Source organism: Colletotrichum acutatum (genome assembly GCF_030867785.1).
Source record: "Colletotrichum acutatum strain CBS 112980 chromosome Unknown BDZ83scaffold_54, whole genome shotgun sequence".
In the NCBI taxonomy this organism is placed as follows: Eukaryota; Fungi; Ascomycota; class Sordariomycetes; order Glomerellales; family Glomerellaceae; genus Colletotrichum; species Colletotrichum acutatum.
In genome coordinates this window covers 54,409-189,391 of record NW_026849048.1, presented here as the reverse complement: position 1 = coordinate 189,391, position 134,983 = coordinate 54,409, and the positions used below count along the sequence as shown (strand labels likewise).

Genomic DNA, 134,983 nt, shown 5'->3' with positions numbered 1-134,983 from the left:
GGACCAGCTTGCGCTGGACGGTCTTGTTACCACCGCACAAAGGCATACTGGGCGATCTGAAGGAGGTGGATTCGGTCGGGCTGTAGGAAGTTGGTCAGGGAGAGTTGATCGAGGTGAGGCGAGTCGGTACGGTGCGGTACGAGATCGGTTTGCGTGGTTGCTTGTGGAAAGCAAAAAGAAAAAAGATGCTGTCAGCCAGTAGGAGGAATCTTGGGGAGAGTTCGTGGTTCGTTGGTCAATCAGCAAGGGGAAGGTGCCAGAGAGGGTTCTGGGTTGTTGTTTGGAGGTGGGTTGGCACGGCCGGTTGGTGCGCGATGTGGTGGTGAAAGGAAATGGACAAAGAAAGGCCGATGGACTTTGGGGTAACTGCCACTGGAAGTGGAAGGGAGGTAAATTGATGGTAACGCAGGAAGGAAGGCACGGTACGGTGCGGTGCGGTGCGGTCCAGGTGCAGATGCAGGAATAATGGAAGGGAACGGTGGGGAACAAAAAGAGCAAGGAAGGTCCAAGGTCCAGTACACTTTCCGTAGATGCAGTGCAACAGTGCCTCTTTTTGCTGGAGAGGAAAGTGCCAGGCAAAGCGGAGTGGCTTGAGGGATGGCTGTGACTGTGATGTGAGGCAGAGGAAAGGCAGGCAGGGCAGGAAGATGGGGGGAAACAAATGGGAGAAGGAGGCAGGCACTGGAGACCAAAATGAGGTAAAAGGTGCAAGTGTGAATTTTGGGGTGAGCAAAAGATGCAGGAGCGGGAAATTGAAATTGGGTTGGAAGAAGGTGCGCTGCTCAATTGGCTGAGATCATGTCAGAGGGCCACTCAATGGAGTAGAAAAGAGCAATAGCGGACAGGGTCAGGCACTTCTTGCTGGGGTGAGCCTAGGAGGAAAGGAGACGGAGGAACACAACACTCATTGCCTATTTGGCGCTGGGCTGGAAATGGACCTTTGGGGACCTGTGGAAGGAAGCCACCCAGCTGGATAAGGTAGGGACAGGCAGGAGCCGCTGAGGCTTTGAAGATGGGCACCTTCCCAAACTGTTACCTAAGAAACCTTTTGCTCTGTGTGGAAAAACAACATTGAGAATACATAATAATCACCATCTTCTTCTGCTTCTTCCTCCTCCATGAGGATATGCTTCAGCACCAGTCCGACCAGAGCAGAAAAGGGGACCATAGGGAGGCTGCGTGATTGCGTACCCCGTCACTCGTCACTTCAGTACACTTGGAATCCACAAGGACCGGAATGGGGAACCTCATGAATGTCACTGACTGAGCGCCTCCACCGAGCTGCGGAGGGCCCTCTGCCAAAGAATGCCCTGAGCACACATACGGACACTCTACGGATACCTACCTGTCCAACTTGACACGCTTTGCTCCATTATCGACCAAGAGATTGTTCACTTGGACTGCGACTCCAGTCTGCAGCGTACGGATTCCTACTTCTGCCTCCAAAAGTGTACAGAGACGCTAAAATATCCGTAGATGCGAACTGGGAAGAAACAACTTGAACGAGTGGAGACTTCCCCGCCACACAATGGCGCGCATCTGCACACACTATCGAGCTGCAGACATGTCACGACAGGGAAATCAGATTGAGCTGCGCGAGAAAAGAAAAGAAATCCCTCCCAAGAAGTCACCAGTTGTCCTTCGTCCCGAACGAACCCGCAACCTCCAACAAAGTCATGATATATCCCTCTCACAAACCACCAGGATGGACGCCATGAAGATGAAGAGGCTCGGGGCATGGGCCAGTGCGCGTCCAATGTGAGCTGAGCTGAGGCCGACCATGAGGTCTCGCCAAAACGGCATCAATGATCCAATGCTTTTCCAGCTTAGCTTTTGGCTTTTCCCTCCCCCCCTCCCCCCCTGCCACAACATGGCCGAGTGGCGCTTGGGGACCGCCGTTCTTGGTAAGACAGCTGGATGGGGCAGACAAGGTCAACGAGGGGCACCAAGTACTCATGTATAGGAAAGCATCGAGGGCTATCTGGTACAAGAAAGTGTTCGGTACTGGACGCCAGAAACCTCCGCCAGAAACCTCCGCCAGAGCTCGGTTGCGCTACAGGCCTAGGCCGCCTTATCTTCCGCTCTTTCGCCCGGCTGCGGCACCTTTCGAGAACGCCAGAGTCAGACACGATTCATCGTCAAGTCCCCCGACCTTTATCCAGACAAACCTTGTTCCTCCGTCTCACTCACATACGAATATGCAGCTCCAATGTATGCTGAAGCCATCACGGCCGTATCCGTCGCACCATCTCAATATACTGGCCAAATTTTGAAGTGAAAATACGCAATCCTCTAGTTTCACCTCATCAATCCCGCCGCTCAACCTCAATTTGTCGTGGGCTGTACGACTCGTTGCGCCCCTCACTCATCCCACCCATCGTCATGTCCATGGTCCACACTGCAACGAACCAAGGAAGTAAATCCGATACCCACCTCTGTCCAAATAAACGCTCTCCACTACTCAAACAAAAAACACCATCGTTAGCCAAGGAAGCAACGCGCTTTGTGGCAGGCTCATCCCAGCGACACTCCCGCCGCAAAGCGCCGGAGCTCGACTCGCTGGAAGCCCCGAGAGCGGCACCTGTTTTTCGGATCGAGAGACTTGGGCGAATCCACCACACCATTCACCCTAGAGGCAAAAGGCCCGGGCCCGTGGTTACTCCGTGCGAAGTGAAGTTCTTTTGGTCCTATTCGGTTTAATTGCTCTCGTTATTACCTTAAGGTATTCAGCGCTGCGAGAACCCTCAGTTGACTGCAGTGTCTAGAGGCATTCCGATATCATATGCTGCCCCTCTTTGCAGCTCATCAACACCCCTCATTACCCCTCATCACTTCATGACCTTCCCCATCAGTAAGGCAAAGGCAGCTGGCATCGTCAGCCTCACTGACAACGCAACCATTGCGCAACGGAACAGTGAGGCACAGCCAAGAATCGTGACGCATCATCACCCCTCCGCCAAGCACCCGTTCGCCGCTCCATCGTGCTTCGGATCCTCCAACCCCTCCCCCCCCCCCAAAACCCCCCAACCCCCCTTGTTGTGCCCGACGACGCCTCCCGCAACCAGTCCGAGTACCGCTACCCCGGATATCCCATTGTCAGTACTCACTTGCTGTTTCTCTCGAGGTCTTATGTAAGATTGCATGCCACCATTCCGTGAGGTATTCGATTATTGTTCCATTTTTCTACTTGTTCGTTACACGGCAACGTTCGTCACCGTGTCTTGGGTATCCATTACAGCGTCCCATCACCGTGTGTGCAGCCTATAACATGCCTCGCATTCTAGAATCCATCCACCCACGACGTGCAGTCGGTGGCACTAAAGCTTTCAGCCCATTCTTACGCCGAATCCATGGAGACGCTTAAGCACGTCGTCCCTCCCTGCCGTCTTCCGGCAGTGTCCCATCCCGCCTTCGCTCCCGCCGGGCCCGATGATGCATAGGCGATCGCTGGCTACTGCGGCCCAACTCCGTTCTGTCGGCTCGCATGGCGCCCGCTCTTTGGCGCTTGACCTTTGCCCCGCGAATCCTCGACCTTCTCTTCAGGTTTGCCCCGCAAGCTGGTAGTTTGCGTGGTATTCGATTTGATTCGGCCAGGTCTCGCCGGTCCTACCGCATTCACCCCTCAGTCATCGTCTCTCTGCAGACCCTGCCTACTACGGCCCATCCTCTCCCCGAGGCTCATGTTGCCGGCCTTCCGATGCAGACCGTTCACAAATTGCCTATCTCCAAACTTGGATGATCGTTCTCTTGCCTGATCGTCGGCTTGTCGCGCGGCGCTCTCCCGTTCTTCAAGCGCAGCCAGTCGGCGCTCCCGATCTGTGTCGAGATCTGAAGCAGCTGCCTGCATTGCCGCCAACTTGCGAGCCCTTTCCTCCTCAGCGCCCTTGTCTTCCACCTCTTTGCCACAACTGGATCCATTGGTACGGGCAGCAGGTCGTCTGTCAGGCCCTTGCCGATGATTATCGTTGTTCCGGCGGCCCCGGGAAACTGAAGCTTCTCCATCCCGGTCGCCACGCCTGTCGTGACTTCGTGGCGATCTCTCCCGTGGCCTGACGGGTCGTTCGTCCTCGGAGCCTGAGTCTCGGCGCCGCCGTTCGCGGTCGTCGCGCCTGTCGCGTCGATCGCGTCTGTCGTAATCGTTCTTCTCGCCAGAGTCGCGTCTTCGAGGGGATCGGGATCTAGAAGTGCGTCTGCGCTGGTGGTGCCTGTCTTCTGAATCGCTGCGTCGACGTCGCCTTTCAGAGCGCTCTGCCTCGTCGTGGTCGTCTCTCCGACGGCGCGGGCTTCGTGATCTTGAGTAAGATCGTCGCCTCTTACGGTGCCTTTCCCGATCATCGTCGTCGTTTCGATGCCTGTGATGCCTTCTCTTGTGCCGCTCCTCCTTTCCTTTCTTTGACTTATCGTCTGCCATGCCCATGGATGCAAGTAATTGACGACGCTTGATGGGATCATTCATCATGGCTTCGTAGGCGGCCTGCTCCTGTCGCTTGATAGCAAGCAGGGGGTCTTCTCGAACTTTGGCTGCTGTGTCGCGTGCTGTATTGGCCGTCTGAAGGGCCATGAAACTCTCCTGTCCAGCTTGCTTCTCTAAGTTCTTGTGTTCGGTTCCCTTGAGCAAGTTGTCGATGCGTCGCTTGCCCAAGAGGTAGCTCTCGCGCTCCTCGGTCGTGCCGGTCTGTCCATCGGTAGGTCCGCTATAAAGAAATTCGACGCGGTCGACTCGTTTGGTGTGCCCTGCAGCCTCGAGCTTCTTCTGGAGTTCTTCGCGCTCGCGCTCCTCTTTGAGCTCGTTAATTCGCTGTTGTGTCTTCTTGCGCTCATCGAGGGCTTTGCGTTCCTCTTCCCAGACCTTGGCCTGGTTCTTGATGAGAGAAGGGTGGAAACTCTTCTTCAAGTTGAGATCGCCACCCATCTTGCCGACTGCTTAGTCGAGTATACTGGAAGATTCTTCGACAGTTATTAGAGAATGGGCCAAGCCGGAAGTTGAGTCGCTTGGAGATCTGTTGGAGATGTACGTTGTTGGGAGAGATGGAGGTTGAAACTAGACAGATGGAAGTCAAAAGGTTGGCGCGGCTGGGCTCGAGTCAAAAAAGCCATGGGAGCAAAAGTCGCCTCCGTTCATGTGGCCAGTGCGCAATCAGAGGCCGTGGGTGGGTCCGCCAATCGATAAGCTCCCCCCGCCTTCCATTCATTGCCCACCACAGCTACACCTGCCTGGAACTGTCCCGGTCATTGTCCATCAGCCTTACCTTCACGTTCAATTTCCAACGACTAACAAACCTACATTTTCTTCCACCACACATTTTCCTGTAGCTCTTTTCCAGTCCAGTCACCAGAGTGCACTCCTTTCGATCGCCCCTTCGGATACCCCACACCTCCCTCACGCAGTCAAGATGTCTGACGACGACGACTTCATGCAGGAGTCTGATGAGGAGCAGTGAGCTTCCCCCAGACGGGCCTCTCAACCCTGGGTTTTGTAGCAGGAACCGCCGAGACTGACTAGGCGCAGGTACGACTTTGAGTACGAGGAAGACGACGATGAGGACTCCGGGGATGTCGGCATCGAAAACAAATACTACAATGCGAAGCAACTCAAGCTTACCGATCCCGAGGATGCTATTGCCGAATTCTTGGGCATACCACCGTTAGAGGAGGAAAAGGGCGAATGGGGCTTCAAAGGCTTGAAACAGGCCATCAAACTCGAGTTTAAACTGGGACAGTATGAAAAGGTACAGCCCAATCTAAACTTCCTGAAGAAAGTCCTGCCACCAACAGAAGGGAAATACTGATTTCGAAACCAGGCGACGGAACATTATGCCGAGCTGTTGACCTACGTCAAGTCGGCCGTGACGAGAAACTACTCCGAGAAGTCGATCAATAACATGCTGGACCACATTGAGAAGGGATCAGACAGCCCCAAGGCCGTGGCATGCGTCGAAAAGTTCTACTCCCTCACACTCGAGAGCTTCCAGAGCACAAATAATGAGAGGCTATGGCTGAAGACGAACATCAAGCTGGCCAAACTCCTCCTTGACCGCAAGGACTACAACACGGTCACTAAAAAGCTGAGAGACCTCCACAAGGCTTGTCAGAAGGAAGACGGCAGTGACGATCCCAGCAAGGGCACATATTCTATGGAGATATACGCTCTCGAGATCCAGATGCACGCCGAGACCAAGAACAACAAGCAGCTGAAGAGACTCTATCAGCGCGCCCTCAAGGTCAGGTCCGCTGTACCTCACCCCAAAATCATGGGTATCATTCGCGAATGCGGTGGGAAGATGCACATGAGCGAGGAGAATTGGGCCGAAGCCCAGACGGACTTCTTCGAATCCTTCCGCAACTACGATGAGGCCGGCTCGCTCCAGCGAATTCAGGTGCTCAAGTACCTACTTCTTACGACTATGCTTGTCAAGTCTACCATCAACCCGTTCGACTCGCAAGAGACCAAGCCGTATAAGCAGGATCCCCGAATCACTGCCATGACCGACTTAGTGGACGCATACCAGCGTGACGACGTTCACGCCTACGAAAATGTCCTGCAGAAGAACCAAGACATTCTCGCCGACCCATTCATCGCTGAGAACATTGACGAAGTCACGCGCAACATGAGGACGAAGGGCGTCCTGAAACTAATTGCACCGTACACACGAATGAAGCTGTCATGGATCGCGAAGCAATTGAAGATCTCAGAGCCCGAAGTTCAAGACATCCTAGGTTTCCTCATTGTTGACGGCAAGATCCAGGGCAAGATTGACCAGCAAGTCGGCACTCTCGAGATTCAATCGGACGCGGACAGCGATCGAACCAAGGCTTTGTACGAACTGACGCAATCTGTCTCGACTTTGTACACTACCCTGTTCAAGGAGGGCGAAGGCTTCCGATCTGCCGAGTTCCCTACCGATGAGCAGACCATGGAGATGATGGGCGGCGGTATGACCCCCAGAGGCGGCGGTCGTGGACAGCCGCGGGGCGTCGGACGGAAGGGTAAGGGCGTGGTGCCATCGATGTGGACATGAGAAGCATGAGTATACGTGCATGCCGGTTGGTAACAGCAGGCGATGAATCATAGCAGGTAAAGCTTACGGCTGGCCATTGCACCATGGCTGCTCGGTCAGCCGCCTTGCAGCAGAGACAGGGACGGAAGTGCTCAGACGAAGATGGAAGACGATGCCATGATGGCCTCGGCAAGCATGGAAAAGGAGTAGAGGCGTTGTCAATGTAGCTCATCAGGCCATGACAAGATACCAAAAAACATTCGATCAATATTATCAGTCAAAAAGGAAGGAGATGTTTTTCATCAAACACCTCAAGTAGCGCGCCAAACAATCGACGCAAAGTAAGTATGGATGTAGATGTAGGCAAAGCCGTGGACGAATACGGTTCGACAGCAGCTTCCCGCTGCGGGTGGCTCAATCCAAAGAGCTCCCAAGACCTCGCGGAACGCTGGTAACGGGATACGAGGCCGAGGGAGCAGGAGACGGCGAAGGAGGCTAAACATGGGATAAGTTATCGCGTCGCACGACGACGACGCGAGGGATCAAGAGAAATTGACTCCTTGGCTGGGAGAGGTATAGGTCCTCTCGTCTATCTCCATAGGGGACAACACTAGCACACTAGATACGTATGTTGATTCATCACCTCTTCGGACTCGTAGATCCCGTGGAGGCAACTGAGGAAACCGAAAATACGAAGAGTCGGACACGCTTGTGTGATCTCCCAATTCGATTTTCCTCAACGCTAGTAGAATACGCGATGGTGTTTTTCGCAATGGTGTTTTTGCGACGATCCAATCCAGACCTCAGATCTATCATCCAGCCTCTGGGCTTCGTTCCGGAATCTCAGTTCCGGAAATCTCATTTGTCCATAGGAACCGGAATACGACCATCTATCTCCCCCGCGCGATACAATGGAGGGGGCATCGAGCTGACCGAACAGCAAGGAAAAAAGAGTTTAGACACGCAGACGATAGACTGGTGATCAACTTATTTGGCTCTCACTCGACACCGCCATCACCGTCCCAATTCGCAAATCAATAGGCCAAAAAGGCGTCTGACCGATCGATGCAGCGGCAGTTTGTCCTGTTGGCCGCGGCGCAGTCCCCCAAACGAGACGCAGACGAGATGAATCTGGCCATGTCTTGTGTAGTAACCACCACCAACCTTTATCGATTTTTCCGTCTTCAGACCTTCACCTTGCAGCAACGATGTGTTGGTGCTCAGCTCAGCTCGCTTGCTTGGTTTGCATGGCCCGCGTCGTTGGTCTCGACGTAGTTTGACTGAGAGCTTGCAATTTACCCAGACATGGGCGCAGCAACAAGAAGAAGAGGGGGGGGGGGGGGAGGCCGCAGAGACTGAAGGCAGGGAGCCGAGCCAGAACGCGAAGCAAAAGGAAGAAAAGAAAAAAATTCTGCACCACCATCACCCACAAGTCTCCATCGCTCACCCCGTACTCTTCGACGTCGTGTCCGTGGCCGTCAAATGATACGACACGATGCTGGCGCGGGATTGTCCCGATGGTTCCTGGCAGCGTCGCATAACATAGGGACAGGTGGGCCCGGGAAGTTTTAGTCGTCTCTGCCCTGGTTCGTTAACGTAGCTTCAATTGCAAGTCTGATGAACATTTTGCCCACAGACTTCGCTTCCCGTGATGTGCTTTATTTTATCGCGGCACGGAGTATTTGCCTTAGCCTTTGGAGTAAGATCTCCAACAATATCGGGCCATCAATAACCATCCCACCCGCAGATCACACTTGGGCTGGTATTATGCAGTCGAGTTTCACCCCCGGCCCGTCTGCTAGATGCATAGATGGTGGTTCATTCCGTCTCCAAAATACCACTCTTCAGGTTGCGTCGCCTGGCGTCTAATTCGGACGTTGAACACTACCCGTAGGTTCAGTGGTGGTAATTGGCCGGGCGTAGCTTCTGCTCCGGAATCCAGATCTGTCACACTACACAGCATGAAAATACTTTTTCAACCTTCTTCCTCCTGCTTCGGTTTTGCGAGGTCAGCCCAATGATCGTGATCCGCTATCATGGCAGATCGCCATCGCCTACTTGCGAATGGAGACCTGGCTTAAGGGGAAGCCAATTAAATGGCCTCTATTATGCGTCTTTCCGTGGCCACCACCTCCTCCGTACTGAAAGTATACTACACCTCCGCGGGCTCGCGAGTAATGGGGGGGAAAATAAACCAGGCGTGGCAGGGCGATTGACGAGCCGGTCCATCCACTCAAATGCTCAAACGACACCTGCATAAGCCGCGACAAGGGCGAATCTGTGGTGCGCAACGCAGGCGGCAGGTGGGCTGCAGAGTAGCGAACGAGCGAGTGGTCTGCTTTTGCTCTCCGCCTATGTCTCTCCTCCTGCTCCTCTTTCTCTCGGCCGATTACTGGGCGAATGCAGACGGGATTCCGTGACGGGGTGAGCGGGCGAATTTGGCTCAACCATTGGAGAGGCCTGGGTGTTAACGAACCAAAAGCCTGCCCTCAATGATTGGACCTTCCATTCGGCGAATATAAGAGACGACAAGGCCTTAAAGTGAGAATATGGAAGGATTCGTGGTAGGTACTGAGGAGGTCCGCGGCCGGAGCAGTCGAGATTCAAGCGGAGGGAAGCTGATGGGACATGTTTGGCAAAAGTGTGTTTGCCTGCATTATGGATGCTTGCATGCCGAGAGTGTAATTAGTTTCCTTTGTGCCTCAGACTTCGCGTCACTACAATCGATGACCCAAGCTGATGACTACACGACCACGATGATCAAGACTTGGGGGCACGGGGGGTTGAGATGTTGTAAAATATTCTGCTCATGGCAAACGTGTCTCTCTCTCGCATGGTGCCATGGAAGATCTGACAGAATTTGGATTCACGGGGATGTTTGAGCCGAGCTTGGCTGAAGACATGCGCCACGAGCATGTTTCTGCAGCTTGCCGCGACACTCACTGGCCCTCATTGGCGGTTGACAGCAGGAAGCGTGTTGTACAATGAGGATGGCGGTTTTGTCAGGCACAACTGCAGTCGTAAGAACGATTGCAGCTGGTTGTTGGAGATCACGTCGCAAACCATGTCGATTTGTGGCTATCCGTATCCCGTATGCGCCGAAAATTTCACTCCCTGTCGTGCTTGTCTGCCTTCCCGCCGTTCCGGGGTAGACTAGACAGGTTGATCAACGCAGGCATGGCTCATCGAAGACAGAGCCGACCAGTAAAGTACGAATGAGCGACATGGTCAAAGGCATATGTCCACATCGATGAGATGTCAATTTTGACGTTGGCTCAATCGTAGACCTTGGTCAAAGGATGAGGCGATAATAGCGGCTGGGGCTTCGTCTACCATGGAACAACTGATCATCCTCTACATGCGCAGGCAGGGGTTGGGATTTTCTGAAGGATGAGCTGTCATATTGCCAAGGCCGGTGGTTATTTTGGAGGCCCTTTGTCGGGAAAGGGCAAAGAAGTATTTCGTGCAGCCCCAGCTGCGTATCTGCATGGCAAGCTCCCGAGCCTGGGAGTATTGAAGGGGACCAAGAGGAAGATTGCAGAGACAGCGGATGTGGTCATACTGCCTCCGTGCCGGCACCTTCACCCATTCATTTGTATCTCTCATTGCTCAGGATCAAGTCCGAAGGACTCTGTAGAAGACTTGCAATGCATCTGTCATTCTTCGCGCCTGTGGAGACGGGACGGAGCGAACGTGGGACGGGACGGGGTCTAAGTGGGCGGAAACGTAGCCGATGCGACGTTGCTGGCGACTGAACATTGTAGGCATAGCTCGCTCACGATATTCTCGGCGGCCCAGCTAATGTCTCCAAACTCAGAGCTCCGAGTGTGCCCCCTTGGAAAGGAGCCATCCCAGAAATTGTCTTTGATGGAGTGTTATTGGTGGCCTCGGATGCCGCAGGTGCCCGGACTAGACGATTTTGCTTCATCTTGTAATCGATCCACAACTTCTTCACATGCCCTCGACTTTCTGCCGATGATCGAGCAGTGGACGAGACCCGATCAGGACGCTGTGCTATTACTCGTAGTCTCCTGTTTCCTCGAGCATATAGACTAAGACGAATCTGAGATAGCGTCAGAGAAATACCAGGGGCATAGGGCTTGGGGCAGCAACGTTGTTATCTTGGGCTGGTCTGCAGAGTGCAGCCGGTCTCTCTTGAGAAGTCCGTAGGGAGCGCCGCCAGTCAGTAACCCATGCTCCTACTCCTGCCGAGAAAGTGCTGAAACCAGCTCTTTTGTTGGTACTTTAAACGCCGGAATCAAATTGTTTCCTCGAATCTGAGAAGCTCTCCTCTGTTGTCCTGCCTGTCGACGCTGTTTATCGCCCGTTCTTTCTTTACCTCTTCCCTATGTTATGTGGAGAACCCTGCAGAAAGCCGTACGGAACGGACGAGATTCTTATTCTGTCCCAAACGCAAGACAAATGAGAAAACATATCGGTACACCATGACCGCCTCTGGATTCTTTCACCCTGGTACGGGACTGGTGTACCTGGCTCATTTGGTGCAATGAGCTTAGTGGAGCAAGGGGAAAAGAAGAGACTGGTTCAAGCAACCTGCAAAGGTCGGTAAGGCTCCTCTGTCGCGCGCCAAGTCCCTGGAACATCTGGCTTCTCAGAATCGACTTGTCTTGACAGAATAGATCTCGGGAGGCTCAGACAGTTTCTCACATTTCTCGGGGCGCGCAGTTCAACCCTAGGTAGTCTGGCCCATATTGGAATTTGTTGCGATCTATTCCAATGTCTATGATTTTCGTAAGCAGAGAATATTGAACTCGCTTCGGTGATTGAGAAATCGCCCTCGACGTGTGCCAATGATTCAAGAATGCGCCCACCGGGAAACGGGGCATGTAGATCCCTAGGTGTCCCCACGCTCCACGTTGCCACAAGACCGAATTTGCAAAGTTGACATTGTCGAGTTTGCTTTCCCCTAGACAAACCGCATTCTCCAAGTCCAGGTCGCGTGCGGAACAGGCCGTCCAAAGGCTCCACCAACCAATCTTAGCTGCATGGAAGGTGACTTGACATATCGTAGTCGTCTGGCTTTGTTTAATCATGATCAGTGACCAACATACTTTCTAACAGATTTCCGCGAATGTAAGCGTGTTTGGCGAGTGACTTATCGAACCGAAAGCCATTCATCCCGATGTGTCACGGATCCGAACTATTCGGTGGTCCTTGGCATCGGCTGCGCCGCTTGTCCGCCTTGTCCGAAGCTCAAATTTGCGCAACAAAGTACTTCCCATCACCACTTTGCGATGATTGTTGAGCTGGTTTCGGCGAGAACATTGGGCCCCGGCGGCAGACACTAGGCGTTGCTTGCAGGGTCAAATTGGTTGCGAGGCTGCTTTCAAAATTGATTACACCCAGAGTCTCAAGGTGCAAGACGGTGCGCAATGCAGGTGAGACGATTTCCCGTATCCACGAACATTGTCTTGGTTTTTGACAGGTTGATAAAAGGCGGAATATTCTCGACAGCATCTCCTGCAAGTTCTAGTATGAGACATATGCCGTTGGTCGGGACCGAAGCACGCAGTCGGAGCTACTTGGTAGTCTCTTATTTCGGCCGTTCTGACAAGCGGGTCATGGGCGGGATGTGCGGTCGGACGATGTACGGAGTAGTGAGGTAAGTGATCGACAGCGTGAGATGTCGTCTCCCTGCACCACCATGGAGTCAGTGGGGATGATTTGCCATGGAACAGGAAAAATTCGATATCACGGCCTCCAGTTCTGACACGGGAGTCTTGGAAACCGGGCAGATTCACAGTGCCCAGACGGATCTCTCGGTCCTGGTAGCCAGGGGCATCATCAACGTCTAGTGAACTCGACTCATGGTCTACACTCCATTTTGCTGTCGGAATGATTCGTGTCTCTTGCTTTAATTTGACGAGTTTGGATTTGGGCGTCCCAATCATCGTTACAAGACGGCGACCGAGTCACTCTACTTCGTAAGGTTGTTGCAAAAGCTGAGCTGCACCGGGATCGGCCAAGTCTCGCGGGGGTCTGGCACTACCTTAGATGGAGTTCCCACAACGGTGTGTGTGATGTTGCGAGGGTTTTTTATTTTTTTTATTTTTTTTTTTTTTTTTTTTTTTTTTTTTTTTTACCTATGGTCAATATGATGCAAGATTACACCCGAAGAATGATCCAGCGTGGTGCTCACGGAAGCGTGTCATTGAATGTCGACCAGTCTCAGGTGATGATCCGTCCGGAGAGAGAGCTAGCTCAACATGATGTCAAAGTTGTCCGTGGAAAACGTCCGTTCGTAGTGTAGCAGCCGAGCACACCGTCGCAGCTAAAAGTGTGCTCGGCAGCGGCCGCCATCGGCCGTCAGCCAGTGACTGGCTTATTCCCTGCAAGGCAAAGCTTGGTGGGGTGTGGCGGGCTAGATTCGTAGCTTACTTTACGGATAGTGTAAGCCAGTCTCGTGGGAACTTCAGTTCTGTTAAGATAGCACGTAAGCTTCAAAACGACACCATTGGTAGGACCTCGAGTTGTTGGGATATTAGTTTTGGACTCTGAGCGGTCAAGATGCTGAGGTGATGACCAATGGTTGGAGAGCGGCGGCTCTCGAAAACAACAGCAGAAAAAGCAAAGACTCAGTACAGCGATTTGTCTCTGACGCCACGAGGCCTGTGATGGAATGTCGTTTGTCGTTAGCCCACAACGCTGACGCTCCTCGTGGTAGTTGTCCCGCTTTCCTTTGCGACACTTTGGTCGTGAGCCCAGTTCTCCTTCCAGCCTTTGACGTGCGTGTGAGCCTATGCTTAGGGTCTCGTGCTGGAGGTAACCGAACAAAAGGGCCAGCGAGAGAAGAAGCGAGGCGGTGGGACTTGCTGGTTTTATCGTGGCGGCATTGGGGTACGCTCTTGCTCAGTCACCATCTTTCGCAGGAGTCGCGCTTGTTGGACCTTTGGCTGCCAATGATCCACATAGTCGCTCGTACAGTCGATTGACACCCATGGCATGGTTGGAGGCGATGGCATGCTCGGCACATGTGGCTATCGTGAGGGACGCTGTATTACCTCTGCGAACGGATGCCACGATGCTTGCTGGGCGGAGGTACTTTGCACACATTCTGCTGGCTTGAGCTTTGGGGCTTTGGAGTATGGGAGGCAGGGTGGCCGCAGGCCACATTGGGTGACGGGACGTGTGGAGGGAGTGTGATGATTGATCACGATGGATAAGGTCGGATCAGCACTACAGGCATGTATCAAGACCACATTATTACGAGATACACGGGCTTCTGTTCACGATGGTAGTGTTTAGCCGTACCTCGTACGGATACCTTGTCGCCATCGCATCTTAGTCTTACCTCCCCTATGATGGCGCTAAGGAGCCATCGAGGGGTGCCACGGCCCTTTAGGTGGTCTCGTCTGGCCCGCTGGATGCTGGTGATGTAGTGCGGCATGCTGATGGGAAATGCTTGTGCCAACCTGGAACCCTGTCCTCGGATGCCCGCAGCCCATCGACGTCGAGGCTTGCCAGGTCCGTCCAGTCCCTGTCGAATGTCTGTGGGATGGGCACGCACGCACGATGGGGGGAAGACGTGCGGGTTCGCAGTGGAAACCCCAGTCAACCTTGTCCCTTGCTAGTCGGAACGGTGAAGGACAGGGCCTATCCCCGGCACTCTCTTCCCCTAGGAAGCCACCCTTGCTTGTACGTCGGCGTCTTTTTGATCGTATTGCTTCTACAACGGGCTCGCAGATTCGCAGGCTCGCAATGTCCATGAGGCAGATGAGTGTTCGCTCGGTAAACGTCGATATGTCTCCTACGCAAAGACATAAAGGTCGGGCGCTGGGAAGGATTCGTGATGATGTTGTTCAGGTTGGGTAGGTCTGGGGTACCTCGTGAGCAGACTACTCTGTATGTAAGGAAGCAATGGTAATTACCTTGGCTTTGCTGAGGCATTGATTATATGTATGTGTGTGCAATTAGTGATCTCGAAACAGACGATTCTCAACGTTCAAGGGATATTCGCGCAGCTGGTACGGCTGTTTGTACTTGGTGAAAATAAGAAACGGGTCATCCACATCGAAGATAAGGCAGAAACCAAATAGTGTTTGCGCGCAATAATTTAGAGGAACGTGAGGTGCATATACCCAGAGGAGATAGTGAGAAGACGACAAAGAGACAACGTTGAAGACGGTTGAGGACGGAAAGAGAGAAAGAGAGAAAGAGAGAGAGAGAGAGAGAGAGAGAGAGAGAGTGTGTGTGTGTGTGTGTGTGTGTCTGCCTGTGTGGGTGGGTGGGTGAAGAGTCTCAAGGTCACAAATCTAGGTAGGTACCTGAGGAAGGTAGTTACCTTGAAATTCGCGGCTTCCTAGGTCCTATCTTCAACGTGCCCAAAGTACCTTCCATAAGGTATCTCGAGGCAGAGTGAGGCAGGTTCGTCGCCACGAAAGCTTGAGGCTGAGGTTGTTCTTGCCTCTTTGATTCCATTTTCAGTAACGTAACGGGGCGGGTCTGCCGTGTGCTGAGATATCGCACAGTAAAGAGGAAAGAATATCCAATCCTGGTCCCAGGTTCCTGCCCGATCTACCTACCTAGGTAAGAGAAGGTAGGGAGCAAGCACCTGAGCTCTGCTCTTGGGCAAGTTTCCCCAGAGCACTTCAGAAAACCTCCATTTCTATCTCAATTACTCATCTCCAGGTCTTTCGATTGACGTTCACCGAGTCCTCGCTGTTTTCCAAGGTTCTTTGCCTACAGGTATCAGAAAGATCCTGCTTCGTATCTTACATCGGACACGAGGCATCTCGGTGTGTATTCGAATCTGCATACAGAGCAAGGTATGTATCACCTCATCCATGGCACTCCCAAACTAATGTTCCCAGGTTCTGAAAGACATGCCGCTCCCGTGGACCCTCGTGTGGGTACGCAATATCATCATGGCATCGTTGAGCTACTTTACAACGGCACACCCACAACACCCTATCCATTACCTATCGACCCCCCATGGTGCACCTCTGCCTGCGACCAATCTTTAGCAGACGGAGAACTCCCCGACAGTCAACTGAGGGATTGTCGACCAGTCCAACAGATTGAGATGGCCAATCGACGTCCAATATTTGAGGGAAACCTGGCACCGACCTGGCCAGACCGCCGCAGACTGCCTCTGAGGACCAGGAATCCAGGAGTCTAGGAAGCACGCCTAGGCCCGACTGCAAACCAGGATCGTTGGGCTCGGGCTCTTGTCTCTGTATCTCGTCCGACTTTTCCTTTGTCTCTTCCCTCTCTCTTGTTCTGCAGCCTGCCCTTGACCCGACGACCCTCGAGCCTTGCCATCTGTTCGAAACGGTACCTATCCGACGATGCACACAACTTCTCGACGTATCCGCAATCCGCAATCCTCCCAGCTTTCTCTTGCTGTGCCGCTTTGGCGGAATCCGCACACTCTGGGCTGTTCGGGGCCGATAATTGATCTCTGGATACGGGGGGGAAGAATACCTGACATTGAGGTACACAAGGCAAAGCACATCAAGAATACCTTACCTTAGGGACACTCTCGACAAAATACCTTACTCCGTGTGCAGCATCCATCCGAACAGAAGGAAAAGAAATGGACCAGGGGTTCCCCCCCCCCCTTCTCTCTCTCTCAATTGTCGCCGCTCACAATGCGCCCTCACAACTCACCATCCACAGACTGGACCCCAATTGGCAATTGCACTGGACGTCGGTATCCATTCTCGTCCCCGTTTTCCCCGTCATCCCCGTTGACAACGTTCCCATCCACCCATCCCATGTCTATCCGTGTGTATTCTGTATGCCCATGCCCCCCTGCTCAGTCCCATATCCCGTCACTCCCATCACGGGCGGTCTGCTGCGCGCGCCGCTCTGCGTGGTCTCTGAATATCCCACCATCGGCAGCCACAAGTTCACAACCACCCACACAGCACGCTACGGATACCATGTCATGCCATACATAGTACGAATACCGGACTATGCAGACTTGTATCAGAACACCAGCCAACCACCAAGAGGCACGGCACCCCATTTTGGTACTTGCCCACTGCATCACACAATGAAGCCTTCTTGAGTCTGAAGGCTGAGGTACCGTACGGATACCGGTACTTTCCCCCTTCTTTCTTCTTTCTTTCTCTATCCGTTCATCTCCAGGTGTCTTGCCATGGCCCGTTTCTATCCCCTGGTTTCCCTTGCCTTACATGGGATGCATGTAGGTATCTGTACGGATACCTGATGTTTTTTACTTGGAGTTTCCAATTCTCTCGACCCGAGTACCTACCTACCTTACCTCCACGGATGAGTACCTACTCAGTCATAGACGACAAGGTACTTTCGCCTTGCTCCAACTCCAGCGCCGGATGATGCCGTTCAGTTGCTCATCGTCTTGTTGCGGTCCCGATGTTGTTGTTTCCCTCGAACATCCCTGCCTCGATGTCGTTGCCGATGTTGTTGCACCTGCACATGCGGCTGCTTGTGCCGTTGCTCCAGTGTTGTGTCATGCTAGCTTCCATCGCCTATTCTTGGTGCAACCATGGCTACCTACCTACTTTGACCCCAGAGCAAGATACGATACGGATACGCTGCCTGTCTTTTTTGTCTGCCGGGCCTCATCCACCTTGCCTACGCATGTGGACGCAACACAAGTTGACAGGCTCGGGACACTGATTATCATCATTCGCCCCTATATTCTCTCCCGTCCATTCCCCAAGTACTTACACCTGCTCTCCTCCCTTCTTTCATCTTCCCATCTTCCTTCTTTGGTTGGACCTCTCGCCTTTCGCCTTTCACCTTTCCATCCTTTTTTCTGCGAATTGTCATTGGAGGAGGCTGACAGACCAGCATACCTACCTACTCGGTCTCAGACCAGCTGCTAGCCATCTATCATCTATCGTGTCAACTTGACCACAGCCAGGTAGGTAGACCCTCCCATACCTAGCTACCAAGCCATCGTCAGCAAGTAGGCAGCACAACCGTGATACCGGGCTCGTCTGCCCTACCCTACCTGTACCTACCCTACCTCCGATCTCCAGCTGCGGCACGGCACTGCACACTCACATCACATCACATCGAATTCCTCCACATCCTCTGTCATCCGCCATTCGTCGGAAGCACCTCAGCTCGGCTCGCCGAGAGGCCGGAATCAAGAACCAAAACCCAGATCCAGCCGGTCCAGGACACCCATTCGAGCTGTATTCAGCACAGCAAAGAGCACCATCGGACACGCCAATTTCCAAATCCAGACAGGAGGTCAGACTCGGCTACAAGACACCAAGACATTTTGGCAATAACAGTCTTTGCCGCAGGCAGTGACAGGCACATACTTCCTGTTAGTCTAAGGCAGTGAGAGTGTTAGCACCGGACCACCTCCACAAGCGAAGCCCGGACCCCAGAGTCGATCGCACGAGTTGGCGGGCTCTCGCGACTGTCGCAACAGCGATTCACACCAAAGAAACGTCACGTCCAACGCCGCGCAGACGGAAAGCAAAAGGCCAGACGCACCCCGGAAAACCACAGGTCACATTATTGTTCCTTTTTAGCCCCTCGGACGGCCATCGAATTTTCTGCACTATTATCACCCCTGTTGCGGGCCTTTCTATTCGTCATCTCAAGCCAAGCTGCATACAAGCGGCTCACTATTGGGGGGAGGGAAGTACTAGTCGGGTTGCTTTTGAGCTGACCTGACTTGATCCCTGACCCGATCCAGGAGAGGAGACACACACATCCAGAGACGGAGAGAGGAAGACACTGAGAAGACACTGAGAAGCCGAATACAAACCTGCCTGGCTCGGCTTGGGAATTGTCTCGACTGGATCTGCGTGGTAACGTAAATTAGAGGGGCGGCCGTCGTTCAACTTGTTGGTCGCCGTGAGCTTCCTTACCCCGTCGTTGGAATCTCGTAGGGATTCTTTCTGGAGAGCGGATTGGACTACTGATTGCCCTCTGGTTCGTTGGATCGCACCCGTCACATCGTCCGACTTCCCCGACTCAGACTCGACTGGACGCGACTCAACTCACACTCGCCTCGCCCGTTTTTCAGTCATCCCCTTCCCTCCCTTTTCTCTCGTCGTTTCAGTGATCATCCCGTTTTCCTTTCTTTTTCCTTTGCTTCCACAGTCTCTAGCCGTCGTCTCCTCGTGCCAATCACCTCAGACCGACTCAGGACTGGAGACTCGGCATAAGACATACTGCATGAGTCGTCAGCAATAGCAGCATCAATAGCAGCAACAAAGCCGGTAGCGCCTACAGCTGCCGCATCGCACCGTACCGCAGCGCGCAGCGCATCACACCAAGTATCTTGGCCGGGTGTTGGAAAGACAGTCAAGAGAGGCGCAGGAAAAGCCTCGTTGAGACCATCGAGTCGGCCAAACAAGACGTCAAAGTGTAGAACAAAGGAGCGCAAGCACAAGTGAGGCCATGTTCCAGCCTCAACCAACGCCTTTTGCGTTTCACGCCTCGGCACACAACCCATACTCTCACCCTCATCCCCACAATCATGGTCAAACATACATCCAAACTCAGGGCGGCCCGCCGCAGGACCACCCGTCTCAGAGCGGCGGAGGCTATAGCATCAGTACTGGCGCAGCAGGGTTGGCAGAAATGATGATGAGGAATGAAGAAGGAGGAAGAGGAGGAGGAGGAGGAGGAGCGAGAGGAAGAGGGGTAGGAAGAGTGGAGATGAGGATGAGGATGGGTATGGTGGGCGATGGTGGAGGAGGAGGAGGAGGTGCATCTCACGACGTCGGCGTTGATACAGGAATGGCGGGATCACATTACGGCTACTTGTCGTCAGCAAGAGAAGAGAGAGGATCCGGAAGCAGTCCTGTTTCTGGCAATGGCTCTGGTGCTGGTTCTGGTTCTGGCGGTCGAAGCCAAGGCCACAGTCCAGGTCAAGCTCGTGGCCAAGCTAGAGCTGTTGGAGCTGGCATGGGAGCGGGAGCTGGAGCTGGAGTGGGTTCATCGTCGGGTGCATCGTCGGTTGGACTGGACAGCATGGGTAACCCCCTGGTGATGGGCAGTGATGGTGGTGATGGTGGCGGCTGCGGCAGGCTAGGGCTGGGGATGGGACAGATGGGACAGATGGGCATGGGCATGGGCATGGGCAACTTGAATGGCATGGGTATGGGCCTGGGCCACAGTGGGCTGTCCCTGTCGGCGCAGTCACAGCCGCGGTCGCAATCACTGTCACAGTCCCTATCTGGTGTTATGGGGATGGGCGGGGAAGCTGCAGGCGCACACAGCCTGAATGCTGCGTCGCCGGCCGGACCTGGAACCTCGCTAATAACAGGAGCAGCAGCAGCACGACACCAGCAGCACCAGCACCAGCACGGGCATCAGCATCAATACCAACAGCGCCAACAGCAGTACCGCGGACAGCAGCAGCAGCTATCACAGCAAAGACAGCTAGTCTCAACAGCAGCAGCAGCAGCAGCAGCATCAGCAGGAGAGCCGCTGGCGACAACACCTATGGTTGGTCCCGGCCCGGGTGCCGGCCGGGCTCCAGCTGTCACCAGCACCACTCCCGCATCGCGTGCAGTTCAGGTTCAGGGTCAGAGTCAGGTTGCTGCACTGGCACATCATCATCATCAGCAGCAGCAGCAGCAGCAACAGTCTCTTTCATCTGCCTCCCCTCCTCCTTCACTACTTCCTCCAACCACCACCAACGCCAACGTTGTCTCTGGCGTTTCCGCCGTGGCTTCGGCTGCTACTTCTGCTGCCCACTTGCACCTTAACCACCATAACAGCCCCGGCGCTGCTTCTGCCTCCTCCTCCTCCGCGTCTTCTTCTTCTTCCTCCTCCTCCTCCTCCTCCCGCTCCCTCTCCCGCTCCTCCCACCCCCATTCCCAGTCTCATTCCCATTCCCACTCCCACTCCCATTCGTCCCACGGATACTCCCACGCCAACCTTTACTCCAACCACAACCACGGACACGTCCAGCAACAACACCCTCCTCCTCCTCATCCTCACCCCGGCCCATCTTCTTCGACAACATCCTCTTCTGCCTTTTACACCACCAACTCCAACGCCAACCCAGGCTTCACAAACGCCGCCGCCGCCGCCTCCGTCGTTCCTGATCACGCCCACACTCCAGCCCACGCCGTGAGCAGCACTCGTCGTCCTTCTGCCATGGAACCCGGCGACCCCTCCGACCTTGCCGCCCAAGAAGCCGCCGCTCGGGATTATCAGCCACAGCTCGAGGTGAGTTGCTCGCCACCCCGACTCCGGGAGACGCACGCCTAGCTCCCGTCGCCGAACCCCCCAAGCTTCGAGTGCTCTCTCTTTTCTCGCCCTCAACCCCAAGAATTGCACAAACCTGTTTGAGCATGTTCATTGAATGCAATGTTTCTCCATGTCGAAAGCTCCTGTCGAACCCGAATTCTTACTTGTCATCCACCCTACCACATGCAACGCTAACGTGGTTTACGCCCTTTTCTAGGGTTTATTGGTGGGCGACAAGATCACCAGCGACGCCATAACCGACGAGTACGCCAAGGCTGACGAAATCTATATCGCAAAGACCATCGTAAGTCCCATTCCAGCATTCCTTGCCCAAGGGATGCGTACTCCGCGCAGTATGCTGCACTGGCTAACGTAGTGCTTCTGCTCTTTCTTTTCACTTCAGAACCTTCCCCAGACATATTCTCACTATCGCCCCATTCAAGGTGACGGAAATTGCGGCTGGCGAGGTGAGTTTACCTTTCACGATCCTGGCCACCACCACCACTACCAATGTTTCCTTCTACCCCGCATCCCCGCCCCTCGACAGAGTGGAAGGCTCCTGGGAAATCACTGCCTTCAAGCACGCCACTCTTCAGTTCGACACATGTCGGTGCACATGTTCGTTGCTTGGAAGGGGGGACACTGCCTCACTTCAGCACTCAAAGCAAGTGGTAACTAACACTATCTCTCTCTAGCAATCGGCTTCTCCTACTTTGAGCATCTCATCAACAATGGCGACCAGCATCAGATCCTTGGCGAGGCCGCACGCATTACGAGCTTAAATCAGTATCTCCTCAACGTTGGCGGCTACGATCGGATGTTGTTTGAGGACATGGTGGAAGAGACGATCGGCTTGCTAAAAGATGTCGCCCAGAATATTGCCAACCCACAGCTGGCCATGGACATCATGGTCCAGCGCTTCAACGATCAGGGCTCCTCCAACGCCATCATCTACCACCTTCGTCTGTTGGCGCTCTCATGGCTCAAGGGAAATGTCGACCTCTACGAACCCTTTATCCCCGCCGAGACGGGTATCATCGGCTATTGCGCCGAAATCGAACGCCCAAACAGAGAGATTGACCATCTCGGTATCATTCTGCTTGTTCAGGTGCTGTTGAAGCCTATCAACTTCGTGCTGGAAATTGCATATCTCGATCGTAGCCCGGGAAACCAAGTCAACATTTACCGCTTTCCGGACGAAGCCAATGGTCAAGACCCAGCCACTCTGGGCCCCATCATCTACTTGCTCTACCGGCCCGATCACTACGACATTTTATACAAGTCGCCTCCGAACCCGGCACCCTTGACTCTTCAGGTTCACCGTGTTGGTTCCTTTTCTCACTCTCAAGAGATTGCGAGCGTGGGCCCCCCTTTGCACAGCTATTCTCTCGACTATGGCCCCTTGGCCATGCTGCCCGGATTCGGTGGCCCGCCCTCGGGCTTGTCTTCGGCTCTGTCTTCACTCGGCTCTCCCACATCCACATCTCCGCTCCCAGACGCCTATGACCCTTCACCTCAGTCTCCTTGGCTCACGACGCCGTACTCTGATCATCACATTCAGCAGCAGCAGCAGCAGCAGCAGCAGACGGCACCAGCCCCTCGACCACAGTCTCAAACGCCAGCTCGACCACAACAGTCGACGCCCGCCCCTACGAAGCCTTCGCAGCCCGTTGACTACCAGCTCAGATTTAGTCACCAGTGCTGGCATCTCAACAACACCAGCTCGACGCAACCATCAGTGATACCCGGCCAGGCAGGATTCCAAGAACCCAGCTTTACTACTGCAATGTTCAAAAACAGCCATTTTAACAAGGCGCACTATAATAATCCTCACTTTCATCCCGAGGAGTGGACTCCTGACGATGATGGCCACCACGAGCGGCTGCCGGCGCCCAAGAAGAAGGGAAGGGCCAGGTCGGATCACTAGGCCAGGCAATCACACAAACGATGGGACCACTGTACCATCAGCCAGTGGGCCAGGGATATGTTGAGAATTTGCCATGGTCCATGGGCATCAGGGGGCGGACCGCCACTGCGATTTCCAGGAGTGTAATGGAAGGCGACGGGGGGACAAGGTGGTGTTACCTTTTTTGGTGGTCTCTGGGGGCCCGCATTGTGGGAGAATTAAAACTTGCCTTGATTTGGCTCATTGTGATTTTAGTGTTTTGCTCTACGCAGATGGGAAAGGCATCATGATTTATGATGGAGGGCTTCATCTTCTTCACAGCTTTATTTGGCGGGAGGGTTCGCTCCTCGGGTTGATACTCATCATAGCATCGGCGTTGATAATTAATAGTACTCTCTAGTGCGCAAAAGTCTTCTGTCCTTTGCGGTCGTTTTGAGTGTCATACTTACTCTTGTACCATTGGAGGAGCGAGCTTGGATGGCAACTCCAAGGCAAAGAAAGGAGAATTTTTGCCTGCCGCGAGACCGGCTTTTACGTGGAAACGTGACGGTCGATCATTTACCGCTCCCTCTCCCCTTGCCCCTTCTATGGGAACAAATCTGCAACGTCGTTCCAAGGTGGTTGTTGTGGGTGTGTGCAAAGTTTGTATGTACAGCCCATGTGGGCTATCCAGGATCACCAACGTCTGCGTCTGCGGCTAACAAAGATTGCCACCTGGCACCCTTGACATCAAGCATGCGACGAACGCCCGTTGAACTTTTGACCTCTTTTTTTTTTTTTTTTCTTCCCTTCTCGGGTGCCATGGCGTCAAAAGGGTAAGATGTGAGGTGTGAGGTTGAGGTCCCACGGGGTGGTGGGGCTTGGCGCGGCACAAGGTATCATGGACTTTGCCCGGAGCATGGGACGGGTGGGCATTGCATTACATTGCATTGCATTTTGCAATTTGCAATACACTACCTATGCGAGAGGAAAAGTCGGAAAGAATGCAGTGGTGGAAATCCCGCAAAGAGTAGGAATTGGAGTCGGCTGTGATCTACCCCGTCTACCCAAGGTAGCTAGCTAGAAGTAAGTATCCGTAGTAAGGTACGGATACTCACTTCCCTTCTCCATCCATGTCTATCTACGCCCGTCTGCCTGTAAACCTCTGATGGATATGGGGGTCCGCTTCAATGGCCCTTTTTATGGAAGAAAAGCAACATCCTATGGGGTTTGGCCATGCCACCACGACCCCTCTCCTCGTCCGTCCCCCGTCCGTCCCCGGTATACTCCGGAGCAAACGTTACGGGAAGATGTGCGAGGCAGCTTGACAAAGTGCGAGTTGCCAAGGCTTTCGTTACGGGCGATATCGATATGGCAATCTACCACCAGTAATGGTTGTAGAGACCCCGATAGCAGTGACACATCGTATTCGTGACATGCAATGCCGACATACCTACCTTACTTTGCCCCCCGGTCTGCAGACGTGATGAAAAATGCTTCGCCACACAAGACCAGGAGGTCGTCCTGGCTTGGCTGGCTAGAATTTGAGATGCCAAGATACCAAAAAAGGTGTTTGCTGATGAAAATGGGGTATCATAATTGACAATGTGCGATGAGGTAGCCTCGTCCCCCCCCCCCCGGGACTGCACCGGAAATAATCAAGTTCCCAGCGAGCCGGAACTTGATACATTATACACTCTGTTGTTTTTTTTTTTCGGAAATAAGGTGAGGATGCATAAGGGTATGTTGACCCGGACCGACCACGGGATGCGCGTTTGTCCTCAACACGTGCCGTTCATGGTAAACGGTCCGGTCAAATGCTGGCTGCTCCGACATCCAAAGGAGGGGATCAGAACTTGATAGCTAACGAGAAGAGGGAAAGAGGCAGGCAAAGGTACATGTTGTGTAACCCGTGATGCACTCCAGTCACAAGCAATCTCGTCTCTGGCGGCCGGCTTATCCATGAACCAGTACCGGTGCGCTACTCATAGAAAGATGGCAAAGTGGCCCATTGGGGCAGGTCTCAATAATACAATCATCCAAGTCGTTGATGTACTGTCGTCGGCGCAATGCCGACCCCAAGGCGCTTTGCAAGCTCCTCAGCCCACCGGCGAGCATACCATTCTCTCTTCGCCTTGCCATCGCCAGCGAGACTCAATTGCCTCCAGTGAACCTCTCCCACTTCGGCTCGTACACTGGTGGCGGTTTTACCTTCGAGTCCGCACGGCACGAACCTCGCCCAAGGATTCAATGCCTCGTCACCGTCGACGACAACGTCGACGTTCAGCGCCGTGCCGAGCCCCGAGATGTGACGGCGGAGGTGAACGCCCATGGCTGCAATCTTGCGTTCCTGTCCTCCTGTCCGCTGCCTTGCCGATTCAGCCCATACCCCCGGCTCGTCCTCGGAGAGGTAAGTCTGGATCCCGGGTCCATCGGCGAGGATCGCTTGCGTCGTCTCCTCTAGAAGTCGCGCGTAGGATCGGACGGTCAAATGGGGATAGTATCTACTGTGCAAGTCCAATATCGGCCACAGAACTACCTGCCCAGGCCCGTGATATGTTGTCAATCCACCGCGATCTGTCTCAATGACTTTGGGCGTGAACTGCTGCTCTCGTAGACCTGTTCCGCCGTTTTGTTCCCCTGCCTTAGCCTTCTTCTCGTCGATGATAGTCAAAGGCTGTTGGAGTCGGTCCAGTTGCTCGGGTAGTAAAGTCTTTTGGCGGCGGCCGAGCGTATACGTTGGTGCCGGAGTGAAAGATACGACGAGTGGTGACGGAGCGCGGGAGTCCGGGGCCGATTTCCAGTCGAGGAAGGCCTGGCGTAAGGCACTTTGAAACTCTGAAGCAGAGTCATACGACGGGAATTCGTTCGATTCAGAGCCGGCGAGGTGAATATGTCGCAATGCGCTCGGTTCGACGCCCTCGTCTTCAGCGAAGACCAACTTCGAGATTGGCGTTGAGGAGCTCCATCTTGCCTGTCGCAAGACTATACCAGGTATTTGACTCGCTGCCGGAGTGAGGCTTGGGGTATGGAACGTACAAATCCGGTGTGCGGCTCGAAGGGTCCCCATCGGCTCACGTGTTGTCGGAGGTTGCTGTAGACTTGAACGGAGTGTGTCGACGAAGACGGTGGCTGAGATGAAGTTCTACGCAAGCTGCCCGGAGCTTGAACAAAGTTTAGCGGAACGAGCCGGCTGGGACTGTCATCGGTACGTAACGCATCGATAAAGTTAGGTTGTTGGTCAACGCACGGGCCACCTCAAACTTGGTGTCGGATACCTTCTAGGCGTAGGGTTCATGATCTTCCGAAACCTCCGGCCTGTCACATCCAGTTCGTTTCCACCTCATTTGAGGGCAATCGTTATCGATAAGGTGCGGCCTCTGTCCTGGAAGCTTCACATGAACTGTTACGTCGTCAAGCTCATTCAGCTCATCAGTACGCTCGTGATACAGTGGGTGTGCATGCAAAATTGCCTCAAGGCCCCTCGGTATGTTTGTGGCTTCATTGCGGGCTCATTACGAGTCGTCATTCCGTCATCTGTTAAAGGTAGGTAGGTCTTGTCAGCTCGTGTCCGCGCTGCCTGTGCGTGCCATGAGGCATCCAAGACACGATGCCGTAACTTCCTTGAGACGGTGAGACACTTGTGTGTTTTTCCATAACTCCATGCCTTAATGACGGCTTTCCCTCTCCTTGTAAAGCATGATGCCTATTGTCCGTCGAGCTCTAGCCTACACATCAGGACCAGCTGGACTAGGTTCGCTTCCTTTCAGCTGTGATACCGTCACCAAGCTCTCCATGATGATGACATTGAGATGCCTTGTTAAGCTGAGAAGATGTTTCGTATGGAGCTCGTCGGTAGTCTGGTAGTGTGCCGAGCCGACGCCGGCGTACGACCAAGTGGGGTTACCGGATGCACCGAGTCGATCTGGCGCCGATGGTCTCCAGAGCACGGCGGACAAGCCAGGTGTTTCCTATTTGTCACTTACAAAGGAACTTGGAAACGAGAAGCCTTCTAAGCTGGGACCCAATAGCGACGAGAATCGAAACCGAAGTCGAAGTAGGTAGCAGTGCATCTGTCAAGCTGCGAAGGAGAAGTCAGAGTGCCCGTCCCATCCGGCGGGTGACGTGAGAGCACACAAGCTAAGCCTCTCTGTGTGCGAGCTGGTGGGTAGAATATTCGCAGCACGGCATCTGAGCCACAGTAGTACACATCACCTTGGTCCAGGCCACGCAAGGTATGAAAGACAACAGAGCCATCCCGATATGATGCCGTCGAATCTTGCGAAGTCAGGTGGGTAGTGGTTCAAATATCGAGATGCAGACAACCCCTTACACGTTGGACACTCTGCGAGCTGCGCCAGACGCGCAACTCTCGGAAAGCTGGTCAAGGATGACGGAAGCAGGGTGCTCTAACTCGGCATGCAGGGTGCTGCTGGACGGACAAAGACCCTGCATCTAGCAGTCGGAGGAGACGAGCCACTCGACTCTCGACTCGAGCGACTCGAGGAACAACATCCGGCGTTTCGTCCCATGGTGTTGACAATAGAATAGGTATCAGTATTTCCAGGCAAGGGGCGAGCAGTTGTCCGGGTCCAGCCGTCCGCTCCGGCATGCCGCATGTGAGGTTTCCATCGGATGTGTGGAAGTTCAGCAGACGTTGGGCCGAAGCACCAGACGAAGCAGCTGCAGCCATGTGCTTCTCATCCGAACGGAAACAGAACCTGTAGGGATCCTGTAAGGATACTTCGTACGGAATACCGACATACAACTTGACAGTGCCAGGCCTTATTTGGACGAAGCATCCGAGTGGAGGATTGCCAGCCTTGTTCTGAGCTTCAAGAGGATTAGCGTTTTGACGATCACGACCGAAGGTAACGAAGGAGCCCTGAAGATGCAAGCAGCCAGCGAGGGGTCAGAGTGCGAGGAACTGAATCGTGACGAACGATCTGGTTGGCCCGGTGCGTGAAGCAAGAAAAAAGCCAGGGGAGGGGGGGAGAAGCTGGAAGAGGATGATGGATGACGTCGTGGCAGGGTAAGGGCTGGGCCGAGGAAGGTCCCTGCGCTGGCAGTGGGTGACTGGCGTGCGCGACGAATCACAGTGGCTCAGGAGAACCAGGCGCTAGGGGATGGCCCAGCGCTGTTGCTCAGCAAGGTCTTGGTTAACTACCGGTCCCGTCTACTGTGTGCGACTGGCGATTGACTGTACGTCGTTGGTTGCAAACCCAGATGTATAGGTACAGTCCGTCTGATATCTTGCACGGTCAGGCGGATCCCGGCAGTGGCCCGGTGGTGTCGTCATGGCCCACTCGACGCATGCGCTGTTCAGCAGGTGGGCAGCGACCAACACCGAGCCCAACTCCACGAGCAGCAAGCTTAGCTACTGCTTCCTTCCCATCCAAGGCTCCATGCAACTCCAAGCAGCCAAAAGTCGCAGGAGCTATACTCAGTCGGGGCCTCACCTTACTGCAAGCCCGGGGGGCTCCTTCTCTCCCCGCTAGTTTGGCTTCGTACCCTGGTACCTACCTGAAGTACCTTACTTCGTACACACAGTCCCAAGCTTAGGTTGGTTTGGCGTCGGCTGTCTGAAATTCTGAAATTGGTTTGCATCATCTGATTGCACGCCCGTCATCCAATTCTTTATTCTTCACAACTCCCTGCCAGGCCCCGACCTACTGATATCCTCATCTCCTCTGCCAGCTCAGTTTCTACATAGTAGAAACACTAATCCAGCACTCCCACCAGCCTTGATCCAATCTCGGTCCGCCTGTGAGCCTTACAGAACCAACAAGTCGGTCAAACGAATCATCCAGACGGCGAGAGACATCGATAACCCCGGCACCCCTACCTCTACCCTTCCTATAGTTCCCTCCAAGCTATTACTGCCGGGTCTTGAACAAGGGTCAGAAGCAAACAGAAAACAACCCCAGAAACATAAACCAGAGACAACCCGCCTCAGCCTGTCATAGCTCCCTCGCTCCTCTGAAACATTTTTTTGCGAATCCGGTGAGTTTCCCATTGCTTGTCATCAACACCATACCTACCCAGTAGCCTGCTTCCCCCCAAGTGACGAGTCTGAGATTGCGACTGTGTACACACCCGTACGCCATCTACTTTGCCCTTCCCTGGCCAAATTCATCACTTCTCCATTACCTTGCATTCCTGCGCAATCCCGGCTACCCAAACAAGAACACAATTGCTGAGTACAAATCCCTACAGGTCTCCGCCGACCCTCTCCTCCCAGCCATCGCAAAGAATCGCAAAGAATCGCAAACACCACCCTTCGGAGATCAAAAAAAGGCAATCCCACACACAGCCAACCTGAATCGCAGCAATGGTTAAACGTGAGTCCTCTATCCTTGTTCCGCCCTTGCGCCGCGAAACATGCTCTCAGATCCCAAACTGCAGACTGACACAACATCATTCCAGACGCTCCGCTCGGCACTGCTGCCATCGTCTTCCTCTCAGGTTCCATCGTCCTGCTGCTCTTCGTCATTCTCTCTGCTGTCCGCGACGCCGCGCCCCTCAACAACACTTATTTCCTCGCGGCCGACACCACCGGTATCACCGGCGCACGCAACGGATTGACGCGATGGAACTACTTTTATTACTGCAATGACCAGAACGCAGAATGCTGGGGTGCATGGCCTGCCCCGGCCTTTGGCTGGGCTTGGGGCCGTGATGCGGCCAACGTTCCCGCCGGCCTCTCTGGTAGCCACGGAGGCGGCACCACCAGCACCGAGTACTTCTACATGTGGCGCTTCGGCTGGGTCATGTACCTGATTGCCCTCTTCTTCATGGCCCTTGCCTGGTTCGCCAGCTTCCTCGCCTGCTGCGGTCGTCTCGGCGCCGCTGTCGCCGGCCTGGTCTCCGCCTCGGCCCTCTTCTTTCTGACTGTTGCCGCCGCCCTGATGACGTACGTGCCGCCGTTCTTCATCGTCTCATTCTGTTCTCAGTGACTGACATTTCTCAATAGCGCAACATTCGTCAAGGCTCGCAACGCTTTCCAGGCCGAAGGTCGTGAGGCCCACATTGGCACCTACGCCTTCGGCTTCACCTGGGGAGCCTGGGCTGCTCTTCTCATTGCGACCCTCCTGTTCTGCATCGGCATCCGCGGCGACAAGGGCTACTCTGGAGGCAGCCGCTTCAGCCGCAAGCGCAGCACTCGTAGCCGCCAATCGTTCGACGTCAACAGCAGCCGCCGCGTCAAGGAGGACTACGCATAAGTCAGCTGTTGGCATTACAACGAAGGAGCACCACGAATTTACTCGCAATACTTCCTACTTTTGGGGAGTTCCAAAGTGTGAGAGATGTTGTATTAATGATATGCCCATCGTGTGTGTTGTATTTACGCGTCCATGTTATTTTGTTTCTGCATTTCGCTGGCGTTTTGGAAGAGCCACATGTAACCATGAGGTCTTCCCGAGATGGACTGATGCTTAGTCTCATGCTCATGGTCTTGGAGTTATGCGTCTACTAGTACCCGGCTCCGACATATACCACTCTTTAGGTCTACTTTAAACTAATAGACTAATATCGTAAAATTGTGTCGCTCCAGACGGTGTGTCTTGTAGTTTTTGATGTTTTATCGCCCGACTGTGAGAATTACTAATCTGCCAATGCGAGAGACACGCGACTCTAAACATCGGGCCATCATACGCTGTAGTAAATACTGAGTGAAAGAGTGTGTCATGTTCTTGGTTCTGTCACGCGTACTATCCCAATTACAAACGACGCAGCTAATTTTATGTGTAAGAGGTTGTCCTCAGAGGCTTGTATACTTTCAAGACTGGGCTTTTCTGAATCAAGGCTCTGCATTCGTTCCTTCATTATTTTAAAAAACAGAATTTAAAATAAAAAAAAAATTGGTATACCCAAAAAGGGCCAAAAGGGGGCCTTGCCTACCACCAGCTTTGCTCATATGGATCATGCCTTATCCCTACTACTCCTTGTCTACATGCCAAATCGGACCACACGTACACACATACACAACACATACACACACAAAAGTTTTCGTCGATTACATCTCAAAAGTCTCTTAGTACCTCAGTTGCCTTTTTGTCATCTTGGAGTTCTTCTTTCTTTCTGTCTCGTGTCATGCCACCCAAACCATCCGTCGTATATGCTCCTTTCATCGTGAATACTCCCACACCCAATGACCCATCATGACCATCAATCCGTGATTCAAGGAAAAGGGAGAGTGGCAAAATTGCCAACCAAGAAAGAGAAACGCCATCCGTGTCGTATACTGGACGTTTTCAAAAAGGCTGTGGAGCCTACCACTCAACGCAAGAAGCAACGCAGAAAAACCCACCCCAATTGTCGAAAACAAACACTCCTTGCCAACCAGTAGTATATGCTGATGATGCAATGTAGAAATACTTGGATTGAGGGTATGAGACAAAGCAAATAAAGAAGAAAAGTGCAAGGGGCCGAACAAAGAAGACCAACGGAGGCCAGCTCGGTCAGCATGGGAAATTTAATGTCATCAACCTCCCCCACCGACGACGTGGCCTCGGCCTTTTTTTCTCTCTCAATAATGCCTATTCAAGCATACCACCAGCTCCGACCACAGGGCTCGCAGTCGGGGACTGTAACGGAGCAGCGTGCAGGGCCGGTTTGGCGGCCGGAGCGATAAGACCTGCGCGCTTCCGCTCCAACACCGACTTGACCCAGTTCGCAACTTCTTCATCCTCGGTGCCAGACGAGAGGGAGAGCTTGCCGACAGCATCTGCTACAGCCTCAGCCTCCTCTCCCTCTTCTGCTTCCTCGGTAATCGTCTCAATCTTGGAAAAGGGTGTCATCCAAGGGTGTTGGAGCAGCGCCGCATAGGTAGGACGATCCTTCGGAATCTTGTTGAGACACTTGCGGACGAAGTCGTGTGCGGTGCTGGAGTATCCTTCCTCAGGCAGGCCTGGGGGCTCTCCCTCGACAATAGCCTGTCACCACATTAGCTCGCCTCTCTCAACAGTGTTCAGTAGACTTACGCTCAGCTGGCTGAAAATCGTCGACGATACCTCCGGCGGGTAGGGGTATCGTCCCAGGGCACACTCGATGACTGTCAAACCGAGACTCCAGATATCGCTCTGCACGCTGTATGTGCCATCAGCGCCAGCTGTCATACCTCCTCCTGAGATACGTTCCGGGGCCATGTAACTCTGGCAACCAATGTTGGTTTTGGCGATACTCGCAACAAGGTTTCCACTGACACCAAAATCGCAAATCTTGACTTGGCCTCTAGTATTGGCCAGGATGTTGGTGGGTTTGACATCACGGTGAATGATGTTATGCTCGTCCTTCAAAGACTTGAGGCCCATGACCGTAGAGTATGTAATCTTTTGTAGCACGCCTTCGGGAATACCACCGTCGTACAGCTTGTCGATCGATCCACCATCCATGTGCTCAATGCACATGTAGACCGCACCTTCTTGGAAGAAGGCTCCATAAAAGTCAATGATGTAGGGCGATATACACTCGTGTAGAATGACGAGCTCCTTGAGAATGGTCGTGAACTTGGCCTCTTCCAGTTCTAACCGAATCTCCTTCATCGCCATCACCCTTCCGGTACCTTCAGTGGATGCCGAGACTGGTGATGACTCTATCGATGTATCGGCATGGCGGATGGGTGATGGGTCGGACTGTGACGAGTTCAACTTCGGGTTCTTGAAACCACCCAATCCAGATCCAAACCTTGGTACTCTAGGCTTTGTATGCCTCACTTTGTAGACGGTACCATAGTTACCCTTGCCAAGCTCGTCCAAGATCTCCACTTCGTCTAGCGAAATGGTAAAAGCTGTGCCATTGGCAAAGTTGACACCGTTCTTAGTGATAGTTGCAGCACCGTCGAACGTGATCCACCCCTTCTCCGAGTCAATGTATTTTTTGAACTCGTCCATCTTGGATCCAGTCGTTCCGTTGGGTGCACCGCTCCCATTATTCGAAGGGCCGTGGATATCAGACAACTTCGGCGCGGTCGGAGAGGCGGGCGAAGGACCACCGCCCATGTCGGAAAGCTTCATCATGGGTCCACGCCTGGCAGCAAGAGATGGCTTCGTTGGGATAACCGGGGCGGAGCGTGGCATACCACCAGGGGATGGGCGAACCAAACCACCAGGCAGCTTCAGCCCTCCAGGTATACCGCCAGGTAACCCTCCGGGAGAGCCTTGCCGTGGAACTGGAGATTGCGGCGAGCTCGCCATATTGTTGGGAGGAGGCTGTGAGCCAGCAGGCTTGCCCATGCGCTGAGCGTGAAGTGCCCTTGCCCTTGCCATGACTTCGTTCATGGCACCACCACCCATGCTCATCATGGAAGCGGTAGGAGGCGGACGGCGTGCGTTGCTCAGCATGCCCAAGGGTGTCGAGGACGGAGTCATATTTTGAGGATCGGAAACGGTGCGAAGCGACGGGAGACGTTTGGGTACTTCTGAAGGGGATTCCGAGGGGCCTTCGAGCGGGGTGCTGGCCTCGGAAGAGTCGGCGGAACCGGGCGACGTAGGACTACCCAGTCCGTCTCTATCGCCAACGTAGCCATCGGGGGTGGCAGGCATGGAGTCTGGAGTATTTAGGTCCGTCATTGCGAGATGCGAATTGACCTTGGCGGCGACCTGATGCTATCGATGGTCGATGGGAGAGGGTGGGGGAGTGAGTCGACCGTAGGTAATGTCTCGGATGACCCTATAGCATGTGCGGCAGGTGATGGACCGGGACGGTAGGGTGCGGGAGGACAAAAGTCGGGCACGCGATAGATATCGAAATATCGTCAAGTCCGGTCGCACGCGGGGTGCTAGGGAGACAGGAGGGTCGATCGCACAAAGGTAAGCGGTGGCAGAGGATCGAAAACTCGAGGGTTGTAGCGAAATGCTGCCGCGGGGTCTAGACGCGGCGGTTTTGGTAGTGTGGCCTGCTGCGCAGTCGGGTCGGGGTTGCGACCGGGGCGGTGGCAAGGGCAAACTCTAAGTCGGGAAATGGCAGAGAATGCGCGGGCGGGCTAGGCCGGCCAGTCCGATTTTGTTGAGCTGTAGCGGTCGTCTGATGATTTACTGGCCTGTGAGTCCAATGTCCAATGCTGAGCAAAGGAGTAGGGAGAGGAGAGACGGATGGTGAAAGAGAGAGAGAGAGAGGTTATGGAGAGTGATGGGGCGAGAAGAGTGACGGAGTGAGGGTGATGACAGAGAAGAAGAGAATATGCGAGGGTGGGTGCGGCGTTTAAGGGGAGAGAGATGAGGGAGACTGAGGTATGGTAAAAGAGAGCAGGATGGAAAGGTATTGAGAAGAAAGGTAAGGTAGGCAAAGCGAGGTACGGATAGAAAGGCCGACATATGATGTCCTCGTTAGACCTTCTCTGTCTGTTTTGCTCGATTCGAGAACCCAAAAAGAGGTTGGCGGCGGGGCATGAATTAGACGAGGGAAAATGGGTTCGAAGTCGCAACGCAATTTTGGTGCAAACGTCACAAATGCAGCGCAGCCTGGAAGTACCTTGGCTGTCTGTCATCGAGTAGGGGTACATGAGACCATCTGCGACGACCTACGCAGTATACGCAGTAACCTTAGTCACTCCTCCACTGGCTAAAGAGAGCACCTCAGCAGTGAGGTGGGTGACTCGGGAGAAATTCCAGGCGGGGGGGATTACGGAGTGAGGTAAGGTACATGGACGTGCCTGTCAGGACTCAAGAACTGGGCAGACGATGGAGCAGACAGCAAGGTATCTGCTCCATCATTCAAGTACCTGTACCTGCCATCCACTGTGGATGCACCATGCACTTGTACTCAACCAGCAAGGTCGACGTCTGCCCCGGTGCCTGCCTCTAAGCAGTATCGAGCAGAATTGCGGAAGAAAGAGAAGAAAGAGAAGAAAACCAAAGGGCATGAATGCACCGCTTGATGGGAGAGAGTGAACTGGAATTGGACGGGGTCGGGAAGTTGAGGAAACTTGAGGCTCACCAAGTAACCAATCTCTGGTGAGATCTAGAGACTGAACTGCAGAGGATGTTCGGTATCCAATGTCGAATTCCTTAGTGCTCTGCGCGTGTTATGTATAGGGCGTCCGTCTGTGTGCATGAAAGAGGCCAAGTGATGGGCGAGTTCAGATGGGAAGAGGGGGGCGAACTAGTAGAGCATATATAGAATCTACCAATCTATTAGTCGTTGAAAGATAGAGTTGCACGCTGCAGCAGGGCAGAAATAGTCGAAAGATATGTGGGATGGGTCAAGATGAACGAGGAAAAAAAAAAAGGAAAAAAAAAAGGCAAAGAGGGCACTTTGGGCGTCAACGTCCAGGTTGTGGCTGTTAAGATTGACGTTGACGTTGACTTCCATTCTGTTCGTTACGGTACCAAGATGGAAGACCCAGGATGCAGTCTCCGTAAAGCGCGGTTCAAACTCCGTATTCCGTAAAGATACCTTACATCAATAGTAGTCTCACACCGGGCATTATTGACGGTACGTATGCCCAGAGACACTCAATTCCCGTACCTTGGGAAAGTATCTCAGCCGCATCCAGTTAATGATAGCAAAGCAGGTAGGTACACCCCAATGTGCCGGAACGTGTTCTTCCTGTCTTGCCTTATTGCCCACTCAACAAGGTACATTGGTACCAGAAACTCACGAAGAAAGAGGCAGGAGAGGCTCGTCGTGTCATCCACAATCAGGTCAGGTAGCAAGAACCATTCCGATTCCATGCTGTTCTTCTTCGGTGGGACCTGACTGACGGCTGCTCGGCAGTCCAGACTTCAATGTTGGTCGGTCAATAACACTCAATAATCTGAGAGTCTAAAGGGAGAAGATCCCTGTCTTGGCTTTACAACTACAGACACCAGGCAAGGTCAGGGAAGGCAGCTTGGGCAGATGCGCCGCAAAAAGAAACAAAAACCACATATCAAGCCTTTCCGGTGTGCAACAGCAGCGCAACAACAAGTTCTCCCTCAAGCCTCACAGCACCTCACTCCCGAATCCCAAGAATGAAGATGAAGGAAATGCGCCCATCCATCCGCCCTGCCCTGGACGATATGCACATCCGCATATGCAGCGCCTGTCCCTTGGAGAGCACCGCCACCTGCATCACCGCCCAGGCTAACCAACTTCCTCCCGGCTTCTTCCAGGGCATTGCGCATCCAGTGACAGCGGTCCACTCCAATCGTTTCCCAAGAGCTACCCACGCATCGTCAGTCAGATCTCACCATTGCGACTACCTACCGTACACTGCACCAAACAATGAGATGTCCTGCGTCTACGACGGCAACCAGCAGCCACCCAGACACTTGTGTGGCTCGGCTGTCGCAAGGGGACCAGGAACATGGAGCCATTCGAATGCCCTCCCCCCCCCCAAGCACGCTCTGTGGCTCTTCAGTGATCATAGCAGGGGACCATCAGCAAGATTTTTCCGCACATCACCTCACGACGATGGACGCGCCTGCATATGGGCTCCATGCATTATGCTCCATTTGCAGAGGATACTCGCTCCAGTGACGGGAATGACTGAGCTAGCTTCTGTACATCAAGAGTGAGAATCACAGCGCTCATCTCTCCTTGCGGAAACCTGCTAACTTCGTCGCGATGTTTCTGAAAATAGCACATGCAACGGCCAGAGTGATGTAACTCGCAGCTCAGAACCGAGCCGGTCTACAGACCCCTACCTCAACCAAGCGATAGTAGTCACCAAACAGACGAAACCCAGACACAAGTAACGGACGACTAGACTGTTTCTGTCTTACACCGCAACAACAGCTGCTTTTTTTTTTCTCGACACCTCTCACGATCCGGCCCCCACAAACATAGCACATTACATAGGGACGAATCGGACATGACTTCTGGCGCCCGGCGGAGAGCTTGCCTGTTGAAGGCAAAGCAAACGTTTGGTGCAGGCGGCACCGTCATGCGGTCGAAGCACCCGCCAGGAAGGACGACGACGGGCAGTCTAAGATGAAAGCTACATATTCCCCCGTTGACGCTAGTCTCTTAGACCGCAAAGTACCGTGCCGAACCAGCGGCCATCTGAATTTGCGCATGGCATCCTCGACCTCGGCGACCAATCATCGAGCCGTCTTGACAGAAGCCCTTCGAAAGGGCAGGACTAGGCTCTGTTCTGCGCTGGGTAGGTCTCTGTTGGAGAATGGAGATTGGAGAATGCTTGCCTTTGACAACTTTTGATAGTGAGGGGCCCCTCAGCGCCAGTGTCGACCAGACCCCGGCCACTGATCCTAGCCCCCTCTTCCGACGTCTGGCAATTCGCCAATTTGCTATGGAGTCGTCACTGAGGAGTGATGACGTTGATGGAGCAAGAGGGGAGTTCCACGGGTTGTAGAGAGCAACGCCAACTGTCGCAGACTGAGGAAACTTGTGGCTGGAAGCTTTGAACGGACGAGCGTGATTTCCCGCAAGAGGCTCACTACACTCGCGCTACTGACTACCTAGCCTGTACAGTGTCTCCTGGTGAGGTTCAACACCCACCGCAACTCTTCGTCGTTGAAGCACATCTCCCCATCGCGGATTGGGGATGGGCAGGTCACAGTATGCATGGTTTGCAGGCTGCTAATCTCGAAAAGTCTAGGATTGTAGACGATACCATCAGATGATATTCCCAAAGCGAGAGAAGGTCGAAATGGGCTTTGCATCATCGCTATGCACTGGGGACTAGGAGTTCATGGAAGAAACGGCATGCCAGAAGGATGATTTCCCATCGACTGATGACGTTTTCTCCCGTCGTCCAGAATATATGCGTACGGTACGTACATTTGGTGAGGCACTAGGTTTCCTCCAGGTCAATGGATACCTAGAACAGGGCAGCTCAGGAAAAGCTGCCCGCCCTTCAACGCCTTATCTTATCAGCCCACCAGCGGACAATTACCTCCGCCTGACATCATCAAGGTACGAAATTCCTCTCTGCATTCTGTCCAATCGCAGTTCGAGCGGAACCTTACCCGCGTCTATGCGATTCGCTGACGTCTTCATGCTGCAATTCAATAGCCAGGTACCTATATACCTCAACTGTTTAGGTAAGGCGTCGATGGTCGGAACGGTTGAGCATCTCGAAACCAACAAGACTTGGGCGGGCGTGATCGCGAAAACACAAGATACCAGCGAGCAAAATCCCATGACCCGATCTGCGGGATCTGGAATACGGTATCTAGAATACGGTAAGCGAAAAAAGAATCCAGACTCTGGGCACGTTTCCTGATCTCATCCACAGCCGCCACTCGCTACGGCCTACCCGCGATCATCGCCTCACAGCCCCCCGGGGAAAATATGCAGTTTCAAAGTCTAACGGTTCACGCAGTGGAAAGTAATCCAAGGGTCCTCTGACTCTTTAGTGTTTTGATGCCCCGATGCCCAAGGGAAAATGTCACCCTCCAAAAAGATCTGCCTCTTGAGGGGACACAGCCGAAGAGCCAGCGATGGACGCCGCACACGCCGGGCCAATCCCGTTGCGCAGTCCACCGGAGCTCTCGCCGATGGTCGTCAACAGTGGCAAATGCTGTCAAAACAGAGTATCCCATGGTAAATTGTAGTTCAGCTCACCAGGGGAGGCCCTGTAGAGTCAAGGAGAAGCGTAAACTCAATGGCAAGCGGCCTCCGAGATGTTGCAATTGCCGACCGTATCTCCTATCAACTCCACCTCTTCTGATCCTTTCTACGAAAATTTGTAATAGTCTTGTTGAGGTTGTTGACTTTGTCGATATCTAAACCGGGGGAGAGCAGAGTGAAAAGGATGAACCTCTGTCGTCATCAGCCACATGGTTTCGCCACCTGCACTCTGCTCATCCGTTGTGCCACAAGCAACCACAAGCACCACAGAGATCATCCTCGATTCTCCACATCTGTCATCTGTTTCACTTTGATGTCTTGTCCGGTCTTGTCCAGTGTGACTCTTCTTCCCCCACGCCGCTTGTCGATCACCTCTTTTAGTGCAAGTGTGTGTAAGCTCCTGAGCTCTGCTGACAGCTCTGATAAATCTCGATGTCAAACAACACCGTAATGTTACGCATCTCAGGCGCATGGTGGGATGCTGATTGATATCATGCATCTGATTTTGTGTATATCACTTGTTCATCAGATCCTTTCGAGCTACGTAGCCGAAGATCTGGTGGTTAATGTAATGCGAATTGTAGACGTACTTCTTCTTCATCATACAAGTAACATGTCCATTACGTCAAGGTCACTTGCTATCACGTGATGAGACATCGAAACATCAACCATAAGCATGATATCACGATTATTTTTTGTTTTTGTTTTTTGTTCTATTGCGAGAGAAATCCCAGTGCAGGCGGCATCGAGGTCTTGATAATGACTTTGCTATGCCATCTATAGATTTTGGGAGGTTCTTTTCGATCCATACGTTGCGTACTAGTAATAGGGATTGTTAACGCACAGTAAATGAAGTGGTATGCATTTGAAAATTATAGATGGCGTCTGCTGCAAATAGGTCCAACTACGTCAGCCAATGATGTTTCACTCATCTCTCTCGACTCGGTGCACAAGTCTCCAGACTGACACCCGTGATCTATGAGCTACCTTTCACGACGTGGAAATAAGTGGACGAGGATAATCACGTTCCCCGTAGACGAACTCTTTATTGAGATGCTGAGCACTCGAAATGGCCACGGCACCCGAAGTTGAAGAGTAGTCACCGGTCTGTTTGTTGCCATGCCATGTATCGGATACCTCGCTCTGCGAGTCTCGATGTACTTCGGCCACTGGGGAACGTATCGGTGTACCTGGAAGAGGCTTAAGTGAGGAGTCTTGGATAGGCCTCCCGTCAACCAACGGAAGAAGGAGCTGAACATGAACATGAGGCATCCCGGGTAGGCAGCCGGCGCGGTCGTACATGGTCGGTGCTGTGAGCAAGGCACACTGTTCACCCAATAGCTACCTTGCTAGGAGCATTTGATTACGGTCTTAGATTGAGAAGTGATTCGTTATATGGATGTCTTCATTGTTGCCCCTTTCAGGTATTGGTATCTACTATCTGCGGCCCTGCCAGCATCCCAACCAAATCCACTCTACGATGCTGATTACCAGGAGCTTCTCTGTCTTTCTATTCAACTGCCAGCATCCGATTGTGGATTACTGACCGGACCGCCGCCATTGGGCAGGAGAAGCGATATCCCAAAGCTACGATACCGAATGGGAACGTCGGCAAACTTAACGACCGCAGCCAGAAACTGCCACATACATAGATCGCCTCTCAACGCCTATTTGATGTCAATAGTCTTCATATTTCTCTACGCAAAGGGGCAAGCCATCCGGAGCTGGCCTTCAGGAACTGGATGAACATCACACAAAAGAAACATCCGCTGATTGATGAAAATGGGTACTGGCCCTCGTTCTTTCTATGAAGATGCATGTAAGGGAGGAGGTCGTGATAATCTCGAAAGGGTTCTCGTCACCTAGATATTCAAATTAGTATATCGAGGCCGCGACGATGCGAAGGGGGTAGTACTGACTCCGTATGATGACGGTGAAGCTGTTGCCGCAGCTCAGGATGGCTGGTATCCGATCTTTCCTTTCCCTCCTTTCCTTCCGTCCACAATGTGAGTCTCAACGAGGTGGACCGGGCTTCTTCATGAGGACAAAGTCCTCCTCGACAACTTTGTCGTCCTTGGCCGGCGGGTCCTCATAGTAAGGGTCCCAGCAGTCGTCATACTCGTCATCGTCCGCAGTCTCGAGGGAGCTCGCGTGCTGAGGACGAGGCTTGATGATGCGACGAGGCTTCTCGTGCTGCTGCTGTGCGGTGGCAGAGCCGGCAACTTTGCCAGCAGGGCCAGCAATCTTGCTGCCCTCATTCTCGGCATTGGCCATCTGTTGAGTCCTCTCTTTTTTCTCCTCCTTCTTCTTCTGGTCGACAGCCTGGTTGGTCTTCATGTTGGGCTTGCTGTTAGTTGCGTTGCGGTATGTGATATAGCAGGTGTCTTGATTGAATTTGTATAGCAAGGTGAAGTTTCTTGAGAATAAATCTTGTTTCTTCGATGATCCTCGACGAGACAAGAAGGTGAGGACTCTCAAGGCTGCCCGGTTAAGCTCATTATCGTGGGCCTCAGGACGCCCTCTTGGGGCCATTGTAAGGGTTGTGTGTGAAAAAAGACATCTGCAGTAAACCCTCGCCACAAGAAGAGACCTACTGGATCGGGGGGACAAAAGCAACCGGCCTGCTGCCAGCGCTCTCTTCATCATTCGGAAGAGCCAGTCCCACGGCATTATGTCTAGGTGTTATCCGTGATGTACTCAATGATTTTGGACAATGACTTTGAAAGTTACCTGTCAACCTGAAGCTGCTGGTCCCGCTCACAAAGACACGAAAGTTGTGTGAAAGCCCGGAAAACAGTTGCCTTATTGCCACAAAACACTCGTCTGCCTGCTTCAAAGATTGCTGAGATGGACCCTGGACTTGACAGCTGAAAGAGCAGGAGGGAACTACGTGAGGACATCAGCACATCTATCTGCCGAGTGATCGCCTTCCAAAGTACCTGCAGGTAGGGGGCTTCGAGGAGATCGCAGAACCTGCCCATAGACATATTCGATACTCAAAGCACCATCACAGAAGAATCGGGAAAACTATAGTATCAAACATTCAAGCTGACCGAAATATCGACGATACCGCGCATGGTTGGAAGCAGCGGACAATGTGGCACATGTCTTGGCGATCTGATAACAAAGTCGTCCAAAGTGTAGCAGCCAAGTCGTTTCTGCATAGCCTCACGTTCTCTACTTGTGTTGAACCCGACTTGGCGCGGTGGAAGTCTGATCTTCCGGCTCGAGATATCTTTTCTCGTCATACATCTGACACGACTAGGTAATGGACCGAGAGCAGTGACCTGAATATGGTAGCTGTAGTCGAGAAGCAGAAGGCATTTACCTTGATGGAGCATCTATGCGTACGTTTAGTAAAGCTCAAAGCTACCGTTTCCATCATGGGCAAAGTTGACGAGAAACGGCGGGGTGATGGGAAATGCAACAGGCTCACTTCGGATGTGCATGCAAAATGGCGAGGTGGGAGGGCAAACGCAGCCGAGAGTTCCCTCCCTGAAGTCGCTGCGGACCGCGGCCACGAAGCTTAAGTTGCTAGCAAGACCCTTGAATAGTTGGGCTCCGAGGCAGCTTGGCGGCGGTATCGGGGCTAAATCTTAACCGCACAGCCCAGGGTACGGAAACTAACAGCGCAGACATGAGATGGCGAAGCAAGTAAGCTCTCGGCGATGGTGTCTGGGCAGCACTGTGGCTGATAAGGTATTCTTTTGCATCCCAAATCTTACTGTAGGGAAGAGGAACAGGCAAGATAGGTAGTCGTGTGTTGAGAAACAAGAACTGGGTTCCGCCGTGTGCTGAAAGGTCGGCTAACAGAGGTGAAGTTCCCAAAACGAACGTGTGCTTCGCAACCGCTGCAACCTGACGTACAGCTGGGTATCTGCGGAGCGCGGGAGACGATCTGATGTGTCTGTGGGTGCGGGTGTCTCTCGGAGAAGGATCGTCAAGTGTGGCATCCCATCCCGAATGGATACTCTTTACACTCCGTATGGATGGACTCACGGAGTACCATTCAGACAACGTCTTGGTAGGTATCCGTGCTGGGTGTAGAGTGTCGTGAATGTCTGGCGATGCAAGGTCGTGTGCCGATGTGCAACATTATCAGACAACGGATGAATCAAGAAAAGACGGGGGGGGGGGCGGAAAACCGGAATCGGTCAACGGCAGGGGATAGACTCCTAGAGCTAAGCAAGGGACAGGAGAGAGAAACGGTGGTGAGTGGATGGATTGAATGGCGGATTGCGTCGCAGTCGGAGGTGCTGCAGCAGGTAGGTAAGGTATCGGTAAGAAAGAAGGCCAAAGGCGAGGGGCCACGTCGGGTCCGTCATGTCAACGGGAGCTGGCGACGTCAGGGCAATTTCGATTTCGAATCGACGCCATTGCCAAGGCGCCGTGTAATACACTGCGCCTGTTGTGCCAAGAGCCTGTCGGTCAGTTGCTTGTTCTTGTGAGGCGCTTGCTACTGGGTGCAGATGCATGGTGTACTTCCTGTATCCTGTGTTGAACCGATTGGTGTTCTTTTTGCCACCAGGACACACAACGCGCGGCTGCCTCCCTCGAATATCTCTTATGGGTTCGCATGGTCTGTAAGAAATGGAAGAAGTCAAGTTGATGAACAACTTGATAGAGAGAATGGCAGTGCACAGATGGAAGGGAGGGGAGAAAGATGGGAACCTAAGCGCAAAATGGAGCAAGAATAGCCGGGGTGCCTTGCATGCAGAGTTTTGCGGGTTGGACGACCCAGCAGGAAGCAACAGGGTGGTGGCAGCTCAGTTTCGGCATGAATTGCTCACAGGCACAGGACGGAGACGTGCTCTTGCTGCTGTTGCTGCTGAAGCTGGGAGTCCAGCGTCATCGTGGGCCCATTCGCGCTTCTGATTGGGCGCCAAGTGTTTCTTAGCGGGAGGTGTCCGTTACCTTAGTGCCTTCCACTAAGGTACTGCGTACGCAGTGGATGGGTGGCTGCCAGTCACCCAGTGTGCCAGGTTGCGGCTTGTCACTGAGTGTGTTGCACATCCCCACTGGGGGGAGGTGTCAAGGTTGCGCCGCTGCACCATCTGCGTAACTGATACGGTCTGGTCTGAGAGTCAGCACCTTACCGGGCAAGAACAGGCAGTAAAAGTATCCGTAGCAGGCAAAAACGGCAAAAACGGAGGTGACGGATTCTGGGGCCGTTCCCAAACAGCGAGCTGTCGCGCTGAAGTGGCACACTGCGAGCCGCCCTCATCCCTGGAGACCTCAGCCTGGGCAGCCCAGTCCAGCCCAGCCCAGCCCAGTAGGTACGTCGCCATCGCCATTTTTTGCGCCGTGATTAGGTCGCCTCTACTACGTATTTTTCTTTCCTTTATCAATCTACCCACTCGGACCAACCTCATATCATCGTGCCTTCCCTTCTGTGGCTGACAACTCCCGGCCCCTCTGCCATCACCTTTACCTTTATTCTGCCCTTCCCTTCTTCCATCTTTTCCCCCTTCCACACCTTGTCCATCAACTTGATACCTGCACGTGCTTCCTTTCCTCAAAGACTTTCTCCCAATCGACGAGCAGCGACACCAATACACTAATACTACCTTCGCACTTCCTCATGTCTCCTACCGCCAGAGAATGAGAGCTTGGTCGCAAACTTCTGGAAAAGGCCGAACTCTACTGTGGAGGCCCGATACATACCACCGATAATTCCGACATCCAACGAAAACCCCGATCACCGACTTCATCACCGTACCTTACTCTTTCAGTTGCGATCCGTCCCATCGCCGACTATCCGAAACATTCACATCGTGCTGCTTGGGCCCGACTACAAGGTCAACGCGTCGCGCCAAGCCTCTTAAGAACCTTCCATCAGCTTTGGCCGCCCAGGACCTCCGTCCTGAAGCCCATTCTACCTCCGCCTTAACCTTCGTCCAACTTCGACATCCGCAGTCCCCGTCTCTGCGCTCTCTTTAATATCCACGGCCCAGAATGGACCAACAATACTTGACGTCGCCGACGTCGTTTCGACTGGCAGATATAGCTCAAAACGTATACGAAATGCCCCTCATGGCTATGAAGAAGCCTCACGATTCACACCCTTCCATGGGTAACTTGGTTTTGCTCGTCTTCGAGGCTGTCCTTGAGGTTGTTTGTGTGAGCTTGCCGGGCTACATCATTGCCCGTCTTGGCCACTTTGATGCTGAAAAGCAAAAGTTCTTGGCCAACCTCAATGTCATGCTGTTCACGCCATGCCTCAGTACGTCTATAATTCCACCTCGCCTGCACGATATTATCCTAGTAGCCTTACTAACAGTGTTCCTAAGTCTTTACCAAGTTGGCTTCGCAACTGAATGCTGACAAACTCCTCGATCTCGCCGTAATCCCCATAATCTTCATCATTCAGACTCTTGTCTCCTGGCTTGTCGCTACCGGCGTCGCCCGCGGCTTTGGCTTCAACCGCCGCGCTACTAACTTTGTCACGGCCATGGGAGTCTTCGGAAACTCAAACTCCCTGCCCATCTCCATGATCTTGTCCCTGTCGCAAACTATCAAGGGGCTACACTGGGACAAGATTCCTGGGGATAACGACGACGAGGTCGGTGCCCGTGGTATTCTATACCTCTTGATCTTTCAGCAGCTCGGTCAGTTGGTGCGCTGGAGCTGGGGCTACCACGTGCTGCTTGCTCCCAAGGACAAGTACCCCGAGTACCAGGACGAGCGCGTCGAGGAGGGACAATACCCGGGAGATCGCGAGACCGCCCCCCTGTTGAACGAGTACGATGATGGCACCGCTACTTCCCGCAGTCACTCGAGTGATGACCTGTCCAACTATGAGCCGGCCGGTCGCACCCCTGTTGCTAGCAGATCCAGAGCCTCTCCCGCCGATACCGAAGACGAGGACGACGACTACCTTCCCAAGAAGCCGATGAAGACCAACGGTCTCGCACCCCTCAATGGTAACCATCCCGTTTTCGACGGAAGTGGCGATGAGATATCGTCCTTTCCCCGCATTCGTAACACGGATGAACCCGAAATCCCCGAGGGAGTCAAGGGCTACCCTAGCCGCATTAAGAACGCCTTCAACAACACCGTTACCTCTGCTAAGCAATCGACATCAAACTTCTTTGCGAGAGTCTACAACAGTCTGCCGGCCCCCTTCAAGACAATTCTCTCGGCTCTGAGCCGCTTCGCCAGCAAGTTTTACAACTTCTTGTGGGAGTTCATGAACCCGCCTCTGTGGGCCATGCTCAGCGCCGTTGTTGTTGCGTCTGTTCCGGCCCTGCAGAAGATCTTTTTCGAGGAGGGATCCTTCATCAAGAACAGTTTCACGGATGCTGTTCAGTCCAGTGGCGGCGTCGCTGTGCCCTTAATCCTGGTTGTTCTTGGTGCCAACCTCGCTCGCAACACTCAAAAGAGCGAGAAGATGCGGGATCCTGAGGAGGACCAGATCGGAACCAAGCTCCTTGTCGCATCCTTGGTGTGCCGCATGCTCCTGCCGACTTTGATCATGACCCCTATCCTGGCCGTCTTCGCCAAGTATGTGCCAGTCAGCATTCTGGATGACCCCATCTTTGTCATCGTCTGCTTCTTGTTGACCGGCGCCCCGAGTGCTCTGCAACTGGCTCAGATTTGTCAAATCAACGAGGTCTACGAAAGTGTCATGTCGAGAATTCTCTTCCAGAGCTACGTCATCTGGTATGTAGCCAAATATGCCCGGACTTCATTCTCTGCAAATACTAACAAATATTGTAGGATTCTTCCATCAACCTTGGTGCTCGTCATGTGCGCTTTGGAGGTCGTGGAATGGGCTGCGTAAGGTCTGTGGTGTTTTTTTTTGTTCTGGAGGGCACAAGGCAATAGGCAATATAATGGTGCCGTTGATTTTCAACAGAAATGGTTGAGGCGTTCAGGTATCCTCAAGACACGGCGTGGCTCGGGGCAAAAGCAAAACATGAATTGGCCCTTTGCCATGTATTATTACAACACAAGCGGAATGGGATGTAGTGGGCTCCCGCATACTTGAGTCTGAGACAACAGGTTTTTGAGGGGATTTCTTTGCGTCATTGACGCTTAGCAATGTTACAGCGAGTGTACATAGTAGTAATAGGAATCTGGACATTGTCATGGAACTTACTCCTGATTATCTGTCTCCATACTGTCCCCTGAACATCATGTTCGATACTGATTGAATTCAATACAAACCACTCACTGCTATACCTTCCATCCTCATTTCGGACGCCCAATACCACGTAAGAACTATACTAGTAGGAGCAGGTCATCACCTCAAATAGACCTTGAACAGAACCAGGTCAGCAGCACCATGTTAGATGGATCCATTGCAATACGGCTGACCATTACGTTGAATCGATGCTGTTCAACCCTACCTGCCGCATCTAGATGCCTGTGTCAGGCAAGGTAAGTAAACGACTGAACCGCCATTGCCCGTTGACCGAACCCCACCGAAACGCGTGCCTTCCCGTCAGGTCCCCGCCAACTCGGTGTGGATCCACATGAGTCACGTGATCACACGTCAGTCCTGGCACGACAGGAAAGAGGATCGCGGTTTGCGACGCCTTGGCCAATTTTGCCATCCTGTCAACCGACATTTTGTCCCAAAACAAGCAACCATGGCGTCCCGCACGAGATCCCTCTCTCGCGACCGCTACCGCGATCATTCTCGATCATTGACACCGCTGTCAGACCGGTCTCGCTCCCCAGTCCGTCGCCATACGTACGATTCGCGATCTCCGTCGCGTTCCAGATCTCCCACGCCGCGACGGAATGGCAGACAGAGAAGCGAAAGCCGCAGCCGGAGCCGTGGAAGGAGCGCCAGTCCTGCCATCAGAAGCACCAAGGTAAACTTGCATTCGTGCCCTGATAATCGCTCGCGCTGTCATATTTCAAGCTGCTGACTCTGCGTTGGATTAGGTTGTTGTCGAGCGATTGACCAAGAATATCAATGAAGCCCATTTGGAGGAGATCTTTGGCCAATTTGGACACATCAAGGATCTTGACCTGCCCATTAATAGAACTCGTCAGTATCTGTCCTCACAGGGTCGACCTGACCGGCCCCCGAATGGATCCCTGCTACATGAGGCTGACATTCCTTCTCCTCCAGACGGCACTAACCGCGGCACTGCTTACATTCTATACGATACCGAAGCCGATGCTGAGGATGCTATTGCTCACATGCATGAGGCACAGCTTGATGGCGCGGTGATCAACGTTTCAATCGTCCTTCCCCGGCGCAAGATGTCCCCAGCACCTCCTGCCGCTCGACGTGGCGGAGGCTCCGATGCTAGAGGCGGCCGAGGGGGAAGAGCTCAGGGCGGATTCCACGGCGGCGGAGGAGGCGGACCCGGCCCTTTCGGCCAGAACGGTCCCCGACGGGGTGCATCGCCGCCTCAGGGTCGCTTCGGCCCCAGATCAGACACCTACCGGCCTCGATCGCTCTCGCGTTCCCCAAGCCGATCTCCCGTCGCTGCTCCTCCTTCCAGAGGCGGTGGTGGAAGCAGATACCGAAGCCGCTCAAGATCATACTCTCGGTCTCCGTCACCACCCCCGAGACGTGGAGGAGGTGCCCGCGGTAACGACCGCAACCGCCGAAGAAGGAGCCCGAGTCGAGACAGCTACGATAGCTACGATAGCCGTAGATCCCGGTCCCCGAGCCGTAGTCGTGATCGTGGCGGTCGCCGCGGCGGCGGCGGCGGCGGTGGCCGTGGTTACAGATGAGTCAATCTTGGAGCGCCACTGGGCGAGATGGGTTTGGTTTGTGATTTCTCTTTCAGGCGTTATGAGGAACGAGGAAAAGTCGGCTGGGATACCCCGAGGCAGGCGGCGGGTGTGGGCATTTCAGTCGACCCGTAAGACCTGATTATGCCTGCACGTATTCTCAGCTAATAATGCGTAGATGAATGCTCAGATTGCTGGATCTTCACACATGTTTCTCGCCCTACCTCGACTGGTGACTCAATGACACGAATCCGCCTTGCGTGCGGAATTCACTGTGTATTTTTGACATTCTCGGCTCGCAAAGCTACACTACACCTGATCACTAATCGAAAAGCCTGCAACTGTCACGTAAGAACCTCCCGCGTGGGTTAAGCGTTGCGTATGGGCTTACGCCGGAGCTTCGTATGGCACAAACTGGCAACACGATTTATTTATTTTGGTTAGTCTGAGCAGGTTGATTGGATGGTATTATGACGAATAGGAGGGCAGAGCTCGATGATCGGTCAGTCTTATTTCGCTGCTTTTCGCCTTTGCCGCAATCCTTCAGCCGATAGAGCCAACCCGATGAGTGCAATTTCCTGTGGAGTCTTGCCGGCCGTTCCCGCAATACATCACGGTTCTCAAAGGTTCCTGCGCTTTCGACAAAGTTCCTGGCCATCTCGAAGAGTCACCAAGTCTAAGCAAGGGCGAAATCTGTCCGAGTTCTTCTTCGGCGGTCGCGACTGAGTGAATTCTCGGGCGGAGAAAGTGGATGCGGTTTGGGCTTGATTTGGTATCATGTGAGCTTACACAACCTCACAGAACGCACCCTTTTGGTCTTCGCCCGATTGACATTTCAGGAGATGCAGATCAACCGGTGTTGCCTACGTCCATGACGCCTTTCACAGCGATTCGATGTTGACTCAGCTTCCATACGTGGTTATTTTTGACTCCTACGGAGCGAATCGATATCGGGGCAATAGGTAGCGTGTGGCCACTTCGACTCTTTCTGACCAAGACGTGCGGTTGCTTACGCCGAAGTGGAGGAACTGACAGCGCTATTCCGGATGCTGTTGAACTGGATATCACCTCGTGGACTACCTAGAAAGAATATGCACAGTACCTTGGGGCCGCCACAAGTGTACGACGGTTGACAGAGATTCTTCATCTTTCGGGTCACACAAACTCCATGGGCTTGGTTTCGGGCACGCTGACAACATATCTGAACGCGCACCCTCATTTGGCACTGATGAGACCCACGCAACATGCAAGTCGTCATGGTAGCTGTCAGAGCCAATCGTAGGCTGATCAAGCTGATCCCGATACTGGAATGAGGGGCAGTGGCCCCTGGGAACTCGTTCGTTCACGCAGGCATCACACCAATAACTCCGCACCCACCGCCAGCCTGATACTTCACAACCACCTGGCCGGTTCACCCAAACAAAACACCGTCGGCGGCAGCAGCAACATCAGAACCGGCAGCCGGGTACAAGATGATAATGTCTCGGCTCTTGGGTAACCCTGCTCTATTACCTACTGTTGCTCTGTCCCCCCATCAAAGTGCTGCAACAATTCTGCAGCAGGGGGTTTGAAGCCGGGGCGCCCGACAGTAACCCCCTACTCGCCATGGCTCACCCGCGATTTCGGCTAGCGAGGGCTCTTTCTGACTCAAGAAACTTGCTTTCAGTCGTCTTACAGCATGTTCAATATGCCGCAATCCACACTTGGGTGGCAGCGAGCCAAGTATTGGAAGCGGCGCAGAGGGGAGTTCCCTCGTTGTGAGTTTGGTGACTGTTTTCTACCCCAGTCAAATCCCCCACATCGCCCACTTAGGAGAAAGCTAACCTGAGCTAAATAGACCAAAGAGGTCAAACGAATGCATCTTGACCTAGTCGACTGCCTTATAACACTGGGTCTCATGATCCACCAGGCTGATCGAGACTGAAACGCCGTAAATGCAGGAGATCGTTCTCGGCCACGATCCAGCACTCCATAGAGTTTGTACAACGTCGTCGTTCAACGGTTGACAAAGCCTCGGCATCCTTCAGCCCTATGGACTTACACCCTCGCCCTGCTCCAGCCTGCTGGGTGGAAAGCGTGGAACAACGTGGGATGTGGGTGTGGCCAAATCCGCCCCGTCGGCTCTGCGCTAGACCGGATAAACGTACGCACTGCGTCCTTCGCGTCAACTGGCTTACGTCCTGGACATCTTGGATCTCTCGTCTACCCCCAGGGTGCTCATTTTGTTCCGGTGTCAGCGTGGCCGTGTCTCATTTCGCCTACCCTCCACACCCCATCTTGGAACATCATATTATCTGGATGTGTATTGGACAAAATCCGCGCGAGCCACACCACACCCGGCTGAGTGGCCCCGCGTTCATCGTCTTTCTGTCCCCAAGCCTCCTGATGGGGGCCGTTTCTTAGCCTCTCAGTGTGCTCCAAGGCCTTTTGTTCTGCTCAACTTACGTGTTCTGAGGTGTCCGCTCGGCCGGCCCCGACGTGCTTGCAGTCCGGAATCAAAGACCGGAGGACGTCGTCGCTCACATGACGGACCACCTCGGCGGGACTCTTACCACCCCCCCTTAGTCGGCGAGTGGCGCCCAGGCAGCAAGTCCAGAAATACTCTTTGGTACTGCTGGACATTGTACCGGGCGACTGATAATCAGTTGAACAACAGGTCTTCGACACATTCATGCCATCGGCGGACCGGTTGACGATTCGTTGCCTGGCTTGACTGGTTACACAGCGGCTTTCAACGAGGCATAATCCCGCGTTCGCCGTTGACATCCCATGCTGTTAACTGACACACACTTCACCCGAACCCTGCCGCACTAAGTTTGGAGTAGGATGTCCATCCACCCCTCCACAGCCATGTTTGCCTATTCCTTGCCCGCGGGGGCGCCCTTCCTACCCACTCTCTTGGGAGCCTTATGCCGAATCTGGTTGGTCGTTCCCGGTTCCTGGGAGCCTGACCGGTAGGCTGTATGTGCTTCGACTTGCCTTGCCAGAGAAGCGGCTTGAGATCCCTACGGGAAGGGAGTACATAGTTGATGTATCCTTTCGAGAGACCCCCTTCCACCCCTTGTCACACGCGATGCTTGGCAGATGAGCTATGGTTGTCGTGTCACACAAGGCAGTAATCTTCGCGCTAAGCGTCAGGTCAGTTGCCGTTCAATGTCTTTGAGGACATGGTGTCGGAGGTATGGACATGTTCCATGGACTAGCCGGGCAATGTTCAACGTTGTGGTCTGTGTATGTGGCTTGGTGTATAGGCAGAGCCTCATGGAGAGTTCGTGAAGACGTATATAGGAGACGGCTGTCATCTAGTCTGAATGTCTCAGATGGCAGAACTCTATCACCAAAACCCTCGATCACTCCTAGCGAGACTCCCAGAAATTACTGAATCAGTCACTTCATCATTCTCTGAACACATCGTCTTTGATACCTCATATTCACCAACTTCATCACACTTGGCCCCCAAATCCTGAACAACTCCAACAAGGCCACACTATAAAATTACACGTCTAGAGAGGCACACTTTGCAACAATGTTGTCCCCAATATACTCAGACATCTTGAACAAGATCTACGTACCAACACACATCTCAGACGAAGACTCAGACATCTTTGAAGAGATCCACGCACCAACACACATCTCAGAACAAGGCTCGGGCATCTACCCAATCACTTTTCCCGACCCTCCTCCAACGCCACCCGGCGGCGGTCCTCGTGGACCTAACCCTTGGCCAAACGTGCCTACACCGCCGAACAGTCCCTAAGCTGGGGGACCTTTTCTGCCACGACAATTAGCTTGGAAACTCTCTCCGGTCTACACCAATACGTCCAATATGTTGTTCGTGACCGCACCCGTTGGGGAAGAGAAGAGCGGAAAGAAGACGGCAACTCCTGCTTCGGGTCAGAAGCAGGACAGCGCGTTCTCCTCGGCTGTCAATGGAGACTCGGCAACTACCACGGGACCATTTGAACTGCCTGGTTGCCCCGTCAAGAATCCGGCTGTTAGACACGGATATTCAGCCCAACAGCCGCCGAAGCCTCAGGACCCCGCTAAGCGATCGTCTTAATGGCTTTTTAACTGGCAATACCTTTTCGACTCTTCCCTTGGCTCAGCTCGTACCTTCATCCTTGGTTTCTTCGATTCTCATTCCCTTCGCAACTTTTATATCATGTACCTTCGTTCCCCTTTCTTTTATCCCCGTCTCAAGCCCTCGGCATGAAGACGCCAACACGGGGACCAGTTCACACGCAAAGCATACACTAGACTTGCATTCTCTGCGAAGAGAAAACGCATCATCCGCATATCATTAAGCAGTCGTTTTCAAGGGTCTCCCTTTTTCTCCTATTGGTAGCAGGCATTCACGGTATCAGGCAGCATTCGCTTTTTAAGGTAGAAGAGAAATGGACGTCCATGTAGTCAATATACTTATCAACATGGAGTTTATATAACTGCACCAGTCTTCTTTTTGATATGTTCTAGGCGGTCTGGAGTGAAGAACATTATTGTTTGTGACTCAGAGGCACTTTGACTCTCTCTTGGCTTGTGATCCTTGAGATTTCCTCAGTTATGTCTCAGGTTGGCCTACGTGGGCAAAGCGGCGCGGCATCGCTGTGGTATTCCGCTTTAGTGAGGTCATATAAGAGGCTCAGGTCATTACTAAGTATTTATGAAGTAACCTAAACCCTAAATGAGGCCCAAAGAGGGATTGTTCCATGGCTCAATGATATGAGACTATCTGTGGAACTAAGGTGTACTTATTGTGGCCACTGTCTTCGCGGCATTGCTGCTGTGGTTAGGATTCATGAAGCAAATGCGGCGAGATGTATTACACTTCAGGCTCGAAGCACCCGGCGGGGGCTTTTTGGGTTTCTATACATACGTTTCGCGTGTTTCTTGAGGGCAGGCGGATTGATTTCATATGGGCATGAGGACTTGAGCTGGGACACGGGGATTCACATCTTTCTCTTTCATTTCCATCATGATTCGGTTCAGTCACAGTCAAGTGCATATATTGTAGCACGCTTCTCTCACAAATTCCCGTCATTGGTACTATCCGGTAATACATCAACCGACTTATCCCAACTTTACTCGCAGGCCCCGGAAAACCAGCATCATGTCCATTATGATGGTTGGGAGATCTCCACGACACCCGCAACACTTTCTGCTGAGATGTCGTTCTAGCCATTCACAGACGAATGATATTCCAAAAGCCTCGTACTACTGTTCTACTTTGTGACGGTTCAGAGCCATCGAAGGTTGGATGTCGATCAAGTCAACACTCGGATTCGTGCTAGACATGCTTGTATAGCTGGCCACTTCCGCAGCGAAATTTCCCCAAGTCCAATTTTACACCTTGAGAATAGAAGCTGGCAAAATCACTACAAGGAGAAGGCGGCAATAAGAGGCAAGGAGTGGGGCTTCTGATGCTCGTGTTTTCTGTCCTTGCATACTACTTCAATCGAGTATCGGTCATCTTCGCAGGCGTGGACTAGGATAGCAAACCTTAACACAGTCCATCTCTACGTTAACCACGTTGCTTCGTTTTCAACGGTTCGTTTGAATGCTCAATGGATACGGGCAAACACTAAGGCTCGTTCCACAGTCCTAGACCTTCATAACGTTCATTCAACACGCCAAAAGACCTCAGGAAAACCTAGATATTCCAAACCCATTACCGAAAAGGATAGGTTCAGGAGGTTTCATGGAAAAGAGTATACCGCTCGAGCTTCATGGCTGCGTTTCACTCTGTAATTTAAAATTCGACAAGACTGCCGTGACGCGATGATGACGGGGCACCATGGTCATTCACTTTTCTTCAGACTGTATCAAAGACTATTACAGCACATGTACACTTCCCCCATCATGAGGTTGTTGAAAGGGACCTTAGTAATAGAGCAAGCATGCCGAATCCTTTGTTCTTGTAGAGCTTCTACCGAGGAACTACGAATAAATGTGACATATGTGAATCCGATAGGTGCTTCTCCACGTCTCATGCCTCTTCGAGGTACCCTCGTGGTGAAAGCAAACGATTAGGCTGAAAAATGTAGAGAATAGGCAGACGGAGCCTGGAGGAGTTTGACGCATGGCTCAAGGTGGGCTTTTTGATTCAAATGGTTCATTTGGCCATGATTACGTTCACCAACAAGACGACTCGGAGGCGACGAGGCCGGTGAAGCCGGCGAATGTGGGTCAGATCCGGAAGAAGAACCGGTGGAGGAAGGCCGCTCACCGTGGGCCCCCGAAGTACCAGAGAGATTTTCCCACGCTGGAATCGCTGAATACTTTCCTCATCCTATCCAAGAAGTCACATATCACCGAGGAACCGAGCTACTTTCAAGGCTCTTGGTATCGTTCAACCTCTCATTGAACCACTACTACTAGTCCAGCTACCTCACAAGAGCTGTTCCGGTTGCTTGATTGATGTTGTTCAGCCCTTTCCTTAACCATAGTCAGTTTTCGCGGACTCATGGAATCCCCATTGGAAAGTGAGCAATCACGAAATGAATGTCCAACCACGTGAGAACTAGGTATTGCAGACTCAGGGGACTCATCGCTGCCGGCAGGGAGAGCGTGCTGATCAAGACAGAGAGCATGAGCGCCGCGAAAACACCCCATCAGAGACCCCTGCAAGGCAATGCTGGGCAGGGCGTAACAGGGCAAGGGGGGACCTGGCATTCAACTTGCATCTCGTGTTCCCGTGGCAGACTGCAGATGCGATGGTCCCGACTGGGATTCGCGAGGTGCTTCTGCAGCGGCCACCTGTTGCCGAACCTCCAATCTCGTTGGTCGTCGTGGTCCACGCTATTCTGCACTGCAGCTCGTGTTGAGGAGGGGAAGGGGGGGAAGAGGACACAAAAGGTGTAACCTTGGCCAAGGCAAACTGGCTTTCTGATCAAGTTACCGGATGCGCTGCCCTGTCGTGCGCACCGTGTCTCGATTATGGCCTGGCAATTGAGGAAGCTCGTATCAAGATCTTTGATAAGGCGCGAGAAATCTCTTGGTCAAATTGGCAGATCAGCCGGAATCACTTCCAGTTTCCATGGAGCGCTCGCCGGTTCCCTGCACGTTCGCATTTCGTTGAGAAGGGCGGCGGTGCCACAGGCGAGCGAAGACCACATCCTAACTTAAACTCTATTCAACTTAACCTTGTATTCCAAAAGCTGATCCAGCCGAGACACATGGTGAGACCCGCAAAGTGGTGTGTTTCTCAGTAAACTGCACAGCTTGCGAGCAAGACTCCAAATCACATCGTTGTCCAGTCCACCACGCGACAGCTTCAGCCCCAAAACAGTGTCCTCCAATGACAATGTCACCGCAAGAAGCAACCGCTGTTTTACCTTATCAATAGGGCGCATTGGGGGGCTGGTGAGCTGGACCGGGAACGTGGGCAAATGCCACCCCCTCTGTCTGCCAGTCCTTTCTTATTTCCTCTTGGCCGTGTCACTTTCCCATGCAGGGCTGCATGGGAGACGTGTGGACGTGTAACATGGGGTTTCTCCCTCGCCCCTGGGTAGTTGGTTGGCTAGCAATCTAGCATTGCTGGGCCTCCTATGCTCCATGTTGCCGGTTTCCGCTCGCTATCTCTCGAGCCTCAAGCGCGATGTTGCTATTTGCCGGGGGCCTTGTCAACCGAGAGTCTGCAGAGGACTGTCGGCAGATCAATCGCCAACGGTCACGGCCACTGGTAAGTAAGCAAATCTTAGTTGGCCTCTCTCTCGGACAACAGAGCCATCTCTGGCGTGCCTATTTCCGGATATCCCAGCAGTATTCGTCTTATGTTGAACTGTGCTGACATTAAAATGCCAAAATCGAGTGTCGACACGATTCAATCCAAATTTCCTCCCAGCTTCTTCGTCAGGCGGTCTGCTACTGACGCACCGTATAGTATGTGTTTCTGTGAGCTGTTCCAGCAGGCAAGACACAAATCTCAACCACGCCCTGGAATCAATCACATTGTAACTGTAGTAAACATTTTCCTCTCTGTTTCTCCCAGTGGCTTTCTGCCAAGAAGCTTCTCCCGGCGTCGCGGCACCAGCCTAACCCCCCGGTTCTATGCAGAAGAGAAGATCCTTCCCAGGGGCTCGTCGATATTACCGGCAGCCCAGGGTTTAGGGTAACCGTCGTTGGTCAAGCAGCAGGCCTCTCACAGCCTCTTTAAGCGGCTCACCCTTCTCCTATGGGCCGATCGCCGTTCCGAAAAGGCTCATTCAATGCTCTCGTAATTGCTGCGGTTGTTCTGATCGGGTTTTCGATCTCCGACCCGTGCCGTGTTGCCGTCGTGCATTTTCGTGAGAGCAACATCGTCGCGAAGTCCCGACATCAAGTGAGGCTATCCGCTCTCCTTTGAACAGCTCAGTCGTTTCCCAACTCTCCCCATCTTATTCCGTCCTCCCGTGGCCGACCATGAAGATGTTGTCAACGCTCGTTCAAGCTGGATTGTTTGCGTTTTCATTCTCGATTGAACGTGTCGCTGCTCAAGAAGACGACCTTGGAAGCGTTCTTCAGTCACAATCAAATTTATCTACATATTATAACTTGATCAAGGTAAGCCTCGAATACCTTAGGGAGTCATCCCAGGCCTTATCATTCCCGAGCAAATTCCATAGATGTGCGAAACCTTCGAGTCTAACGTTCAGCAGAAATACCCCGAAGTCATACTCAAATTGCCAAATTATGATGGCGTCACTGTAAGTCATTATGAACTGCATCGCCAGCCACGTTTCGATCATGAGCCAGATGTTAATCAACTTCCCTGATCAATGCTGACTGAACTTCCAGATTGTTGCGCCGTCAAATTTAGCCTTTGACAACATCCCAGGCACCCAACTAAACGGCATCTGGAATGAATCAGACGCCTCCATCGCCGTCCCTATCCTAGAATACCACATCCTTCAAGGCACAGTTTCAACTGGCGCCCTTGAATCGGGACCCTCCGTACTTCGGTCCTCACTCCTCCTCAACAAGGCCTGGACCAACGTAACCACCGGACAAAACGTCCTCGTCAACAAGCAGCCGGGCGATGTCATCGTCTTCACCTCGTCCGAGGGCATCCGCACCACTCAGGTCGAAGGGGACATCAAGTTCGCCGGCGGACTCATCCAAGTCGTCGACAACCTCATGATCCCGCCCGCCAGGCTCGAGAACACGACGGAATCGTTCAAGCTCCCGGCCTTCCTCGGCGCTCTCTACGCCGCCAATCTCATTCCGTCGATATCGGAGGAGAAAAACGTCACAATTTTCGCACCTCGCAACGAGGCTTTCCAACGCGTCGCTGGCTCCCTGAGTAGCCTAGATGAAACCGCTCTGAAGAAGTTCCTAAACTACCACGTCGTCCCCGGTCGGATCCTAGCCTCCTCGGACCTGAAGAACGGCACCAATCTCACCACCCTCGCAACAGAGGACATAAGCGTCATCCGGTCTGGCAACAACCTCTTCCTCAACTCGGCGCAGATCATCCAGCCTGATATCCTCGTCGCCAACGGCATCATGCACATCATCGACAACGTGCTGAACCCAGACGCCCCGACCATGACGCCGAACCCCAGCGCCGTTACACAGGCGCCCGCTTACCCCGAGAGCTCAGCGTCCGGGCTGCCATTCACAACGGCGATCCCTTGTACCGTCAGCTGTCCCGTGACGACGACTGCCAGTCCCACGGTGGCTCCAACGCGGTCGTCTACAGTGGGGGTTAGGACTACGACTAGCCCCGGCGCGGCGGTGCGAACTGGCGTGGCTGCTGGTGCGGCTCTGCTTGCGGGACTTGCCGCGTTGGCTTAGACTTTGGTTTGCTGGAGCTGGTTGGACGAGGGAGCACGAGACGACTATACCATCATACAAGATAGAATACCTTAATATTGGACGACGTGTAGTGTTTGATAACGGCTTCGAGGGCCTCGCTCCAAATATTTGATCATTTAGCCAATGTGTTTGAAAGTGAGTTACAAGCTAGCTGTGGTTACGACCTCTTTTGATGTTCAAAACATGACGATATTGAGAGGCAAAATACTCTTGATCGTGTCCATAAAAACTGTTAGTTTTACTTGCAATGAAACTGGCTGCTTGATCTCCATTCTCTCACTAGTCTGATTATTGCAATACCAATTGAACATCAAATCCTGCATCCAAGTCTCAGGTTACTTCGCCTTTGACACCAGGCTCACGATATTTGCGACGTTTTCCGGCACGCCATGTTGCTGGTCAATCACAGCCAAATGAAGTTCATAGTCTAACATCAAATTTTCCATATTTAAAACCGCTGCCTGCTCGACGCTAAAAGCATTCAAGCTTCAGAACTGGACTTTCTACGTGTATTAGAAGGTGGGGAAAATAAATTCTTCGCTGACACATGACTTCTCGCCTATGTCCTTTCGACTTGACCGAGCCTTCATCTGGTAGTCAAATTGCTATAGACACGTTCTCGTTAGCAATGACCAGTGAATATCTTGCCATCCGAGTACTGCCAATATGACCGCCTACTAACTCGAGTATGAATTCCCAGATCGCCTCGATTACCACGTTTTTGAAGTCTACCCACGTATTTGATGCGAGTATAAGATGGATACGTTGGACAACCAGAACATGGCATCGTACTCGAAACGACTTCTGGGCAGTAGTTAGGGACGCTTTAAGTTGTGTTCATGATGTCTTTATAAGATTCTAAGTTGATCTAGATGTTTCAAGACTACTCTCTGACTTACGAGACCGTCTTTCACAGAATGATCTACGACAGAACACACACAAACTTAGTTGATACACGGCGAAAATGTTTTATCTCACAATAGTTTCTTGAAGTAAACGGAGGGTGGCAACACTACGGATACGTTGTATGATGGCCCTTCATCGCTTTATCTCTACCATATCTAGCAACAAGCTCTTGAAGAAATTGTACCAGTACCATATCAGCGCCAGGGTTGTACTGCTGATTTCGATATGCGGTGTCGTTCAAAGAATACGGGTTACAGCTAAGCAAGTGACCCTACAACCCGTGAACCAGACAGGCTATGAGGCTCAAGCTCAAAGCCGTGGCTCCAATGGTAGCAAGTTAACATTTAGTGTACAACAAGCCCGCCTCAATTCGTTCCAACTTTGTCAACCGCATCTTTGAGGAAAGATAGCTATCGACCGGTACTCCTCAAGAGACCACTGGCACTGGCACAATCTCATGACAGAAACGCAAGGCCGCCGCCAGAGGTCTGCATCTCGCCACACCAGCCAAGTCACACTTTCCCGCTGCCAACCGGTCAGCACATGTCCAGGACGCCAGCATCTGTCAGATCACCGGGTACAGAGAAAAAACCCTGCTTCCAGCGTGGCAAGAATGCATGCCCAGCTGTCCAGCTCGCCCAGGATTGGGGCCTTTCGTCGCTCTAGCCCTTCTGTAGAGAGTCAATGCATTGCATGCAGAGTACCCTGTTCTGCCTGCAGCAACCAAAGGCTACTCATCTATGTAGGGTTGCTGTCGACCAAAAGGACAATTTCTGCCTTGGCACAGCTGCAGATTGACTTAGCCTAGGTCAACCACCCAACAAATTCTATGCCTCTCGATAACAACACATCAGCCACACAAACACGGCTATCAACGACAACCGAACACAAGTAGACAAGCTCAAACGCAACAGGGTTGGATATGGACGATGGCACGTTGCTCCTTCGGCCGTTGCCCCAACTGAAACATACGTTCTGGCTGGCACTCTGGCCCCCCCCCAGATAACGGCACAACGGCCAGACTTACGAGCTGCGATGTCAGCTCGATTGGACCACAGCTCACCAACTGTAGACCAATCCCAATGCAAGACTTGCGCAGCTTGACGTGGTGGGCAGAGGGGGAGGCGTCGGGAGGGTAGGGGTTCCTTTGCCTTCTCGATGCAGGCGCCTTTTTCTTCCTAAAATAACCGGTTAGGCGAGCTGCAAGCCTGACTGGCTGGGTGGAATCGAAGCCAACGTAGAACACGAGAAGGAGGGGCAGCCATGTCGGTCTGCAAACGGCGGGGTTGATGAGCTTGTACGGCGACTGACTGGCTCGTCCAGCCACCACACCAACGGCTTGAACGACATGCTCATGGCCTCATTGCGGTGCGAGACCTTTAAGCGTCAGACTTTGATGCAACGTCAAAAAAGCTTCTTGAGGTGTGTGGCAAAGCACAAACATACTCAGAACGAATGACGGTATTCCTGTTAGAGTAATACTACTATAGATATGCTGAAGCCTTCCCGGCACCCTGTCTACAGGCAAGCAACAAGTCATCGCACCGCATGGCATGGCTTCACGTGCTGATTCGGCAGTGGTAGTTCCACGGCGTGCCAATTACAGCTCGCGTGACGATAGCTTAACTCATGTACTGTAACCAGAGCATTGAGACATACCGGCTCCGCGGAACGGGTTCAGTCGGGGGGTGCTGCCGCACGAGATAATTCCCTGCGAAAAGAAAAAGCCCGATGGAACATACGCCCGTTGAGTTTCGATAGATGAAGCCCAACGTGACGAACATGGTCTGATGCGACGAATGAGAGGTCCACGAAATTCTGTCCATGTTCTCATCAAGGATTGCCGTACTGTGGTAGAACAGCAAGAGCAGCTCGGCTGGCCGATATCGAAACGCTAACGCATGCTCAATGCAGTGTAATCGGCCCTCTTGTTTGTCTGAGGCCTGCCAATGTGTCGACTACACTTGCATTGCAGATGTCTTCCTGCAAGATAACCAGCAAGAGCCCTGAACGTGACAATGTGCGTTATAGAAACTGAGGCTGAATAGCTGTCATTGTATCGTTTTGGAGATGGCTTGCCATATCTTGATACCGACAAAGGCAGCGCTCCCAAGTTGGGTCTGTCGGGTCACCATAAAAGGCAAGGTCGTATCAATGAGACAAAGAAAGACACCCGCCGCTTCGCCGGGGTCCGTCCCGGAGGCGTCGATCTTCCGAGGATGGCCCCAATGGAAATCTCTAGCGTAGGGATAGAACCAAGGATTCTGGAGCTCAGAGTTGGAAGTGCGATGGAGCATCCGACGGCAGGGCCGGTACAAGCACTCTCGAGGCCACGATCAACATGTTGGCTCCAGCTGTTACTCGCCACCCATGGGAAACATAGGGGAGCTAGAAGCACACTCCTTGCCGATCGTCGAATTCAGTTCCGAGGCAAATCGTCCGAGCTGCTGGGACAGAGCACGACTAAAGTGTTCCATTGGAAAGGGCATGGGCATTGTTTATGTTGTATCCTTAGTCTCTTTATAGAAAACCTTTGGGCTCGTGTTGATGATAGTCAAATCTCGATGATGTTTTGAGTAAATTCAAAGTATGATTTGTCTGGGAGGTAAACCCATTGTCACCATAATGGTGTAAGCAATGGTATTCCAAGAAAATCATCGTCCGAAGTTCTGCAACTCTTTGACATGGAGCTGCTGCGTGCTTTGGCTTTGGCCCCGGGAGGCCTACACTACCTTACTTCAGCTGAACGTTGTTTCCTCAGTCTCGTATCGGGGCCAGACGATGGCTGTTGGTGAGATGCCGTAAGCCAAGACAACAGGCGCGCGGTGGGCCTTTGGACGCTGGCCGAGTCTGTGTCTGGCACCTGGATAGGAGATGGTTCGAGTTGAGCTTTGACGCCATCGCGACACGACGGCGATGGTCTTGACGTGACGGTGGAAATTGCGGTAGGGAGGCCAGGAGGGGGCCAAGACGGGCCATGACAGACCGGCTCAATACTGTCGGGCGCTATTGGATCTAGTCCCGAAGGGGCAGCATCCCTTATCGTGTCTTTTTCGTCCGACCAGCGACCGCATCAAGGACCAGGGTGCCAGCATAAGAGCAGACAGGGGCTTTAATGCAGGTACAAGGGCATCGTTGAGCGAACTGGCCGATGCATGCACGCCACCGAGCTAACGAGCGCACCAGAACAAGCCGCATGGGCAAATCTCTTGCTGCTTTTCCTGGCCACCTGTGTACACAACGGATACAGCTGCTGCTTTTTGGTGAGCGACGCCGAGAAGCATAGGGAGCTGGAACCAACCCGCCCGAGGAAGCAAGGTAACGACGGCTAGACGGGAAGCGGGCCAGGCAAGGGCCAAGGGGTGCTGCTGGCAGGCGGAGACTGAGGGAGACCGAGAGCAGTCGGTACTTGCGATGTTGCCATCATACATAGTATGTCCAGGGCTGAAGGTGAAGCGTTCTGCAATGTTTCAATAGTGAGGTTTCGTGGTGGCCGTAGTCGCGGTGCCGGAGGGCATGATGAGATAGTGATCCTTGGCTATTCTTGCGAGGTCTACTCCGTACAAGGCGGCGCGTACATGGCGAGAGCTGAATTAGAAGCGCCGAGATGCATAGGTAGGTTTGGTGGGTGACGGAGCCCATGGTGCGTGTCAGGACTATCTTGGGTGGTAATATTGGGCAAACGGCGAGGCCAGACCACACGAAGCGGGACTGGAGTGCTTCAGGTCTGGATTGATCGAGGTGAGGACGATGGGGAGGCCGAAGAAACGAACGAGGATTGTCGTCGTCGAAGTGTTTGTGAAAGAAACAAATGCGGCCCCGTCCGAACTAGCAAAAGACCGGATCCAAAGTTAACAACAAGAGGTGGGCAAGCTGAAAGGAGATCGAGGAGGGGCGTCGGGGGTGGTACGTGGAGAGGAAGAGGAAGATGGGAGGAGGAAAATAGCAAGAAGACGCGACGAAAAGAGACTGCTGAAGGTGAGGGGTGTGCGAGCGAATATGGGAAGAAATGGGGGACTTCAGTACGTACAGTATGCGGACTCGGTTGATGATTTCCACTGTGGCTAAATTAGGGGTCTCGACGGCTGAAGTCTCACTGTGAGGTAGCGGGTATGGCGCTGATCCAAGCTATCCACCGTACTGTATGAAGTAACTGAATATGGACGAGATAAGCACTGTCAAAGGTCACGCCTCTCAAAATCAGCAGAATGTGCAAAAAAAGTACTTTGGCACAAGTACCCGAATCGCACTTGACCTTCCTCATCTTAGCTCGCCCAGGAGGAGCAAGAGCGCCTTTGATCTGCCTGCGTCTTCTCCTGTTGGCGGCGACCTGAGTCCCTGGCCTTGCCTTTTACCTCCCCGGTCTCGCCTTTTTCCTTCAAGCCCAGCTAGGATTTCTTTCTTCTCTCCTTCGCCTTGTCCGTCGTTGGGAACACTACAAATCTTTCCCTTGCCGCTCTTTCTCACTGCCGTCGAAAGAACTAACTCATCTGCACTGGCACTGCGACAACCGGCAAGTCCATCGACAGATCGCGGCTCTACATTCGTTATACCCACGCTTGCTTACCGTCGACTTTCTCGAGGAACACGTACTATCTCTCTGCGTCAAGCCGCAAGGCCATTCCCTTCTCTCGCCAACCTCAACCCTCGTCTATAACCCATCATGGATCAGGACCAGTACAACCAGGGCTACTACTCTCGCCCAGCAGCTGGAATGCCTTCACAGGCCACCACCGCTGCCGGAACCCCTCTTCGTCCCGGCACGCCCAACACGGAGAACAGCCGTAATCCCTTTGGCGATGGTGTCGAGTCCCAAGCTTCTCAGAGAGGCCCCATGGCCGGTACACCAATGGGCACGAACCCATTTGGCACGCCTGCCGTTTCCCGACCTGCCTCGAGCTTCGGCTCGTCCAGTGCCATTGGCGCACGCTTCGATGAGCGATCCCAGCGGTACTTCCACTCCAGACGTATCCGCAAGGAGGATATTGAGAAGCCTTGGTTGGACAAGGCCGACCCCAAGGAGAAATGGGTCACCATCATTCCTATTGTCGGTATCTTTATCGGCCTTGCCGTCTCTGGCTTCCTCGTCTGGGACGGTATCAGAAGTGTCGTCAAGCACAAGTACTGTCCTGTGCTCATTGAGGATTTCTCCGGCAGCAGTCTGGACACAAATATCTGGACCCAGGAGGTGCAAGTTGGCGGCTTTGGGTACGTTTCCTTGATTGCATTCCTCTTCCCCGCACCACGCTAACTAAATTCCAAGCAATGGCGAATTCCAGATGACCACTGCCGACAACGAGAACGTCTTCCTCAAGGACGGCAACTTGGTCATCCGTCCCACTCTCCAAGACTCCGCTCTTATTGAGAAGGACACCGAGATTGACTTGCTCAAGGATGGAACTTGCACTTCCACCGAGTTCTCTGCCTGTGTTACTGCCACCAACACCACCTCTGGCAACTCTTCCATTGTCCCCCCTACCAAGTCTGGTCGCATCAATACCAAGAAGGGTGCCACTCTCAAGTATGGCCGCGTCGAGGTCGTCGCCAAGCTGCCCAAGGGTGATTGGCTCTGGCCCGCTATCTGGATGATGCCCGTCGAGGATACCTACGGTGCCTGGCCCCTGTCGGGTGAGATTGATATCATGGAGTCTCGCGGTAACAACTGGACCTATGCTCAGGGCGGTAACAACATCGTCTCCTCTGCTCTGCACTGGGGCCCCGACCAGGCCAACGATGCCTGGTGGAGAACCAACAACAAGCGTCAGGCTCTGCACACGACCTATGGTGATGAGTTCAACACTTTCGGTCTGGAATGGTCCCAGAAGTACCTCTTCACCTACGTCAACAGCCGCCTGCTCCAGGTTCTCTACACCAACTTTGACGAGCCCATGTGGAAGCGTGGTGACTTCCCCCAGACCAACTCCAACGGTTCTCGCCTGGAGGACGTCTGGAGTCAAACTGGCCGTTCCAACACCCCCTTTGACCAGAAGTTCTACCTCATCATCAACGTCGCCGTCGGTGGTACTAACGGCTGGTTCGAGGATGGTCAGTCTGGCAAGCCCTGGGTTGGAAGCAGCCCCAACGCCAAGAAGGACTTCTGGAATGCTCGCGACCAATGGTACCCCACGTGGACTCAGCCCGAGCTCACTGTCCAGAAGGTTTCCATGTGGCAGCAGTGCGACGGCAACGAGGAGCTGTAAAAGCCCACTCGAATGGCCATTTCTCTTTTTGAATTTTCCGAACATTTACATATAGACGGCTACATGCACAATTGGGATAGATGACGGGAGCGCGGTGCGGCTTTAACAACGGAAGGCGATTACTCTGGAATACCAACTCGGGGTTACTTACCCAGGTGCTTTGAGCACATGTATTTGATGACAATATCTTGGGTTACGATTGGGATATTGGGAGATGCAAACATATTACCATCTAATGAATTTGAAAACTTACATAACCAACTTCATGCGATCGAACGTCCATTGCCCGAAATGAGTACATCTGCAGCTTGCTTGATTAATTCTAGGCTTCAACACTCTCAGGAGGCAGCTAACATCAGAGCCATGCCACTGCCGGCAGCTTGAGATCCCTGCATTCCGAGACTCAAGGTAGGTAAATGGCCGATGCAGTCATCACCACCACTGCAACCGACACCAGCCAGCTGCTGTCAGACGGCGCATGTTACCTACTCACCTTCAGTGTTCGAGGGTCGTGGCTCCCACAGTCTGCAGATACGGCACCTCCAAGTTTACGGTCTACCTTGGGTTGGCTGGCTTATCACAGCGCCCGGCCAACACCTGCACAACAAGGGGCTAGAATCGATAAACCCAGCAAAGACAACCCTGCGGCGGGCGACTGGTGCATTATTACAGCGTTGGGTGGCAGCAAAAACCAGCTGTGACAGCCTGAAGCCAAGAATCAAGGGTCGGAAGACTGGGGACCTTGGGATCCGGCCGTAGCTCATCGAATCACCATCCCATTTCGCTGGATCGTCGCGAAGCGTTTTTTTTTTATTTTTTATTTTTACGTTTCGTTGACCTTTGCCAGGTTTTTCTGATGACACTGGATGCAATGCTACTTTCTGATGATTGTTCGGGCGGAGGCCTTTGCCACCGGCACCTCTGGGCATCTGCTAGCGTCCGGCATTCTTGCTTTGCTCACGTTCGTTCCCGCCACAAAATTAGTTGCCCTCTTTTATCCGTACCTTTTGCAATCCTCCTTTGATTTCGGCAGGATGCACTGTAATTGATATAGTAAGATTGAGAACTTCATCAAAAACATCAGCCTTTCATTAAGGCGGCGGAGATCTCAGTGTTACAGATACACAAGATAACTAGGCCCTGTGGCTCTGTCGTGTGTATGTTGCTTCTTTTTTTTTCTTTCTCAAAAGTAGGTCTCGGGCTGCACAAGCTGGGGTAAGTCACAAATGAGACCAATTCGCCCCCTCCCCTCCGAACCGGCTGTGTGAGACTGTCCCGCATCAAATATAGAGTTGAAGAAAGACCTCGTGGGGCGAGGGAGAAAGCATGGGGAGGTTTGTTACATTGTGTAAAACCCATGCTTTTGGGGTACTGGTTGATTGTGGCGATGCCATTTATGTCTTATACCTGATCTGCCGTGAGTCGAACATGTTATCCCTTCTGCGTCATCGTGTGTGATCAAGCATCAAGTACTGAGGTATGTGCGTGTGATAATGAGGCAAGAGCATGAAGATGAACCTCTGTGCAGTAAGGGCGCATACCAGATGGCAGCCCCGATTGACCGGGAGAAACAGGGCTCAGAATCTATCCGTGAGTCTTTGGCTGTCTCTGTTTCTACGAATTCTCCATGTCCGAACAATTCGTTGTGAGAGCCGTCCGTGTATCAACGCAGTAGTATCCGTAGGTGTTGGTAGGAACCCACAAGTTCAGGTTCAAGGTGAGCTTCAGGTCGACGACACCTTGGGGTCACCGCAGTGGGTACCTCTCAGTTCAACCCTGGGAGAGCCTAAGGTCAAGCGGCCGCCAATCTCGATCCTCATCACATAAAGTGGGAACATGGAGGATTCAATCACTCAAGTCCAAGGACAACAATGAAATTCAAGGTTATGAGCAAGCTTATGGGAAAAAGTGGTGTACATACCACCCAGGTCCACTGCATTTCGATCCAGCAATGGGATAAGAAAGATCCATTAGATAGGGTATGTGGTAGCGGGCGATCGCGCCCACACTCGCCTCAGGCTCTCGGTGGAATTTCAAGACTCGCAGTCACTTCAAAGGCAACGGATAAGTGAAGCGACGTTGATTCGGCGGGACTCGGTCAACGCGGGAAGTATGGACATGAGGGCGAAGATCGGGGATTTGGGACTTTTGCGAGGATTCGCATGAGCGTGTTGATGAATTACGGTGGCCATGGTGGGTGGGAGGTCTGTTCTTTTCCCGCTCATGCCCGCACCAACACAGCAAAATGGAACCTTGGCCATCTCAGTTGGCAAGCGCCCGGCTGCTTGGGAATCAGGAAGCCTGGCAAGGATTGCTACTCTCCCTCGGACGAGGGTTGCCGGCCGAAGAGCAGACTCGCGAGGACTCTCCAGTCTTGAGGCTGTGCTGGAGGTCCACGGCCTTTGGATGCGAATGTGTATCTTGCCCTCTTTCTGCTGAATGCATGTCACCACTTTAGATGTTGTTTCCCGCATGGCGTCCGATATGGCCATGTGTCGCGTCACACAAGCGACGCAAGCGCAGATACGAGCTGCCCCGGCTCCCGACTTCCTTTGTCACATTAATTTTCGGTGCGAGCCGTGAAGTGAAAGAGAACCGGGCAGTCCCACGCCCGGAATCGCGGCAAGGCTGGGCAGCACAGCATGGTCTTTGTGCGCGCGCGGCCCACGATTAGCGATGCTGGGTCCAGCCGTCGTTGCCGATTTACACAAGTTCCCGACTGTTCGCATTGTTACAAAGCTGACGTCGCCTACCATGCCACGGACCCTTTCTTGGTATGAGATCTTGTCCATCTTTGATCCTTTCAGGTCGCCACAAGATACACCTCTTACACGGTAGGCAAATCTGGCGGGGACAAGATACCGGAGCGATTGCTATTAGCAGGGAATGTCCCGCATCCCAGGGTCTCCGTACACGTGTGAATTCATTTGTTCTGGGGGTCTCGATGGACAAACGATGGAGAAACACCGCCCTGACCTCAGCTTGAAAAATGGGCTGATGGAGCATTTCGATGGTTTGTTTCCTCTCGCTAAGAAGTGGATTGAAAACACGTCTCGATTGTGCGGCCTCTTTTGAGGTATCCAATTCGTATGGGTCTGGCCCGGCCTGGCCTGGATACTCTCCGTAGACAAGGTCACAGCCCGACAAGGGGTCTTTCACGTTTTTCTCTCCGGAGGATCCGCCCGCGATTCTTGACTGCCCACAATCCATTCACCCATGCCGGTGGGTCGGAAGATCACCGGGGCCCGAGGAATTTCGCCGACAAGCTAGATCAAGCTACGGGTAGTGTTTTTTCACAACAACCTGAATGGGGACTCGGGGACAAAAGACAGGAGCTGAGGCGTGCCGCTGTCACCGGCATGCTGTCGTCAAGGGTGAGCTGTCAGTCACACCGGACGACAAGCCTGTCGTGGCCTTGGCCGTGTAAGTGGGCGGGCGGTGCGTGCGTGGGTATTGAAGCCGCGATACCAAGGTTGCCCGCTTGAACGCTCGGCAGATGAGTCGAGTAAGCCCCTACAGCAAGCTACAAGGCTACAGCAGGACGTCAAGGTGAGATTGTCGGCTGCCGGCAACATGCTTCCGCCGCATGGAGGATTGCGAAATCCTGCTTTGCCATCACAGTCAAGTCTTATCTCGACGAGGGGTGCGAAAGGTGTGATTGAGGACCTGAAGCCTGGAACCTGATAGTGAAAAGGACTATGGGGGACGGCCGCGAAATGATCGCACCCGACAGGATGGATGACACGGCTATTCTGGGAATAGACAAGAGTGTGAGACAGAAAGTGACAACGGTCCACGGACAAAGTCGCACGCGTCAGTCGACGATAGTCCAGAGCCGGTTGTAGCGGACATTTTGCGAGGACCCAGGACGGCGGATTGAGGTGAAATTGCGATACAGAACGCCACCGGCGAGTCGCCTAGGGACATCCCACGTTGCAAGTCAGGTAGTCGTCGCGGCTGCGGCTGAAGACCCTGGACGATATTGGACTTTGACAACAACAAGTCTAGAGAGCCCACCCCAGTCTCATTACCCCCTCCCCCTATTATCGTCTACTCCTCTGGTCCTGCTGAGTGAACAGTGCGTGCGCGGAAAATGATCGTAGCTAGACGGGAAGCGATGAGAGAGGCCGCGTAGTGTTCTCCTGAAAATAAGAGCGCGCCAAAGTTGCGTTACCCCTTATCCTCACTTGCGTGGAAATTGGCACTTCAGCCACGATATCTACCATCGCAACATCGCTCGTTTCTGATTGGGTGTAAAGAGCTAGGCTTGTGGGGGAGAAGGGGAGGAAAATGAGGTGTGGCCCAGTGTGGCTGCTGCCGAAGCCTAGAATTCAGACAAAAAGCTTATACGTGCTGCACCGCCGACAGATGGTAGGCTTGACTCGACAAGCGTGCCAGATTTGGCCTCGTTGGCGAGAATAAGACGGGCGTAAGCATGCTATCGACGGGGAATAAGGCCTTGATTTGGCGAGACGCCAACGTAGGTAAGATTTTGATAGAGAGCACAATTGCGATATCGATAGTTGAGGCGGCAAGTCCAGACAGTGTGGTCCTTGATAAGCTTAATTGCGTGAGATGACAGGGGACCATGCTGATATTGGTCCTTAACATGCTCGCTTCGGCGTACCCCTACCTATACTCCATGTGCTGTCACTTTTGCTGACAGGTGCTGTGGCAATCCAGTCTACATCGTAAACGGCGGCGGTTGAGGCATTCAAAGGCGAGAAGGTGGGTTGATGAACAGGACCGGATCTTGCTGCCCTCTCATCCAACGAACGGGCTGTTCCAAGGGTAGGCCTCGGAGCCGTTGGGTTCACATTCGCAGGGCGTCACATCTCACTACTGGCGTCAGTTGCCACAAGCCATCATCTCGATTTCTATGCTGTTCCTGTGGAAGACTCGAGATTCAAACGGTCAACGAGCTGACTGGTTGAGCAAGCCAAAGTTGGGCGAGAAGGTGCATGAGTGTGAGCGAGCGAGTGTGTGTAGTGCGAGTGAGTGTGTGTGGTTTGCCGTGGCTTGGATTGGCCGGAACACACCCTTGCCGGCATCCTTCTCTGATGCTCTTGACGCAAGTTCCCTACCGAATACGAAGAATTGGCGGGTTGGGCACACTCAGATTTAGACCGCCTTCAGAAAACATTAATTATCCGCAATGTTTATTTTACTCATTCTTTCGAGGACCAACGCACTTGTTCTTTTTTTTCTTTTTTTCTTTTCTTTCCGGATAGGTACATGCAACTGACCCGCCCCAAGGTATAGCTCATGGTGGTGGTGGTGTGCTCGTACCCGCAAAAAACATGTCGGAAGATTTGGAGATCACGACCAAGAAACGAGCACTCCATATCACGTCTGAAGCTGATCTTGCCGTGCACCGAGTGTTCAGCTTCAAGCGGGTCTGGAGGCTCTCGAGATGCTAGTTGCATAAACGATTTGTTACGTCAGCCATGGCTCAGAGTGAAACGACCGTCGGTGAAGGAATCCAATATTGAGCAACTTCGGCGGAGTTGCCCGCCCCCTTGCGCGACCGGCAGAAGTGCTTCCCTCAAAACGTGGCTATTCTTTGTGCTAGTTCATCCTGCTGTAATTGTTGATATCAGACTTGAGATGGCGTGCTAGGCAGTGAGAGCATCGCTAGATCTCTCTCACACACACGATGACTGGCCACATAAACGGGGTATCCAAAGACTGAAAATGAATGACGTGAACTCCGCCCTCGAGGGCTGCATATTGCAACGTGCTGGAGAAGATACGAGTTTGATAGGCGTTGCAGTGCCTCGCAGTCTCTTCACAAAGGGCAACAATGGACAAAGACCTGATCTGCTCATGAGAAAATCCACCGTCCTGGTCGGCCAGAGTCAGGTATCGCGCCGCCGTCTCATCTTTTCTTAGCGGTGTCATCATGGCTTTGAGCACCGCCTCAGTTAGCCTGCTGGTGTACGAAGTACCTACGTAGTAGCTTTAGTCGTTCCATAAGCTCCATCTGTTTTCTGTTAGCGCCCCGTAATATTTTTCAATTTTTGGATATTCTTTTTTCTCTGGCCTCCAAGAAAAGACTTTCTCCTGTGGCTAATGAGCCGGGCACCCGTTGTTCGTTTGCTTAGCGTGGTAAGCATGGACGAACCCCTGTTTGCACAGCAGGCCCATGCCATGCTCGCTGCTTTAATGGCGAACAGAGCAGTGAAGAGGACGCTCAGGTACGGATACTCTTTCTCATTGCGGGAAGTCCTGCGACAAGCTGGGTATATCGCTTTCGTAAGGCGTGAGATGAACAGGTACGTTTCTGTTGATCGACTTTTCGCTTTTCGATATGACCTTATCTGCGTCTCTGCCACCCCCGCAAGATTTCATTCGGCACGTCATCCTCGCCGTCTGGTAGATGTCATTCAGCTTCTTTGTTGTTCGTCCTGAGGCATCGGAAATGTTCCAGGTTCGGCATTTTTGTGTCTTTGTCTTTGCCTTTGCAGCCGCAGCGTTGTAAAACAGTTGAAGAGTTGCCAACATGAGGCGTGGCAGCAGTTTCGTACGCAATGGCTGTGCCCCTCCCACCAAGAGAGAGTCTGGTCCTCTGTGGGCATCCTGTTGCATAACGCAGCCACGCAGCCACGGCCAAGGGTCCAGCTTCAAGTTGTAGCTATTGAATGTTAGCACCTCCGCTGGTGGGGGCACTTCTCAGCCAGCCTGAAGTGTTGACATGTGGTCTCGGCATGGCTGGATAAGGCATCGTGCAACATGAGGATACCTATCTGGTCATGTCCTGTGAACCGATAGAGTGATAGACTAGTGGCGCAAGGAGATGAGGGCGGGCGGCTTCATCCACATCGCTGGAAACCGCCTTTCAGCTTACCGCCTCGAGACAACTTGGATGCTTGTTTGGCTGGCTATTGAGATTGGCGACAAATGTCGCAGTGCTCGATGGCTCACAAAGGGATGCTGGCTGGTGACAATGACCAGGCGTTCAATGGACCCTGAATTTCGACGTGACAGGAACGACATGGCTTTGCCAAATAACAGCTCCGACGAGTGCGGCTGATATCTCAAAGTCGTGACAGTAGCTTCTAGCTAATATCGACGTTTGGCAGCCATCTGAACCCGTTGATACAGTCAGCAGCAGAGGCATACGGCGTAGAGCAATGCGGCAGTGGGTCTAATAAGATAACGCAGGCCGATATACTGGACATTTCCCGTTGGTATCACATTTCTGACTCGAGACAAGATGTGTAAGGTACACTTGCCATGAAGACTATGCGGGCTAGTAGCCAATTCCCAAGCAGCGGCCACATGTCAGTCGTGGCGGTCTACCGTTATTCAGCTCTAGTGCTGGGATTGATACAGACAAGAATAGTTTGGTGTATCCATATCCGTACTCTGGCAGATATAAAACGTATGTGGTCTCGGGCAAATACTATCATTGTATTCTTTGGTGGTGGAGGTATCTCATGTGGATTCGTACAACGTTGAAATCTTCGGTGCTTTGTGCAGTGTGCGGGGCCGGAGGCGATGCGGTTATGATGGAGGCTCTCGGTCCCGGACGATTTTTTCAGGTGTAGTGCTGCACGGGGAGGACGGTGAGAGAGAAACAAAGAGACGGATAGATGCCAAGCGGCAACGGTGCCGGCATCAACTCGGGATACGGACCAGGTTGTAGGAAGTGGCACGGGTGGAATTGCGAGTTTGACAGGTCGGTGATGTTGATCCCTGAGTGGTCGGCAATGCGTATCCGCAGATGCGGCTCCCAAGATGTCGGTGTGTGCGTGAGGTCTAAGAAAAGAAGTGTTCCGTTTGGCGATGTAAGTTTCCAAAGGCTGAAAGGAAAGGAAGCGGGAGAGTAGACGGAAGCAGCTTAGACGGGCCACGAGAGAAAATGACAGAGCGCCACCCCGGTAACCGCTCACCTGCTATCGGCCGCCATGGCTACCCGCGTCTGTTGATTATCAAAGCCCCAAAGTCCCAAGTGCGAAATGTGAATTGGCGAGCTTGCGTATTCTCTGCTGATGCTGCGGAATGAGGTGAGGAAGCAAGTCCGAGCCCAAGGACCCAAAAGGTCGAGATGACGAGCCAAGAGACTACCATCTCAGGTAAGGAAAGAACCTAACCTTGGGTCGCCGAAGAAGCGGTGCCTTCCACTTGGTCCCGGCAGCACCTAGCGTGTTTGTTTGGTGTGTCCGAGGGCCCCACATTTGGCACCAGTTCCCCATCAGACAAGGGAAGGCACAGACCAAGACAAGGCTTCGGCTCAGGCACAGGCGCGGCGCTCAAGTAAAGTAAGCGGAGCCCGGTGGCCCGTCTCTTTCCATCCTTGTCACTCTTCGGCCGGCTGGCCCCTTCCTCACCCCTGATCCCAGCTCTTACCCCCTGGTGCCCAGTACACTATGGAGTCCCCAAGTGAAGGGGCAGCAGGGCAACCTCCCACACCCCTCCTTCTTCCCTTGTTCCTTGCTTTTCTGCCTGGAACGACTTCTATTGGCTCCATGTCTCTCGTAACCCGCAATAATTCTTACTTCCACCTTCCCATTCAGCACACAGAGTTGTCCCTTGTCCTTGACATTTTGGTACGGGTAGCCACGATGTCCTCACTCCTCGGTCGTCCTTTCCTCAGGTTCCCCCCCAACTTCAAACTCCCAGAACCACGCCCCCTTGTTCCCATTGTTGCTCTTACCGTATCCGGGCATCATGGCTTTCGGCGCTGAAAAATACGTTGTAGTTTTCTAGTTTTTTTCTCACTTCTCTTTCTTCCCTTCTAGCGGTAGCCTCTGTCTACTGATGTATTCACGTTATTCTTCCGTACCTACGGACTAAACCCCTTCAAGCCAAGCTACCAATTTCCACTGCAGGCTTCTATACCCAGTCTCGCCTGCACCTTGTCCCATTAAACCACTGCATCGTCGCCCTTTTTTTCATTTCCACCCCGAGAGGAGAACGTGAGATTCCCAGTTATTGCTGCTTTTCCAAGCGCGCCTTTCTTTTGCATCCTCCCTCCTCTAGGCTCTGTCTATCCCCCCCTCTCCGATCCCTCGCTTCGTCCACACTTCAAACTAGTGATCCCAGCTTCAGCGTGGCGAGCACCGCGAAGATCTCCGGCAACCAGAACACGGCTGCTACCATAAGGTCGCTAGCACATCGCATCATATCCCAATCGACGGGAACCACCTAGACACGCCCTCCCACGAAGTAGACGCCTTCCTAGATAACCCGTGCAGACCAGGGCAGCGCCCCAGCGTCCGATTGTTGTCTTTGCCCGTTCTCTCAGCATCCAATTCCCAGAACCTTGGCTCGCCGTGCCTCATCCGCGCAACTGTACTTCGTACTGCGTAAACAGAGAAGAATCCCATACCTTAGGTACTGTACCCCATCCAGTCCGTTCACTCGCTTATACGGTATACCGGGCGATTATTGCAAATCCCATCACCACGTTCCCCTCTCACGTCCCATCCCGTTCGCTCCCCTCGGCAACTGCAGCAGGCCAGCAGCTCGTCTAAGGCGGGCAAGGAACGGTGTATCCGTCCGTACCGCTCGCCGTAGGGCATCTCCCGATTCCTTTCCCATCCCACCCCCCCTTGCTCTGTCTTCTGCCTCTAGTCTATGCTCTAGCCAAAGCTTTTGGATCTGGCTAGTAGGCATGACTCTCCTCTCTCACTCAACCATCCTCCCAACTATTACCCACTCACTCTCCCCTTCCGCTGCCCACCAACCTGCGCTCGCTCTGTCCGCCAGTCCCTCGCCTCCAAGACTGGCTTGTTGCGCTATCCGTCTGCACACCCACCCCTTGGTCGTGTTGGCGAGGCTCATCGACGCTTTCCCCGATTGGACTGGCCTTGTTTCTTGCCGCTCCTCATCCACCTCCCGTCGCTGTGTCTCTACCCTCCTCAATAACCTCTTGAACCCTCCCTCGTCTTCGACCACTAGTTGCCTTGTCTTCCCTTCTCTCATCCCTCGAGATCGTCTGCAAGACTAACCCTCAAGGCGCCCATCAGAGACCCCGAGGTTGTTTGCACTGTCTCGTGCCTCCTCCTAGGCTTGACTCTCGCCTTCCGGTCCACATTCCTCGACTCGACTTTAATTCGACTCGATCCGACATCTCGGCGTCTTTGTTCATGGTTCCTTGAACATTTCCGTACACTCGCTACTATCAGTTTCTGGTTCCACTCGGAAGCCTACACACTCGCTGTCACTGCCCACCTGACCTCCCTCTCGACCTGGTCACTTGCCTCAGCTTGGGCTTCATCGTCTTTTCAAGCTTGCTTCGTTCGACCCGCGTTCGAATACGGCAGCTCCCACTGCATTGCCCTTGTGTAACATATAGAGGTGCGCAACCTTTATGCCGTGATAGTTCCACTTGGAACAAGCTTGTGACTGCGGGATGTACTAACAGTATCAAAGTAGCTCGAATCGTAACGCACTTGGTCGACGACTCTCGGAACTCTATCAAAAGCTACCACGCCCGTCATCAACACGATGGGTCTCGGTGGCTATTTCAAGGCTGAGAAGCCTGAAGCTTCTGGCCGTGGCAGCCCACCACAGTCTGGCCGCGGTAATCAGGCTCCGGTCATGGAAAAAGACTCGAACAGAACGAGTACGAACGATATGGAACTCCAGCCACCCACTCCTCGCTACAACTCCCGCCCGCAGTCCATTTCTGGCCGATCGACGCACTCCAATGGTAGCTCCATGTTCCTCGACGACATCAAGCATGAGGTCATGGTCAACTACCTCTACCAGCAGCAGTGCTCTCACCTTTGGGTCAGTGACGGATCTGGCGAGGTCGAGGGTGTCCTCTTGCGCAAGTCCAGGGGTCAGTACATGGCTTGCCCTCCCCAATTGGGCACCTCCCCGTTCGCCCAGGCTTGCGCAGCTCTCAACGTCCAGTGTGCCATGACGGTGAACTCGCGTGTCATCAAGACTTTCCTTCAGTGGTCGCCCGACGCCGTCGATGTCCCTCTGATGAACGGTCTCCGAGTCCAGATTCTGCCCACTATTGAGGACCTTCCTCGAGCGAGAAAGCATCAATTCGCCGCCTTCATCGCTGCCGAAGGTCTTCTCATCGTCTGGGATGACGATGCGCTCCATCTCGTTCAGAGAGCCAAGGCTATCGAGTCCGAGCTCATGGAGCTTGTCTGGAAAGCCGGTGCTGAGGACGAAGAGGGTGATGAGAAGAAGGGTCCCAATGTTGGTGAGTACGAAATTGACGAGGAAAGCGGTCAAATCAAACCCGAGAAGCGCCCTGTCCACCTCCTCAACACCTACTTGGTGTCCGTCACTCTGGTTCTCGTCGTCGTTTCCCTCGGCGCTGCTTGGAGACAGCTGGCCATCGAAGTCTCTGTCGACGGAGACTACCTTCGTCTGGCTCTCGTCGCTCTCTTCCCGCTTCAGATATTCTTCACCCTCTTCTTCGCCCAGGTCATTGTCGGTTGCTTGGCTCAGATCTTCGGACCCATTCGCCAGTTGACCATCAACTCCAAGTTCTACTCAGCTCGTCCTCCTCCAAGACTGCAGAGCTCTTTCCTGCCCCACGTTACCGTCCAGTGCCCTGTTTACAAGGAGGGTCTCGGTGGTGTCATTGTCCCTACCGTCAAGTCCATCAAGCAGGCCATGTCCACCTATGAACTCCAGGGTGGCTCTGCCAACATGTTCATGAACGACGATGGTCTCCAGTTGATCTCTGAGGAGGAGCGCCGCGCTCGTATCGAGTTCTACGCCGACAACAGCATTGGATGGGTTGCCCGCCCCAAGCACGGCGAGAACGGCTTTACCCGCAAGGGCAAGTTCAAGAAGGCTTCCAACATGAACTTCGGTTTGATGATCTCCCTCAAGGTCGAAGAAAAGCTCCAGGCCATCAACCGCCCCAACGAATGGACTCAGCACGATGAGGCCCAGGCTTACGAGCAGGCTCTCAAGGAGGTTCTCGAGGACGATGGCCGTGCATGGGCTGACGGTAACATTCGTGTTGGCGACTACATTCTCATCATCGACTCTGACACCCAAGTTCCCGCTGATTGCTTCCTCGACGCCGTTTCCGAAATGGAGCAGTCCCCCGATGTCGGTATTATGCAATTCTCGTCTGGTGTCATGCAGGTCGTCCACACCTACTTCGAGAACGGTATTACTTTCTTCACCAATCTCATCTACAGCGCCATTCGGTACACTGTGTCTAACGGTGATGTCGCTCCTTTCGTCGGTCACAACGCTATTCTTCGCTGGAGTGCTATTCAGCAGGTCGGCTACTACGACGAGGATGGCTACGAAAAGTTCTGGTCCGAGTCGCACGTGTCTGAGGACTTCGATATGTCGCTTCGTCTTCAATGCAAGGGCTACATCATTCGCTTAGCTGCTTGGGCTGGTGAAGGCTTCAAGGAAGGTGTGTCGCTTACTGTGTACGATGAGCTTGCCCGTTGGGAGAAGTACGCCTACGGTTGCAACGAGCTTCTCTTCCACCCCATCCGCACTTGGCTCTGGAGAGGTCCCTTCACCCCGCTCTTCCGCACCTTCTTGTTCAGCAACATTCGTTTCACCTCCAAGATCACCGTCGTCTCATACATTGGTACTTACTACGCTATTGGCGCTGCCTGGATCATGACATCGGTCAACTACTTCCTCATGGGCTGGTACAACGGATACCTTGACAAGTACTATGTCGACTCGTGGCAGGTTTGGTTCTCCATCATCATTGTCTTCAACGGTCTCGGAAACGTCGCCCTCGCTATCATGCGTTACCGTCTCGGTGAGAAGAGCTTGTTGATGGCCTTCTTCGAGAACCTCAAGTGGACATTCCTGCTCGCCATCTTCCTCGGTGGCCTCAGTCTTCACGTTAGCCAAGCCCTGTTGGCTCACATGTTCGAGATCGACATGACGTGGGGTTCGACCTCCAAGGAAGCCGAGTTCTCCAACTTCTTCATTGAGGTGCCCAAGGTTTTGAAGAAGGTAAGCTATTATATACCACCCTCCCTTGCTGCTGCCAGATGTTTGCTCCACATTCCAGTGGTGCTTATTCATGGCCATGCATTCCAATCTCAATCACTTCGTATCCCATTTGAGCCGACGCTAACATTCCGTGACTAGTTCAAATTCTCCATGCTCTTCTCCTGCATCTTCATCGCCGGCATGATCATTCTTGCCGTCGCCGACTTCGTCCCCCACGACTGGCGCATCACCGACTTCGTCGCCATCCTTCCCATGGCCACCGTTTCGGCCAGTCACCTGCTCCTTCCCATTGCTCTCAACCCTGCGCTCATGACCTTCTCATGGTAAAAGATTTACCACGTTGGATCTGATGCTATTTACTATTTTCATGAGCCGTACGAGGCGACAAACATTGTACAGTGGGCGTTTTCCCGCAACGATATAGACATGGGACGGAGTTGCGAGGGGCTTTGATACCTAGATCCCAGCTTGAGCAGACCACGACATGATCAGTGGCACTCTTGTTTGTTTTCTGTTCTTTTCTACCATTTCACACAAAAGATGTCATGCCAAGTATCTTTAACACTTATATATAAAGCTTAATTATTATGACCATGAGGCGGCTCACCACGGAACCAATGGATGGAGGGAATAGGTTGGACCACGGGATAGGGCACGAAGTAGACGATGGTCACCAGACACACACACACACACACACACACGCCCAAGTGTTGGCATTTTATTCCACTAGCACAAATTTAGAGAAAATCGAGCCACGTTCTTTATCCATCTCACCCTACTTAAGCAATGTGATGTTGAGATGACTTTTGCTCTAAAACACAGACCAAAATACTGAGACGTGATGCTTGAGTAGAATAGCGTAGGCATGGCTGCCATATGGCCCTGGGGGGATGGAGAGCAGAGCTACCTTTCGTGGCAGCGTGAAAACGATAGATATGCCCGACCCAGCGGATACATGTCACATACGAGACGGAGGAGATCAAAGATACAAATTTAATTCGAATCGAGTTTTCGTTCCATCGTTCCAAAAAGGCTGTCTAGGGTGGGTTGTTGTCTTTGTCAATGTCTAACTCAACACCACCACATGAAAACGTAAGGAAAGCACGACAAAAAAGAGCCCATCCTGGATCCCGTCTATATGCAGAACGCCTTCTAATCCTGTCTGAACACGGATGGGGGGTGGGGAGAAGAGCGACGTCTCTACACGATCTTTCCCTTTTTTTTTCATCCCCTCCAATCCCTTCTATCCCCAAGATATCTCTGAAAGCAAAATAATCCCAACTTTTTCTTTCTTAGGAAAAGAGGTCGACCTCGTCTGTGAATATTCTGGTCATGCTCTTTTCTCTCTCGTTCTTAAAACCAGCACCACAGAAGAAGATCAAGGTATCGCTCGTTATTAACCGTCTTTTCGTGAGTCGTCGTGAAAACCAACTTATTCCTCGTCGTCCGTGTCGGGAGGGTGGGGCGTTCCCTTGGGGCTGTTGAGCCACTCAATGTGTCTGAGACGACGACGGACCTCCTGCTCCTTGAGCTCCTTCTTGGTCTTCTTCTTCTTCTTTCTGGCGCGGAACTTCATTTCAGAATTATCCTCGGCGCCAGAGTTGACCGCGCTGTTGACGGCACTGTTGGCAACAGAGGAGACGGCGGTGGAGGCGATGGCGCTTCCAGGCACGCTGCTGTTGTCCTCAAAGGAGCCTAGGTTGATGGCGGCGTTGCCACGGAGGGCAACACGACCATCGTTGACGTGCCACTGCTCGGAGCACAGGGCACCGACGAACTCCTCGTTATGGGAAATGAGGATGACACCGCCCTTGAACTCACGAATGGCGACGGCGAGACCGCCGAGGGAGTCACGGTCCAAGAAGTTAGTCGGCTCGTCGAGAACCAACAAGTGAGGGTTGTTCCACATGGCACCAGCGATAACGACCTTGACCTTCTGGCCACCGGACAGGGAGCCGATCTCATTGTGGTTGGCAATCTCGGGATCCAGTCCGAGGTCTTCAAAGTGCTTGGAGATGACGGTGGGCTGGAGCTCACGGTAACCGAGACCCTCGCGAGATGCCTCATGATCATCGAACTCCTGGATGAGCTTGTCGAAGCCCCACTCGATCATGGTCTCGCGGGACACCTGGGTGTTGTACTTGGGAAGGTACCCGCGCCATTTACTACGTTTTGTTAGTCTATTGGCCATGTATTCGGATGATTGGATTGTGCTTACATCTCGTATTGGAACGTCTTCTTGTACTTTTGACGACCAACGATGGTTTCGAGCTGACGAGCAGACTTGCCGTCCTTGAGATCGATGAGCTTATCCATCTGCTCGCGATCCTTGTCGGAGAGCATACGGGTCTGCTTCATGTGGACCTCGCGATCGTCACCGTTGGCGTAACGCCACTGCAGGTACTGGTTGGGGGTCTTCTCAAGATGCATCTCAACGTGCTCAAGAGCGTGCTGCTTGATGTAGCCGATACGCAAATTGGGGTGCTTCTCGACCTTTCCAGTGCTAGGAATGACCTCACCAGTGAGGATCTTGATGAGCGTGGACTTGCCGGCACCGTTGGGGCCGATGATGGCCACTCTTGACGACAGAGTAAGCTGGCAAGTAACCTCAGCGAGAGAGGGCTTGGGTGCCTTGGGGTATTGGTATGAGACGTTGGTCATGCGGATAATGGCACGGGTCAGGGACTTGACACCAGTCAGGATACCCGGAGGCGGGAACTTGAACTGAACCTGGGAAGCGGAGAGCGTGTAGTAGCTCTTTGCCTCGGGGCGAACCTTGACAAAGGCGGCGAGGTTGCCCTTGTAGCAGGCAAGCTTCTTGTTGGGCTCGTAGTGGTAAATATCCGTGGTGACGTTGTCGAGGAAACCGGAGTCGTGAGAAACGATCAAACTGGTGATGTCGGGGTGGGTCTTGAGGTAGTTCTCGAGCCAGGCGATGTTGGCAACATCCAAGTGGTTAGTAGGTTCGTCCAGCAACAGGACGTCGGCGCCCTTCAGCATAGCACGAGCCAAAGCCAACTTCATCTTCCATCCTCCGGACAGGGAGCCGACCTTGTGCGACTGGCGCTCGTCAGGGCCACTGCCGAAGCCGAACTCATCAAGAACCTCGACGACCTTGGCACGACCGCGAGCCGCGATCTCCTCGTCCTTGAGTACGAAGTCCAAAATGCTGATATCGGCATCCTCACCCTGGTTGTGCTCGACGTAAATGGTACGAAGGACATCCTGGGGAGGGAAACCCTCGAGCTTGCCGTTGGCGATACTGCGCATCAGCGTGGACTTGCCGGCACCGTTGCGACCGCAAAGACCATAGCGGTGACCCTTGAGCAGTCTCAGGTTGGTGTGGGAAAGCAGCAGCATGCCGCCGTATGCCAGGGAGAAGTGGGCATTGACAATCTCCGTCTCGCCGTCATCTTCCTTCTCGGGAACACCGTACTTGCGCTCGTCCTCCTCGACGTAGTACTTCTGAACGCTGTCGGCGATGGCAACGTTGGAGCTCGGGGCCAAGGCCTGCAGGTAGGGAGCGATGCGTCCAGAGATGCGCTGAACGAAACGGTGGTTGACGTCCTCGGCAACCTGCTCGCAGACGTAGGGGCGAGCCACCTTGTAGATGTCGGTGACGGCAAGGCCGCCGCTCTTCTTGATCTCGGCATCAAGGATCTTGCCGACGTCCTCGCTAGAGACACGCTCGATGACATCCTTGTCGTCACCCATGGCCTTCTCAATGACATCCAATGCTCTCTTAGCCAGCTCTCGGACCTCGGGGAGGGAAGCGCGGTCGTAGACACCCTTCACACCAGGCTGCAACTTGGGCAGGAAGGTTCTGGCCTCGATCGGGTCGTGAACCAGCTTTGTCAAGTTCTCGACGACAACGACGGTCTGGCGGAGAACCTCCTGAGCGGTAGAGGGGGTGTTGAGGGAACGCTCCAGCAGGGGCGTCAAGAGAGCAAGAACGGGAGAGGTGACGATGGCGACAAATGTCGTCATGGACAGGGCGTGGATGGCCTTGCGAAGAGTTTCGGTGGAGGGGTGGTGCATGGTATCAATGAGGAGGGGCACGCGAGGAGCGACGTCGTCGTTGGAAAGGAGGGCGGTAAGGGCGGTCATAGTTTGGACAGACTGCTTCTCGACCTCGGCCTTGAGGTCGTGCATGCCGCCCTCGACGATGGGGATGAGGCCAGCCAGCTTTGTTCCGATGGCCTCACGGAGGACATCCTGCTCTTCAGCCTGCTCTTGGGTGGAGCCGACAGTCTGCTTGGCCTTCTCGGCGATCTTCTGGAGCAAGAGGAGGGCAGCAGCAGTTCCCTGCCACTTTCCGGTCCTCTTGGACAGGTAGATGTGAAGAACGGGCAGCAGACCGACAACGAGAGCCTCGGCGCTCAGGTTGTTGAAGAGAGCGTCCAGCGCATACTGAGCAGACTCGCGAACGACGGAGCCCTTGTCGGACAGGGCGTCGAGAGCTGCAGGAACGAGGGTAGCATCCTGAACAAGGAAGACGACCTCGCTCAAGGGCGACTTAGGGGGCATGCGCTCAAAGAGGGCACCCAACAGGTTTTGGGCACACTCGCGAAGCTGAGGAGACTTCTTGTTGGCGGCAGCCTTCTTGATCTCGGCAAGAATTCCATATTGGGTAAGACCTTGGTATCCGACCGTGTTGTTCAAGACTTCGCAAAGACCGTAGGCGGCATCGACTGAGGCGGCGGAAGTGGTCGCGGTGAAAATCGAGTTCAAGAAGGCGGAAATCTCCTCTTGGGATGGCGGGGGAGGGGCATCGCCCTTGGCCACGACGGTCATGTTCGCTTGGTGTTGTTCCTGCTGCGATAAGGGCGGGGTTACAGGGTGAGGCATGGAAGCGACAACCAGCACTCGGAGAGAGAGAGGGGTCGGAGGGCGAGAGAGGGAGAGCGCGCGCGAACAAAGGGACCTCGCTTCTGCAATTCTGAAGGAGGAAAAACCGGAAAAGAGTTTCGCGGGAAAGAAAAGGATGCTCTCGTCTGTCCTCTCTCTCGTGGGACGGCGAGTTTGTGTGGTGTAGGTCGTCAGCAACAAGTGTCCCTCCGTCGCAACACAGATTTTTTTTTAGATTGGGCACTGCAAGTCCGGGCGCGATTTTTCCCTCTTTGTTTCTCACAATCCACCAGCAGAATCGCATCCTTGGCCCATGTGAAAAAAAAAAATTCAACTTTGAATCCCGCCCCCTATCGGAGACGTCTTATTGGTTGCAACGACTTACTCATCTCCACCTTCGCCCCCAATCTCCGTAGCGATAAAAGAGTACGTACCGCGGGGCTCCGTACCTCATCTTTTTCGCTCCGCTGCGAAAGGCTCTTGATGCCCGAATTACCAATCCGACTACGCATCTCTCGTTGCTCGGCAAGGAAAAAGGTAACCATAGGTCGAGCAGGAAATCATTCATCTCTGTTCCTTCAAGTTTTTGGACGATCTTGAACAGTTTGAATCTCTCCGGCTTGGTTACTCCGGTGCCGGCGTCGAAATCCCGTTGAAGAAGCGAGGTCCACCCCGCGGTTGCGTCCCGCCTCAGCGTCGGCCAAAGACTCGGCTAAGAGGTCACTGTCCTTCCATCTCGTTTCAAGAATCCAACAAATTCTGTCTTGCGAGTGCGACCCTGTTTCGTGCGCAAGAGCCTCTGGTCAGCGAGCGTTTGAGGAGAACCAAAGGCAGCGTTGCTTCTCATTCTCCCATTTATGTAAGAGTCTAGCCCGCTTTGCCTTATCTGAGAAATGCCTCTTCCAGCCCGCAACACCGTCATGCTTTGCCTTGCAGATACTCCATGCAGAGATTGATGCCTTCTTGAAGATAAGCTGTGTGGAGAATTATGTGTGGCGTACATGAAGAAACCTCTTCACATGGGGCAGCCATGACCAGCAAAGTCTCGGCTGTAGCCGTTTGTGAGCTGAGGCTGCAGTGTTGGCTGCTCCTGATCTTCGTTTAGTCCCATCGCTTTCAGAACTATTCCCATCCGTATCGCAAGAAAAGGCCAGGACGAGTTCGACGTCACATATGGGGTGACCGAACTATGCGATACTCTCTGAGGTCGCCATGCTGATCCTGACCCATCATCCAACTTGCAAGATTGACTTTCTCTATGGCGCAAGCCCTATAAAGATGCTGGAATAGCTTGGTGAAAACACAGTCCAACGGCGCATCGAGAGAGCTTCAGCATCGGCGCTTGATGTTCTTGCGACATCTGGTACTTATGGTCTCATGGTGTTTCGTAAAGATATGTCCTATGATGATCAGCAAACTGGCCAGTCTGATGCGTGGCATCAGCATAAAAGCATAAATGTACCAGAACACTCATCAGATGAAGTGAGCAGCATCTTAGTCGGATTTTCGAGAGTCTGGAACGTTTCCACCTGTGACGTTTGGATCACTAAATTGCCTCCCCGCCATAGATTAATTTTGCTTCTCAAATCGGTCCCGCATATTCCGGGTGCCGGCCTTCGAATGTTTCTGAGTGCATCGGTGGTGGTCCAAATCTAGCTGAGACATTGTGTTTCTCTTTCCCGAAGCTGGAGGGGCCGAGGTCGAGGAGGCAGGTAAATCTGTGCGAAATTGGGGATGAAGTAGTTTTCTTTTTGCACACAGTCTCAGCTGATGGACGGTATTTCTGCTGGAGAAAAGGCTGACGACATATGGCTCCCCGCTTCATGTTAAGAGGGAGATGTGACGCCGGGTTGATCAGAAAATGAAAAGGTGGCTACGGGCACCTGATATGGTCTGCCAGCTTTCGTCAGAGTCTCTACCGTCGTCGGTGGGTCATTCGGTATCGCATCTTGAGACTGAGATGAGGTGTAAGACGGGATGGAATCCATCGCATCCAAGCGGGAGATCTCCGGTTCCTTTCCTCAGATACGGATATGCTTACCTAAGATGAGGCACATCGTTCATGAACCTCAGCAAATGGAAGTTGCAAACAACCTAAAAGTACGGAGTACCTGGAAATAGATGGGAATTTGGGGGGGATTTGGCATGCTTCTGCCGGGTTCTGGCTCTTCCAGGGGCAGACGCTAGGTATCGTAGGCCCGTGCTGCCGAGGCCCCGCGCCAATCAGCGGGGCAGCCCAGTGAGAGTGCGGCTCCACTGGCCTAATGGCGCTGCAATTGAGGACTGAAAGGCCCAAGGGACGTCACTAAGACAGGGGCAGCGGTCCAAGCGTGGGGCATCCAGTACGTACCTAGACCCAGATTCCCCCACTGTTTCAACCGGAAGCTCCCAAATCCAGGCGGGCACGGCCTGATCCCTCTGCACTCAGCAGCGTGGTTTACGAAAGCTTAACCACGCCAACACGCTGCCAGCACGCCAAAAGAACAAGCCGCACTGCTGCGAGTCGAAACCTAGGGGAACAGACCTGACACCCCGTCCCTCGTCCCGGTCCCTTCAATTGTTTTGTCACTCTTCCCAAGTTCCAACCCTTCTCATCTCGTCCTCACAAGTCTTTGTCCGATTGTCCTGACCCGACACTGACATCACGTCAACTTCCGAGGTCGCTTACGCTCTTCACGTACTACCAGACTCCATCTCGACTGACCAAATTCGAGTTGCTAGCACCGTCTCGCAGATACCCCCAATTGTCTCCTACACGTACCGAGACTGCTTCGTTACAATACTATACCCAAGGACGTGTCGAGCAATGGTACGCCAGTCGAACCGTGCCGCCACAATCCGTCTCTGAACAGGACTGGTGCGCTCGTCAGACGCAGATCCAGCCTCGACTGTTCATCATTGAACAAAAAACAGAAGCATTCGACTTCTCCTGGGAAAACCCGAAGTCACAGCCGCGGACAAAACTACACTCATCCAATCTATCCGCCATGGACCCCAGTAAAGAAGGACTCTTGGGCGACAAGTCCCGCCGTTCCTACGATGGAGAATCCGACGACGGTTCCGACATCGACGCCACTGACTACCTCGAGCGAAATGAACAGAAGCAGGAGTCAAGATTCCCCAAGCCCGCCTTCCTTTCCGCTAGGCCGCGGGGCTGCATTGCAGCATTCAGAAGACTATTCCAGGGTCGCTCGAAGCTGTGCCTCTTCATCACCGCCGTCGTCTTCATCATGTGGGTTTTCATCAGCGCCGGAGGAGCCGTCATGTACAAGAAGTTTAAGGGTGCGCCCCCGACCGGTCTATCACCACCATGGTACCCGACTCCAAAGGGTGGCATATCCAAGAATTGGGCAGAGAGCTACAAGAAGGCCGGAGAGATGGTCGCCAAAATGACGTTACCTGAGAAGGTTAACATTACAACAGGAACTGGTTGGATGATGGGTCTCGCGGTCGGCACGACCGGCCCTGCAGTCCACGTTGGCTTCCCGCAGCTCCAGTTACAAGATGGTCCCCTTGGCATCCGGTTTGCCGACAATGCGACCGCATTCCCTGCCGGCGTCACTGTTGGCGCTACCTGGAACAAAGAGTTGATGTATCAGCGAGGCAAGGCGCATGGACAAGAAGCCCGAGGCAAGGGAATCAACGTGCTCCTCGGACCCTGCGTTGGCCCCCTTGGTCGACTGCCTGCCGGCGGCCGCAACTGGGAGGGCTTCGGCGCCGACCCCTACCTATCAGGTATCGCTGCCGCTGAGACGATCAAGGGCATTCAGGAGGAGGGTGTCATGGCTACTATCAAGCATTTTGTTGCCAACGAGCAGGAACATTTTCGACAAAGCTGGGAGTGGGGATTGCCCAACGCCATCTCTAGCAACATCGACGACCGGGCCATGCACGAGCTGTACGCGTGGCCATTCCTCGATGCCGTCAAGGCTGGTGTTGCCAGTGTCATGTGCTCTTACAACCAGGTCAACAACTCGTACGCTTGCGACAACTCCAAGCTTCTCAACGGTATTCTGAAGGACGAGATGGGCTTCCAAGGCTTCGTAATGAGCGACTGGCTTGCACAACGTTCAGGTGTCGGCAGCGCTCTCGCAGGTTTGGATATGACAATGCCTGGCGATGGTCTATTCTGGCAGAATGGAAAGTCTCTCTGGGGCCCCGAGCTTACTCGAGCTGTCCTCAACGGATCCGTTCCCGTCGAACGATTGGATGATATGGCCGTTCGTATCGTTGCTTCCTGGTATAAGCTAGGACAGGACGACAAGAAGCTTTACCCAGATGAGCTTCCCAACTTTTCGTCTTGGACCAACGACAAGATGGGTACTCTCGCTCCCGGTAGCAAGACACCCCAACCAGAGGTCGAGGTCAACAAGTATGTTCATGTGCAAGGCAATCACTCCGATATTGCCCGCCGTGTTGCTGCCGAGGGCACAGTGCTGCTCAAGAATAAGGACGTCTTGCCAATCAGCAGAGACGGCTTCATCGACGCGAAGCGCAAGCGCCACGAGGGCAAATTGAAGATTGGCATCTATGGCGAGGACGCTGGTCCAGGCAACGGCCCGAATTACTGCGCTGATCGCGGCTGCAACCAAGGGACACTGGGCTCGGGCTGGGGCAGTGGTGCTGTGGAATTTCCGTACCTCGTCACTCCTGTCGAAGCCTTGAAGAAGGGGTTCAAGTCTGAGAAGGTTGAACTGTCCGAGTATCTCACAAACTCGCCCCCGTTTCAAAAGGACCCCTCTGTCCTGCACAACCAGGATGTCTGTATCGTATTTGCCAATGCGGACTCGGGAGAAGGCTTCCTGGCATGGGGAGGCATTGGCGGTGATCGAAACGATCTCAAGTTGCAAAAAGGAGGAGACGATCTGATCCTCCTGGTTGCCGACAATTGCGGCAAGGGTGAAGGCAATTCAGCCGGTGGCGATACCATCGTTGTCATTCATTCAGTAGGACCCGTCGAAATGGAACGTTGGATCGACCATCCCGGTGTCAAGGCCGTCCTCTACGCCAACCTTCCGGGAGAAGAGAGTGGAAATGCGCTAGCGGACGTGATCTTTGGCGATGTCAACCCCAGTGGTAAGCTGCCGTACACAATCCCCAAGTCTCTGAAGGACTTTGGACCTGGCGGACAGATCTTGTACCTGCCCAACGGCGTGGTGCCCCAGCAAGACTTCTCTGAAGGACTCTACATCGACTACCGACACTTTGACAAGAATAATATTGAACCTCGTTTTGAATTTGGTTACGGCCTGTCATACACGAGCTTCGAGTTTTCCAATGTCACCGTTAAGGGCGTCAAGGAAAAGAGCGCACTTCCTCCACCTCGCCCAGCGCCCGGTGCGGAGCCACCAAAGTTCAGCGACAAGATCCCTGACAAGAAGGTGGCTTTGTTCCCGGAAGGCTTCCGCAAGCTCGAGAAATATGTATACCCATATTTGGATACCGTGGACGATATCTCTTCGGACCCGTACCCTTACCCAGACGGATACGAGGTGAAGCAGCCTCCATCCCAAGCTGGCGGTGAAGAGGGCGGTAACCCCGATCTGTGGGAGACATATGTCACCGTCCAGGCGGACGTCACCAACACCGGCGCTGTAGCCGGCAAGGTCGTCCCCCAGCTGTACATGTCGTACCCGAAGAACGTGCACGGCGTGGACTTCCCCGTCAAGGTCCTTCGTGGCTTTGACAAGTTCAACTTGGAGAAGGGTGAGAAGAAGACTGTCACGTTCAACGTGACACGGCGCGACCTCAGCTACTGGGACGTGCGGCAACAGAACTGGGCGATGATTACGTTTGGGGAGTATTCGTTCCTCGTTGGCGAGAGCTCAAGGCATCTGACGCAAATGGGCAGTTGGTAGTTGTTGTATATTTCTTGGCCTCCACTGGTTTGAAGCCATGTATGCTTATGAATCGAGGATTGTGGGAAAATACATATGGGAGTTTTGTTTCTGATTCAGTACTTTTTTTAACATGATGAGACTACATAGGGTCTCGTAAAGTAAAGGTGGCTGATCTAGGGATGTAGAATGTGAATAGAGCTACTCGATTGCCATGACGTTTGAATTAAGCCCTGGCTGAGTTGAATAGGTTCTCCCCATACTTGGGTCTGCCAAAAATCCTGAGAGCATCAGTCTATGCTGAGACCAGACTGCTAGGAGATCAGATGCATTTGATTCCAATCGAACATGGCACGGCCGCCCTTAGATACTTCTGATACAATGGCCAAGACGAGATGTCCGCCTTTGGGTCCAAAGGCTGTGCTACAATGCATGCCAATCCCGTCCTACTTTGACCATCCTCATGTTGGTAGTACCCTCATAAAGACCTTCTTTCAAGTCGATTAGTCTTAAAGGATTGATGCTGGATAGTAACACACGGTTTTGTGGTACTCGAGGCTCCAAATTGGTCGTTTCTGGACTGGTTTTTTTTTCCCCTCGACTGGCCAAGGAGACTTCATTCCGATTCACTTATATAGGTGGATTCACACTCTCTCCAGAAAAGAATAGGACTTGAACCTGAGATTTCATCCATCGCCTCTTCGCTCTCTTCTCTCTTCAGCGTCATTCCGAAGTACTCCGGACAGGACGAGGAATCTCAAGAGACGCCATGACCAACGTCCCAAGAATACATCAACATGGTCGGCACCCCCCCCCCCCTTCAAATAGGCATACTCATGCCAACTCACCTTGCCATACCACTCCCGGGCTTCCTCAACGACGGCTGTGGCTACCTAGATAAACAGGGTCCGCAGTTCAAGCTCCTCGGCGACGGCACGATGATGACGTACTGCAACAAAAATACCTTTACTGTGCTCAATCTGAACGATTGTATTGTCAATGTCCTGGGTGGTTTGAAACCTAGGGCTGATGATGGGCTGGAAGGGAAGTTTACGGATACGTGTAGGGGGTGTAAGGTTGATGGGGAGGGTGTTTGGTGCGAGTGTGGGTGTGAGATGTTTGATGGGGGGTATGAGGAGTCTTTCATCAATATGAGTAAGTGTAGCCTTCTTTCTTGACTGGCTCATAGACTTTTGGTGAGTTCGACTGAGGCATGCTGATGATGATGTTAGATGATATCGTGATCAACTGAAATGTGTACCTGGGCTGCCGTGGCGGGATATCAAGTTGCTATGAGATGACGTGGAATTGCAAGCCCAGGAGGTGGTGGCCTGAAGGCACTTCCCCAGAGATCTTTGATACCAAGTGTAACATTTATCAGTAAGACGGCGTCTCGTGAGATGAAATGTTAGCTTCGACCTCGTCTGCTTGTCAGTAACAATGTTCAAGCGATTTGTTCGATCGGCTGGCTCCATTGGCGACGGCATGATTTCACCCTCTGCTCGCCTTGCTGCGCTTGAGTAACCCGTCAGATTACTTCAACCTGATGAGAATCATTGTTGACGGTAAAGCAGAGTTGATGGGCGTATCCCGAGATAGGGATGGAGTTGCGTGGTGGCGAAAGAGTAGGTAGGCGATGGTGCTGGAATCGGACCGATCTTGAGACTGTATTCCAAGGTAGAGGTATTTGACTAGGTATTAGAAGAAGAAGTTTCTTGAGGTACCAAGCTTCCAAGCAATCATATGCCGAATGCCGCATGACGTTTGATCTGATGATCATTGAGGTCTCGTCATCCAGGCAACAGCGGTATGTATTTGGATAGACGTAATCCAGGCAGACGTTTGTCAATACGATGCAGTAATGTACGTACTCGATGTTATGTTGTTCAGTCGCTATGATGTCAGTGAAGGTTTATCGAAACTCGCGGAGTTCACGGGTCGTGGTCAGCAGGTTTACCGGCAACATGGCCGTGGAAAAGAGCTCTACTCCGTGAGATAAGCGGAGGCCGCTGAGCCCAGGGACCTTGATCATTCTCTTTTCGACAAAAGGTGTGCAACACAGTGGATTGCTGTTACCCGATGCAGTCAGCAGCAGAGAATCGATTGGAAGTGGGTAGTGAGAAACACGTGATCGGCTCTGCGATGGGTAAGCCCAACCTCACAAATCTCACCAACGAGATCGGTGAGGTATCTGCGAGGGGAGTGGGGGCTGCAGGCTTGCTCTAAACGCCGTCAATTATTGTCTATCTTGTATCACGTGTGGTCAACTTGAACGATTTTAGAATTTCTTTCTGGCTTACAGAGCAGAGTGCAGCATGTTGACGGCTGACATATCATCGGTTGCCGTAAGGATGTGGCGTCTCGGCGTGAATCAGTGGCTGCGATGATGCGCCCGAACCAAAACCATTTCGCCATAGCAGCAAGTTTTCTTGGTCGTGGAATCCACTATGGGCACAACAGAGTCTGAAGTTTGATGGCAGTGTGTGTGCTCGGTGACGTCCGGCGTGGGGGTGTTGAGATTGAGATGATGTGAAGGTAGAGATGGAGATGGAGGGGAGATTTGGAATGCCATCCAAGGTACCTTACTTGAGCGCACCAGCAGACAGGACTTTCGCCTCCGCTCCGGCTCCGGCGGAGATCACGATGGCGAGTGTCTGTCAAGTGGAGGGATGTAGGAGCGGATGCAAGGCACCGCTTCCAATCTTGCATTCAAGACACCCTGGAAACTCTGGAAGCTGCCCAAGAAGGAGCAATAACTCGAGGCACATGCCTAAAAGTTAGCCTAAGGTAGGTTGGCTCCCTCCATGAGAAATGATTCCCCATTAGGAAAGATAGAAGGAGAGCTACGAAGCTTCCTCCTCATGTCCTTCTGCCGTTTCGTCGGATTGTCAGGAGCCGGATGGCTGAGGGAGGAGCGACGGGGCAAGCCACATCCGCAGCGAATCACGGCCCTTGCTTCCTTCTTTCTTTGGATGTCCATTGGTCAATATTATCCACATGAGCCTATAAACTGGGCCACTCGCATTAGGCTGTGGCGCAGTCGAGAACATTCTGTTGTCAGATCGCTGTGTGCGCGTGTGACGTTTCCCTGTCTGGTCGTCTGCTTGTTCTCTTCTTCCCAACTCCCATGCTTCATCCCGTCTTCTCATCCCAACCTGTGTTAGTCGCCGCGCTTGTTTCCGGTCTACCGCGAGTCTCCCGGCCTTGTCCGACCTTTCAAGCCGTAACACAGCAAACCAAATGCTTCGCATCGCGCTTATAATCCTTTCTTCCTGGGCCATAGACGGCGCTTCCGGTATCTGCGCTCTTCCGGCGCTTGGCTCATCGTCAAGTGCTCCTCCGGGGCATACAGAATCCTCGAGTCTGCCTCGCTAAACACCCAACACGGGATTTTCAAGGCTATTCTGACATCTTTGTATGCTTTTCGCTCGGCGCTTGGAATCCTGCGTCGGATTGGGCAAATTTCTTCCTTTGGAGCATCCTCTGATACGGGATCGACCAGACAGATCTCCTTATGGCTACAGTATGTCGATCGATCTGCCCAGGTAGGGCCGGATCTTACAGCTACTCCCAGCCTCAACTTCAGCAGCCCGTCGTCGACTTCCAGAAGAAACCGCTCGGCCCATTATCATTGGCTCAAGACCCTAGCAAGCGGGAAGTTTGAGAGCCGAGGCACGGGCTTAGCCATGCCTCCAAGTCTAGAACCAGAATCACCCTGGTACTGTTCCCAGCCTCTAGGAACGCCAAACAAGCGTGCAGGATGCCCAACCTGAAGCAGACGACAACCTCTATCCTAATGACCGAATCCTTCACAACGGGGATTCAACCCTCACAATGGGTCCAGATCGGAGCTCAGAGTCCCCTCCGACACATGGACAAAAACAGGTCGAGCGGCGGGGCAGCTGAAATGCAGACCAACTAAGTCGTGGATAAGGCGACCTGGTTGACATTCAGCCCTATGGAAGCATCCCCGCATCTCCGGAGTACGACTTACTCCAACGTGGTTGATGTCTGGGATGCTCAAACATCACGCGAGCTATGCAAGGTTGAGACAGAGCTTGGTTCGCGCTTGCGGATACCTACCTCGAGCCTTTTTGACACTCTTGCAGATTTATTATGCAGACTCGCGCCTACGTGCCGCTAAAGTTCCTTGCCTACGTCCGCTCCGTGCCCGGCCTCGATGCTATTCCGGCCCCCCTAATCTGTATTCCGTTGGCACCACGGCAGAACACCAGGCCCGCTTGTCGCTTTATCATTCATAGTCGTATCTGCACGCCTGTTTCAAACGGTCCTTTTGTGGCTTATTGGTTCATTGCCGCCAATCGTCAAGCCTCCACCAAACACCAAAGAAGCTATTAGACCTCCGTCGGATTGCCAAAAAGAGCCTGCCATCCTGGTCAGCAGCAATGCCCTGTTCCGGGTCTCGCCATCCTTCGCCATAGTCAAAATGTCCGCTATACACAATTTTCACCTGACGATAGACCGGGGACGCCCGAACAATCACGGGCCGGGACTGGCGTGGGGTGGGCAACCATTAGTCCCTGCCATACGATCTGTCCTCCACTAAAATCTGACGTTGTCTTCTTGGGACCCTGCCACTCTCGTTTCCCGTTGACCGGCTGCCCAAACACCCTATGAGATGGCTCTCATCATTGACACTATGCCTGGTAGGGCTGCAGCTACGACATTCGCGCAGCCAGTACCACCCCAGAAGCATGCATGTCTAGGCTGTCCCGGCTTCTGGGGTCGGTCTATCGCAATTCCCATCGTCATCCGTTAGGGTGGTGAGCTCTTCTGGAGCTCGAGACAAAAATACGTCTGCTCTGTCAGCAGTTTTACTCATCGGCACCTGTATGCGATGTGGCCAATCACTGACCTCAACCTCGTTTTCTCGCCCATCACACTGCATATCGTCCCCTCATAAGCATCCAAGTCTTGGGGGAAAGAGTGATCGAAGTCGCGAGCATGTTCTTCAACCAGACCTGCAGCATAGCCGGTCTGCTGGGAACGTTTGAGGATTCTGGTCAGGAGCACAGTGATCACCCGTTCTGCTGTCCCTGATCATGGCACACCCATTCTTCAGTCTGTCGTCTTGGTGGACGCCCCTTTGATATGACTACCGTCACCCCTGACGTCCTTTCATCAGCCTCAGCCTCAGCTCCGGACTACGTCTACCACCATGCGGATGCTTCCTCATCGTTTAGAGTTCAAACGATTGACTACCGTTGCCGGTGCGGTGTCCGGCACTGACATGCGTTGTGGCTGGGCAAGCCCATATCAATATGATGCACCATCATATGCTGCCACATTTGGCCGCAATCTTCTTCTGGCTCTGGAATAACGAATCTTGACCATACAAAAACATTCTATCGTTTCAGATACCCGACACAGAAGCGACTTTTCTTCGGTGTTACTCCATACCAAGCTTTTCTGACGGCCTTTGCCGACCGTCTGAGGCACCGCAAACTCACATCATCACTCATCTCGTGATACGCCGTCTCCGGTTCGACTGCTGCGGATCTCTGTCGAGTATTCAACGGCTATCTTGGGTCACTGAGCTCCGCCGACGTCATTACCAACAGCCAGGGACATCCAGTCGGAGGGTGTCTGATTACCTCGATCGACCCATCTACTCGGTTCGGAGATTCTACCCCGAAGTGGATGTCTGTCGTGATGAGCATCAAGCTCGAAGTCGAGGAACAGGATATATCACTAGCTTCCCCCGATCCGAACCTGCCACCTTCTTTTGACCATAGCCACACGAACATCACCCAGCTTGACGATCAAATAGACTCGGATACCCAGTACACAGTCGAGGATATCCTTGTCGCCTTTGCGCCGCCATCAGTCAGTCAGGAGTCTCATCCTTCCCGCAGACAGTCATCAAAAATGTCTTCGTCGCGTTCCGGTCGTTCGGGAGGGTCATCAAGCCACCACCGTAGCTCCAAGAGTAGCAAGAAACCAAGGGCGGTTCAAGTTAGTCATGGCCTCCTCTTTGTACTACCTCCCCCTTCTCCACAAGCATACATCACTATACCTAGCTTCCTCCTCGCATATCTCCATTCTCAAGTCCAAGATGAGACTGTTATACCTCATCCTTCCTTCCTCCTCCATCGAGTACCGTACTGACCCTTGATTCCTTATAGCGCTCGATCCAACAACTCATCGAGTCCCTGGAGACACATAGAGTCAACACCCTCACAGAGCTCTGCCGCATCGAGCGCGTGGCGGCTACCTGCGAGAACGAGGAAGACGCCCTAGCCTTCCAAGGTCCCATGACCGCCGCCTGGGACTACTATGTCAACAGCAACCAGTTTCTCACAGAGCTCCGTGGCCTGACGCGGAGCTACCCCCTCTGCAGCGACCTCCTCTACGACGCCCACGTCCGGGTGCGCAACGACCCCAATTCGAACAAGAGCTGGAACCTGGCCTGGTTGTGTCTCGTCAAGATTCAGGAAGAGTATGTAGCTTCATGCTGCCCTCCCCATTCATCAATAGCCATGCCATGAAATAAGAAGGCTGACGCTTGTTTCCTTTGCGATTTGTAGTGACCTCGTGTCCGGATACGCGGCCCTGGAGGCCACGAAGCCCGAGATGTGGGGAGGCCGCGAACCCTCCACCGACGAGGCGGCCCAGCTCGGCGCCTGCTTCGAGTATGAATGGAACAAGGCTGTCGACACGATGTTGCGGCACTGGTCTGTGCCCCCGACTTGGTTTTAGTCTGGCTTTAGAGGACTCATGGTTATGATGAGCCGGTCTACATGAGCGTGGAGCTTCAAAAGACGGATGTAGAGGACTGTTGAAGGGAAAGATTTACGGCACGCATCTAACAGGGCAGGTTTCCTATTGTGTGGTCTTTGAGTATGAGCGAGCGAGGATAAGGCATTTCTGTGTTTTCGAGGCATGGCATTTGCATGGAGATTTTGGGCATTGGGAAGAAGCATCATCATACACCACTCAGTCTCACGACAATGGTCGGGTTTTATAGCATTTTTTTTGGACGCCTTGTTGTACTTGTTCCTCCTAGAAGAGGTGTACAAGCCACAAGGCCCCAATCATAGAGGGCTTCTGGAAAGTCCGACGGAGATATCTCATCTACCCTTATTTAGAAGCATCAAGAGAGGAGAAGCATTCATTTCAGCGCAACTTCCCTGACATTTTGCGTGAGGAACCTCGATTGGGTTGGTTTGAAAAGCTATCGCTATACTCACAGCTAACAGTACACGCTACAAGAAGTGACGATCTCTCCTAGGACACGAAGCATCGCGACCGGGTATCACCCAAGCCTAACATGCCATGAACCAATTTGACAGGGAAGATCATACCTAGATCGCTAAATGCCCGAGATATAGAACATTCTAGAATCATCAAAATGATTAGCAATCAAGATATAGGAGCCACCGTCAAAGGTCCTGGTTGCAAGTGCATGCATGGCGCCCGAATCGGGTGTGCGGAGCGGAGTGGAGCAGGACACGCCGAATGCGGTGGTGAGAGCTTGCTGGTTCTCAAATTACGCCGGTCCGCCGACAGAGTATCATCCACGACGCTTAAGAGTTGCTGGGTATACTCACTGCAAGGGATCTATCACAATCATCAGTCACCACGACGAAGGCGTGAACATGCAGCCCTTTCGAACACGGCAATGCTCGTAAGGACCACGTACTGATGTAGGTCACCAAAGTATCATATGTCTCGCTGCAGGGCCAAGCGTCCAAAGACCAAATCAAATCTTGAGATTTACAAGTCTGGGCCCGGTATTGGCCTCTTAAATCTATACCGTGTAGCTGTCTGCCTCATCTTCATCCAGAGGGTGAGCTGGTTCCACTCCTCTCTATTGATGCAAATATATCCGCTTTGACCAGTCATTTCCGACCTTTTCCCAATGCTATGATTATCCGAAACATTTTCCGACCGTATTAAAAACACAAAATCCGGTGAGATTGCTTGTGCACTGCTCTTGGGGCAGGGGTCAGTACAATGGCTCATGGCTCAGTTTCGCCGTCAGTGCCATCTTCCTCGCCAACCCAGTCGTCACTCTCGAGACCGCGATTACGGATAGCGAGGGACCCAATCCATCCCAAGAGGGCAATGCCACCGAATATGCCCCAGACCAGGGCCTCACCCTTGGGATGGACGCGCGTGGAGAGCGTGAAAAGGGAGCCAGAGACGAATGGCCCAAAGCTGCGGCCCGCGGCGGACAACGTCTGAGCGATGCCATTCAAGGTTCCCAAAGTGGCATGGTTAGGTGCACAGTTTGTGATCTATAGCCATCATTAGCAAGAAGTCAAGAGCTCAGTCGTGTGAAGATAACTCACCAAGAGCATAACGCTAGAAAGGCCGCCCACGGCGCAGATGTTCTTAATAATGAGGATAACGCCCAGTTCGGTGTACAGCCAGGCAGGACCGCTGCCGATACCGAACAGCGGCTCGTCATCCAAGTACGGAATCCAAGGCATCAGGGCCATGCTAACGGCCAGTCCCAGCAAGGCAATGCGGTAGGTGCCCAGATTTCCCAGCCTCGTCTTCAGGTGCTGGAAAAGGAAAGCTTGGAACACAATAGTGGCCACTCCGGCCAGACTCAGACTGATACCGATTTTGCTTGGCGGAAGACCGCGTCCTGTTGGAGGGTTGGCGTCGGCAAAAATCGGGTACAAGCTGTTGTAGGAGATGTTGGACAGCTGGAATACTAGGTAGGTTAACAGTACGAGAACCGTATTGCGATTCAAAAGTTGACGCCACGTCGCCAGGTCGCCCGGGAGCTTCGCGTCATCATCGGCATGGGCATCGTTCTCAGATGCATGCTGAAGCAACCCTTGATCCTCTCCTGCCTCATCTTCGTCATCTTCCTCTTCTTCGTCGTCGTCAGTGCTGACCACGGCTTGTGATCCACGGCGAGGCCAGCGCGTGGCCCATGAGCCTCTGCGGGGTTGCGCTTCTCGCGAAACCCAGGACCAAGCTTTGCGCACCCAGGCAGGAATCCATGCTGCGTGGTCTGGCTCTAAGGTTTCCAGAGTCTCTTCGAACCAGATTGCGACGACAATCACGCTGATGAACAAAAGTCCTGCGCTCAGCAAGTTGGGCGCCAAATACGGATACCGTTTTCCCATGGTACCAACCAGCAACCCACCCAGGGCTGGACCGGTAATACCGCCTAGGGAATAGATGACGGGAAGCCATGTAAAGGCCCGACTTTGATTGGAGCGGTCCGTCACTTCGCCTAGAACGGTGGGAACTACGGCAGCATTGCCATTGAGCATACCCATGGCCACATGAACGACTACGATCTGCCAGTAGGTTCTGCAGAAGCCGAAGCCCACAAAACAGCATGCCAACATGAAGGTTCCAAGGACCATGGTCGGTTTTCTACCCACGACGTCTGATAGGTAGCCCCATAATAGGTTCGTTGATAATTGAGCGAGGGCGAATGCTGAGGCAAGAATTCCAACGTACAGGCCTGTCTGAGAGTCTGGTATATCGGCGAAGGACTCAACCATCTGAGGCAGGTAAGGGCCGATGGAGTTCAACGCAGTCTGCTCGCTCAAGGAGAGGAAGGCAAGCAAAGCAAGCTGCTTGACGGGCAGAGGAGTCTGCCGGTGATCGTCGTCTGAGGCATCGGAATCTTCATCGGAATGTGGGAAAAGCTCTGCCGAGGATTGCTCGCGGGGTGTTTTGGGAGGTGGTGTCGGAAAGGTGTGATATCGGTGAGTAGACTGGCGTCGCATCGTGGTCCGCCGGCTGGACTCGATGTTTCCTAGGGTCGGAATGGGAGCGCCTGCATGGAAGGAGCCGGACGAGGCTGTCCGGGACACAGCAGCTGCGCGAGCCATGTTGTTATTGTTGGTATTGCGAGGCATGTTGGAGGCTGCGGCAATTGAGGCGGCGCAGAGCCTGATACCAGAGGGCGAACAGATGCAGCTACACAGGTTCTTGCAGGACTAGCGGTGACGTCGTCGAGATGGTCGTCGAAATCGGTCACGGTTTACGGGGGTCGTCGGTTTACGGTGGTCGGAGATGGGTTCGGTGGTGAGCTGCTTGTTCGGGTGTAGCTGCTGGGCCCAGGCTGCCTACCCCGCTGCCAGGGTCTCACGGAGATGGAATGCAGAATCGCAGCATCCAGCGCATGGTCTCCAGCTGTGTATAGATGCGAGGAGGCGACGTGGTTTGAGAGTAGAACAGGACAATTGACGAGGTGGGCACACTGGGGAGGGCGAAGATGTGCGTCTCTCAATGTCCTGAGCTGGGAGGTGAGGAGGTGGAGGGGGAGTCGAAGCTGGCAAGATGGGCGAGGGGAAGAAAGGCGCGGATGCGGATGGTCTTGCGACGCAATGAAGTAAGGCAATCAATTAAGCGGGTGGTTGAAGAACATGGAAGGTGCTGCAGCGCTGCAGGTCGGCGGAAGGATATCGGCGGGTAGCTCTTGGCCTGGATGCGACGTAAGAGCTGCCCAGAAGAGCAAGCGAAGACGGGGGGAGAGGTGACGAGTGAAGGTCCAATTGGAAGGAAGCACAGACATGGGTGACCTCATTTTTCAGTACTTTTCTTTTCGGTTTTTTTTCTTCCTTCCCTTTGCTTTCCTTCCTTCGGTCCTTCCCTCTGCTTTTCCCAAGGTAGGTACGTAGTCGCTTCACTTGGGGGCTTAGGGTGCTCCGTGCTCCGTGCTCGCGGCTGCCTGTGGCTCGTGCATCAGCCCAAAATGGAGGTGGCAGGCGGGAAGTTAAGCTTTCCGCACTGACTGACACCACTCGCACTAACAGCCAATCAACGCACCAGGAGATCGTGGCAGGCACGAGGCTCTCACTGCGCTTTTCTTCTCGCATCACGCGCAGATGATGACGCCCACCCTCCAAATCACCACCTTGTCATTGGCCGAAGCCATCTGATCTCGCATCTCTCATCTGGTCTGGATCGTCCCAGATCTTCCCACCCAAGCATCTCCAAATGGGCAAATCTTAGTGTAAACGGCCACTAGAACCCTGGCATCTGGTCTATGATCTTTTTCGATTTGCTGTCGTATTTGACGCTACACGTATATTCCTCGGCATCTCCAATCGTTCGTCTCTTTGACAGCATCCAATCATTTGAATCAACACACCACCGGGAATCCTACCAACACAGTACCCAACTGTTCAAAGTAGCTGCGTTGTTTACCAGAGACTACCTTGTGACCAACACTTGTTGGCACCAGGCCAAATCTTTCCGAGACCGCATCTAACGTGGCCGCGAGACATCTGACCCTGGGTCAGAAAACCTCCGAAGTTAGCCTCACGCAGGGTCCTGTCGTGTGCCTTTCTAGACTGACAAAAAGATGGTCCACGACCCTCAACTTGATGCCACAAATAAACAAGAGCTACGTCAAGGGCCTCAAGTCATGTGTGCAGGATGAATGCTTGTGGGCGATGCCAGCAAATCTTTCTTTGATCTCGTGTTAGAACTCTGACCAAGACTAAAACCAAATCTTGCGAGATGTCTTGTTAATCGTCTTATGGATGCTCGACAACGAGAAGAGAGGCAACTACAGCAAACAGAATAGCCTCAAAAACCGACAAGATGTCGCTCCTTTGAGCACTAACAGATCCGCGGATGACCATGCCATGATATAGTTAGACGGACGTGACTCAATATCTCGGAATCAGTCACCGACAGACAGCTCCCAATACCGAGATTATACGAAACTATGACCTTGAATCCCTGTCTGTCTTGCCTTTCTCTCATGTCATTGGAAGATCCTCCGGTCAGGCACATTGCGGAGAGTTACATGGCAGGTTGACACCCGGAGTGCCCCGTAGCCCCGGATTCGGATGCTACGAAAACCGCACGCCCGGCTGCAACCAAAGGTGTACATGTCTCGGGCCGCATTGAACCGGGCCTCGGGGGTGTGGTATGTACACAGGATTCCCAGGAGCGCGGTATACCTTCGGCCCCCACGGATCGCACATAATTGTCACGACGAGGAACAGCTTGGAGTCGATTTCCACCGACCTGCCGAGCAAATTCAAGCTTGTGACACACGATGCCTTGGGAGTTAGTATCGTGTTACCGAATCCTGAGAATACCCTGCCCGGACCTCCCGGCAACATCGGTCACCAAGCGATACTCTTGCAGCTGAACCAAGATGACTATTTGTTTCCAGTAGTTCTTATACTCGTATGGCAGTATAGAACGCCGAGAGACAGATCAAGGGGCACTCTTCAGCTTCAAAGCGATGATCAAGCTGCCTTCACTTCCTGCTCATGTCCCTGCATCCCGTATCCGTCCTCCGCAAGGTTCTGACAAGGCACCCCCAAGTGCATGGGGAATCAACCCCAACGCCAAGTCTCGCGACGAATGATACCTTGATGCCTCGGTCAAAACTGAGCCGAGGACCTCTGTCCCCTGACAGATCCGCACGCGTCTTTTGGACGAGGCTCACGCAGCACAGGGGAGTTCAAGGCATGTGCGTGAACCCGTTGCGAAATCGGCCAGAGTGTAATACTGAACCCTCGATTCTCGAAAGCTTGGGTCACACGCCATTGTAGTTCGTAGGAAAGTAGCATTATGAGGCCAGAGTTTATTCATTCAGTTTTATTCGTTTTTTTACTTAGCATTATATCATGAACTTCATACGAAGACGCGCAAGAACTCAACTAGCGCCATCATAGCCATGGCCTGGCCGTACGGCATGCTCGTCCGCGGGATATCCTTGTAATGCTGCAAATCATGACCCATACCCGTGCCAAACGATGTGTTGAGCAGCTCGCCCTCGGGGCTAATATTTTCCAAAATGGCATTAATCGCCTTAACGGCGACGGCCTCGTACTCCTTTCCAATGTACTTTTTGCGCTGCGCCTTGAGGATACCGTAAGCGAAACCGGCTGTGGCGCTGGCCTCGACGTAGGAGCCCTCGGACTCGGGCACATCGAGCAGCGTCCTCCACAGACCGTTCTCAACCTGCAGCGGCACAAGGGCGGCGCACTGTGCCTCGAGAGTGTTGATGAGGTGGGAGCGAAGGGCGTCGTCGCCCGTGAGGTTGAGCAGCTCGATGAACTCGGGGATGACGATGGTGAGCCAGCTGTTGCCGCGGGCCCAGCGGGCGCGGGCAAAGTTGTGGCCGCCCTCGTGGAAGGTCCAGCCGTGGAAGAAGAGGCCGGTGGGCGCGTCAAAGAGGTACTGCAGGTGGAGGAGGAACTGACGCTTGGCCTCCTCGACGTAGTGCGGGCGGTTCAAGACGAGGCCGATCTTGGCGAGGGGCAGGACGGTCATCATGAGGGTGTCGTCCCAGAGTTGCTGGTCATTGACCTCAAGGTAGGTGATGTGTTGCATGCCGCCGTACTTCGTACGGGGGAGGTCGTGGTAGGCCCACTCGGCCCAGCTGTCGAGCCAGGGGAGGTAGGTCTCGTTCCCGGTCTTTTCGTAGACGTAGGCAAGGGTGAGGAAGACTGCCATGGTGTTGATGTTTTTGCCCTTGTGGCCCTCCTCGAAGCGGTCGCGGAACCAGTCCTCAATGATTTTGAGGTCGGCCGGGTCGCCGTTGAGCTCGTAGTACTTCCAGATGCCGTACAGACCGATGCCGTGGGTCCATTCCCAGTCGCCCCAGCCCTTTGTGTCGATGACGCGGCCGTTCTCGAGCGTCATGAGGAACTCGCCTGTGGTGTCCTTGATGTTGACCATATCGTGGATCAGCTGCTTCACCTGCTTGTGAATGTCGGCCCGCTTGACGCCATGGAGTTCGGTGATTCCCGCAGGCATTTTGGCGGTGTTTTTACTTTGTGTATTTTGCGAGGGTTGATTTTGATATTGTCTAGACCCTTCAGGTGTCTATTTTTGTGATTAGCCTTGAGAGGTCCAATTCTGGCTGGTAGTGAGAGGCCATGGCCATCTCGCTCCCCATGATATCGAATTCTTGTCGATTGGTGACGCAAAATGACCACTCTACAGGTGATGTGAAATGAAACTAACCTTTTTCTTCAAACGTGGTGCGCCACAGATAACATGTGACTTTGCGACAGTATGAGAGGGGGGTATCTAGGTATGTACCAGCACGGCACGGCACCAAAAGACGCGAAGACACGTGAGACAGAAGTTTATCGACAGATTGTCAGATCCTCGGGGGAAAAGGGTACGCTCAAAGGCACGAAATTTGGGTGCGGAATCCTTTATGAAGGGGAGGGCTCCGGCGAAATATGCTTGGTGGGAAAAACGAGGGGTCGTGGGCGGGAGGATGGAGGGGAACGTATGCTCGGAGTGATGGTGGCCGAGGACCAAGGCCCCAAGATGCCCCTTCCAAGACGCGCTTTCCAGTAGGCGGTTTGGTTCAAGGACGATGGATCATGGGAGGAGAGCTGGGCATCCCCGCACTGTGGATGGCCGCGACCAAAGGTGAATAATGAGAGGGGCGCGTTCTGGCTGGGAATGTGCGTTTGCGACTGCGAAATCGCAGGAGGAAACGGTCACATACCAAAGTAGTCAGGTACACAGTAAGGTAGATTTAGGTAATACAAGATGCGAATAACTGAGGAAAGACCGGTTCTCTGAGGTACGCTCCTGGTTGGACCTGGGCAACGAGTGCGGAAACAGCGTCGGTGGTTGGTCGGAAAGGCCCGACGGTACCCCCACTTTAGATGGCACGTCACCGGGGTGCTCCGCTCGCTGCTCGGGCGCTCCTCCCCCGCGCCCCGGGCTTCTTACCCCGCGCCGGTGGAGAAAGCTTTCCCCGATTTTTCTGCTCATTCCCGTTCTTTTTCCTGGCTCCCCTGTGGCTCCCGTGGGCCTCCTTCTCTTACCAGTTCTTCTCTGCTCGGTCTCTGACTGGTCTGTCATTGCTTGAGCAAACAGTCATTGGTGTGTCCAAGACTGCTATCTGGATCATCCCTGTTCCTGTCCCCAAATTCCTGCGTCTCTTCCGAGGTTTCGAGCCTTGAACGCCGAACCCGCGGCTGGCGCCCCCCGGCTTTTTTGGTGTTTAGCCGTCCGGGGTCTGTGTTTTGGGGAAGTCATCTCCGCACACTCTCCGCAATCCCTTCCGCACTGGATCTTTGGGGGAAATTCTGGGCGAGCAAAAGCTGGAGAGGGAGGGCGGGCGACGGGGAACCAGGAACTGTCCAGAGCCTACGGAGTAGGAGAGGAGCTTTGAGGGGCCTTTTCTGCCCTAGGCAACCAGGCCTAAACTTCATTTTGCGGAGTCTTGGACGGTAGAATAAGGTTATTCCATGCCCTCCCAGGTACCGCAGTGACGGCACAATACGGAGTGAGATTGAGCGAGATGAACGAGATGACGGTGGATGAGATTTTCTGGAGTCGTCTTGAGGAACTGAAGGAACGGAAGCGTCTACTCATATAGGAACGGCTTCTACGGGACGGCTGCCCTCATTCCTGATTACTATGACATTCTGATTGCGGAACTCAATTTCTTTTCGTAGTCCCTGTGCATGCAAGCACTCTCACCGCAGGACATTAGACGCAATGCAACCGCTGCTACACGACATACTGCGTATGTGCCCGCACCCACGGCCACACGTTTTCCCAGCCTCCTGTGGAAACTAGCCCCATGTCAAAGCCTCCATACTGTTGCGGTACGCTTTGTGCAGTTCACCGCGATACCATTATTTACCACGTCTTCACATGAGCTGAACCAGAGTCACCAACGCAGATTTGACGCAAACAATGATTTGCAAAGCCATTCAAGAGACGGAAAAGACCCAGCTGAGCCCGAGCGTCAAGACCAAAGACTCCATCAAGCTTTTCCCTGGGTGGTGAGCCAAGTCCGGTCCGGTCGAATCGGTAGGGTTCGCGCCGACGACATGGCTGCTTCGAGGCAAGACGGCCGTTTTCCCTACATCAACCAATCCCATCCCTGCATGCCCGCCGCGAGCCCGAAGCAGCTTTCGTGTCGTTAACATTTCCGCCCACCACCACGTTGGCTCACCTACCACACACACCCTCCGCCGAGAGACCTCGTGGTCTGAGCCTCCTGTTCTTCGCCAGTCGCTGCTGAACCATTTCGTCTGCCCAGAAATGCGGCGACAAAAGCCCAAGAAACCAAGGAATGAGGCGGCCGGGAGAGCGCCCAAGTGCCATGCCAAGTCGCTCACTGCCGTCGCAGCCGCCATCCATTCTCATTCATCGATAACCTCTGCTCCAGAACACAATAGCAGAGTCTCTTCTCGTCCATGGGATCGTGGTTTCCCAACCGCTTAAACGCTTGATTACCAACGCCGATTAGCTGAGCTTTCGCCGTCTCGAGAAACTACAGAGTCGTGTGAGACATTCCAACAAGGTGCTACTGACTAGAACTAGTCTCGCGCCTTATCCCCCGTTGCAGAAAACCACCAATCACTTCATCCAGTTCAGAGAACCACAGTATAGGCGCACGCCAGCGCGCCGGGTCGACCTTGCCAGCCGTGCCAACCATGATAGTTCAACCAGAGAACTCCCCCGTTGGAGCTATGCACCCACACCCTTATTCCCACCTATCTTACTGTCGGTTTCCTCCCGTTTGTCCATCCATCAGGACCAGCACGCACATGTTCATGCTGTTATCCCCGTGGGTCCCCCAGTCGTCGCAACCTTGCCCTTCCCGCCACTTCGGTCGAATGATGTCCCAAATTGCACCCACTCCTCCTGGACTCCTGGCCGTTCCTCGCCTGTCCATGTTCTGGTCCAAGCTGTGATCTGGCTCGCCGAACCACACAGGACCCGGCAAGCCGTCTCCATATCCACTCCAGGACCAGGAGCCCAGGGCCCGTGGGGGTTCTGATTCCGGCCTTACTCTCGTCGTCTCTTTTCGCGGGGAACCGAGATGTGGACCGGGGTAATGGAGAAGTCCTGCCTGCTTCCCAACAAGAAATCTTGGGGTAATAGTGAGGAGAGAATGAGGGTGAGATTCTGGGGTTTGGCAGCCCAGATTGATACCACGTCCGGAAGGGGAAAAGGAAGGAATCCAAAGACACCACCACGGTCCACGGCTCGCTTTTCCCTAACACCCTCTCACCCACCCATTACCACCCCTTCGGATTACTCCACCTGGGATCTGCTCTTATATAGAACGAGGTAGCATCCTCGTTCTCCCACCTCTTGCTCTTCTTCTCCCGTAGGTTGCTCAGCTTCTTCCCTTCCATTGCAGAGGTTAGACAGACTCCGGACCCCATAGCCCCATCAAGTCAACATCTGAGACCTTTACTGCGTCTCACTCTCCTCGGGCACTCACCACCACACCATCAGGAACCCTCTTACTCAATCTACTATAGACAAGATGGCCTCTACCGAAGTCGCCGACCCGGAGCTCGTCCGCCCCATGAGCGGAGGCGGCCCGGGCAAGAAGTCCTTCCACGAAGTCGAGCGCACAATCTCCAACGAGAAGGCTGACCACCAGCGCCTTGAGAACGTCGACAATGAGTTGTCAAAGTACGTCGGCGACGGCTCCATCACCGTCTCCAGAGAACGCAGTGACCAGCTACGCAAGATGATCGACAGGCGCGTCCTGGTCATCATGATCGGCACCTACTTCCTCCAGGCCATCGACAAGGGCACAATGTCCTTCGCCTCCATCATGGGCCTCCAGGAGGACACCCATCTCAAGGGCCAAGAGTTCTCCTGGCTCACAACCTGTATCTACATTGCCATCCTCTTCGTTGAGTACCCCCAGAACTACATCATCGCCCGCGTCCCCATCGCAAAGTACCTCAGCTTCTCCATCATCGCCTGGGGCGCCGTCCTCGCCTGCCACGCCGCCTGCACCGACTTCAAGGGCCTCGTCATCGTCCGCACCCTCCTCGGTATCTTCGAGTCCGCCTGCCAGCCCGCCTTTGTCATCCTCTCCTCCATGTGGTACCGCCGCGAGGAGCAGGCGTCCCGTGTCACCTACTGGTACATGATGAACGGTGCTCAGCAGGTTGTCGGTGGTCTCCTCGCCTACTGCTTCACTCACATCAAGACCGGTCCCCTCAAGTCCTGGCAGTGGCTGTTCCTAGCCTACGGCGTCATCTCCGTCATCTTTGGCGTCTTCGTCCTCCTCTGGATGCCTGACTCCCCCATGCGCGCCAAGTGCTACTCTGAGGAAGTCAAGCGCGAGATGGTCGAGCGTGTCCGTGACAACCAGACTGGTATCCAGAACAAGACCTTCAAGCGCGAACAAGCCATTGAGGCCCTGAAGGATCCCCAGGTCTGGGGTTACTCCCTCATCGCCCTGTGCACCACCCTGCCCACCTCTGGTCTCGGTGCCTTTGCCAACATCATCATTAAGAGCTTCGGTTTCAACACGCTTGAGGTCCAGCTTCTGGCCATGGTTCTCGGTTTCTACATCATCTTTGTCCTTCTCGGCTCCGTCTGGCTCGTCAAGAAGTTCAACCAGAACCTCTACGTCATGCTTGGTTTCTGTATCCCGTAAGCCAAACCCTCTTCTCACAGTGTTACCGTCAACAAGTCACTAACAACATCGCTAGTTCCGTCATCGGCACCGTCCTCCTCATGACCGTCCCCAACAACACCTTCTCCCAGCGCGTCGGCCTCCTCATCTGCTACTACATCACCCTCTCCTTCTGGTCAGCCCAGACCCTCGCCCTCTCCCTCATCTCCCGGAACGTCGCCGGCCAGACAAAGAAACAGTTCGCCGTCGCCATCAACTTCATCGTCTGGGCCGCCGGTAACGCCATCGGACCCCAGGTCTTCCTCAAGTGGGACGGTCCCCGCTACTTCATCGCCTTCGCCACCCACTTGGGCTGCTACGCGCTTCTCATCATCGTCATCATCTGCCTCCGCATCTACCTCTCCCGTGAGAACAGGAAGAGGGATGAGATGGTTGCTGCCGGTGTCCCTGAGGCCTCGCCAGACTACACTGCCCACGCCTTTGAGGACAAGACTGACAAGGAGAACCTGTCTTTCCGCTATGTCTTCTAAGTATTGGATGCAAGTGTTTGTGTAATCTGTTTATATAATAGCCAATAATGGAGTTTGGCTTCGTCAATATACCCAATATGTTATGCATTATCTTCTGCTCTGCTTTCTCTCGCCGTGATAAGACATTCGTGCATTGCCTATCCTCCTGATGAGCAGTGACATGATCTAACTCCAGTGACCAGCTTTCGACGATGGGATGCGCTCATCGTTGGTTCTATCTTCATGAGTGGTCATGAGATTGCAAGCGAAAACAAACTCGCTGCTTTTTCACTCATCTCAATTCCCAATTACGTGTGCATACCATTCTGTAACTGTGTTAAGGACAACTGATTTAAATGATCTACATCTCATTAATGAGAAAATTCAAGTATTCAACATGTAAGTAAGACATGGTAATCAAACGGGAGCTTGGATACTCGAGGGCGAGTTCATGCTACCTTCAAAGATGAAAGATTGGAGAGAACATGGTGGTCAGGCGCAATGCCAGAAACAACGTCGATTTAAGCTCTTTCAGCCTGAATAAACGCCAAGTAAGTCGCTAGTCGGTCCCAAGAGACTCAACAAGAGATCTTTAGCAATCAATATGTCTTGGGTGGCTTGCATATTTCCTTGGCATTTGGAGTTGGGTATGGTTCCCCTCACCGGTGCCGCTTCTCACACCCCCTCCCTAGACTCTGACTCCAGCATCCCCCTCACGAGGTACAAGACAGCTTTCCCTCTTCTGCCTCCTCTCTTCTCGTCGCCAAGCTACTTCTTGAGGGCCTTGGCAACTTCCATATACGAACCCTTGCTGATGTCCTCCAAGATGCCCAGACCTCGGGGTTCCCAGCCCAACTCTTCCTTGGCCTTTGCACCAGACGCCCGGTTTTCAGCGGAAAGGAAGAAGGAAATAGTCTGACCCAGCTGCTCCTTTGCAACATCCAGGTTAATGTCCCTCAGCGGAACCTTAACAGCTGCAGAAATGGCCTCGGAGATCTGGAAGGAGGTCACATCGGTCGACGAGCTGGCGTTGTAAACCTCCCCTGTTCGTCCCCTCTCCGCGGCTAGGAGAAAGAGTCGCGCAGCATCGTCAACATGCGCATTTGTAGTCCGGTTCTTCCCACCATCGACGATAGTTACCCCGCCAGTCTGAGCTGCGATGCCCATGAACTGCGCTACGCCGCTGCCGCCTCGGCCGTAGACGTAGGGCGCCAGTCGGATTGACATAACTCGGATCCCTCTCTTTGCGAGACCCAGCGAGTGCAGTTCGGTCAGGATACGAGTGTTGATGGGTTCCGGGTCCGCGGGAGATGCCTCGGTAGTCTCTGCGCCGGTGGGATCCGCCGCGACGCAGAGCGTGCCGGACGTGACGACGAGGGGCTTGTCGGTGCCGGCTAGAGCATCGGCGATGGCGTCGACGGCTGCGGTGTCTATGGGTCTGAAGGTCTCGTAGGGCTCGCCGCCAAATACGTAGGCCGTGGCCAGGTGGATTATGATATCTGCTGCTTTGCTTTCGTGGCGGAAGACGTCTAGGGAGGTGAGGTCGCCTCTTGTGGGTATGGCGCCGAGGTTGCGGAGCTTCGAGTCGCTTGCTTCGTTGCGGGAGAGGCCGTGGATTTCGAAGCCATCTTTGACTGCGAGTTCTGTTATAACTGAGCCTACGTAGCCGCTGGCTCCGGTTAGGAAGATGCGCTTCCGGGGTGTTTGAGAAGTCATTGATAGTTGAAGAGGTTGTGAGGTGAGTTATGTGAGGGAATGGGATGCTGTCGTGGACCAAGGTTAAATGTTTCACTGTGTTGGATGAACTAGAGGGCTTACTTATAAGTAACTGTTCAAAAGTCTTCAGGTTGAATCTACGGTCAACCCCCGGGGAGCCCTGGATTACCTCAACTCGTATTCTCTGCTCGGTGTTGTTCCCTTACATGCTGTGGTTGAGTAAGCAAGGCACGGAATTAAGAACGACCAACCACGATCTCCAGACACCCTCGATTGGTTGCCTAATCCGGCAAACAGTCAATCCTGCAATACAGCATCCTAGTTCGATCTCATAATCGATTGAAAATGTGGAAAAGTTGATTATAAACGGCGATAAGCCTGTAGAAGCGCATCAAGAGGGCACTCTTACCGAGTCCAAAGCTTCGGAAGTTTCGACTTGTCCGCCATTGATCCGGTGCTCAATTGAGCCGGGCTGCCAGCGGCGTCATCAGATCCGTTAGCGGCTTGCCTGGCTGGCCGGGCTTAAGCACCACTTAACCCCTTCTCAGTACACGAATTGAAGATAGACATCGGAGGACCTGGATCATGTCCGCTTTGAATTTCCTCAACAACGCTTCCTGAGACTCAATCGACTTCCATATCGAGCGAGTCTGTGCTACTATGCCCATGATCAACGGGATGAAGCTTCATGAGCGTGGCGTGGAACGAGATCCAAAGATCGATTGAGAGCTTCTCATTTATCAAGTGAATGTTAGATGAATGATTCTACAGGGGACCGAACTTTATCATGGGATTGAGGCAGTTCGTAGTGGACTCACAGTCTCCTCATATTCTTTGTCAGGTACATGAGGTATGGTGTGTTGATGATGATGCTAGTGTTTCACCATGAAGATGAAGTGGTCAACGGTATGAAGTATTATGAAATTGGGGAATCCTACGGAGACTAGACAGACAGACTACTAAAAAAACATGAGCTCATTGATACCGGACACTGTCATTGAAAATCAGATCTTGCCCGTCACACCAGGCTTGATGGCCTCCAGCTTCTGCACCAACTCATTCCAGGCACGATCTTGCGCCTCCTTGCCCTCCTTACTCCTCACAAACGGCGACGGCTCCTCGATGCCGCAGTCAGACATGTACTTGCCGTGGGTATCGGCACCCGAGGCGCCCGCATGAACCAGCGTCCTGCTGCCGTACTCGGTCGTGCGGGCCAGGAGAAGCTTCATAATCCACAGGGTCCAGCCACCGGCCTCGCGTCCCAGCTCCGAGTGGCAGAGACCCGGGTTGACGCAGTTGACGGTGACGGGGTACTCGGAAGCCGGATGCATCTCTGCGATAGTCCTGACGCCAAGAACCTCGAGCAGCTTTGAGAGAGGGTAGAGCTTGCTCACGGCATCGTCTGAGGTCTTCGCCCTCTCCTTGATGGTGTTGTAAATCTCTCCATCGGGGGCGGTGCGCTCCTCAAAGTTTGTCCAGGCGTGCACCTCGGAGGCGGTGATTGTGAAGGTAGGTCTCGTGTTGAACTTGGAAGCAGTCTCCTTGAGCTTGGGCAAGACAAGGGCAGTGAGCAAGAATGTAGACACGACGTTGACGGTGATGGTGCCCTCCTCCCCTTCCATGTCCTTGAATTTGTTGTGTACCACACCGGCGTTGGCGATGAAGATGTCAACGCGCTCCAGCTCAGATTTGACACGCTCGGCAAACTTTTGGACGTTGGCGTAGCTGGACATGTCGAGCTGCCAGACGTCAATGACGTCCTTGCCGCAGCCCGTGGTGGACTCGATGTCCTGCTTGGCGGCCCGGCCCTTGTCGAGACTTCGGACAGCGATGATCAACTTGCTGGCGCCGAGACGGACGTAGTGCCGGACGGCTTCCTTGCCAAGACCCACATTGCTGCCGGTGACGATGATGGTCTTGCCCGCATATGAGCCGGTGGGATACGGCAGGGACTTGAAGAGCTGACTGTAGATGAAGCCCATTGTGCGATATATGTGTAGGGTACAATAGTGATTGATATGTAGATGATAGTGGAGCTAATGAATTCAACTCTTATGATGAGAGGAGTTCCTTGATAACATGACGTTGAAAAACGTGTTTGAACGAAACCATTATATACTACCTATGGCCGCTTGCGACTTCATCCCAAGTCTATGACGGAGTTAGCAAGGGGGAGCGGAGCGGAGACCGCGGGGACCAGTTCCAGATGGTCGGGAGGGGCCCTAAACTTTCAAAGTGCTTGAGTCGGGACGCAGATGGGGTCCGCTGGCCGGGCGCGAGCAACCTTAACTCCATGCCGTGTCTCAGAATAGCTCAAAGAGGCGTGTCTGCCAATTCATTTCGTTGGCTGCCTTCTGCAGTGATGTTGAGCTAGGTAGGTAGACGCCCATCCTACTGGTTGGACTTGTCGCACATTGGAAGGGTTTCAAGCTCTAGGTGTTCACGAATTTGTCTCTTAGTGAGCATTTTTGGTGGTCGAGAGGTGCTATTGATGGGCAGGGCACCGGGCATAGCCATTGTTGCCGGAGTTAAACCGCTGCTTGATCAGGCGAATTGCGAGTGGGGGCCTTCAAAACTTCCCACATGTGTACCTACTATGACATAGAGACAACAACGGGATTGGGAATAGTAACTAATTTGTGTGCCACAAAACTGGGCGGATTTCGTGCGAACGACCGTAATAGTCAGGGGACCCTGTTGGAAGTCGCATACATCTCAATATGGCTGAACCACAGTAGACTGGCTGACTCAATCTCTCACTTAAAACCAACGACAACCGAGTCCTAAGAATACTGTAAGCAACTTTGGCAGTCTGACAGCCTGGCAGCCTGACTCCAAGTCACTTGTGTAATCTCATTACCAGAGGGAAAGACAAGAAGGAATCGTCAAACGATACGAATCGTTTTATCTGCTGAATTGTGTATGGTAGAGAAGCTCGCACATTCTCGCAACTACAACTTCACGATGAGGGTGACAGTACAATCACGAAGATGAGAAGCGATAGCTGGGTCCCTGAGACCCAAGACAGACCCTGAACCAGCCCATTCTCGCAAACTTGGCCGTCGCGTGTAGACCATTAAGCCGAACTCATAGAACTGTCCGATATACGAGCGCTTGAAGCCATCATGGCTGAACGTAATCGCGTGTAAAGGCCCCTGACAGGTGTTTTGTCGCATAAGGTGCCTGTTACCAGAGCACCAAAGATAGTGCCTGCACCCCCAAGCAACCGCCCGTTGGCCGGTATGTAAGCAAGTTTTGTTCGTAGCCGGCTCGGCCAATTTGCCCCGGGTTTAAGCTTTAAACCCCGGATTTTGCGGAGCTGGGCCCTAAAGGCGCCAAGGTCCGCTGCGTCTTAAGAACCAAAGTCCCAAATGCTGCGACAGTGTTCAAGAAATCTCCAAAGGAACGGACAAGAAAAGAGTCCGTCAATTGCCCGCTGCACTGTTTGGCGAGCTGACGGTGGAAATGTGGCAGATTTTCCGTTGATATACCGGCTACGAAGCTAACCAGCCACCATTGTCTGACAAACATTCATTGTGCATCTCACAGTGAGCAATGGACATAGACGGTCTTAACCGTGTTTTACCATCTTGAAGCCACGATACTCCAACTGAAGCCTGGTGATACTCAAAGTGTAAGACTTCATGATGCGGATTTTACGACTATCTCCTCAGTACCCTAGGTCAGTGCTGATGAATCCACGCCGACATTCAAGGTAAGATGGTCATTCAATGTCATGATCAATGTCACGAAGGATTCGAGATGTTTGCTATATAATCATGCAATTTCAGCCGGACATCGTGAATAAGTATCTCATCAATCCACGCTCAGCTCAACATCTCCAATCTTGACAGCAACTCTAGAATCAAAAGCACCGCAACACTCAACTCCCTTCAAAGCAACCTCTATTAGCAATGTTTGCACTTCCCGTTCCCGCCTCTCTTCAGAAGAGCCTCGACACCACCAAGGTCGAATACGTAAACCTGGGAACCTCTGGTCTCCGAGTGTCCGTTCCAGTCCTGGGCGGCATGTCCCTCGGGTCCAGCGAATGGGCGCCGTGGGTGCTGGACGAGGAAGCATCACTCGAGATCCTCAAGGCCGCTTACGACCGTGGCATCAACACCTGGGACACCGCGAACATGTACTCCAACGGCGTCAGCGAGGAGGTCATCGGCAAGGCTATTAAGAAGTTCAACATTCCCCGCGAGAAGATCGTTCTCATGACCAAGTGCTTCATCTACGTGGGCGAGGAGACGAACCTCCATACTACCATGTTCCCTCAAGAAGTACGCCAGAGCAAGGACTACGTCAACCAAGGCGGCCTCTCTCGCAAGGCCATCTTCAAGGCTGTCGATGACGCTCTTATCCGCCTGGGAACGACCTACATCGATCTCTTCCAGATCCACCGCTTCGACCCGACCACACCCATCGAGGAGACCATGAAGGCTCTTCATGACCTCGTTCAAGCCGGCAAGATCCACTACATCGGCGCCAGCTCCATGTGGGCCACCCAGTTCGCGCGCATGCAGTTCGTCGCCGAGAAGAACGGCTGGACCAAGTTCGTCAGCATGCAGAACTTCTACAATCTCGTCTACCGCGAGGAAGAGCGCGAGATGAACCGCTTCTGCAAGGAGACGGGCGTCGGTCTTCTTCCATGGTCACCGCTCTACGGCGGAAAGCTGGCGCGGTCTGTCAAGGCTGAGAACACCAGCATCCGATCCCAGGGCAAGGGTCCGATGAACCCTGATCTCAGTGAAGCTGATGAGAACATCATTCGCCGGGTTGAGGAGATTGCGGAAAAGAAGGGATGGAGCATGAGCCATGTTGCGCTCGCTTGGATTCGGTACAAGGGCGGAGTTCCCATCACCGGCTTCAACTCTGTCAAGAGAATCGATGAGGCATGCGAGCTGCGGGGCAAGACTCTGACAGATGAGGAAGCTAAGTATCTGGAGGAGCCTTATATCCCCAAGAACATTATTGGTCACGACTAGATGTTTACGTAGTACCTCACTAGCAACTCTCAATTCCACCTTATTTGCTTCATCACACAAGGCGAGAGCTCATTTGAAGATGCTGCATGACTCCGAGTTGAAGTTCCCCCACACCGCTGCGTTGTAGATGTTCGTGCAATGAAATCTACTGACCCCAGAACATCTGACAGGGATATCCTACGATTCAGTGCATGAACGTCGAGTTTGTTCCTTATCAGGTGTCTGCCATCAAACACCCCCAGGCGCATACTCCCTCAAAGCCTTAGCCATGGGTCCAAAAGCTGCCCCTTCAAGCACCGTCTCACTCGTCCTCCACCCAAGCGACCACGGCAACCTTTCCTCCACGAAACTAGCATTGATCCAATCCCTCCTCGCCTTTCCATCCTCGACACTTCCCCCAAAGGCAGCAAGTAGACCACTCATCTGCTCCACCGTAGCCGCGACCCCTGCAGCATCAAGCGTGAACTCGGGATTCTCCTTCCTCGCATCCTCAAGTCTCGCAGCACCAGCCTCGGCAGCTTGCTTCCAGGTAACGAACTCGTCAGGCAACCTAGCCACGAAAGAATCCCAAATAGTCCTGTTGAACCGCAAGTTATCACCCAGCGCGAGGTCTCCGCGACTCAAGCTCCCATCGTGATCCAGTGGCTTCTGCGCGAGGTCGTCGAGGTGGAAAGTTCCGTTCACACCCGTGGTGGAGTACTTCAGCGCCGCGGGGACGGGGCCCGCTGACACGGCGCGGGAGAAGTTGAAGGCTTGCATCTGAGCTACCGTGGCGCTTTCACTTGAGATGAAGGCGCCGTCGCGGTTGATGTAGCCGTGGTTGGCGAGAATGTTGAGAGCTGGGCATGGCGAGCGGCGGTCGGTTATGGCTGGGGGGACGTATGGGTGCTCTGGATCCTCGAACTGCGCACTTGCGATGGCGGCCAGTAAGAATAGGGACATGCACGAGACGATCCGAGAATGCATGATGAGTTGTATACTGTCGAGAGATAACGAAGAACAGAAGTAAAGGAATAGCCGAAAAAAAACACCCCCTGGTTTTCTGGCAGCTTAATTGACGCTCTCGACAGTCAAAGCGTCACAGCTCCATTGGAGAATTGAGTTACGCTCTGCCTCCTGTACTTATATTCTTCACCTGTTGCGAATGCTGACAACTCTTCAACAACACTAAGAACCTTGCAAATGGGGCCTTCAAGCTGGCAGGCGTCCGTAATGAGAAATACGGGAAGCGGCATTGGCCGAATGGTTTCTCCAAAGCTCAATAGAGTTCCGATTTAATCTCGGGTGAGTATTTCTGGTGCTCGGCGGCTCCGGCATACCACAGTCCTATAATTGAGTTTCGGTTACCCTGCAAACGCGGCTTTCGACATCCTAGGACCCATGGCTAAGTCGCACTCTCACCGCCATCTAAGTAAGTCACTATAAGAGCTTTTCCGACACTCTATGTGATCAGAAAATGGGCCTGTGGAAACTTTCTCATCGTCCTCAAACAGTTGGTCAGCCAGTGAGTCACTCTCTACAGCCAGCAAAAGCTTGCAATTGTTGGTAGGACGGATGAATGGCTTAATATGTTCCTCGGGGTGTTGGTATAATCCTATCACTACTCAAAGACCCAAAAAGGAATGAGAAATCTGTATAGTTCAGATCAGCGTTACCTGTAGTTTCATAGTCAGCTGATGGTTCATGCCCCCAAAAGACCTCGGTGAGAAAGTGGCAGTTCAGCAGGCGGAACTTGGGTGCCCCTCTGCAAGATTCACAAAACGCAAACAGTCCAATCACCAAGAAAGGGCACTGCAGAGGTACTCGATGCTGCACTATACATTTGGATACAATCACTTGTGAATATACTTTTGTGGAAAACCAAAAGAGCCTCAAGACATGAGTCGTCTCCCATCAAGCCAATTGACTATCCACTCGGGCATCATCTTCTCTGCAGCGTCTTGGGAATAACATACGCCATCATCGTCGACGTATATCTTCGCTTCTGCAAGACCTATATCTATCAGGTGATCTTCGATCCCCTTCGTGCTCAACTCACTCTTTTCAAGCACAGCTTCAAGCATCTTTCCCAGGTGTTCAGCTTCGAATGGGCACAAAACCCTTGGGTTCTCCAATTGCGAGAAGCCCAGGAGTGTTTTCTTGATAAGAAACTCACACAAGTGATCCGAATCTTCAGGACTGAGCTTTTCACAAAAGTTGGGCTGAGAGCTGTGCCTGTCCTGTAAACCAATAACACGAGCCTCGGACTTGCCGTGAGCCCCAACGCTGCTGCCCAAAAGGCTCAAAAGGTGTTCGAACTCCTGCGAAAAGCTCAAACCTCGAGTGCGATAGGTTGCGGCAGCGGCAGCGATCAAAATAGCCGCCGGCAGAATGGTGTAAATGGCCCACCGAGACAAAGGTGTAAGGATGGGGCTGTAATTGTAGGCAACAATACACCTATCAAACCCGTAATGAAATGAAGTGAAGACACATTGTTGAAAATCCACCCCATGGTCTGCGAAACAATCTAAAGTGTGCAGCAGAAAGAGCCATGTTTCGCGACTTCTGTATCCCACGTGGGTCTCATTCCGAAGAATCACAGAAAGTGGTGTCTCAAGTACCTCTGGAAAAGTTCCTGTCGTAAATTTTGCGTTTGGGTCAGCTCCATGCTTGAGAAGCTCCGCAGCCAGTCGACTACTATCAGCATACGATACCGTCCTCGGGTGTAAACTAGGGTGGCAGCAGGTCTCAAAAAGTAGCTGCGAGAGAATCTCGGGTGGAAAATCGAGATATTCTACATCGGAAAAGGCAACTTGCAGCAATCCATTTCGTGCGGCGATTGTGTAAAATTTGGTATGTGAAACATGGCCGAAAATGTTGATCGGTTGGCCGTAAATAGATACCAGCCGCCCTGATCTGCAAAGCCGCTCGCAGGCCTTCATGAGATGCATCCAGTCTTCTTTCCGATAACCTGGTTGGCCCAAACTATCCGAAATTGTGGTTTTGATAGATGAGAAGATCCAGTCAAGCTCATTCAAGCAACCGTCTTCACAAATTGTGAACCAGGAATAATCTGGTTTAATTAGCACTAATTGACAGATTGCAACCCAAGCCAAAATCACTTGACGCTGGAGCTCCGTATTTGATAATGTGCAGTGACTCAAGATCTCTCCCCCCTCAGGCGTATCCAAGAGGAAGTCACATGCACTGCGGTGTATAAACTGGAAAGTTCTTTCGCTTATGATGTGAGGCATCACTGAGTCGTATTGATCACAATTCCATGGGGTTACCGTATCCGAAGAGGAAACCTCTGTGGATTCTGGAAGCTCTAGTAGCCCAGAACATCGAACGAGCACCTCGCTTTGGGTTCTGTGACATGCTGTGATGAGGGTACTAGGATGGATCATGTGCCCATGCTGTTCGAGAATACGGTCCGCCATCGAAGTCGTTATAAGCATCATAGCAAACGCATTGAGACCGTTTCCGAAGCTGTTGGTCGAGTTGGGACTCTGGTTGGCAATTACTTGACGGAGATAAAGCGCAGCCTTCTGGCGATACAGTAATTGATCGTCATTCAGTCTTGCCCACATGTCTTTGTACAGATTGCTCAGACCGGTAGGCAAGCTCCGTATTCTTTGTTCTAGTTCATCCAAGTTGTTTTCGTGGTCTAATCCTCGATTCAAACTTTGAATGGCCAGGCAGAGCCAGAGAAAAACGCCTTCAGCCTTATCGACGAGGACTGTTATCGGGTCCTCTAGATCTCCCCAGAAGTCTCGCATCTTGAATTTAGGAGGAAAGTTGGTGTGGCTCTGGATATACGTTCGTAGGTCTTGATTCGTAAGGTCTTGCAAGTGGATGAATGGATAGCGGCCGCGACCCAGGTGCTTTTCAATGAGGTACTCAGGTCGACTTGAAACACAAACTTTGACGTTTGGGATGGCGCCTAAGTCATGTATGGTTTCTATGAGCCGCACTACACCATCATCGGAGCTCACCTCATCTAGACCATCTAGGAATAAGCAAATGGGCCGATTGTATTGCTCAATTGTGTTGAAGCATAGACTTTGAAGTTCCTTGGTAGACCAGTCTGTGTCTGAATCCTTCTCTCCAGCCGATGAACAAGCAAGCCTAGATCTGTCGAGAATAGACGGACCACTTGCCAGAAGCTGGTGCAGCAACGAACAAAACATTCCTCTAATACTCTGTTGCATCAGGCTTCCCGGGCGCCAAAAGAAGTGCGAAACTAAAAGCGCGCCAGGGCTCCATACTTCCAGTGCGCTTGTAGTCCGCGGATCGGATCTGATGTATCTCATCAATGTGGACTTTCCACAGCCGGGCTTGCCGCTGCACCAGAAGATCTTGCTGCCGGACCTAAGCCAGTCTATGAAGGAGTCCCAGCGGATTCCGTCATCTTGTTCTGGAGCACTGTTCCGCTTGGCCGAGTCATCTTTCCAGTCGGAGTCGTCAGCTTGATAACAAGAATCGCCGCTCATTTTAAAGCTTTCGCTTTCTGTATTTGTCCATTCTGTATCGTTGTCCGGATCTTCGAGCATCCCCATGTCGTCTGCGAAAATCCACTGAAATGTACCTTCGCATGATTCGCTGACTTGGTTTCGGCGCTCGTTCATTCTCGGGAATTTGAAGCTTGCGAGGAAACGTTGACGTTTAGCCTCTCGGTCTCTGTCAAGACTCAAAGCTGCCATCCCAGCTGAGACTTGCCGATTAGAGCTCCGTATAGTTGTATCAAGTTGCGCAGACTGCTGATCTACCATTGACCGAATCTGATCTGTGGCCTTGTGTGATTCATAGGTGACGTGGTTGCGTGTCCTGAACATCTCCGTGGATATCAGGTCAGACGTGTCTCTATGGCCTTGTTGATATTGCCCCAGGAAGTGTTGCAGGCTGATGTCAAGTGACTTCAGATCAACGTGCATGGCATCAGCCTTTTGACTATGTGGAGGCAAGACTTATTAATTGGAAATGTGGCTCATGGGAAACTCAGACTCCGTAAACTTACCAGATCCGCGCAAGAAGACCGCTCTGCATCAGCCTCTCGGCATCATTCAGTTTCCTCTCCATGGTATCAAGCCGTCTCTTTCGCCAGTTCGCCTTGGCAGCCACCTTTATTGTTGCAGCAAGGCTTCCTTTCTTCTTGTGACCAACAATGAATGCGATCTCTTCCGTCAAGTCTCTCGCAACGGCCTGGCACTTCTTGGCGATCTCGAGCAGTTGGTGCTCTTGCTTGGTCGGGCTCTTCGGAACTTCCAAGGTCTGAACGTGCTTTGCAAGCTGAGCGAGGTCCTTGGCGTTTGCCTCGAGGGCGTCGTCAACGGTGCCATCTCGGTATACGCGCTTGACCAGGCTGGCTGTCTCGCGACCGAAGCTGATGACTTGAAAGATGTTGCACGCCAGGCCGAGAGCCTCGAGGCCTGACATGTTGGCGTTGATCCAGCCGGGTTTCCCTGGGCCAGAGAAATGGGCAGATCTAGATAATTGTGAATACTGTGAAATCTGGCCGAGTTTCGGGATAGTCTGATAGATTAGTGAGGACGGCGGAGAAAGAGGGAGAGATAGAGAAGGGCAGACGTGGTGAGGCCAAGAAAGAGGGTAGACAACTCATCGTTGGACGTAGAAGAGGGGTAAAATCTGCCCTGTCGCTCAGCCTGCATGAGGCAGCCACACTCGGCGGCTGCAAATCACCAGATTGGATACAGCCTGATTTGAGGCAGCGAATTACAAAATGAGGTTTCTTCATGTGAGTTGTCCGACGTCAAAACTAAGGTGCATCTACTTCAGGGGTTTGGCACTGCGCCAAAGCTCTAGGATCCATATACATACCGTCGTTCTCTAGAACACATATTTGCCGTCTTGGTATCTGCGACTTCAGTCCAGAGAGACCTGCATGATGAAGTTGTTCTCCATCCAGCTACAATCCGGGGCTTGTAGCTAGGTACCTGGCTGTGATGAATAGCATCGGGTCGAAACCAGTCACTAAATATTGCTGGATGCCATGCTCGCATACGAGGGCCCGGCCTTTCACAGAGACGCTCAACTCGGTGACGGGTCAAGCACCTAGTCTTCTCGCCTAGGCCTCACTTGTAGAGCATTTAAGTACGGTACTGGGCTCGTGGTAAGTGTCTTCAGACCCGAAGGCGGTGTTGGTACATGCAGGATTTGGGGATGAAAGTTACTTAACCAACGCTCAAGACATGTCAAGAAGAGGTGTCTTGGGGAACTGAATTAGTATAAGGCCATATTGAACAAACAAGAACCAGATAGCTGAGTTAAAACGACTAGGCGCAATAGTCAAGATCTCCACCAAGTAGCTTATCAGTAGCTGGAACAAAAATCACGGGGAGACAGCTGGGGTATTGTTGGAGCTGAAACTTAGCTAATGTTTGGCGGTGCAAGAACTCCATTACTCTCAACAAACTCAGTTATTCCTTCTTCAAGTCGTGTGCCCGGAGGTCTATTAGACAAACTTGAAATCACCATGGTGCTTCCAATCGGACTGCACTGAAACTCATTATATCTCGCTGTATCCCACCCCGGTAGAATAACTCAAACACAATTACGACGATGAGGACCAACAGGTACTGACACTAGGTAAGAAAACAAGTAAGAACATCTATTATACGGCACCGGGGGAAAGCCCCAGAGTCCTCAAGCATGATCGAGGTTCCTAGATTGTTCGTCAGGATTACACCAACTTCTTCTGTCTAACCACATCAATTTCCGATACTGAATGTAGAAATAACAAACCAAGCACAATTATTGATATAAAAAAGTCAGAACACCACGACAATGGAAAGTTTGTATTCGTTTGAAACTACTTTACACCATGAGAATCAACCGAGATCAAGTTTTAATGCAAGAACAACAATCTGGGTGGAAGGCGAAAATATCGGGTGGTAAGCTTTGCCCACTGGGTAACTTTAACACGTCCCCAATCACAGGAATCAACCCATCAAAATCAAGATCGCCAGCTAATCACCAAAAACATATCACCTCATCTCCGTTGTCGTCACCATCAGAACCAAAAAGGCAGATGCCAAGCCCCTTCCAAGCCCTTGCATCTTTCGCCACTTTTAACCGACGACTACCGGCAGGAAAACGGGGGGCCGGGAACCAGAGTGTTAGGCAAACGCGACAAGGTAAAGCAGTTAGACCAAAAAGCGCCACCCGACCAAAAAAGCTGCAGCTGAGCCGATTCAGGAAAGCCAAACTTGCGATTGGCATCGTCACTGAGCTGCAGTGTCACTGAGAGCGCTTAAGTCCGGATCGCACGATGGTATCACGGGATCGAGAGGATGAATACAGATCACAGAGTAATTAGGATTAGTTCAACTCGCGACTCCTCTGATCTTCACAGCTCTGCGACAAGTAGATTGAAAAAAAAACTGGACTATTCTAAGCACTGATTGGGAATTGATTTACAGAAAAATCGGTTATTTCTAGCTCTTCGGAGTGGCGGGAAAGAACCTGCACCGGACACTAACAGACACCAACCCCGCAATCGAGAAACGACCACGACAGAAGCGTATTGCTAGTCCGACGACCAGACAAAGGGAGCTTCTGTAGTGTCAAATCCTCGTTTGGGGCTTGGAGGTCGGCGCACACTTGCGCGTGACCTAATTCTTTGTGAAGAATGCTTATGCTGGCGAGGCTGTGTAAAAAGGAGAGAAGCACCAATCCAACCACTTGGTTTGCCCACCATGCCCGCCTGTCGCCTGTGAAACCTGAGAAATCCTAATCGAGGAACTCTGCAACCTTTGAGTGTTGACAGTCCTTCTGCGGCTCTAAGGACGAAAGCACGGCCATTGGATGGTGGCAGAAGAATCGAGTGGCTGATCCTTCGACCTGTGCGCTTCTAGCTGGCAGGTGACAAGCCACGAAGGGATTCGATTGGCTTGATCCTTCAATAGCTCACCATTTCCGCAATTGAGGACTTCGACTTGGCGCGCTGCGGCGCTTTTATGGCGGCTACCCCAGATCAGCATTGTCTCAATGATCGAACCAGTCATCACGACAAAGAGAAGCTCAACCCCGCGAGCAGAGAGACGGTGAAGTAGGAAGATGGGTGGGATTGGCGGGAGGCAAAGGTTAGATACCGTAGCGGCACTTGGATGGAGGGTAACGTAGCGGTGTTGCACTGTGGAAGGCCAACGGAGCCGGCCGCCGGTCGAGATCAGTCCATACCGAAGGTGTTATTCAACACTCCCATTATTAATCTGCGGGTTGGTGACAGGTCAGTGACGACGACAAGTTCCGAGGTTCGATGGCGGCGGTGCCGGACAGGGATCGAGCTCGGACCTGGGCACAGCTGCACCTGACTACCACGCTAGAATCCGGTGGTTTGGATCCATATACACTACCTATCGATCATTAGCTTTAGCAGCCACGGCAGCCAAGAGGACGGGCATTTGGAATGGGGGAAGAGACAACGATCGTGCGTGCACGGCGCCAGCATCATCGGCCAACACCAAAGACGCGGGTCAGCGTTGCCACTCAAGGGCCCTGCGACTCACATGTCCCGAGGACTCGGGATGGGCTGGGGATGGCCTGGTTGCTGGGATGGACGTGCAGCGTACCGCAGCCTGTGCTTTTCCTGTGCTCATGGCGGCCCCGTGCGAATAAAACAGCGGACGAACTTCAGGTCTGAGTCGAGACACCACGTGATGAACATCGTGTGAGGTTCACGGTCCACGGTTCAGGCTGTGTCCGCAAGTCTTCAGCAGAGATCTTGGGGGTGATTATTTTCTTCTTGCAGGGGTAGCAGGGGTGTTTAATGATACGTTCTCCGCAGTGGAGAGAGAATCTGGATGTTCGTGGTTTTGCTGGAGAGAAAAATCCTTCCGAGCGGAGACCGACACCGTGCCCGCGTCCGGAGACCCCGTGGAGTGACAGAGTTTGCGGTGCGGTGACAATCTGTCGGTCTATTGGTACCGGTCTGGCGGTTTGTAAGCTTGTTCGTATCTGTAGTTCACGTTCCGAGACGAACGGTGCGTCAGAGATCAGGCGGCCGGCGAAAACGCGGTCGTTTTACCAGTTTCCCATGGGGAAGAACAAAGAGGAGTCCTGGAGAGAAGCACGAGGGCGGTGGGCTGGGGAAAAAGAATCGAGACCAAGCCCAAACTCGGCCGAAAGCCGAGGCGATGAAGCACTGAAGCAGGCAAGGCAAGGCGACGCGCCAGTGTTGACAAGCCGCTGTCGTGATTTCGGGCATGGCTGAATGGGGCCGTCATCAAAGACGGGCCGATATCACGGCCGTGACAGGTAAAAGTAAGCACCTGGGTACGGAGGCCGACCAGGGATGGCTCGGAAGGCGCCCACTGGCGAACAGGCGCCGGGGGGGAGGGAGCCCAAATCTGGAGCGCCGGGGAGGGAAAACTTGTTGGTCATTCGGACTTTGGGCCCTCTTAACAGCAACGCGCGCTGACTCGGGTGGGGTGGTGGTACGACGTGACTCTTCCGATTATAGGCGGTGGCTTCGTACGGACGGCTGTTTCGTACGGCTCATTGAATGGTGAGCGCGGAGCCCCGAAAGCACCCGCGAAATCAGACGAGCAAGCGCGCGATCTGGTGGAAGCAACGTCGTGATTGGGTACCGGCTTCGTGAAGCTGGAGATATGGGGTTACTTGGAGACCCCGATATCTCCAGGCGGAGAGAAAGAGAGACAGACGGCGTCTGAAAGTGCATGTGAGGCGATCCACAACGGACAGGAACTCGGCCAAATTGGACACCAAGACGAAGCGTCTACCATAGTAGACTCCAAATAGAGGGATTTGTAGGTAGTTAGCGCATTGAGTACCACCGAGCATTGTCCCATTTGGGGCCGGGGCCGGGGGATTGAAGGAAAGATGATGGGGAAACTTGGGGGAAGAAAGAAAAAGTTGGATGGGATGGGGAGAAGTTGGGGGAGGGCGTGAAAGTGCGGGATGAAGATGGGATGGATTGAATGGGGTTGCATCCATCTCATGCAGTCCGAATAGCGAGATGCAGCGGCTAGCAAAGACTGTAGTTGTAGGTTTTGGCGAGGTTGAATGGCTCGAATAGCTTCAAGTGACCGTCTAAGCGAGTTCGATTGTAGGTGTTGAAGCCTGAAGATGGCCTAGTTGAGCCAAGAACAGTCAAGCGAGCTTCACACAAAAGCGTCGAGAGCTCAAGCGTAAGGCGTTGTAGCTTGTGGTATCCACGGATAGGGAGAGACGTATTGGAGGGCTGCAGGAGAGCATGCGGGAGAGCCCTTGGGGCTCCAACGTTGCGGCTTGGACTAGGTAGGGTGGCCCTTGGGATCGGATACCATACCTACTTGTTCGTACAGCGAGCGTGCCGGTCGACATGTGCCCATCTCATCACGAACGAATGAGCTGGCGGATGTCGGCGGCTGAAGAGAAATGGCGCTGAACCATATGGTCCGTTGAACGACGGCAGTGGAGATGTTTGGCCAGGGAGCGGCAAGGGAAGAAAACCCACACGGGCGCCTCGTGTCTCGATTACTGACAGTCAGAGACCGCAATGCTGCCATTATGTCTGAGTCCGGCCGCAGATTCACCACCCAATCTCATCGCATCGCATCGTGTCGCAAAGCATCGCCAGTCACGACGGGCTGTCGCAGAGGCACAGAGAGGTGGTAGCCAAAGGCGCCAGAGTCGGACGCAGGCCGCCTGCGCAAATGAATTAGTGATGCATCATCCAATTGCCTGACTTGAAGATGCGCCAACGTGGAAGGCTGCGAGCAAGTCAAGGCAAGACATTGCCAATTCCTTACGAAGACTTTCTTCCTTCTCGGAAGGATGACGGGGCAACAGGGACCGGGGGTTCTGGGTGTGTCATGTTTTGGGGACTGACATGGGCGAATCGGAGGGAGGGACCGGTGGCTCATCAGACCAAGACTCAAAAGGAAGGGCCTGATACCGGGGAAGATGTGGGAAAGAAGGGAGGCGACGGAGCCAATGAGCGCCACACAAAAGTGGCCGGGGAAGGTACTTCGGTACTTTACGGGTACGTATCCTCAAGATCAAGGCACCTAGGTAGGTAGGTACTGTGGAATGGCAGTCTGGCACCAACTGGCAAGAACTACCTAAGGACTGGACCTGCCTTCGGGACGGCGCTGGACGCTTGTTGCCTGCCTCTTCGGCGCTTCTATGGCGCTTTCCCCAAGTCCCTATGCCAAAAGTCTCCAGTCTGCTTCTCCACGGGGGCACCTTTTTTCAATGGAATTATGGAATTATGGGAATTCCTTACTTTTAATCGTTGGGCCATGGCTGTGACAGGCCCACTGGTTCTTATTCCCACGGGACAGGTTCATGTCGGATAAAGAATACCCCTCGGGGACCCCACCAAACGCGGGTGAAAGTAACCCGAATGAAGATAATCGGGAGTTTTAGGGGGAGAAAACTCTGACACTCTTGTTCTGTAGGCCGTTTGTTGGTGAAAATTCTGAAATTACATGAAGCGATCGTGAGATTCAGGAGGTCATCAAACGTAAGCAGGTAACCGCACCTCCAAATTAGTCCACATACAGTCAAACACACATACCTACCAAAACCATGTCAAACGGTGACGATGACTTTGCCAGGACCACTAGGTAAGAAAAGGAGAAGGCATGTCATCACTGGACCACGGCCACCGGGCGCTTGGCCAGAAACGGGCGCATCTCATCAAGTCTGCCGTTGTCTGCCAGGACTACTGCATGCCTGGCCCATGTTCGCCGTCGCCGCTTTCCTTCCCTTCCGCGCTCCCCTCCCTGCGGCGTGGATGAGTAGTGCCATGTCGATGACATTCTTGAGCGTCCATGGACTATGAGCGTCCTCAACTCTGGAAACTCTGGAGTCTGGAGAGAGAGAGAGAGAGGCGTGTCTTGGTATGCAGATTATCGCTGCATGAGCTCGGGGCCAAGCTCGGCACGTTCAGGCTTGGCGCACAGCTGGCCCCCTCCCCCGCCGCAGTCCTGCGCCAGCCACGGTCCATGGGGAGGGAAAGTGTCACGCATCTCCAGACTCCAAGACCTCTCCAAGCCAGGGTTGCGGGCGGGCGATTCGTCTATTCGGCGCTTGTTGCGATGCAAGCGATGAAAGCATATCGAACTACTCTCGTCAGGATCGTCAAATGACCTCGAAACGACCGGTCCGACTACGTGACACTTTCCGCGTTTAGACTTTGGGGATTCCAGCGCATCGTTTTCGGTGTGCAGGGTGTAAGGCATTTACTTAGACATCTTGCACCCTCATGAGATTGCCACCAGAGACAAACGCGCTGAGTCGCGACTTGGAATCTCCTGGTGCAGCCTGTCAGAAGGGTTTAGAACCACCCACCAACAAACAGCGGCCGAGACCAACCGTTCGTCTGGTCCCGTTTGCTTGATCTCCAGTTGACAGATTCTTTGTCAGACCCGAGAACCCGAGCCGAAGGGTCGAGACCGGACCCAGATCAGCAGAGCCCCAGTGCTTTCTATTCCATTTTTCTTCGTCCTGTTCCAACACGAGCCAGACAGGAAGAACATCGGGTGAAAATAGCCGTAGATGGATGGACACGAATTGTGAGAAAATCGTGTTGAGTCCCGTGCCAACGCTCTTCTCCGGCGCAGCGCAAGACCTGAACTGCCAGAACATGGGCGAACAGCAGAGCCGGGAGCGGTCAAGGGTCTGGATCGAGCCTAGCGTCGATTCATCAGTAAAAAAAAGGATGACCAAGTCTCCAGGGCCCCGCCCCGCAAAACGCCACGCGACGGCGAGACAACGGCGAAATCCATTTCCCCAGCTTTTTTTTTTCTTCCTCTTGGTCTGCTTGGGGCCTTTTTTTGGGGCCTTGGTTCTTGGGAAAGAACCCCCGTGACCCGGTGGCTGCGCTCTCCATGTTGGGCACGAAAGGGGGGTCCCCGGGGGGCCAGACAGCTGAAGACTGGAGTCCCCAGGCCAGTGTGGTCTCCCCCAGTTATTGTTCCCCAGTGGCTAATTTTCACGTCCAATTCCAATAATCGTGTGTGCTAACAAAATGATCCCCCCCCCCCCCTTTTGACTTGTCATCGCCTTTGGCTCTCAGTTTTCCAAATGTTTTAGCGCTTGTAGTGGACTGCCGGTCATCGCGCGCCACTGACGAGTCAATCTGTCCACCAAGGTAGTGGGCATCGGCCGCTAAACTATTCTTTTCCCCTCTGCTGCGGTCATGGCTAGTGAGGCCGTGTTCAGTCCAGATCTGCCTGGAACTGATGATCTGATGGTTTTGGTCCACCTAGAGTCATTGAATTCTTACCAAGTGGACGCTGCTTCTCCTCAATTTCCAATTCTTTTCTGTTCATGTGCCTTTTGTGCGTGCCACAGGAGCACGGTGTTCGTACATTTGCATTCGTTTTGCTAGGGAGTCGCTCGTTCCTTCCCGCCCGTCTAGCATACCTTACCTTAATGTCACTCGTCGGCTGCCGTGGCAAGTCCCCTCTAGCCGACGGAAGTCCTAAAAGTCAATGGCAATTAGGCAAGTGCCTCTTCAGTCAGCGCCTGGTGGTTTCCCCAACTGTTCGCTACCTACCACATTAGCAAGAATTGAATGCCCGAACAAACAGACCACAATTGTGGTAACATGCGCGTATTCATCATCGTACCTGAAGAGTAAGTACGACCGCAATGCTAAATGGCACCTTGAGGTAAGGTAGCTATCGTCAGGTGAGTGAAGAACCAAGAAATGGAAGGAAGGAATCAAAGTACCTTCCTGCCCAAGGTCCTTTGTGTGATACGGGAGGTACCTCCCACATCGCGCGCTAACCCCGACGAGGAGCAGTTCCTTCCATGTACCCTTGGTGCCTTGTACCTCTCCTAGTCTCTCTCTCTCTCACTCTTTCTCTCTGGGTTTTTCATGACTGATTGACTGCCACCCTCGTCGTCCTTCCCTCCTTCCCCGTGGCCTGCCCGCCCCGCGGCCCCTTCCCATCTCGTCGGGAGTCCCCTTCCCACCCCCCCTCGTACGCCATGCCTTCTTCTTAGTCTTCCACCCCTCCTCTTCCCCCTTCGGCCTCTACGCCTGCCCAAGAGTTATCGGCCCTATTAAGCATGAGCTAGCAGGAGCTTCAATATGGGGACGGCTAACCAACGGGGCTAACCCAATGGGAGCTCGTTCTCGATGAACTGTGACCTGCAGACCCTCGGAATGGGGAGATGAAGCACCACACACACTCACACACAGCACTCCTCCTCACTACGTCCATACGCAGACTGCGTACTCCGTAGGCATAGGTGTAGTAAGGTCTTCATCGACAATACGGCAGGCTGCTCTGCTCTGTTTGAGTCTGACTGACCCATTTGCATCGGTCCCATTCTCATTCCCCATTCCAGACTCGAGTCTTGGTGTCACACCCCCCTCCCCTAGTAAGGTATCTCCAACTCCCCCCTAGTTCTCAGTCCCCAGTCCATCAGTCGGTACTACCACACACACCCCCATGCCAGACAGGCGGACTGACACGGACGCAGCTGCGTAGCATTACCTTACTTTTGCACCTTCCTGGACGTGACACCAAGACTGATAAAAGGTCCTCGTCTCGCCCTCACTTTCTCACTTACTGCCTTCCCTTCCTCACGAGCTTCCTCGCCAACAACTCTCCCGACAAGCTTCCTCTCGTCCTCCCCTTTCCCACACAATCAGCTCGAATCATCGCCAAGCTCCCGAGGCGAACAACATCAGCAACTACCTCCACAATGGAGAAAGAAACCGGCGTTACGCGCGAGCCCGTCCAGGGCCTCGCCGTCACCGACAATGTCGACCAGATCGAGGCTCCCGTCACATGGAAGGCCTACCTGATCTGCGCCTTTGCCTCCTTTGGAGGTATCTTCTTCGGATACGACTCCGGTTACATCAACGGTGTCCTGGGTTCCATCAACTTCATCGAGGCTGTCGAGGGCAGGGGTGCCACCGCCATTGGCGAGTCTGACACCTCCCTCATCGTCTCTATTCTTTCCTGCGGTACTTTCTTCGGTGCTCTCATTGCTGGTGACGTTGCCGACTGGATGGGACGCAAGTGGACTGTCATTCTCGGCTGCTTCATCTACATGATCGGTGTCGTTATTCAGATGATCACTGGTGTTGGTTCCTCTCCTCTCGCTCCCATCGTAACCGGTCGTCTCATTGCTGGTATCGGTGTGGGTTTCGAGTCCGCCGTTGTCATTCTGTACATGTCTGAGATTGTAAGCATTTCACCCTTGCGCCCTCACCAACCCCCAGAGTATTCTACTAACACAGTTTCATAGTCTCCCAAGAAGGTTCGTGGCGCTCTCGTCGCCGGGTACCAATTCTGCATCACCATCGGTCTTCTCCTGGCTGCTTGCGTCGTCTACGGAACCAAGGACCGCACCGACACTGGCGCCTACCGCATCCCCATCGCCATTCAGTTCCCCTGGGCTCTGATTCTTGGTGGTGGTCTCATGTTGTTCCCTGACTCCCCCAGATACTTCGTCAAGAAGGGCAGACTCGCCGATGCCGCCGCCTCCCTTTCCAAGCTTCGCGGTCAGCCCGAGAACTCTGAGTACATCCAGGTCGAGCTTGCTGAGATCGTCGCCAACGAGGAGTACGAGCGCCAGCTCATTCCCTCTGCCACTTGGTTCGGCTCATGGGCCAACTGCTTCAGCGGTTCCGTCTTCAAGGCCAACTCCAACCTGCGCAAGACTATTCTCGGTACTTCCCTCCAGATGATGCAGCAGTGGACCGGTGTCAACTTTATCTTCTACTACTCGACTCCTTTCCTCCAGTCTACCGGTGCCATTAGCAACACCTTCCTGATCTCCCTCGTCTTCACCCTCGTCAATGTCTGCTCCACTCCCTTGTCCTTCTGGACTGTTGAGCGCTTCGGTCGCCGCACCATCCTTCTCTGGGGTGCCGCCGGTATGACCATCTGCCAGTTCCTCGTCGCCATCATTGGTGTCACTGTCGGTTTCAACCACACCCACCCCGACCCCGCCGATGCCACCAAGAGCATCGCCAACAACATTCCTGCCGTCAACGCCCAGATCGCCTTCATCGCCATCTTCATCTTCTGGTTCGCCTCCACCTGGGGACCCGGTGCCTGGATTCTCATTGGTGAGGTCTTCCCTCTGCCCATCCGCTCCCGCGGTGTTGCTCTGTCCACTGCCTCCAACTGGCTCTGGAACACCATCATTGCCGTCATCACCCCCTACATGGTCGGTGAGAAGCGTGGCAACCTCAAGTCCTCCGTCTTCTTCGTCTGGGGTGGTCTCTGCACCTGCGCTCTCGTCTACACCTACTTCCTGGTCCCTGAGACCAAGGGTCTTTCCTTGGAGCAGGTTGACAAGATGATGGAGGAGACCACTCCCCGCACTTCCGCCAAGTGGAAGCCCCATGAGACCTTCGCCTCCCAGGTCGCCCGCAACGGCGTCCTCGACAAGGTCCACGTCGACAACATTGAGCGTCGCACTTCCAACGTCTAAGTGCGCGTCTATCTAATGTTCATTTTCACTTTTATCTATACCCCTAGTATACTACCCGTCTTACCGGGTGAATAACCTGGGAGGCATCTCTGAAGTTGGATCCGATTTGGAAACATCTTAACAACTTGTAATGCGAAATGTTGATGTGGAATGCATGGCGCGTGGGGGATAACATAGTCGTCACGATTGTGACTAGTTTACACTACCGCTCCAAGATAACTATTAATACAACTAAAAAAGTTGAATACGAAATTCTCCATGTCCTTCCTCGTGTGTCTGAGTGATGATGTGCATGGCGGTCTGAGTTCTGCACGGTGAACAGCAATCTTGCAGAGCAACGAAAATAACAAATCATTGGAATAAGATGACAAGCGCATCCATTATTCATGTACCCTGTTGGGTACCTTTTCCGGCACCACTCGTGGCACTACGTCGGGCTGGGGCTTCGGCAAATCGTGGTCTTGTCTGGACTGGGGCAAGTTGAGCGGGTCTCGGATCTCTTGGCTGCATTCTGCAGGGACGGGGCTCCCGAACTGCAGAGCAAACTACACTTGCGGATACCAGGTCACTCCTTCGAGATTCGCGAACGCCATCTGTCACGAAAACTACGCGGGCAATGTCAGATGACTCCTTAGGCGTATATATAACGGTAACGGATCGCAAAGTGTCTTTTGGCTCAGGCACATGCGTGCCCTTCATTTGGGTTACGGAGAGGCAAACGTACAAGGTAGTCACCAATCTTTTGCGTGGGTACGTGTGGCTGTCGTCGAAGAGAGTGAGGTTGCCGGCTCTGGTTTCATGGGCTCGGGTGCCCTTCTCAGCCTCCTCACAGGCGAGTTCAGGTCTGTCACATGTGTAGCTGCCCGTAATCACGCCGTATCATCTAACCAAGCTTGCACTGGTAGTGTTGAGTACCCCTTGGGTCTCGGCGACTATTCGCACTTGATGACTTTCCGGAGACACCACGAGGGGGAGCTTCCTTAGGACAAATGTCTAGTAGCTGGGAGATGTATGAATCTCAGTTGACCGTCGATGAGCGTGCCCTTCATACGTTCTGCGTGCTAGCTCAAGATCTACCCCGAGGGGTGCGTATCATAGTCTACCCAGTAGAGAGTGGTTTGGCCAGCTCAGACTTGCTTCAACACAATTTTACCAGCCTCTACCTACTGTGCGGCATCATATTGCCCGAATAAATCTCCTATAACTCTCTAATCGTACCCAAAGTGTGCCGAAGACCAATCTTTCGGGAATATAAAATATCGACGTCATTTCTCGAAAGGACGTGACGTATAGACATGTGATTCGAACACGCATGGCCCTTTCTTCAGAAGGAATAGCCTTCTATGTACCTACGTCCAGGTTAAACTCGAGTGCCATGCGGCGCCCAAGGTGTCTCATACCGCCACCCCGGAACCCACCTTTTGTTGCACCCTATGGAAGAGCCGCTGGAGCGTCTCCCGCATGCGCTCGAGATCACGCGCCTCTCTGCCCCATCGCCCGAGAACCCTCAACGCAAGCCGCACGAGAGAGCTCCAGTTCGAGGGCGGCTCTACAAGGCGGTTCCCTGCCGCGACGACTGCGAGGACCATGACGGCGCAGGAAAATGCGCGGCGGGCGACGAACCAGCTTCCGCCGTGGCGGTGGTGGTGCGCCGTTTTGACGATCATGGCGGCGCAGGTATCGACGGCTTTGTGAGCGAGGTGGATTACGCGCGGGTTCGTCGGGTGATGCTGGCTCTGGTCGTGTTGGCCACGGGCCTGGGTTCCCTGGAGGGCGCAGTAGAGGAGCGGGCGGAGGGTTGATTCGCGCCATCCTTGGAAGCGACCTTGGAGGTAGAATGCGAGTTCGTTGTCTGGGTAGTCGTGCTCGGTGAATTGAATCAAGGGTGGAAGATGGGAGTGTCTGGGAGGCGTGTAAGTTCGGCATTCGACTGGGGTGGTTGCTGTGCTGAATTCCTCGGAAATTTATTCGCGCTGCTTTGAGGTCCGCCAAGACTGGGGAAATCAAGTTGGGGACTCAGGTTGGGGGAACAGGAAAGTACGGATAACAAGAGAAGGCGGGGCAGAAGTAACTAACAATTGCGAAATTTCCTTTTCAAACTCATCGTATTGTCGGATTAATAGATCCTCGTTCCTCAGCCAGTAGGCCTCGCCTTTTCGGTATAACACGGACATGGTGTTTTTGATCGTCCGCCGGAGGGAGATCTCGGCGAGGTAGTAAAGCCAACTGCGTTCTTCTTCCAGGCGTTGTTGAGAGTCTGAGAGTGGTGACCAGGCGTAGTCTGAAGGATGGGCGGGTGTCTCGTTGACGCTAATGGTGCACACCGTTGCCGTGGAGAGTGTCGAAGGAGGCGCAGGGAAGGAGTCTGGGTAGGTGAAGTCCTCTAGGCCGCTTTGTCGGAGGCCCAGAGTCGTGAGGATCTCGCTACTTTCGTCAGTGGAAAGACGCCCACCGTACGGTGACAGAGAGAAGGTGGACGCTACTCACTTCTCAGCCTTGAAGCAAGACCAAAACAGTCGTTGCTCAAGAGGCTGCGTCGGCTCTTCCCTTCCGCTGGCCCCCCTCCATGGTCGTCGTCCTCGCCGGAGCAGGTGGGCTTGCAGTCTTGTCGAGGCCTGCTGTATATAGAAGCAGGCTCGTAGTGGCCGTAGGCGGCACTTTTCGTACATGGAGGCCAGAAAGAGGCATTGTATGTCAAGGATGGAGGCACCTAGAAGGCCGATGCGTTTGGATGCTGCGAGGTAGTACGCCTCTGCGGTACCGCAGTCCTGTGGTTCGAGTATTGGCGGGAAAGGGGTCTCTGATACGTCAATTTGGGTCATGAATGCGGTTTCTTGCGGTGGGATCCAGGGAGTTGTTAGACTTGCCAAGGCGCAGGCGAGGAGCTGTTGGTTGGTATCAGTTGACTGGGTTCGAGGGGCGCTGAAGAGATGAATGGGGGACTCTTACTACAATACAGGAGGGAGAATCCCACTTGATGCCGTATTCAGTTGCTTGTTTGGCGTGGGCTAAAAGTTCGTTTCCCTCAAGAATCGGGTTCCGCGGATGGACATGGGTAAGAAATTTCCGGCAAAGGGGGACGAAAGCATCTTCTTGGATGCCTGATCCGTTGAGCGTTAAGGAATTGCTGGACTGAATCAGGCCATCATCGGTCATGTCGGTGCCGAATTCTAGAATGAAGGATTCTATTCGTGCGTCGTCCTCTGGTACGATGCCCTCGAAGACAGGCCACCGGAGCATAGACTCGCAGCGGAGGGCCGAGTACAGCGTGCGGGAAGATTCTTCGCGGTGCTGGTCATGATCTTCTATGAAGTAACCATAAGGCTCACTGTTGTTTCCATGCTGATGAATATCAGTCCTATCTGTCTGATGGGTTCCCGCTTGAGGTCCCTCAGCTTCCACCAATGCCGGCTGGTCTTTCGAGGGGCTTCTTGTTCTCTGCAGCAAATGCTTGATTTCATCTAGTCTTTCCAAGATGGCTAAACTCGCGATGCCTTCATCTTGAGCCTGGGCAGCATTGACTAATTTCTCTCTTTCTTCTTCATCTTCTTCTTCATCGCCATACACGCAGGTCGCATGGTGATGTCGACAGAATCCGCATACGGGATGGACGTTGTCGCATTTCGTCTTGCGGAGACGGCAGAACTGGCACGCTGTTGCTGCGCGTTTTCTTCGCGTGAGATGGGTTGCTGTTTGCGCTGTACGTCGTTTCTTGCTGGGTGGACCTGCTCTTCTTGAGGTCGGTGGAGGTAGACTTTCCACTTCTGGTGATGCTGATTGTGATGAAGAAGCTGCAGATGAAGCTATCACTGTGGACGACGTGTGATGTTGGCGTGTGCGTTGCGAGATTGCGTCGTCGTTGCTGATAAGGTCAGGAACGCGCATGTTTGCGTGCGTCAGTCCCGGGCCGGGAGAAGTCCGGATCAGTGGTGGATGGTCCGGGGGAAAGTTCCTTCAGGTACAGGTGCTTGCCTGTGGCGTGGTGGACGTTCCGGATTCTAGTCCTCCGAGTGGAGAACCGAGAGACGGAGGAAAGAGGGGCCCATCAATCACGACATCGGCACCCCCAGTCCCCTCCTCAATTTGCTTCCCCATTGTTCGACCCCAATTTCTTAACTCTTATTTCCGCCGCCACTCTTGTCCATTCCTAAGATGGCGATTTTTTGCACGCCACGTGGTGGGACCCGCTCCCAGCGATCGGGACGCGACGACATAAGCAGTGCATATTCGGGTCAATACC

General features: G+C 53.2%; 32 protein-coding genes across 32 annotated transcripts in view; 16 read left to right on the top strand and 16 right to left on the bottom strand.

Moving 5' to 3' along the window:
• BDZ83DRAFT_720066 (GTP-binding protein RHO3) overlaps positions 1-46 on the bottom strand; it is a gene marked incomplete at both ends in the record, with an annotated part of 940 nt that extends 894 nt beyond the window's left edge. Inside the window, one exon of the mRNA XM_060512242.1 lies at positions 1-46. This exon is cut by the window's left edge and continues 4 nt beyond it. Coding sequence (XP_060364333.1) covers positions 1-46 — 46 coding nt within the window.
• A 4,260-nt stretch (positions 47-4,306) lies between these two features.
• BDZ83DRAFT_543897 (Pre-mRNA splicing factor-domain-containing protein) lies at positions 4,307-4,912 on the bottom strand (the record flags this gene model as incomplete). The annotated part of the gene is made up of 1 exon (XM_060503429.1): positions 4,307-4,912. A coding segment is annotated over one exon (606 nt), but the record flags the coding sequence as incomplete, so codon positions are not given.
• Positions 4,913-5,393: 481 nt separating this feature from the next.
• BDZ83DRAFT_720064 (PCI domain-containing protein) lies at positions 5,394-7,019 on the top strand (the record flags this gene model as incomplete). The annotated part of the gene is made up of 3 exons (XM_060512241.1): positions 5,394-5,437; positions 5,510-5,729; positions 5,802-7,019. 3 exons carry the CDS (start codon positions 5,394-5,396, stop codon positions 7,017-7,019), a joined length of 1,482 nt encoding a protein of 493 aa, XP_060364331.1.
• Positions 7,020-12,203: 5,184 nt separating this feature from the next.
• BDZ83DRAFT_358575 (uncharacterized protein) lies at positions 12,204-13,100 on the bottom strand. Its single transcript, XM_060502562.1, has one exon. The coding sequence runs from the start codon at positions 12,908-12,910 to the stop codon at positions 12,356-12,358; it is 555 nt and encodes a 184-aa protein (XP_060364330.1). The 5' UTR covers positions 12,911-13,100; the 3' UTR covers positions 12,204-12,355.
• A 7,323-nt stretch (positions 13,101-20,423) lies between these two features.
• On the top strand, positions 20,424-23,103 carry BDZ83DRAFT_579044 (peptidase C65 Otubain-domain-containing protein; the record flags this gene model as incomplete). The annotated part of the gene is made up of 4 exons (XM_060505198.1): positions 20,424-21,155; positions 21,394-21,480; positions 21,592-21,643; positions 21,872-23,103. The coding sequence occupies 4 exons, from the start codon at positions 20,424-20,426 to the stop codon at positions 23,101-23,103; spliced, it is 2,103 nt and encodes a 700-aa protein (XP_060364329.1).
• A 1,993-nt stretch (positions 23,104-25,096) lies between these two features.
• BDZ83DRAFT_752770 (uncharacterized protein) lies at positions 25,097-26,131 on the bottom strand (the record flags this gene model as incomplete). Its single annotated transcript, XM_060514249.1, has 2 exons — positions 25,097-26,046; positions 26,101-26,131. The coding sequence occupies 2 exons, from the start codon at positions 26,129-26,131 to the stop codon at positions 25,097-25,099; spliced, it is 981 nt and encodes a 326-aa protein (XP_060364328.1).
• Positions 26,132-29,392: 3,261 nt separating this feature from the next.
• Positions 29,393-30,284, top strand: BDZ83DRAFT_652353 (SUR7 protein; the record flags this gene model as incomplete). The annotated part of the gene is made up of 3 exons (XM_060510519.1): positions 29,393-29,402; positions 29,488-29,974; positions 30,035-30,284. 3 exons carry the CDS (start codon positions 29,393-29,395, stop codon positions 30,282-30,284), a joined length of 747 nt encoding a protein of 248 aa, XP_060364327.1.
• A 1,317-nt stretch (positions 30,285-31,601) lies between these two features.
• Positions 31,602-33,632, bottom strand: BDZ83DRAFT_752768 (kinase-like domain-containing protein; the record flags this gene model as incomplete). Its single annotated transcript, XM_060514248.1, has 2 exons — positions 31,602-31,997; positions 32,046-33,632. 2 exons carry the CDS (start codon positions 33,630-33,632, stop codon positions 31,602-31,604), a joined length of 1,983 nt encoding a protein of 660 aa, XP_060364326.1.
• Positions 33,633-36,014: 2,382 nt separating this feature from the next.
• Positions 36,015-38,736, top strand: BDZ83DRAFT_652351 (uncharacterized protein; the record flags this gene model as incomplete). Its single annotated transcript, XM_060510518.1, has 6 exons — positions 36,015-36,217; positions 37,803-37,920; positions 38,020-38,023; positions 38,049-38,189; positions 38,388-38,550; positions 38,703-38,736. 6 exons carry the CDS (start codon positions 36,015-36,017, stop codon positions 38,734-38,736), a joined length of 663 nt encoding a protein of 220 aa, XP_060364325.1.
• Positions 38,737-40,590: 1,854 nt separating this feature from the next.
• BDZ83DRAFT_752767 (uncharacterized protein) lies at positions 40,591-40,914 on the bottom strand (the record flags this gene model as incomplete). The annotated part of the gene is made up of 1 exon (XM_060514247.1): positions 40,591-40,914. One exon carries the CDS (start codon positions 40,912-40,914, stop codon positions 40,591-40,593), a length of 324 nt encoding a protein of 107 aa, XP_060364324.1.
• Positions 40,915-44,532: 3,618 nt separating this feature from the next.
• Positions 44,533-46,360, top strand: BDZ83DRAFT_578997 (membrane transporter; the record flags this gene model as incomplete). Its single annotated transcript, XM_060505190.1, has 3 exons — positions 44,533-44,800; positions 44,868-46,239; positions 46,297-46,360. 3 exons carry the CDS (start codon positions 44,533-44,535, stop codon positions 46,358-46,360), a joined length of 1,704 nt encoding a protein of 567 aa, XP_060364323.1.
• A 502-nt stretch (positions 46,361-46,862) lies between these two features.
• On the top strand, positions 46,863-48,711 carry BDZ83DRAFT_358108 (uncharacterized protein). The gene is made up of 3 exons (XM_060502561.1): positions 46,863-47,399; positions 47,473-47,578; positions 47,663-48,711. Exons 1-3 carry the CDS (start codon positions 47,055-47,057, stop codon positions 48,274-48,276), a joined length of 1,065 nt encoding a protein of 354 aa, XP_060364322.1. The 5' UTR covers positions 46,863-47,054; the 3' UTR covers positions 48,277-48,711.
• A 414-nt stretch (positions 48,712-49,125) lies between these two features.
• Positions 49,126-50,898, bottom strand: BDZ83DRAFT_652347 (uncharacterized protein; the record flags this gene model as incomplete). The annotated part of the gene is made up of 3 exons (XM_060510517.1): positions 49,126-49,356; positions 50,318-50,404; positions 50,722-50,898. The coding sequence occupies 3 exons, from the start codon at positions 50,896-50,898 to the stop codon at positions 49,126-49,128; spliced, it is 495 nt and encodes a 164-aa protein (XP_060364321.1).
• Positions 50,899-56,679: 5,781 nt separating this feature from the next.
• BDZ83DRAFT_579014 (fasciclin domain-containing protein) lies at positions 56,680-58,047 on the top strand (the record flags this gene model as incomplete). Its single annotated transcript, XM_060505195.1, has 3 exons — positions 56,680-56,814; positions 56,910-56,957; positions 57,049-58,047. 3 exons carry the CDS (start codon positions 56,680-56,682, stop codon positions 58,045-58,047), a joined length of 1,182 nt encoding a protein of 393 aa, XP_060364320.1.
• A 5,233-nt stretch (positions 58,048-63,280) lies between these two features.
• BDZ83DRAFT_700599 (beta-1,3-glucan-binding protein) lies at positions 63,281-65,434 on the top strand. Its single transcript, XM_060511430.1, has 2 exons — positions 63,281-64,182; positions 64,238-65,434. Exons 1-2 carry the CDS (start codon positions 63,638-63,640, stop codon positions 65,172-65,174), a joined length of 1,482 nt encoding a protein of 493 aa, XP_060364319.1. The 5' UTR covers positions 63,281-63,637; the 3' UTR covers positions 65,175-65,434.
• A 9,908-nt stretch (positions 65,435-75,342) lies between these two features.
• On the top strand, positions 75,343-78,549 carry BDZ83DRAFT_357790 (glycosyl transferase family group 2-domain-containing protein). The gene is made up of 3 exons (XM_060502558.1): positions 75,343-75,479; positions 75,555-78,092; positions 78,231-78,549. The coding sequence occupies exons 2-3, from the start codon at positions 75,630-75,632 to the stop codon at positions 78,417-78,419; spliced, it is 2,652 nt and encodes an 883-aa protein (XP_060364318.1). The 5' UTR covers positions 75,343-75,479; positions 75,555-75,629; the 3' UTR covers positions 78,420-78,549.
• Positions 78,550-79,524: 975 nt separating this feature from the next.
• Positions 79,525-82,940, bottom strand: BDZ83DRAFT_578980 (ABC transporter; the record flags this gene model as incomplete). The annotated part of the gene is made up of 2 exons (XM_060505188.1): positions 79,525-80,257; positions 80,311-82,940. The coding sequence occupies 2 exons, from the start codon at positions 82,938-82,940 to the stop codon at positions 79,525-79,527; spliced, it is 3,363 nt and encodes a 1,120-aa protein (XP_060364317.1).
• A 2,462-nt stretch (positions 82,941-85,402) lies between these two features.
• Positions 85,403-85,682, top strand: BDZ83DRAFT_672500 (uncharacterized protein; the record flags this gene model as incomplete). The annotated part of the gene is made up of 2 exons (XM_060511131.1): positions 85,403-85,599; positions 85,662-85,682. A coding segment is annotated over one exon (167 nt), but the record flags the coding sequence as incomplete, so codon positions are not given.
• Positions 85,683-85,927: 245 nt separating this feature from the next.
• Positions 85,928-88,798, top strand: BDZ83DRAFT_752760 (glycosyl hydrolase family 3 N terminal domain-containing protein; the record flags this gene model as incomplete). The annotated part of the gene is made up of 1 exon (XM_060514246.1): positions 85,928-88,798. The coding sequence occupies one exon, from the start codon at positions 85,928-85,930 to the stop codon at positions 88,796-88,798; it is 2,871 nt and encodes a 956-aa protein (XP_060364315.1).
• A 631-nt stretch (positions 88,799-89,429) lies between these two features.
• On the top strand, positions 89,430-90,130 carry BDZ83DRAFT_357693 (uncharacterized protein). Its single transcript, XM_060502556.1, has one exon. It carries the CDS (start codon positions 89,575-89,577, stop codon positions 89,953-89,955), a length of 381 nt encoding a protein of 126 aa, XP_060364314.1. The 5' UTR covers positions 89,430-89,574; the 3' UTR covers positions 89,956-90,130.
• A 4,536-nt stretch (positions 90,131-94,666) lies between these two features.
• On the top strand, positions 94,667-95,497 carry BDZ83DRAFT_579022 (uncharacterized protein; the record flags this gene model as incomplete). The annotated part of the gene is made up of 3 exons (XM_060505196.1): positions 94,667-94,753; positions 94,924-95,237; positions 95,326-95,497. 3 exons carry the CDS (start codon positions 94,667-94,669, stop codon positions 95,495-95,497), a joined length of 573 nt encoding a protein of 190 aa, XP_060364313.1.
• Positions 95,498-96,759: 1,262 nt separating this feature from the next.
• Positions 96,760-98,604, bottom strand: BDZ83DRAFT_720051 (major facilitator superfamily transporter; the record flags this gene model as incomplete). The annotated part of the gene is made up of 2 exons (XM_060512240.1): positions 96,760-97,038; positions 97,093-98,604. 2 exons carry the CDS (start codon positions 98,602-98,604, stop codon positions 96,760-96,762), a joined length of 1,791 nt encoding a protein of 596 aa, XP_060364312.1.
• Positions 98,605-101,254: 2,650 nt separating this feature from the next.
• Positions 101,255-102,843, bottom strand: BDZ83DRAFT_357591 (family 88 glycosyl hydrolase). Its single transcript, XM_060502555.1, has 2 exons — positions 102,713-102,843; positions 101,255-102,571 (listed from the first exon to the last, which is right to left on the bottom strand). The coding sequence occupies exon 2, from the start codon at positions 102,500-102,502 to the stop codon at positions 101,375-101,377; it is 1,128 nt and encodes a 375-aa protein (XP_060364311.1). The 5' UTR covers positions 102,503-102,571; positions 102,713-102,843; the 3' UTR covers positions 101,255-101,374.
• Positions 102,844-106,004: 3,161 nt separating this feature from the next.
• On the top strand, positions 106,005-107,647 carry BDZ83DRAFT_579010 (major facilitator superfamily transporter; the record flags this gene model as incomplete). Its single annotated transcript, XM_060505194.1, has 2 exons — positions 106,005-107,134; positions 107,194-107,647. 2 exons carry the CDS (start codon positions 106,005-106,007, stop codon positions 107,645-107,647), a joined length of 1,584 nt encoding a protein of 527 aa, XP_060364310.1.
• Positions 107,648-108,394: 747 nt separating this feature from the next.
• BDZ83DRAFT_792937 (oxidoreductase domain-containing protein) lies at positions 108,395-109,541 on the bottom strand (the record flags this gene model as incomplete). Its single annotated transcript, XM_060515769.1, has 2 exons — positions 109,445-109,541; positions 108,395-109,389 (listed from the first exon to the last, which is right to left on the bottom strand). The coding sequence occupies exon 2, from the start codon at positions 109,340-109,342 to the stop codon at positions 108,395-108,397; it is 948 nt and encodes a 315-aa protein (XP_060364309.1). The 5' UTR covers positions 109,343-109,389; positions 109,445-109,541.
• Positions 109,542-110,214: 673 nt separating this feature from the next.
• On the bottom strand, positions 110,215-111,492 carry BDZ83DRAFT_623484 (short-chain dehydrogenase). The gene has a single exon (XM_060508389.1). The coding sequence runs from the start codon at positions 111,322-111,324 to the stop codon at positions 110,347-110,349; it is 978 nt and encodes a 325-aa protein (XP_060364308.1). The 5' UTR covers positions 111,325-111,492; the 3' UTR covers positions 110,215-110,346.
• Positions 111,493-113,256: 1,764 nt separating this feature from the next.
• On the top strand, positions 113,257-114,333 carry BDZ83DRAFT_579047 (aldo-keto reductase; the record flags this gene model as incomplete). Its single annotated transcript, XM_060505200.1, has 1 exon — positions 113,257-114,333. The coding sequence occupies one exon, from the start codon at positions 113,257-113,259 to the stop codon at positions 114,331-114,333; it is 1,077 nt and encodes a 358-aa protein (XP_060364307.1).
• A 171-nt stretch (positions 114,334-114,504) lies between these two features.
• Positions 114,505-115,377, bottom strand: BDZ83DRAFT_731246 (Chloroperoxidase). The gene has a single exon (XM_060512866.1). It carries the CDS (start codon positions 115,297-115,299, stop codon positions 114,562-114,564), a length of 738 nt encoding a protein of 245 aa, XP_060364306.1. The 5' UTR covers positions 115,300-115,377; the 3' UTR covers positions 114,505-114,561.
• A 764-nt stretch (positions 115,378-116,141) lies between these two features.
• On the bottom strand, positions 116,142-119,934 carry BDZ83DRAFT_623479 (uncharacterized protein). The gene is made up of 2 exons (XM_060508388.1): positions 119,330-119,934; positions 116,142-119,262 (listed from the first exon to the last, which is right to left on the bottom strand). Exons 1-2 carry the CDS (start codon positions 119,746-119,748, stop codon positions 116,205-116,207), a joined length of 3,477 nt encoding a protein of 1,158 aa, XP_060364305.1. The 5' UTR covers positions 119,749-119,934; the 3' UTR covers positions 116,142-116,204.
• Positions 119,935-121,279: 1,345 nt separating this feature from the next.
• On the bottom strand, positions 121,280-121,665 carry BDZ83DRAFT_623475 (uncharacterized protein). The gene has a single exon (XM_060508387.1). It carries the CDS (start codon positions 121,549-121,551, stop codon positions 121,303-121,305), a length of 249 nt encoding a protein of 82 aa, XP_060364304.1. The 5' UTR covers positions 121,552-121,665; the 3' UTR covers positions 121,280-121,302.
• Positions 121,666-128,703: 7,038 nt separating this feature from the next.
• BDZ83DRAFT_357451 (uncharacterized protein) lies at positions 128,704-131,115 on the top strand (the record flags this gene model as incomplete). Its single annotated transcript, XM_060502554.1, has 2 exons — positions 128,704-129,486; positions 129,550-131,115. Coding segments are annotated over 2 exons (1,977 nt in total), but the record flags the coding sequence as incomplete, so codon positions are not given.
• Positions 131,116-132,137: 1,022 nt separating this feature from the next.
• BDZ83DRAFT_579008 (uncharacterized protein) lies at positions 132,138-134,628 on the bottom strand (the record flags this gene model as incomplete). The annotated part of the gene is made up of 4 exons (XM_060505193.1): positions 132,138-132,645; positions 132,820-133,167; positions 133,231-133,628; positions 133,693-134,628. The coding sequence occupies 4 exons, from the start codon at positions 134,626-134,628 to the stop codon at positions 132,138-132,140; spliced, it is 2,190 nt and encodes a 729-aa protein (XP_060364302.1).
• Positions 134,629-134,983: the final 355 nt, after the last annotated feature.

What these genes read in the sequence shown, in the direction of transcription:
- BDZ83DRAFT_358575 (XM_060502562.1), bottom strand. Translation starts at nt 12,910, where the DNA reads ATGATTGGGACGCCCAAATCCAAACTCGTCAAATTAAAGCAAGAGACA.
- BDZ83DRAFT_358108 (XM_060502561.1), top strand. Translation starts at nt 47,055, where the DNA reads ATGAGTCACGTGATCACACGTCAGTCCTGGCACGACAGGAAAGAGGAT. An exon ending in CTGCCATCAGAAGCACCAAG is followed by an intron (nt 47,400 to 47,472) that starts GTAAACTTGCAT and finishes GCGTTGGATTAG; the next exon opens with GTTGTTGTCGAGCGATTGAC. An exon ending in CCTGCCCATTAATAGAACTC is followed by an intron (nt 47,579 to 47,662) that starts GTCAGTATCTGT and finishes CTTCTCCTCCAG; the next exon opens with ACGGCACTAACCGCGGCACT.
- BDZ83DRAFT_700599 (XM_060511430.1), top strand. Translation starts at nt 63,638, where the DNA reads ATGGATCAGGACCAGTACAACCAGGGCTACTACTCTCGCCCAGCAGCT. An exon ending in GTGCAAGTTGGCGGCTTTGG is followed by an intron (nt 64,183 to 64,237) that starts GTACGTTTCCTT and finishes CTAAATTCCAAG; the next exon opens with CAATGGCGAATTCCAGATGA.
- BDZ83DRAFT_357790 (XM_060502558.1), top strand. Translation starts at nt 75,630, where the DNA reads ATGGGTCTCGGTGGCTATTTCAAGGCTGAGAAGCCTGAAGCTTCTGGC. An exon ending in TGCCCAAGGTTTTGAAGAAG is followed by an intron (nt 78,093 to 78,230) that starts GTAAGCTATTAT and finishes TTCCGTGACTAG; the next exon opens with TTCAAATTCTCCATGCTCTT.
- BDZ83DRAFT_357693 (XM_060502556.1), top strand. Translation starts at nt 89,575, where the DNA reads ATGGTCGGCACCCCCCCCCCCCTTCAAATAGGCATACTCATGCCAACT.
- BDZ83DRAFT_357591 (XM_060502555.1), bottom strand. Translation starts at nt 102,502, where the DNA reads ATGCCTGCGGGAATCACCGAACTCCATGGCGTCAAGCGGGCCGACATT.
- BDZ83DRAFT_623484 (XM_060508389.1), bottom strand. Translation starts at nt 111,324, where the DNA reads ATGGGCTTCATCTACAGTCAGCTCTTCAAGTCCCTGCCGTATCCCACC.
- BDZ83DRAFT_731246 (XM_060512866.1), bottom strand. Translation starts at nt 115,299, where the DNA reads ATGCATTCTCGGATCGTCTCGTGCATGTCCCTATTCTTACTGGCCGCC.
- BDZ83DRAFT_623479 (XM_060508388.1), bottom strand. Translation starts at nt 119,748, where the DNA reads ATGTCAGGCCTCGAGGCTCTCGGCCTGGCGTGCAACATCTTTCAAGTC. An exon ending in GGTCTTCTTGCGCGGATCTG is followed by an intron (nt 119,263 to 119,329) that starts GTAAGTTTACGG and finishes GCCTCCACATAG; the next exon opens with TCAAAAGGCTGATGCCATGC.
- BDZ83DRAFT_623475 (XM_060508387.1), bottom strand. Translation starts at nt 121,551, where the DNA reads ATGCCAATCGCAAGTTTGGCTTTCCTGAATCGGCTCAGCTGCAGCTTT.